Source organism: Raphanus sativus, chromosome 2 (genome assembly GCF_000801105.2).
Source record: "Raphanus sativus cultivar WK10039 chromosome 2, ASM80110v3, whole genome shotgun sequence".
NCBI classification, from domain to species: domain Eukaryota; kingdom Viridiplantae; phylum Streptophyta; class Magnoliopsida; order Brassicales; family Brassicaceae; genus Raphanus; species Raphanus sativus.
The window spans coordinates 4,812,285-4,932,935 of record NC_079512.1 but is presented as its reverse complement, the minus strand read 5'-3'; the positions used below and the strand labels follow the sequence as shown (position 1 = coordinate 4,932,935).

General features: G+C 35.3%; 16 protein-coding genes, 2 long non-coding RNA genes and 2 pseudogenes across 25 annotated transcripts; 7 read left to right on the top strand and 13 right to left on the bottom strand.

Annotated features, from left to right (window-relative positions):
• Positions 1–7,693: 7,693 nt before the first annotated feature.
• LOC130499225 (protein phosphatase 2C 3-like) lies at positions 7,694–8,856 on the bottom strand. Its single transcript, XM_056993268.1, has 2 exons — positions 8,358–8,856; positions 7,694–8,256 (listed from the first exon to the last, which is right to left on the bottom strand). The coding sequence occupies exons 1-2, from the start codon at positions 8,583–8,585 to the stop codon at positions 7,756–7,758; spliced, it is 729 nt and encodes a 242-aa protein (XP_056849248.1). The 5' UTR covers positions 8,586–8,856; the 3' UTR covers positions 7,694–7,755.
• A 7,840-nt stretch (positions 8,857–16,696) lies between these two features.
• On the top strand, positions 16,697–19,066 carry LOC108841153 (equilibrative nucleotide transporter 1). The gene is made up of 2 exons (XM_018613938.2): positions 16,697–17,367; positions 18,219–19,066. The coding sequence occupies exons 1-2, from the start codon at positions 16,815–16,817 to the stop codon at positions 18,944–18,946; spliced, it is 1,281 nt and encodes a 426-aa protein (XP_018469440.1). The 5' UTR covers positions 16,697–16,814; the 3' UTR covers positions 18,947–19,066.
• Positions 19,067–19,877: 811 nt separating this feature from the next.
• On the bottom strand, positions 19,878–20,796 carry LOC108841156 (protein NUCLEAR FUSION DEFECTIVE 6, mitochondrial). Its single transcript, XM_056995545.1, has 3 exons — positions 20,579–20,796; positions 20,350–20,468; positions 19,878–20,159 (listed from the first exon to the last, which is right to left on the bottom strand). The coding sequence occupies exons 1-3, from the start codon at positions 20,755–20,757 to the stop codon at positions 20,140–20,142; spliced, it is 318 nt and encodes a 105-aa protein (XP_056851525.1). The 5' UTR covers positions 20,758–20,796; the 3' UTR covers positions 19,878–20,139.
• Positions 20,797–21,362: 566 nt separating this feature from the next.
• Positions 21,363–26,916, bottom strand: LOC108841154 (beta carbonic anhydrase 4). 2 transcript variants are annotated; one of them, XM_056995543.1, is made up of 10 exons: positions 26,688–26,916; positions 26,046–26,130; positions 24,120–24,184; positions 23,609–23,749; positions 23,232–23,280; positions 22,704–22,820; positions 22,537–22,590; positions 22,004–22,092; positions 21,809–21,914; positions 21,363–21,743 (listed from the first exon to the last, which is right to left on the bottom strand). In XM_056995543.1, the coding sequence occupies exons 2-10, from the start codon at positions 26,097–26,099 to the stop codon at positions 21,576–21,578; spliced, it is 843 nt and encodes a 280-aa protein (XP_056851523.1). In that variant the 5' UTR covers positions 26,100–26,130; positions 26,688–26,916; the 3' UTR covers positions 21,363–21,575. The 2 variants fall into 2 exon arrangements, with proteins under 2 accessions (XP_056851523.1, XP_056851524.1); XM_056995544.1 differs by lacking the exon at positions 26,688–26,916 and adding an exon at positions 24,270–24,698 and having other exon boundaries at positions 26,046–26,109.
• A 490-nt stretch (positions 26,917–27,406) lies between these two features.
• LOC108850784 (LRR receptor-like serine/threonine-protein kinase EFR) lies at positions 27,407–32,067 on the bottom strand. The gene is made up of 5 exons (XM_057004011.1): positions 30,424–32,067; positions 30,076–30,223; positions 29,920–29,989; positions 29,627–29,861; positions 27,407–27,673 (listed from the first exon to the last, which is right to left on the bottom strand). The coding sequence occupies exons 1-5, from the start codon at positions 32,065–32,067 to the stop codon at positions 27,407–27,409; spliced, it is 2,364 nt and encodes a 787-aa protein (XP_056859991.1).
• Positions 31,071–32,914, top strand: LOC130503152 (uncharacterized). Its single transcript, XM_056997808.1, is given in 1 exon segment — positions 31,071–32,914. A coding segment is annotated over 1 exon segment (387 nt). The 5' UTR covers positions 31,071–32,146; the 3' UTR covers positions 32,534–32,914.
• Positions 32,915–33,534: 620 nt separating this feature from the next.
• LOC108831892 (putative F-box/FBD/LRR-repeat protein At1g16940) lies at positions 33,535–35,179 on the bottom strand. Its single transcript, XM_057004010.1, has 3 exons — positions 34,313–35,179; positions 34,062–34,211; positions 33,535–33,956 (listed from the first exon to the last, which is right to left on the bottom strand). Exons 1-3 carry the CDS (start codon positions 35,177–35,179, stop codon positions 33,636–33,638), a joined length of 1,338 nt encoding a protein of 445 aa, XP_056859990.1. The 3' UTR covers positions 33,535–33,635.
• A 2,888-nt stretch (positions 35,180–38,067) lies between these two features.
• LOC108836933 (uncharacterized) lies at positions 38,068–39,152 on the bottom strand. The gene has a single exon (XM_018610024.2). It carries the CDS (start codon positions 39,006–39,008, stop codon positions 38,202–38,204), a length of 807 nt encoding a protein of 268 aa, XP_018465526.1. The 5' UTR covers positions 39,009–39,152; the 3' UTR covers positions 38,068–38,201.
• A 7,577-nt stretch (positions 39,153–46,729) lies between these two features.
• LOC130508436 (uncharacterized) lies at positions 46,730–47,698 on the bottom strand. The gene is made up of 3 exons (XR_008942862.1): positions 47,611–47,698; positions 47,474–47,539; positions 46,730–46,902 (listed from the first exon to the last, which is right to left on the bottom strand). It is a non-coding gene; the product is annotated as an uncharacterized LOC130508436 (long non-coding RNA).
• Positions 47,699–48,825: 1,127 nt separating this feature from the next.
• On the bottom strand, positions 48,826–49,668 carry LOC130507108 (uncharacterized; annotated as a pseudogene).
• A 1,065-nt stretch (positions 49,669–50,733) lies between these two features.
• LOC108842962 (serine/threonine-protein kinase BLUS1) lies at positions 50,734–54,252 on the top strand. Of its 3 annotated transcripts, XM_018616028.2 has the most exons (17): positions 50,734–50,907; positions 50,987–51,157; positions 51,233–51,487; positions 51,713–51,837; positions 51,912–51,956; positions 52,039–52,120; positions 52,204–52,272; positions 52,370–52,540; positions 52,612–52,725; positions 52,815–52,922; positions 53,019–53,101; positions 53,194–53,485; positions 53,568–53,610; positions 53,680–53,717; positions 53,814–53,869; positions 53,963–54,014; positions 54,101–54,252. In XM_018616028.2, the coding sequence occupies exons 2-17, from the start codon at positions 50,990–50,992 to the stop codon at positions 54,170–54,172; spliced, it is 1,773 nt and encodes a 590-aa protein (XP_018471530.1). In that variant the 5' UTR covers positions 50,734–50,907; positions 50,987–50,989; the 3' UTR covers positions 54,173–54,252. The 3 variants fall into 3 exon arrangements, with proteins under 3 accessions (XP_018471530.1, XP_018471531.1, XP_056856427.1); XM_018616029.2 differs by having other exon boundaries at positions 50,734–51,157; positions 52,612–52,716; XM_057000447.1 differs by lacking the exon at positions 50,734–50,907 and having other exon boundaries at positions 51,026–51,157; positions 51,215–51,487.
• Positions 54,253–54,331: 79 nt separating this feature from the next.
• LOC130505830 (uncharacterized) lies at positions 54,332–54,823 on the bottom strand. The gene is made up of 3 exons (XR_008941816.1): positions 54,749–54,823; positions 54,547–54,660; positions 54,332–54,461 (listed from the first exon to the last, which is right to left on the bottom strand). It is a non-coding gene; the product is annotated as an uncharacterized LOC130505830 (long non-coding RNA).
• Positions 54,824–55,222: 399 nt separating this feature from the next.
• On the top strand, positions 55,223–58,765 carry LOC108837256 (proline-rich receptor-like protein kinase PERK13). 2 transcript variants are annotated; one of them, XM_056995542.1, is made up of 9 exons: positions 55,223–55,415; positions 55,568–56,373; positions 56,523–56,990; positions 57,074–57,160; positions 57,252–57,322; positions 57,425–57,501; positions 57,674–57,821; positions 57,934–58,095; positions 58,327–58,765. In XM_056995542.1, exons 2-9 carry the CDS (start codon positions 55,623–55,625, stop codon positions 58,585–58,587), a joined length of 2,025 nt encoding a protein of 674 aa, XP_056851522.1. In that variant the 5' UTR covers positions 55,223–55,415; positions 55,568–55,622; the 3' UTR covers positions 58,588–58,765. The 2 variants fall into 2 exon arrangements, with proteins under 2 accessions (XP_056851522.1, XP_018465819.2); XM_018610317.2 differs by having other exon boundaries at positions 55,223–56,373.
• Positions 58,766–66,255: 7,490 nt separating this feature from the next.
• LOC130500513 (meiosis-specific protein ASY2-like) lies at positions 66,256–69,585 on the bottom strand. Its single transcript, XM_056995540.1, has 4 exons — positions 68,742–69,585; positions 68,539–68,673; positions 67,564–68,456; positions 66,256–67,491 (listed from the first exon to the last, which is right to left on the bottom strand). Exons 1-4 carry the CDS (start codon positions 69,583–69,585, stop codon positions 66,397–66,399), a joined length of 2,967 nt encoding a protein of 988 aa, XP_056851520.1. The 3' UTR covers positions 66,256–66,396.
• Positions 69,586–69,924: 339 nt separating this feature from the next.
• LOC130508477 (uncharacterized) lies at positions 69,925–71,164 on the bottom strand. The gene is made up of 3 exons (XM_057004009.1): positions 70,621–71,164; positions 70,177–70,312; positions 69,925–70,059 (listed from the first exon to the last, which is right to left on the bottom strand). The coding sequence occupies exons 1-3, from the start codon at positions 71,040–71,042 to the stop codon at positions 69,925–69,927; spliced, it is 693 nt and encodes a 230-aa protein (XP_056859989.1). The 5' UTR covers positions 71,043–71,164.
• A 2,650-nt stretch (positions 71,165–73,814) lies between these two features.
• Positions 73,815–75,779, bottom strand: LOC108842964 (ADP-ribosylation factor 2-B). The gene is made up of 7 exons (XM_018616031.2): positions 75,641–75,779; positions 74,989–75,142; positions 74,830–74,900; positions 74,562–74,681; positions 74,351–74,469; positions 74,178–74,259; positions 73,815–74,094 (listed from the first exon to the last, which is right to left on the bottom strand). The coding sequence occupies exons 2-7, from the start codon at positions 75,134–75,136 to the stop codon at positions 74,089–74,091; spliced, it is 546 nt and encodes a 181-aa protein (XP_018471533.1). The 5' UTR covers positions 75,137–75,142; positions 75,641–75,779; the 3' UTR covers positions 73,815–74,088.
• A 2,503-nt stretch (positions 75,780–78,282) lies between these two features.
• LOC130507020 (uncharacterized) lies at positions 78,283–79,666 on the top strand. The gene has a single exon (XM_057001729.1). The coding sequence runs from the start codon at positions 78,493–78,495 to the stop codon at positions 79,621–79,623; it is 1,131 nt and encodes a 376-aa protein (XP_056857709.1). The 5' UTR covers positions 78,283–78,492; the 3' UTR covers positions 79,624–79,666.
• Positions 79,667–81,212: 1,546 nt separating this feature from the next.
• On the top strand, positions 81,213–82,936 carry LOC130498454 (glycine-rich RNA-binding protein 5, mitochondrial-like). Of its 2 annotated transcripts, none has more exons than XM_056991830.1 (5): positions 81,213–81,334; positions 81,543–81,722; positions 81,833–81,901; positions 81,986–82,089; positions 82,506–82,936. In XM_056991830.1, exons 2-5 carry the CDS (start codon positions 81,551–81,553, stop codon positions 82,656–82,658), a joined length of 498 nt encoding a protein of 165 aa, XP_056847810.1. In that variant the 5' UTR covers positions 81,213–81,334; positions 81,543–81,550; the 3' UTR covers positions 82,659–82,936. The 2 variants fall into 2 exon arrangements, with proteins under 2 accessions (XP_056847810.1, XP_056847809.1); XM_056991829.1 differs by having other exon boundaries at positions 81,310–81,449.
• A 294-nt stretch (positions 82,937–83,230) lies between these two features.
• LOC108841745 (phenolic glucoside malonyltransferase 2-like) lies at positions 83,231–84,873 on the bottom strand (annotated as a pseudogene).
• Positions 84,874–94,655: 9,782 nt separating this feature from the next.
• LOC108828958 (uncharacterized) lies at positions 94,656–98,468 on the top strand. 3 transcript variants are annotated; one of them, XM_018602613.2, is made up of 9 exons: positions 94,656–94,824; positions 95,191–95,554; positions 95,648–95,681; positions 95,993–96,208; positions 96,285–96,374; positions 97,672–97,737; positions 97,828–97,919; positions 97,999–98,046; positions 98,181–98,468. In XM_018602613.2, exons 2-9 carry the CDS (start codon positions 95,220–95,222, stop codon positions 98,284–98,286), a joined length of 987 nt encoding a protein of 328 aa, XP_018458115.1. In that variant the 5' UTR covers positions 94,656–94,824; positions 95,191–95,219; the 3' UTR covers positions 98,287–98,468. The 3 variants fall into 3 exon arrangements, with proteins under 3 accessions (XP_018458115.1, XP_056851519.1, XP_018458108.1); XM_056995539.1 differs by lacking the exon at positions 94,656–94,824 and having other exon boundaries at positions 94,902–95,554; positions 97,845–97,919; XM_018602606.2 differs by lacking the exon at positions 94,656–94,824 and having other exon boundaries at positions 94,929–95,554.
• Positions 98,469–120,651: the final 22,183 nt, after the last annotated feature.

The window sequence follows — 120,651 nt, the reverse complement described above, 5'->3', positions numbered from 1 at the left end:
TTATATATTTAACATTCCCCTTACGAAATCAACTTACACAATATCGAACACATTTTAATATTATTCACCTAACATATGGATGTTATATGATATTCAAAAACAGTCATGCGTTTCTCACTTGAGCAGCCACTAATTATCAACAATATATCTATTTGCTTTTAGGTCCGGTGGTGGGATCTATAACAGAATAATTCTCTTTAGTAACAACGTTTTGGCTAAAGTGGTATATATCATTACTCCACCGAAGAAATATACTATGCAAATACATAATTCAATTCAAGGTTTTGTGTGGAGAGAAATGACCAAAAATGGAGCATATAGACATGGGCCCTCTCTAATTTGAAGTTATACATTTATTACACATTATCATCCGAATATAGAGATCCACGTATTCGTGAATTATCTGTAAATAATATTGAAATTAACTAAATTGAAGCTGTATGGAATTATTAAGGAGAAATTGCCAAAAATATCATTTTCATAGTATCACTTTTCATGTTTACACTAACCACTTTTACCACAACTTTTAATAAATAGTTTAAGTTTGAAGGTTTAAGATTTAGAATTTAGATTTGATGTTTTAGAGTTTAGGGTATATAGTTTAGGTTTAGAGTTGAGGATTTAGGGTTTATAGTTGAGGTTTTAGGGTCTAGGGTTTAGGGTATTGAATTTAGGGTATATAGTTTAGGATTTAGGGTTTAGAGCTGAGGATTTAGGGTTTAGGGTTTAGATTTGGGAATTTATGATTTAGAATTTGAGGTTATAATTTTGAAAATCATATAAAAATTAAGATATAAGAGTTTTAACCTTTTCTAAATAAGGTATTTTGAAAATGTGTATTTGCTAGTGGTAAAGATGAATAATGGTACTAGTATTTTTGAAAATTCCCCATTATTAAGACCATACATGTTGAACTTGTCTTTAACTCTTCTAAATCTTATATCTAAGTTGATTAGCTTTCCTTTAGGTTCTTGTTGTTGTTTCGCTTTCTAACAAAGTATTCGCGTATTTTTAAAAAGAAAGCCCTCTTCTTTTTGTCAATTTGATTCGCTTGCAAACATGGAATGAGAAAACTTATAATAATAATCTGAACCATATTCCCATAAGTTTTATAGTAACTTAACTCTGTTTCAAAATCAGTTTTATAGTAACTTGTGCTGTTGTTTGGGGATGATGAAGCGAACAAGAAAACAAATTTATAATTAACTTCGAAATGATCCATGCGTGCATGGAATATCAAGGTCATGAAAGTTAGAAGCATTACTACGATTCCGGTTTGTTACTAACCGGATTCCACGTTGTCGTCTCTGGAGAAATGCGGAATCCCGATTAATATGGCGTGCGATATTAGACATACACGTGTGTAAAGAACGTGAAGTGCCCCTCCAGTTCTGCCGAATCACAAACAAATAATTGTCAATGATTTGATTCTTTCTTATCTCCCTCATATATATGACATATTTCAAGACATCATAAATTGTCGATTGCATGAGTTAATCTCAATTAATAAAAAACATACCCAGTAGAAAAAGAACGGTAGTTGAACGGTAGTTATAAGCGAAAGAAGTAAACAAGCAAAAGAATTACCATTCACCTTGCTTGGATATCAGTTATATATTTTTGTTATGAATTATTATAGGTATATCACATATGATCCACTACATAATATAAAAATGTACATATAAGATAATATAATAACTAGGTAGTAACCCGCGCCTTGCGCGGGATGAGATGGTTAGATCAGCAATTTTTCGAAAATATTAGAAAGTATATAAATATAGTTTGGAATTTGGATTTTGTGTGTTTTTTTTTGTGTTTAATTTTGGTGGTGCTGATTTTACGGTATAGACGTCACTGAGATAGAAACATATTTAAATCATTTACTTGAGTGACATGTAAAAATTTACTGGAACATAAGAGTAAACACAAAACATGTTACTTGGCAACTGCGAAAGCATGTAATCATTTATTTTATCAACTTCATCATTTGTGGGAGTGAGAATGGCTCGATGTCTATACAAATCCTTAACTGTTGAGGTTTGAAAAGCTTGTCCATAAACCTCTTTTTCCATAGTCTCAATAGTTTATACATATCACCGGTGTGATTTATCTTACTCTGATTCATTTGCAAGAACTTGCATATAAATATATAATTATATTATACAATTTGATTTTCATATGCATGATTTTTGTATAATAACATACCTTCCTCGTAGGTCATTGACTTCAAACATGTAAGGATTCCACAGAACTTGGCTGTATTCTCTGAACCATGTAAGAAGAACTGATTTTGTGTATAATATCTAATTCGAGTAAGATAAATATTATTAATATCTAATCAAATTATATGTACGTAAATATTTGTGTAATCACACTTTTTGCATAGGTTTTATGTATAAATATTATTAATATATAATCAAATTATTATGTATGTAAATTTTTGTGTAATCAAACTTGTTCTATATTTCTTTCTTTGCATCTTACTCTCGAACTCATTTTGTTTATCTCTCTATGCCTCTCTCTCTATGGCTCTCTCTCTCTCTCTCTCTCTCTCTCTCTCTCTCCTCTCTCTCTCTCTCTCTCTCTCTCTCCTCTCTCTCTCTCTCTCTCTCTTTCTCTCTCTCTCTCTCTCTCTCTCTCTCTCTCTCTCTCTCTCTCTCTCTCTCTCTCTCTCTCTCTCTCTCTCTCTCTCTCTCTCTCTCCTTCTCTCGGTATCCCCCTATCGTAAACCTTTTTTCTAGAAATATAAAAATGTAAACATTCTTTTAATTCATCGATTATCTTTTAACTACCACAATTTTGTTTTATATAGGAGTGTTTCCTAGTTTAATATTTTATCATGAATTTTTCTTGGGTGAATTACCAACTAATCATAGTTTGTCAATTAATGTACAGTTTTATAAAATTTAATAAATAAAATAATAATAATTTGTGTTAAGTTTTTAAATAAATGAAAAATATTAGTAGCTGCCAAAGATGATTTTTTTTTAACAATTTTAAAACCGTCACAAAAGAGTAAATCATAAATATTAAACACTATACCCTAAACCCATGGACAAAACTTAAACCCTTGGGTAAAAATCCAAACACTAAACCCTAAATTCTTGGATATACCCTAAACCTTTGGGTAAATCCTAAACACTAAATTGTAAACTCTTGGGTATACCCTAAACACTCTCTCTCTCTCTCTTCTCTCTCTCTCTCTCTCTCTCTCTCTCTCTCTCTCTCTCTCTCTCTCTCTCTCTCTCTCTCCTCTCTTCTCTCTCCTCTTCGGTATTCCCCTCATCGTAAACCTTTTTTTTTGAAAAATATAAAATGTAAACATTCTTTTAACTCATCGATTATCTTTTAACTACCACAATTTTTATTTATATGGAAATGATTCCTAGTTTAATATTTTATCATGAATTTTTCTTGGGTGAATTACCAACTAATCATAGTTTGCCAATTAATGTACAATTTTTAAATATAATAAATAAAATAATAATAATTTGTGTTAAGTTTTTAAAATAAAAGAAAAATATTATTAAAAGATGAATTTTTTAACGATTTAAAACCATCACAAAAAATTAAATCATAAACACTAACACTATACCCTAAAACCCATGGGTAAAAATCCAAACACTAACCCTAAATTCTTGGATATACCCTAAACACACACACTCTCTCTCTTCTCTCTTCTCTCTCTCTCTCTCTCTCTCTCTTCTCTCTCTCTCTCTCTCTCTCTCTTCTCTCTCTCTCTCTCTCTGTATCTCCCTCATCGTAAACCTTTTTTTTTTGAAAAATATAAAAATGTAAACATTCTTTTAATTCATCGATTATCTTTTAACTAACACAATTTTGATCTATATGGGAATGTTTCCTAGTTTAATATTTTATCATGATTTTTTGGGGTGAATTACCAACTAATCATAGTTTGCCAATTAATGTACAATTATTTAAAATATAATAAATAAAATAATAATAATTTATGTTAAGTTTTTAAAATAAATGAAAAATATTAGTAGCTGCCAAAAAATGAAATTTTTTTAACAATTTAAAAACAGTCACAAAAGAGTAAATCATAAACATTAAACACTATACCCTAAACCCTTGGACCAAAACTTAAACCCTTGGGTAAAAATCCAAACCCTAAACCCTAAATTCTTGGATATACTCTTAACCCTTGGGTAAATCCTAAACACTAAATTGTAAACTCTTGGGTATACCCTAAACACTCTCTCTCTCTCTCTCTCTCTCTCTCTCTCTCTCTCTCTCTCCTCTCTCTCTCTCTCTCTCTCTCCTCTCTCTCTCTCTCCTCTCTCTCTCTCTCTCTCTCTCTCTCTCTCTCTCTCTCTCTCTCTCTCTCTCTCTCTCTCTCTCTCGGTATCCCCTTCATCGTAAACCTTTTTTTTTTGAAAAATATAAAAATGTAAACATTCTTTTAATTCATCGGTTATCTTTTAACTACTACAATTTTTATTTATATGGAAATGATTCCTAGTTTAATATTTATGCGTGGCGCTGATTCATAGATAATGACCGGACTCTGGAAGGATCTCCCAGAGAAGATCCACCACAAGGTCTCGGAGAATTGGATCAGCGCCACTCTCCTCCTCACTCCTGTCTTCGGTATTTATTTCTTGTTTCTTCTATATATATTTTTTATTTTTATAAAAATCCTTTCGAGAAAAATAAATATATTCACAAACTCTCTCTATAAAGAAAAATATATACAACTTACTGCCAAGAATGGAATGAAACCCATTAGTATTATTCATATATGTCTTTCTACATGTAGATTTCAAAATTATATTTACTTTTTGTTTAAGATAATTGATGATGCATTATGTAGTTAGAGTTAGAGCTGTGCAAATCAAACCAATTATGTAAGCAACCGATGGTAACATTTTTTTAAGAAATGAGTGTCTAGTTTAATGTGAACGTATATTCATCCGAGAATCTCTGATAACCTGTGCCTTGCACGGGATGAGATAATTTTTAAGATATTAAGACGTTAGGTATATTTATTTTGGATATCAGTTTAGTTTTGGGTTGTTTTTGGGTTTTAAGATCCTATGATATAGATACATTCTAAATTCATATTTTTTTTTGTTTATTCGGTTAAAATGGTTGAGATTTTTGGTGTTTTAGTGATAAACTAAAGACTATTTGTATTTGTTTGATTTCATGTTCTTTGAATTTTAGACAATTCTAATATAAACCAATCGTTTCATATTATAAATTATAAAAAAATCATAATAAAATCAAATTTATATAACTGTTGAAGAAAGCTAAGATGCCTATAAAACAATTCATTTCATTACAATTTGGTTAATGGTGAAATGAAGATTTTAAAATAATAATATTCTATATTACGCCTGATTTAGAATCTTCACCTCACATTTTGTTATATAAGTACTAACTTTAATGTGCATATTTGTGTGTATGTAAATTTTTTTTTAAAGTGTTTCATCGCTATATACATATAGCGTTAACTAATATTGAAAGAAATGTTTGTTCATATAACAAATGAAAGTTTTAATTTTTAAACTAAAATTAATTAAATATAAAATATACTTAGTCATTACAAAATATTTTTTTAAATAATGACAATTAAATTATATACATAAATCGTTGTATAAAAATATATACATAAACAATAACATTAATATATCTACACATTGAACCTGCTGAGTTTAATTCTTACAATGTATTAAACATAAGGTCAATGAATTTTAACAATCAAGCATTATGTTTTAACATTTATTTTTCTATTTGGTCTGCGTAAAACATCTTCACAACCTACGAAAAAAAAAAAACTTGAAACTTAGACATGTTTAAATAAAGAAAACGAAATTTATAAAATGTATTCAGGTGAAGAGTAAAGATGCCTACATTGGAGTCAATAAAAACCATTTCAATAGTTAGACCACTACCAGCAGAATATTGCTTCCACAAATAAAGGATCTTAACCATAATCTTCCACATTGACTTGAATAGTTTCAAATCAGACACATAAGTTACCGCAACCATTATAGGAGAATGAGATAAACTTGTTAAGGTTTCGGGTGTAGTGAATAAATAAAATTATGTGGAGCAGTGAGTCTTATATAGGTTTACTAAACCTAATTCAATAAATGTGGTATCTTGGTATAATATCGTATTAAATGAAAAATATTTTTACCTTACCAATCACTCTTAGATATATAAATTTCCATAACAAAAAATGTGAAATATATGACATTTAGTATCATCAATTTACCTTGCTAATCACTCATAAAATATAAATATTGTCCAAACGTTAATGCTAGCCGGTCTAATTCGGGATGGGTAGAATTCATTGATATCGGTTTAAAAATCTTAACCATATTATTAAAATTCATGTGTAATAGAATTGTAGTATTTCATTCGCTTAAAAATTTACGTGTACTACATGAGAATGACTCGTAAAGCATACTTGACAATGGGAGACTGTAGTAAGAACTCTTATAGTTTGTATAGAATGTGTTATCGCTTGTGTCAAACTGTTATTGTTTGTGAAAACAAATGCTACAATGTCTCGAGACCCGTACTTCGCTAAATGCAGAGACTGTCGGGTCAAGAACAGAGTCTGCGGGTTCAACACAACCCACCCGAATCAAGACTTCATCTGTTACTCCTCTCAAAGAGAGACAACAACAACAACGACATCCCGGTGATATGCCTCATCTTCGCTTTAACATGTATCCTCTTCGCCATCTCCGTAGCGGTAGCCATCTTCCGATCAAGAAGAGCGAGCTTATATTAGTTATTTTTTTTATGAAATTTTCTTCTTTTCGTAGATATTTGAAACTTGTTAAGCAAGAAAATAAATATTGTTATCTCTACTTAAAAAAATTGTTAATTTTAATTAATAAAAAGGTCCTCAAATAAATCCCACACAAAACGCCAAAAATACCAAAAATACCAAGGACGAAGATTAATAAAAGGGTTAGATATATACAAAGTTCATAACGTAAACAATTGTTCTCGATCTTCTTCTTCTTCTTCATCTGTATACCATGGAGTTCTTTATATCGTTCTGATACACCATCTGAAGATTATGTTATTCAAACATAGACGGTCATCACGATAATGTCCAGGTTATTAAATAAAAAATATGTTTGAAGATTATGTTATTCTAACAGACCAAACTCATCAATTAACAAAACCGTTCTTGCATGAATTAAAAAGGCAAAGGAACGTGCATGAATTGATAACAAAAACAGATTGTATGAAGTCATTATCTCTTCATTTTATATAGTTGATCATTAATAAAACCTAAGAGAGACTTCGACCAACCAACCTCGCAACTCATCAACTGACCACAAAACTATATATTTACGTGAAAAAACAGAGAAGATACTGAGAAGAAACTGAGAAAAAACTAAGACGATGCGGAGAAGAAACAGAGGCAATTGCGCGAGGTTTATATATATAACTCATCAACACGATTGTTATGATCTTGCTCATGTCTCTTTCTTTTTTTGTTTGTCGATTACACAACTAAAAAAGGCAAAAACGATGGTCCAGAACAAAAAAAAAGAAAACAACCATACACCGATTTAACCGGTTTAACGAAACCGAGATTTTTTTTTCAACTAATGCTTTTTTCCCTTTAGGGTTTGGAGATGAACCGAGGTGCCTTCGTCCCAGTGAAACCTCCACACACTTGACTTGACCCAATGAAAAAAAACAAAAGAATCATATTTAAAAAAAAAAAACGGTGGAGTAATGAGATAGATTAGTGTCAGCTCAAGCAACATGTCTTTTTCTTCTTCTTCTGAGATCAACGACCACGACGCTTACGTTGTCGCTACTATGCTTAGCCAACGCCAGCTTCGTCAACAACACTGACGCCTCCGTGCATGCTTTGTCCGCGATCTCTCCTTTCTTCCCGCTCTTGCTCGACCCCACCACCACCTTCTCATCCTCTTTCCCGTCACTACACTCGTCCTGAGTTTCTCGTCGCCTTCCACGGCCCCCACCTCTTTTGTTAAGATACATGTGCACCATCGCGCACGCCGCCTCGTTCGTCACCACGTCCCATAATCCGTCGCTCGCTAGAATAAGAAACTCATCTTCTTCGGTCCGGTCCGTCACAGTAACTTCCGGCTCCGAACTCACGTATGGTTTCAAGTAATTATCACCTATGGCTCGTGACATGGCTAACACGCCTAAGACTCTTGGACCATCCCAGTATATCACTCTCCCCCCTGCTTCCTGGATCCGATCCAACTTGTCAGGACGATCCGGCTGTTTATTTAAAACACAAAACAAAACAAAAATTAACACCACAAAAAAATAAACAAATTAAGAAAGATATGTTTCTCTCTAGAGAGAGCAGAGACGCTGACCTTGTGATCTGTGGATAGAGGAACTGGTTTTCCATTCCTACAGAGAACTGCTCTGGAATCGCCGCAGTTAGCTACAACGATCTTCTCCGGAGTAACGACGGAGACAACGGCGGTGGATCCGACAGCGTCGCAATCTGGCGTTTGAAGCTCGCAACTGCAGTTAGCGCTCATCACGGTTTCGCCCCAACTAACAACCTCATTGTCCATGCGCGCGAAGCTACGCTCCATTGGCAATGACACACAAGAATCCTCAAAGTGTTTCGCATGAAAACATTGGCAGAAGACGGCAAGAATGACTCAGATCCATTGGCAATATGCTGCACTCGGATCCTCAAAGTGTTTCGCATGAATGAAAAAAAAAAAGGGTTACGTTTCTTCTTATGGAACCAAATAAGGAAACAAAGCAAAGAATTAAATGTTCCGTTTTTCTTAAACTCCCTCACAGAGTGACACGTGGATCCGAGCCTTCTCATGCATTCTCACCAAAATCGTTTAAGGAAAGCCTTAAAAATGCTTCTCCTTTAATATATAGGGGATAACACCATAAATGCGTGGGTAAAATTGTATAAGAAAAATTATTTATAGTGGGATAAACTATTTGATGATTCTGCAAATCACTATATAGTTTCCTACTTTTGTTAGGTAATTGTTCTATTGTCGCTGCATCCTCTGGTTTGCGTCATTGCCATTTTAGATATGTTATTACGTTAACATCGACAATATTGATGATACCTAATTAGTTAGATATTGACTTATTTAGCCGCCAGTGGCATCATTGTCTGAGTGGTTTTCAGTCCAGTTAATAACATATTGGCATTTGAAAATACTAACACAGATTATTGTACTTTGTATGTTTTTGGTTTTATAATTTAGGTAGCTATTGTGTACTCTTAAGGGGTTGAATGGTATCATCTATCTTATTAAAACAGAAACATTCTGTTGGACCTAACATTTATTTTGTAAATTTTTAAATTAAATACACTTTTACACTTTATAGTTAAACATACATTAAATCACTAATGTTTCTTTCTTTATACTACTATCCATGTTTCCAAACAATATACTTATTTCTTTATACTACTATCAATGTTTCCAAACAATATATTTTTATACTACTATCAATGTTTCCAAACAATACAATAAGTAATCTTAGTTATTTTATATCTATCATTTTCTCTTTAAAATTTTGTAGAAACGTCATAATTTCATAAATTGTCAAATAATGAACTTTAAAATTTGGATTATAAGATTACAAATTATGAAAAATTATTACAATTTAAATTCAACTAGATCATGACCCGCTCGACCGAGCGGGAGTCATTTTTTTTTATCTTTGTTTTTACTAAATGTTATACATGATCGCCAATGTGCATTAATATAAAATTTTGATAAATAACAATGTGTACTAATGTGTTTAAGTAAGCAATGTGTTTAATTACTAAATTTGATTTTTAATTTTATAATAACGTAAAATAGATTTTTTCTGTATTATTTAAAATATATAGTGCTATATATTTGTATTTTCAACATTTATCATACAAAACTTACATTGGGGTATTATTTATATGAAAATATGTGTAACATAATATATTTATATATTATAATAAACATATGCACACCCGCACGGATTTTATTTTAAAAATGTATTCTATATTTTTTAGTTTTATGTAGTATCGAGTTTGTATAATTCAATTTTGTGTTTAAAGAACAATATCAAAACTGTATTTCGTATGTAAAAATAACATTTTGCAAGCACGAGTTGTGTCTTTTTATTGTAACACAAAATTTTATATAAAACTTATGTTTTTTGTACATTACGAAATTTAATTTTAAAATAATTATTACGTAATTTCAAAGCGAATTTTATCTCTTAGGTCTAATATATTTTGTGTGTAATGGTTCAAAGCATTTTTGATATATATTATATTTCAGTTTGGTTTGTTTTTAGTATTATTGTATAAGTATAATACTATACAATATTACTATATTCTATACAATATATGAAGCTATGTGTTATTTGTTTTAGAAAGTAGATTAGGCCCAACGTAGTTATAAGAATAGTCATATCTTTATGTATGTGTCTATGACTTATCTACCTAATGTTATTCGTACTAATAAAATTAATATGGCCAATGAAAATATACTGATCAATTTAAAATGAATTGTATAGGGTAATTATAGAACGATTAATATTTTTAGTATTCTTAGTATATATCTTATTTAAATCGAGATGTAATAAATGTAAAATTATATATGGAATATGGACAAAAAGAAGAATTGTATTTAAAGAAATACATCAATGCAAAGTTAGACTATGGTACGTATTATATATAAAGAATGAGACATTTAATTTAAATATATGAGGTCCATTTTTAAAAATCCACCTAGAAGAAGTTGTAATGTTCTTGTTTTAATAAGATAGATTAGATTACATATCGGTCATCCATCAGTTCAATCGGTTAGTCTCGGGTTTTAGTGATTTTTAATATGAATATTTTAAAAACAAAAATTGAATTGTCAGATCTCCGGATTAACCGGTGTTGTCACAATCGGGTTGAATTTAAAAACACTGATTTAAATGCAAAAATATTTTAAATACAAACTCTTTAAAAATTACCAAGATATTTGTTAAGTTATTAGTGAAATTTTTCATCGTAAAATATTCTGCGCTTCAAAAGCGCGGATCAAAATCTAGTAGTAATTATTTTCCAATATAATAAGCGTTATAGCGTTTTTTTTAGTTTAAACTATTTTTTACTCGTATTTCCCGACATGTTACTTGGTAATTTCGTTAAACATTTGTTGATGAATGGTGAGGATGATCTCAAGAAGCCAAGTTCACCATACCAACTCTTATAATTCAAATAGTCACTTATAATTTGGACTTTTATTCTTGCTAAACGCTTATAATTTAGACTTCATATTTGAAATCCTACGTATAGTAATTTTATATCTCTCGCAACGTGTTAAAATTGAACAAGACTAGCTCCATTAATTTGTCACTTAAAAAAAAAAATATGAAAGCATAAAATCTAAGGCTCTAACTGGTGACCAAGAGAACAAAGGGGAATAGGTAATTCCTATTTATTCTTTAAACTTGACACCATCTATAAGGAATATGAATAATTAGTTCTTCTTTGTTCCTTAAATTGGATACCATTTATAAGAAATATTTTTCCTTCAATATTCCTTTGCATTTCCTTTAATTTAAGGAATCATAGAACAAATCTATTCCTTATTAAATCCGAGGAGGAACAATAGAGAACATATATTCCTATTATTTTTTTCCTCTGTGTTCCATTAGTGGTCGTTCCCATTATTCTTTTAATGGTCACCAGTTAGAGCCTAAGAGTGCTGCAAAACCATCTATTCTATTGAAATAGAACATGATCTATTGAGAAATGTTATATCCAACTATATATTTCATTTATTTAAGGAACTATTTTATCAAATTAAATTAATATTAAACCTAAATATGATTTAAAAATTCAAATATAAAAATTATTTTTTTTCAAAAAAATAAAACAAAAATATATCCACACTTTGGAAAATGGACCAAAATCTAGTTACACATAAAAATTCTTTTCAACCGGCTATATATCAGAAACCAAAATGAAAATAGATAACGAGATTCTCAGTATTCTGAACTTATCCTATCTATCTTATCTAATTTTATTTCCGATCCAATACTAAAGTTTGATCAGTCTATTTTAATCAACTTTTTCCGATGAAACTGAATCTCGTTAGCTTAAAAGCTCTTTTTCTGTTTTATTTGGAAAAGCTTAAAAATTACAAAATATATCATATCATTTAAAACATTTTTAAGAAACCATTAAAATTCCAAAATTTATCTTATAATCTTCTGTAATTCAACCTTTATAATATAATATTTTTTGTATAATGATACGTCCCAGATTGGTTAAGATCTTATTGGTAGAATGTAAGCAACTTTTTTTTTCATCAACATAAACAGATTCAATTAAAATTCTACTAATCAAATTGGAAATTAAGAGTCTATATGAACGACGAAAATAGTTGTTTTTCGTGATGCGGGCAAGACTGTCCGTTCTTGTATTTTATGTCTTTGAAATATGAATTATCCTTGAGTGAATCAAATTCTCCTTCAAATGCTTAATATCTTTTAGATAAGAAACAACTCTTATTTACTGCTACTACTACATCACCAGTTTTTGATAACCTTTTTAAAACTAGATTATCTTTATACAAATATATTTATCTAGTATATATCCAAAATTTCAGGTGTTTAATTCTTTACTTGCAAAAGTTTTCTTCCCCAATAGATGAACCCTTGGATAATTGCTCCCTCTATATATAAAACATATATTCCATTCATATGGTAGGACAATGTCGAGGAATAGGAATACCTTTTGGTTTCTCCTTTTTAAAAGACGTGGGAAACATTCAGAGCCACAAATGTAATCCCAGATATAATAATAGGAATAGTTAACCTACTTACTATTATAATTATACTGAAATCCTCTAAGCCGAGAAATCTTATGATGTAATCGCAACCGACAACAATATTTCTTGGATCAATACTTACTCATTACCATCAATACTTACTCTTTACCATCAGGTCATCGAGACATTCAGAATGCACAATCACCATCGATGTTCGCTTGTTACTTTTCCAACCGGTCCATTAACATATGTTATGTAACTAAGAGCGAAAAAAAAAACTAAGAGCATCATTAAGATTGATATAATATTCGAGACTCTATTTAGTGGTATGATACCTACTTAGAGTCTCTAATGAATATAATATTAATAGTTTTAATTTTATTAAGATTGATAATTAAATTTCAAACAAAAATAAAAAACAAAAAGAAGAATAAATAGTATCAAAGTCTCTGTTATGCTATGCTACACTATGCAACGTTTCTTTAGGATGGTACGCTTCTTCTTTCTCTCTCATCTGTTTCTATTATTTTTAATATTTTTATGTCAAGAAATGTATGTAGAGATTCTCACTGCGAGTGCTTTAAGAGCACTAATATTACAGGTTTTTTAAGGAGTTTTAAAAGGAGAGGAGTCTACCAAATGGAGAGAAAAGAAGAAGAAATAAGGAAGAAAGGAGCAGATAAAAAAACTGCAACCGTCTGTTTATGTCACTATTCCGCGAATCCCACGACACGTTGCGGTCCGCAACTAGTACAATTTTAATTTTTTTTTTAAAGAAAAAAATGAAAAAAAAAAAACTAAAGAAACCCTGTGAATTTCTGTGGATAATGTTGCTGTAAAAGCATCCGCAGTGATCTATAGTTTACACAGTTTCTCAAACAAAAATTTTAATATTAAAAAAAAGATAAACCAATAAATAATAGACAAATGGCAGGTGTCTCTTGTAACTTTGGAGAAAATCTTGTCATTAAGAGACGTTCTCTTGTCTCTATCATCAGTTTACTTATTTTTATGTCTTTTTGAATTATTTTCATTTATAAGAAACCCATTAAGAACTTCATCAATGCTGTCAATCTAGGATAACTAGTTGTAAAATTCTACATACATACTGCTTATCTGTGGGGAAAATAAAACCTCATTATATATCTTCCTCTTGAATTTAAATCCATTATGTATATATGTTTGTATTTAAAGTTAATTATGTAAACTAATGTGTTGATGTGAAGATCGTTGTGAAATCATACACACGTGTATAAGACGGTCAACGCCCTGTTATAATTATAACGCCCATAAGAGCATGATTATTAGGGGTTCTTTAGACGGAGTTCTTAACAGAATACAAGAAACCGTCCTAAGAACCCTCCAATAATCACGCTCTAAGACCATGATTATCGCAGAAACCCATTAAGGATTTGTTAAAAAAAAATTTCCTTTTTGGCTGATTAAAAAAAAAAAAGCATACCAATTGCGGATTGTCGCATGTCGGTGGAGCCCGTAAACAGTGCAAAAACTCTCCCAAAACCGATCCTTATTTCGTGACTTTGTGGGCTGGTTTTAATTTTTTTTGTGGAATCCACGCGTCAGTAGAACCTACACACAGTTCAAAAACCTCTTTTAGAAACTCCCGATATTTATGCTCTAATAGCCTAAACATGATCTATTAGTTTGGGTGGCTGAAGATATACACCCAAATAACGCTTTGTTTTAAAAAGGCCCATTATATAATCACGATCATCACTTCCATATGAAAATTCTCAAAACGCAGCGGTTTCTCTCTTCATTGGTTTCTTGAAATCAACCTCTGGTCCCTTCGTTGAACAAAGCATAAATCCACTTCCAATAAAATAGAGTCTGCACAATGCATTCAGGTTGTTGAAACAAACCACAAAAGGTTTCATCAACAAATCAGTTTAAAAAAATGAACCTAGGGTAAGTCGGAACGCTAGTCCAACCTTAGAAACAATGTATTCGATGATATTCATGTGATGTCATATGCTTTCAACTCGTGTGCGCACAACTTGACTATGATAAAAGAGCTATGTTCACTTGACAATATCTGATCGATAATATCGGATAATATGAAAACTATCCAGCTTTTTTTTTAGCTAATATCATTAGAAGTTATTAGCACGAAGGTTATCCAGAACATTTTTGATTGTACTGTCTTTGTTCTTATCTAATCATATCTCAAAACATCTAGATCTTTCTTTCATAAGGTAATCCTCAGTTATTTAAGTACATCTTGTAATTGAATAATGTAAAGAGAATCAAGTGAAAAAAATTTCTCATGATATTAAAGCTAGGATCAGAGCTTTCATAAACCTTCACAGGTTGCTGTCATGGAAAAGCTCCAGATCCTTATCTTTCTCCTTCAAATCTTTCAAATCCTTCAAATTAGAGCTTTAATAAACCTTCACAGATGATATCATGGCTGAAGCTCTGTTACTATTAATTGTTTTTTATCTTTGTCTCTAACTTTCACAGGTGTTGTCAGTTCTTTAATCACTTCTCCAAAATCAAAATCTTGATGTCTTTGTCATCGAACAAGTTCCGTCTTCTTATCTCTGTCGCGGGGAAAGTTCCATCATCAACACTGACATTGTCCAAAAAAAAAATATTCAAAACATTCTTAATCGTTCTGTCTTTATTTTTATCTAGTTCTATCTCAGAGAATCTAAATCTTTTTTTCCTCTGTCATTTAAGGATCTCTTGTAATCAAATAATATAAGGAGAATCAAGTGAATAAAAGTTCTCATTACTGACTCAAAGAGTTTTTTTCCAAATAGATCTTATGTGGTTTGTTTTCAACTCCACTAGGCAAGTGAAAGATCAACAACATACTATCTTAGTATAATTTTGACAAAAACACCATTTTCCATTGATGCAATATTGAAGATTCTAGTAAATTGTTAGAAAGTTTGACATACTCTGCGAAGGTTTGTATATATGTTTTTGTCACAGTTAAACAGATTATTATCAGTTTTTCAAAATGTCATAACCGACGCAATATGTTGTATTATTATCACTTTTCAAAATTATTTAGCATTTATTTCATCATAATTAATATTAATAATAAATTAATTTAATTTTATATTTCATATTAAAACTTATCATTTTCTAACAGATAGAAAATAAAAACTGCGTTTATCTTTCATCTCTTAGCAATAACTCTTTTAACACTTCATTTTTTTGTTAACTACATTTTTTGAAAAAAAAATATTGAACTTTTAATTATTTTAGTTTGATTTCTGTTAAAACTATAGTGATAAATAACCACAATAACAAATATAAAAAGAAAATAAGTATATTATGTAAAATTAAAATAATGAGATATGGTATTGAATTGTATCAAACAAAGCTAGTCACTACTATGAGGTATAAACTTAAATGTGTATTGAATTATCAAGTGGAAGAAAAGAATATTTTCTATGAAATATTAAAAAGAAAAATAAGATGTTACCAATTATTAACCATTGTAGATATTAATAATATACTGTATGTTGTGTGTTCAACGTGCAACCCAAATCTAAAAAATTTACTTTACCAAGACAATAAATAATTTTTTTTGCTCCCTTCGTTTCTTAAAGAGTGTCGTTGTTGTGACATTTTTCACACAGATTAAGAAAGTTGTTGAAATATATGTAAGTTGTAATTAATTATACCTTTTTGACCAATAGTATTTTAGATAAATAAAATTATTTATAAAATCAATGCAGTTTGCAATTAATTTTCAGCTGAAAGTTAGTATAATTTACATTGGAATTGTAAAGTGACATTCTTTGTGTAACAAGAAAATGAGTTCAGAGTGATATTTATTATGAAACCGAGGGAGCAGTCAAAAAAGTAAAATAATATTCAGCACTATTATGGATGTCCCACTATTATGCGTGTAAGCTAACCCTTGCGGACAATTGGCCATCTCCTCCCACCAATAATTGCTTACCCCCAACAAACGACACCGTTTAGACGATCGCACAGTAGACAAAACCACACCGTTCAACCAAAGTCAACGAAACAAATCTCCAAACTTTCCTAATGGGCTCCGCCGGAAAACCCGAAGAAGACATCTCAACCGACCCGGAAACAGGACCCGAGACTTCCCCTCTCCTCCACCACAACCGATCAACCTCCAAAGCCCCTCAAGACACCTTCCACTTAGCCTACATAATCTACTTCACCCTCGGCGTCGGCTTCCTCCTCCCATGGAACTCCTTCATCACCGCCGTCGACTACTTCTCCTACCTCTACCCCTCCACCTCCGTCGACCGCATCTTCTCCGTCGTCTACATGCTCGTCGGCCTCTTCTGCCTCCTCGTCATCGTCGTCTTCTACGCCCACAAGAGCCTCGCTAGCTTCAGGATCAACCTCGGCCTCTCGTTATTCGTCGTCTCCCTGCTCGTGGTCCCCGTCTTGGATCTCGTCTACGTCAAAGGGAGGGTCGGGTTGTACGTTGGGTTTGATATCACCTCCGTCGCCGTTGGTCTCTCCGGTCTCGCCGACGCGCTTATGCAGGGTGGGTTGATCGGTGTTGCTGGTGAGATGCCTGAGAGGTATACTCAGGCTGTTATCGCCGGAACTGCTGGCTCCGGTAAGAAAGTCTCAACCTTTAACAGAAAGTCTCAACCTTTTGTTGGATGTTTGTTGACTTAGAAAGGTTTGGTTTTTAGGTATTCTTGTGTCTTTGTTGAGGATCTTGACTAAGAAAGTTTCTACCTTTAATAGAAAGTTTCAACCTTTAGTGAATGTTGTTAGATTGTTAACTTAGAAAGGTTTGGTTTTTAGGTGTTTTTGTGTCTCTGCTGATGATCTTGACTAAAAAAGATTCTACCTTTAATGGATGTTGTTAAGATTGTTGACTTAGAAAGGTCTGACTCTTAGGTGTTTTTGTGTCTCTGGTGAGGATCTTGGCTAAGAAAGTTTCTACCTTTAATAGAAAGTTTCAACTTTTAATGGATGTTGTTGTTAGATTGTTAACTTAGAAATGTTTGATTTTTTAGGTGTTATTTTCTCTGTTGAGGATCTTGACTAAGAAAGTATCGACCTTTACTGTTAGATTGTTAATTTAGAAAGGTGTGATTTGTTTTTAAGTGTTCTTAGTGTCTCTGTTGAGGATCTTGACTAAAAAAGTTTCAACCTTTACTGTTAGATGTTTGATTTTGTTTTAGGTGTTCTTGAGTCTCTGTTGAGGATCTTGATTAAGAAAGTTTCAACCTTTACTGCTAGATTGTTAATTTAGAAAGGTTTGATTTGTTTTTTTAGGTGTTCTTGTGTCTATGTTGAGGATCTTGACTTAAAAAGTTTCAATCTTTACTGTTAGATTGCTATTTTAGAAAGGTTTGATTTATGTGTCTCTGTTGAGGATCTTGACTAAGAAAGTGTCTACCTTTACTGTTAGATTGTTAATTTAGAAAGGTTTGATTTTTTTTTTGTTTTGTTTAGGTGTTCTTGTGTCTCTGTTGAGGATCTTGACTAAAGCAGTGTATCCACAAGATCCTGATGGATTGAGAAAAAGCGCGAATCTTTACTTCGTTGTGGGGATTGTTGTGATGGTGATCTGTGCTGTTTCCTACAACCTAGCTCACAAGCTTCCAGTGATCAAGTTCCATGCAGAGCGTAAGGCTCAGGTACTCAAAGAGAGTCAAGAGAACGGTTCTATGACTGGACCTATGTGGAGGAAGACGCTTTGGCAGATCGTGACTAGGATCAAGTCTCATGGCTTCGGGATTGTGCTTATATACATTGTCACGCTGTCCATATTCCCTGGATACATCACTGAGGATGTTCATTCTGATTTTCTCGGAGATTGGTTCCCTGTCCTGCTCATTGCAGCTTTCAATGTCTTTGACCTTGTTGGGAAGTCGTTGACTGCTGTTTACATGTTCACGGATGAGAAGATTGCGGTTGGTGGGTGCATTGCTAGGCTGTTGTTTTACCCTCTCTTCTGGGGATGCTTGCACGGTCCGATGTTTCTGAGGACCGAGATACCTGTAGCGTTGCTGACGTGCTTGTTGGGGCTTACTAATGGGTACTTGACAAGTGTTTTGATGATTCTGGCTCCAAAGTCTGTTCCGTTGAAACACTCTGAGACGGCAGGTATTGTGAGTGTGTTGTTCTTGGTTATTGGTTTGGCCTCTGGGTCAGTCTTGGCTTGGTTCTGGGTCATTTGATTCTTCTAAGAATGCTTTGTTTATTTTTCTGTATTTGTATTCTTTAAAGTTTCAAGAAACTAAGCTTTCATTAATTTGTGAATCGTTTGCTTTTTACTTCATTAAGACTCTTATTATACCCTTCTGTACATCAAGAACACAAAAGACTCTAAGCTGAAAGCAGACAAAAGTATTAAGTGTAATGAAAGTTCCAAGGATTCTTCAGTTTGATTCTCTGGTGATCCTAGATGCTTTTGGATGAACAGTCCATCTCTTGTTGTTGTTATCAGCTGTTCAACTACAATCCAGTTTAGAACTCTGAGAATCAGAGACTGATGAACCCTACTTAACGTCTGCATCATCAGGGCCTTTAGATTTCTTCATACCTTTCTCCAGAGCCATTTCAGTGAACTCCATAAACCAGTTTGCAGCTTCGTTCTCTAGCTCCCTTCACTCTGCTGCTTTAGGACAATCCGCCTCTTTGTTCTACTTTTCTCATGAATGCTGGATTTCAAGCAGGATGGAAGACTTTTCTTCTCTTGGTTTCTGATTCTCAGTTCTTGTATTTATGCTCTCTCTGCTTCAGTGGATGTGATTCTCAGTTGTTGGGAAAACATCAAAGAAGACTCGAGAGAGATGCGACATTCTTGAGCAACAAGTTTAAACCACCTAGCTTAGTGTGTTGAGCCTTCCTAGCAGATTAGTATCTTTCAAACGTTTGATCACCATCTTAATAAGCTGAGACTCCTGTCTAAAGGAAGCCATCTTCTTCGAGGTGGACAGATTGAATGCAACGGTGAGTTGAAAGGTGATTAGCACAAAGTCAAGTCAATTTCATGTGTAAATAGCCAATTTGAAAAACCACATTGTGACACAGATTCTGTTGGTTGAATGTTACAAATTGGTTTGACTGGTAGTTCTGGTGAGATTCGGACTAAACAAATGCGTCAAATGAAATGGAAATCGAACTCTTTCAATAGATAATCTTTAGGTAAAAACTCTAGCAAAGTTTATTTCCCTCAGCAGAATTGTTGAAGTAATGAAATCATCCAACTGAAGATGACACAACAAAGGAGCTCTTCAAAGAGAAATGTTATCTGAAACCTTTTGGGGGACAAAAAAAAAACTGCAGACCACCGATGATGAAATGATGAAAAGGGTTTCTTGGGATCTGACAAGTAAACCCTGGAGGAGTCAAAAACTCGCAGTCCATGTTATAGTGTCGTTCCAAATCCTACAAATATCAAATGCATACAACATTGATTAGTCAATGTGCAAATTGACTTAAACACAATTCTAGTCAGATATGAATATACCACATAAGGTTCTACTCTCTTGCATTAATGGCTACGAAAAGGAAAGGTAAGACCAGTCTCACCAACATACAGAGAGAGAGAGAGAGAGAGAGAGGGAGTAAACAATACCTTCAGATAAGCAACCCCAGCTCTGATTGCTAAGAGACAGCAACGAAGTGAGTAAAGCTGAAGCAGTAACACTATGTAACGGTATAAGCGACATCCCTGCACTCAGTTCCACTGGGACCCTAAGGAACAACACACAAACAAACCCTAATTTATACATTTCACACACTAAAACCCTAATTCTTGAGTGGCAACCACGGATCTATTCGCTTAAGGTTCTTGAAGCTTAAACCTGGAGGATGTGAGCCTACGAAGTGAGGAGCGAGATGAAGATGATCCGTTCGAGAAAGCGAATCCAGCTGATTTTCCGACACTCGGACCAGAAGAAGAACGAGCGAAGAGTGTTCTCCCTGTCGTCGATGATGACGAAGATAGCTTATTGAGGGCCCTTCTCACGCCGTTGGCCGCCATGTTTCTTCAACTCCTTTGCTTCGCCCTTCAAAGACTTCGGGCGACGTTTTTGGGATTTTACGATGGTGTGGGGTTGGGTTTAAGTTCGGGTCGGGTCGGGTCGGGTTTAGATCTCGAATTGGTGTGATCCATCAAAAGCCTTATTCGGCCCATACTGCAAACCAACCGAACTGGTCCGTAAATATTTAAAAACCAGACCGCTTTTTTTTTCCTTGGCTTCGGAAACAGTCCGGTTAGAATTTCGTTCAACCGGTTAGTTACCTGGTCTTCTCTTATTTGAGTGTCTTTGTCATTTCAGGTAGGCTTGTTTATTTCAAGAATTGGACCTGAAACTTTCCTTTTTTTTAAATGGATGACTTAGGTACATTGATTGCATAGTAGAGTCAGCTTCCCGTTATGTACATTGCAAGGTTAGTCTTCAGAACCTCGAGACCTAGTGTGGAAGCAGAAATGCTTGGAACTTGGAAGAGTGTGGGAATCTTGTGGTGACATGAAGATAGAGATAGCTAGCTCGAAGATTTTTTCTATTTAAGTATACGCGTGGCATTGTCTCTCTAAAGAATTTATTGCATACACAGAAAGAAAGAGATACATAATCAATCCCCTGATAAAAGTAACCAGTGAGGTACTTCTTGATTTGAACAGAAGTTTCAAACGTTGTTCATAGTTTTATTTTTTACAGCTTTTTGAAACAGAAGCAGCAAAAGTTGGAAGTTTGAAATAATAATAAAAGAAGTTGAGACCAGAATCAACATTTGAGAACGAGGAAAAAGATGAGTCAAAAGCTTTTCGTGAGAAAGACAGCAGAGAGTATATGTTCAAGAGAAGGCATAAGCTGGAGTGGTCTTGAAATCGAGCTCCCATAGATCAAACGTGCCTTTCACGAAATTGTAGTGAGCTCCTCTTATTGCAAGCGTGTTCTTCACCACTGCAGCTCTCACAAACGGGTACGAAAGCAAGTTCCCAAGCGACACATTCACAGCTTCCTGCATGACACAAATATTTATTAAACATAATTAAATAACACATCAATCATAAGAACGCAAGTTACCTTCTCACACATGTTGCACTGATCGTCGTAGCTTAGGTCTTGATTCTCTTCCTTGATCTTGTTCCTTGCTGGTGCACCTATCTTCACCCAGTTCTCTATGAAGTCACTGCCATTTAAAAAAAAAAATCCGCAAGTATATTATACTAATCCTCTCTCTTTTGCCATTATTTCGATGCGCCAAGTCAAAAATAGTACCTCTGAGTTGGTGCAGCATCATCTTCAATGGACATGAGTCCCTTAATGCCACCACAACAGCTATGTCCTATCACCACAATGTTCTCCACCTGCCCAAAAAAAAATGATTATTAAAGAACTGTTTGACCGTGATTAAAAATAGTTGCAACTTGATGCATTTAGACCCATATTTCCACTTTTTTTTTTTTGATCAAACCCATATTTCCACATTATCCAAAAGGATTCTGTCTTTTATATATTTTTATTTTTTATAAAAAATAATAGTGGAATGCAATTCCCAGTGGAAAAAAAAAAAGAAAAAGGTTTGGTGTATGCAATAGGGACAAGTGCTACAGTGCTGTGACTAGACATCAACTTTTTAGGTAAGAGCCATGTGCAAAAACGCATCAAAAGACTTTTTCAAAACCAAAGTTTTGGCATAATCGAAAAGAGGTAAACTTATGATAACTGATTAGAAGATAAGCAAGTTTCCTTATTTATTAATTAAACGCTGCAAGCGCCTTATCGTTTAAAAAGGAGGTGTCTTTATATACCTTGAGATGTACAACTGCGTATTCAACGGCGGCTCCAACTCCCGAATGTCTCTTCTGTGAAAATATCAAGAAAGCTTTTAGCAGTTAGTTAGTTGTTGTGATCTCGGACCAACTCTTCTTTGATGTAATTTGAGTTAATGAAATGGTTATGTTTTTGTTTATGAAACCTGGTCGAAAGGTGGAACCATGTTAGCAATGTTTCTGACGACAAAGGCCTCGCCAGGTTGGAAATTCAAAATGTGAGATGGACAAACTCGAGAATCCGAACAAGCGAATACCAGAAACTGCAAAAAATGAAAATTCAAAGTTTTCAATAAATATCAAGAAAACATAAAGTCAACAAACATCACAGTTGGATTAAAAAAAAAAAGAAGCTTTCATACACCTTTTATTCCATCTCCATTATTAATCAAACTTTTCTTTAATTTTAAAATATAAACTATTAATTATAAAAACCGGTCCAAACCAGAAATCATTTCTTTTTTTTCTTCCAAACCAGAAATTTTATATTCGTTACAACTTTGACTCTGACAAAGCAACCCCGCTTAGACCGTCCCCAATTAAATCCATTTACATAAACCTAACTTTGAGCCCGACAAAGTGATTAATCAAGCTTTATACACTAGTTATACGTCAAAAGCCATCAAACGAAAACGAGTAAATGAAGACATAGATAAAGACTTTAAAGTTGAAACCTTTGGGCTCTGACCCTTGGCGAGATCACTGAAAAGAGCATCATTCTTCCTGTAAAAATAAATAAATAAAAGCAATTTATATTTCATTAAATTCAGAGATCAAAAAATTCCAGAAGTTTTGTTTTATGCATAGATACTAACTGTATCTCACTTTTTAAATCTTACTATGAAACCCACTAATACTTTTAAGCACCTTTTAATAACTTTTATTAGCACTATCCGATGATTGAAGTGGAAAATAAAATGGGTCCCAAATTAAAACCGTAACACAAGGGGAAAATAGCGTATATAGTATATACTAATAAAATTGTAGATTTTACGTCATTAATTATTTAAATAAATAAATAGAAAAAAAAAGAAAAGAAAAAGACACTCACAGGTATTTTTCGGTTTTGAAGTGGGTGAAACCGGATTTGATGCGTTCAACGGCGTCGTTGTTGGAGGAATCGAGCTCCTTGAGCTCCTGAGTCAACACTTTGATCTTCTCCGCGGCGACGTTTCCCAGATCTGTTTTCTTACTGCTCAAGTATGGAAACAAAAAAAAAACGCGTAAAAATAGAAGTAAAAAGGGGAAAATAAAGTAAAAGCGTGATGGACGGCTAGGATCAGTCGTACGCGTACGACAAATCCTAAATGTCGGGGGTCAGGGTCATGCGAATTAAAACACTCGCACAGAAAATCAAATGACCTTTTTTCTCGATTCAACGTCTAAACTATTTGCACTAGAGAATAATAATTCAGAAAATAATCAAACGACGATCGATTCATGTAATGAAGGTTAACAGAAGAAAAAAAGCATTGATCGGTGAATATGGCCGACACACTCTGTATGTAATGATTGTCTCTGTCTGTCCTTTGAAGCAGAGGAGAGAGAATGTTTGGTCGTACCTGAGAAGATCGTTCAGTCCTTTAATGGCGGCTTCGTACGATTCCGTGGCCATCTCGTCTTCTTCCTATTTAATCAAAAAAAAAACAATCGGTTAAATTACAGAAGCTTTGGACCTGTGAAGCTTTGGGATCTGAGGAAGACGACCGAACCTTTAGCGTGATGATAGGTTCAAAAAAGCAGAGGATAAAATGTTCTTATGGAGGAATGTAAAATCACTTAATGATGCTGCTATCTCTCTCTATGATGTAGATGTTGATGAGAGAATGGGGTATTTATAGACTTGAGTGATCCTCCATGCCTCAACAAGTCTTACTTTTTTTGTTCCCAATTTTTTTTTTTAATTTAAAAATAAAACTCCACAAAAATGGGAAGACAAGTGATTTTAAAGTTAAAATATTAAAAACTGTGGGGCGAAATGGTGATTTATGAATAATGTAGGGTTGTTGTGAACATGCCGAATTTAATGAGTCTCCCCCCTATATTCTTATTCGTTTTATCAGTTTGCACCTAATATTGTATTCTCTGTGGAGTAATGATTATATATTCCAATATCAATCCGGTCCATCCTCCTCGTGTTCCTATTCCATTTGGCGCAAAAGTTTTTGTGTTAGGTATCAAAATTTTCCTTCGTACACAAGACTAGAAAATAATTAGAACACTAGTATTTATTATTCTAAGAAAACTGAAATTAACAAATCTAGTAATAATTTTTAATACTTATTTTTAAGTAATCTGGAATTTTGGATATATTATCTACACCAGAGTTTTTAGTCAATTCAGGCAATCTGGGTACTTTCATATACTTTTTACTTTTACTGTCAGTTGCTGTCAAGTTGTTTTTGACTATTGTTTAGTTTTTCACATTTTCTTTCTCCGTTATCAATTTTATTGATTCCCCCCCGCCCCTCTAATAGTCGGTGATATCGTAGCTTCACTAAGGATGAATGTTCCACCATTCCTGGCCTAATTCACAAATCATAAGCACGATTTCAGTTTTAGAACAGTCTATTTACACTTTATTGTGGATTTAAGTGTAAATTTTATCAGTAATCATTTTGATTACTTTGGAATTTTTTGATAATTCTATTTAAGAAATTCTGAGGCAATTATCTGAAATTTGCTAAACTTTATATGAAAGTTATAGTGAAACATGATAGAAATTTGGAAACCTAAGTTGAGTCCCCCTTATGGTCTATAAAAGACTATAATAACAACCTAGTCTAGTTGTTAGAAAAATTGTTTTACAGAGTTGTAAAAAATAGGAGTAGCTATTTATTTTTGACCATAAAACTGATTTCGACTCGAAGTAAACTTTAAGTAGACGCAGAACGCAGTCACACAGGGAAATAAATAGCCAATGGTATTCGTCTTTTCCGAGGGGGCGGTGGCCAATGGCAAGGAGGATAAGGTCAACGAAGGCAAGCTTATATGCCAACGCGTAATGTTTTTTAACGGTTTAACCGCACTCGCCAGCTAACAATTACGCGTCAGCATTTTGCATTATTATTGTTATTTCGGGGTCAGCTTCGTCACTGGTGTATGGGTGCACTGTGCACAATTGTATTAAACTCATACTACCATAACTATTAAATAGCTCTATAGTCTTTCGATGTTAAAACAAAAAAAAATAGCTCTATAGAAAACAAATGCTTCAAGAGTTGGTCGACCCTTGTTAATTAGGCAAACTTAGCTTCTTAATTTCGAAAATTTGCATTGCATAGAATATACGAATACCAAAAAGGAATATACGAATTTGCATTGCTCTTTTTCAAAAAAAAAAAAAATGAATACTAACAAGGAACTTCTCAGACTGCACTTATATAATAAGCTACTTTATTAACATGTAAACGTTATTAGTATTTTCTGTGTTAACTTGAGAATGTGAAAAAAAAAAAAAACTTGAGAATGTGTGTGACTGGACTTACTGGAGAGGTCTTAGCGCAGCAGAACGTGAAACATTTGCCGAATGTGGGAGCCATTAATTGATCTGCTCTTGCTTCTTCAAGCGTTCTGTGCAAATACGTTTTGGTTCTATTATTGTTTATTTAAATAAAATAAATTAGAGATAAAGTCCCATTATATTATTGCCTACATTATTGATCACTGGTCACGTCGGCATTCATCTTTTTCTATTCATAACAAACTTATATGTTACTATATTTGAATTAAAAGTATGCGATAGCCAAATGTCGAATATTAAAACAGGTAGATGCTCCATAACTGGAATGGTTCTCGCCTCTTTAGTTTTTTATATAAATTTTATACACATATGCAAGCTTTTTCTTGGCTTAACCTGCTAAAGAACAGTAAGCTGACCTTTCATTAGGACTGAAGGGTCCACATATAAGATGTTTATTAGTACATTATCGTTTCCATGGAAGTTATACTCCACTTTGGGAAAACAAATAGCCAGCTAGCAATTGAGAGATCTAACTCTAACAAACAACATTTATAAACACCCCTTTTTATGTTTTAACGGATTTGATATTGCTAGTATGTTAAAGAATAAGGTGATAAGAAAAAGAAGAAGATTGAGCAAAAAAATAAAAGAAGAAGATATAAAATACCAAAGGGTTAGGGATGAAGGAGATGCAGAACTTTATTGCTCTTTGTTGGCCAGTTGATAGCTCCTCGAAAACATCTACGGGCGATGACGATAATGCAAAAAGATTTGGGAACTGAAATAAGAAAAATTCAGCAAAAGGGAAACTGAATTTGTACTATTTTATTTGGATATGGGTTTGGATTTCGATGTTTTAAGGAATAATGACGACCGTTCGAGCAGTGTAGGGGCTTCTTTACGGGATAGAGAAAGCGAAAGGTGATTGAAGCAGGGCTTCTTCTTCCATTTATTTTATTTTTATTATTAGGTTTTATCTAGTAAAAATCACAATTTGCATATACCAGTTATACTAATCTAGTAATACAAGATTATCTCATAAGATTTTCCCAATTTCATATATTTTCTATTAATTATTCCAAGATACAGTGAATACAGTACTCGATTTGAAAAATCGAAAATCTGCTTATCTAACAAAAAATAAACATTACAAATAAAATCAAATTTCTATTTACATACAAGAAATTTCTATTTAAATTTCTGTTGAGACCATTTGAAAGAGGGTGCTCTAACATTACATATGGACTGAACTTAGCTGCCCACTGGTCAACTTATTGGGCTTTATGGGTCCATCGACAGGTCATACAAATAACAAACTATCAATTTCTTAAGTCTGTTCGAGAATCCCGTCGAGTTGCTTTTCCGACAAGTCTTCGGCGAAACTTCCTACACCGGTCTACCTGACCAAGAGCAATAAGGACCAATAGGTTCAGATTCTTCCATCGTTGCGGTAGTGGTGGCTGCTTCATCTCTTTCAACGAAGACCTTCTTGAGAGGAGAACAGAGAGATTGTTTCTCATCCGGTTCGAAGAGGAGATTCCGGTTAAAGAAAGGATAAACCGGTTTCGCCGCCGACGCGTTGCTATTTTCTATGCTTCGTCCTACACCTGACTTCTTGCTTTTACTCTCAAGTTTCTGGTTGCGGATCACATTCTAGTCCATGTAATTTATATTAATATGTCTTTATAATTATATTTATATATTTGCATATATTATATATTTTAATATATATATACTATTATTTATGAAGTGATTTTGCTTATGTGCCATGTTTTCCATAATTTTAGTTATTTGAGTTATTATATAATTAAAACGAATTTTATATTAACAATTAACAATATTAGATTATATTTTATATTACCTGATTGGTCATAAATTAATGTGATAAATCATATAATTTTTTTTTTAGAAAAATAAGATAATTCTTATATACTTATAAACGAAATTTTATATTAATAATATTAGATTTTATTTATCTTACCTAATTGGTTATAAATTAGTATGATAAATTATCAAAAAAAATATTTTTTTTAGAAAATAAGAGTTATTTGAGTTATTATATAATTAAAACGAATTTTATATTAACAATATTAGATTATATTTTATATTACCTGATTGGTCATAAATTAATGTGATAAATCATATAATTTTTTTTTTAGAAAAATAAGATAATTCTTATATACTTATGCGGGAAAAACACCTAGTTATTTAATATTTTTGTAGTTTAAATGAATGCATTTCATATTTTTAAAAAGTAAGTAGGCGATAACATTAGTTTAATATGTCTTTTATCAATAATATTTATTTTTTAAATCAATGGAACAAAAAAATCTACAGAAGATATAGTTATAGTTAATTTTAGAATTTTCTCTTCTTAAAAAGTATTTTAGTTTCAGTTTTTATTTATTTTTTAAAATATGATATGTATTTAAATTAAAAAGAAAAAAATCTTAAAAGGGAAAACTATTATTTTAGATTGTTTTGAAAATATATTGTGTTCATGTATCGTTTAAAATAACTATTTTTATGCTTTAATATAGTTGATTGATTGAATGTTAAATGATTATTGACTGTTTATTCATTTAGGCAAATTTTAGGTGGTCTTTGTTTGAGAAGTTGTTAGATATTTTTAGGTAATTATTTTAATTATTGTTAAACACATTAAAAATCAAGATTCTAAAAAAATCTCGAAAATATAATTAAGGTAATAAAATAATTAAATGATAGTGTCATATCTTGTAATTTTATTTGTAAAGTATTTTTAAATAGAATTAATTTGTTTTAAATGCAGTGGCATAAGTTGGTAAATATTAAAGTAAATTAAGGGTTATTTATTAATTGTACTTTAGTTTTAATAGATTAGATATAAAAAACCTTTTCATATCATCACACCTTAAGCAAATTAGAACAAAGTGACGGTTAACACATTTCAATATTCATAAAGTGATTGCAAATTAAAGAATTTTTAACACTAAAATCCCTCAACTAAGTTTGTTTTGGGTAAAAACTAAACTAAGTATTTAACGAAATAATCTTCAGACTAACTTTATTTAATGAATTAAACTCTTTCATGTCATAATTACCAATAGTACTGTTAAATCTTTAGTTTAGGGGTTTTTACATTAAGTAAACATAGTTGGGGGGTTTTATCATTAAAATAAAAAAATAAAAAAATCCTAATATAATAAAATTATCTAAAAATTAGTAACTTTAATTTTCAAAATTAGTATTTTTTAATTTATATAGATATGTGAATCTGATTTTTTTTTTTAAATCAACACTATATATGTATAAATTAAAAATAGAGATTCAGCAAACAGTGATGTTGACATGATGAGGTCAGAGGGAACATTAAATTAGCCACGCCACAAATAAAACCAAACATGAATAAAGAGGTCAGTGTCAATGTTAGTTGGCAAATAAAATATGAAATCGACGCATCTTTTGTGTGTGTTTCTACATCGACGCTTCCAAACTCAACCTTATTAATTACTATAGACTATAGATATAATTCATATTTTTTTGCAACATAGAGGTTGATAACAATAATTCTTGAAGCTATTGTATTGTATGTATAGATAGAGAGGCACCCATGAACACATTAACCTCTGGCTGCTCTTCTAGTCTTGAAGAACCTCTCTCTCTAATCGTGATTAGCTGTTTTGAAACTTCACTCATTGACAACCGATCCGTGGAAATCTCTTCACAGCACCTAACTCCCAACTCCAAAACCAGTGTCAAGCACTCAGCAATAGGGAAGCCGACTTTGAGACCGCTGTGAAGAATAATAGAATTATCTGCAATGTCCAATACTCTTTCCGGCAATGCTAACTTGGTGTAGCTGTGGAGGGTAAAGTTTCCCCCCAAACAACTCATTTGTTGGTTTCTTTCTTGTGAACATTTCTAAAAGGAGAACCCCAAAGCTATACACATCCCCATGTATTGATGGTTGTCCTCCGATTCCGTATTCTGCACCAAAAATCACAGCAAGATGGAACTATAAAAAAGAACTACTTTTCTTCATTTAAACAATAATGGTATTTTTGATAATATACCTGGTGCGACATAGCCGATGGTTCCTCTGACGCCTCCCGAGCTGAGTTCATTAAAGAATAAATCTTGGTTGAATTTTAGGAGCAGCCGAGCTAGACCAAAGTCACTAACATGGGCTGTTAGATCATCGTCTAGAAGGACATTGCTTGGCTTAAGATCACAATGAGCAATAGGATCATGACAATTAACATGAAGATACTCCAACGCAGAAGCCACTTCTATTGCAATGTTAAACCTTTCAAGAAGGGTTAAGGGTCTTGAGGTTGTATCACTGGTCCCTTCTCGGTGCATCCACATATCCAAGCTTCCATTAGGCATGAACTCGTACACCAAGGCTCTGAATTCATTACCCTTGTAATCGATGCTCGAGCAAGCGTTATGAGCTTCACGAGGTTGCGATGCCTTGCACTCTTCAAGGCTTCACATTCTGCGATAAAGCTCTTGGCAGCTCCACGTATCTCAAGATTCAACACTTTGACGGCAACAACTCTCTTCTCAGGACCAAGGAATGCTTTATACACAATACCATAGTTCCCTGACCCAATCACGTTTTTCAAAGAAAACCCACAAGTTGCCTTATGAAGCTCCTCATACCCTACCCTTGAATGGGGTGGTGCAATAGCAAAAAAATCCACGTCATTATTTGTGTTGCATGTCACGTCTTGCATGCTCCGTTTCTTGAACCAACAACGTAGATAGATAATAAACAACACTGAAAATAAAACCGAACTCAGTCCTGCCCCCAAACCAATTCCGATTTTCCTTCTCATTGAAGTATGCTCTCTTGATTTTTCTTCTTCTTCATCTTGAGCTGGACATGGCTGTAGCTTTAGCTCAACAATACCCCCACAGAGATTTTGGTTTCCAAATATGGAAAATTTGCTAAAGTTTCGAAATGTTCCTTCGGTTGGGACTGGTCCTTCAAAATTATTTTCCGAGAGGTTTAAATGCTGAATCAAGGAGAAGTCTACCAAATTATCAGGTATGGTACCAGAAAGATTGTTGTTGGACAGATCCAAGAGTTTGAGGTTTTTCAGCCCTCTCATATCTACCATGGTTCCTTTAAAATAGTTACCATTCAAATCTAGATATTCCATGGCGAGACAGCTTCCCAGGGATGGTGGTACATGACCAGTTAATAGGCTGTGTGAAACATTTAGTCCAGTAAGCCTGACCAATTTTCCTACATCACTTGGGAAATTTCCAGTCAGATTATTATTTGAAAGATCCAAGGTAAGAAGAGAGGGAAGTTCCATGAGTTCTTGAGGTATGGAGCCAGACAGCATATTGAAAGAAAGAGCAAGGTTAGTAAGGTAACTGCAGTTTCCAAGACTGGAAGGGATGCCTCCTTTGAAACTGTTTTGATACAAATAGAGTTGTGATATCATACTGAGGTTCCCCAAGGAAGATGGTATGTCTCCTGACATCATGTTGGACTGTAAGTAGAGACTTTCTAACCTAGAAAGCTTCCCAAGGGAGGCGGGAATTTCACCAGTCAAGAAGTTATCTTCGACGTTGAACGACATGAGGCGTTCGAGGTTTCCAATGTCAAGAGGAATGCGCCCAGAAAGGAGGTTTCCTCCAAGGGAGACATGACTCAATTGCGTGGAGAGATTGGATATGGAAAGAGGCAAGATGCCCCCAAGTCTGTTGTAGCCAACACCAAGATTCCGCAGTTGAGTGCAATTGTTCAAACTGCTAAGAAAATCAATATCTTTGGTGGTGTAACTTCCCAAATAATTACCACTGAGGACAAGCCATTCCAGGTTATATAATTTTCCAAAACCCATAGGGATGCTTCCGGCCATGTAACACATCCCAATATGCAATTTCCTGAGGGATGATATATTGGCCAGTGAAGATGGAATCTCCCCTTCAAAATTGTTCCCTCCCAAAAATAACACTTGAATGTCAGGAAAAATCATGTCGAAATCATGCATGAGTTTACCAGAGAAATTGTTTAGAGGGATGGATAAAAACACAAGGGACGACATGTTACGTATAGGATGAGGAAAGACGCCCGAAAAGTTGTTTGCTGCTATTCGGAGAAACTTCATACGTGTCAGTCTAGACATGCTGTACGGGATATGTCCTTCCATGTGGTTATACTCGACATCAAGCTTCTCTAGTGATGTTACATTCCCGAGAGACGCTGGTAACTTCCCTGTCAGGTTGTTTGCACGGAGAGACAGAAGGATAAGAGAAGAAAGTGAGCCTAGTTCAGAAGGAACTTCATTCTCAAGATTGTTGGAGGAGAGATCGATGGTCCGTAGGGTAGAAACAGTTGGATATGCCTAGCGGAATCCCGCCTCCAAGAACGTTATTGCTCAGGTTCAAGTGTCGGAGCCTAAACAGTTTCTCTACCTCACGAGGGATACCACCACTGAAATAGTTGTTTGAGAGGGTAAGAGATGCGAGGAAAGAGAGGTTACCGATAGAGGGCGAGATAACACCGACTAGTTTCATCTCGCTAAGGTCCAAACCAGTGACTCTCTTGTGTTTCGGGCTACATGTAAGTCCAGTCCAGTTGCATAAAGCAAAGGAGTCATTCCATGAAGCCAGTACAACCCGGCTGTTGTATGGTAGATGTGATCGGACTTCCACCAGTGCTTGTTTGTCCGTCTGATCATTATTGTTGAATTTTGAGGCCTGACATGAGATCACAAGAGCAAGTAAATGAAATAGCATAAGGCTCATACTAGGACGATACATTTTGAAAACAACTGTTTTTTTCTGTTGTGTTGGAAACACAGGCTCTATCTTTGTTTTGTATGAAAATGAAGACAACTACTTCTGTATTCTCTTCACACCTTGCGAGGGAAGAAATTATTCCAAAAGAACGCGGTCAAATATTAAATACAAGTAAAATTTGAAAAGTGAAAAGATAGGAGATTTTTTTTATCATTTGGTGGAAAATATGTTTAATTTTATAAAAAAGAAACTTGTGGTTTAGTCAATAGTCAACAGAAGTGGCCGGTGGACAAAAAAAAAGTCCGCAAAAGCTCAGTTCTTGCGTATACATAGTACACATATCATATACTTTGGGGCAGGTCGTTTCAAGGTGACATGTCCAGCTGCATGAATCCATATACGGAACCCTTAATTCTACGTGTTGAACAATAGAGTAGAAACTTTATGAAAAAAAAAAGCAGGAAGATGATATAGGGGAAGTTACATGTAGAACCTCAGATTTTTAAATATTGCGTCTTTACCACTCACAACAGGTTCATGAGAGATCTTTACGCCATCGACCTTAACCGGAACCAACCTGATATTTCATGGTTTTGAAATATAATAATTGTGACTCTTTGCTTGATTGCCTCCCCGAGACTTATGTCTGACATAATATGTACGTGTCTTAGTAAGGATATACACTATTATTGTAAACAGTAACTTGGTTATATGCCTGAGAACTAAACTAACATATTCACATTCACTTGTTCAAGTTTATTTGCGAGGACAAAAACTGGCATTCACATGAGAGGCTGGTATATAAATTGGTCTTTTAACTCGTTACAAAACTGGAAAAACCATCAGCATATAAGTAAACAAAGTACAATTTCTATCCGGAGAAACCATCAGCATAAGTAAACAGAGAAAAGGGCTTGCATGTTACAAAAGCTCTACAGCGAACAAAAACTTCACACCCCATAGATTGTCTTGGCAATGCAAAGAGCTCGTTGAGGATCAAAAAATGTTCTTCTTCTATCTGATCTAAACGGAGTGTGAATTTCTTGAGTGCTGTTGAATTAGCCATAAAATAACTCCCTATTTTCACCATATCCGCCTTGTGTTTTGCTCTTACCTCAACAAACTCAAGCGATGATAAGACACACCGAGGCACATCGAAAAAATTTAATCCGTAATGATTATCTTGAAACTCCTGCAAAGTAGAGAGAACAAAAAAAAAAGACAAAGTCATTAGTATATACAGTATGTGACAGTTTCAGAGTTCAAGTTAAGTTTAACTAATAAGAGAAATACTAACCATGACAAGAGTTTTTAGGTTTGGACACTTCTCAAGAAATACTAACAAATGCTCCCAGAATCCAAAGCCATTGATGGCCTTGACGCTCAAGACAGAAAGTTTATGAAGTTTTTGGGGTATTGATTCCGATTTGGAGAACTTGCGATTAACCTACAAAACAAATAAAACAACATATATGTTAGAGAGAAACAAACAACCAAAAGTCTTCAGAAAAAATTAGAGAAAATTATCAAGATATCTAGATAGTTTACCGCGAGAATGTCAGCAGAGATGGTTAAATCTCTCACACGAGAGATCAGCGTAAGAAAATTAGGATAACTCTCACAGGAAATAATCAAACCAACAAGATCCAACTTAACAATGGAGCTCAAATCATTCATAATGATTTTTTCTGCATGATGGCCGTACAGCTTTAGATACTTGAGCCTTGGGGTCTGCAATTGCATTACTTGTGGTATCTGACATACACGTTTGATAAGACAGAAGCTCAAAAGAGAGGGAGATGATACTTTGACTCCATACAACATGTCCAAAGTTAGGGTTTCTAAAACTGGGCAGAGTGAGATCAGCATGTCCATTGCAAGCCTGTCAAAGAGCGCGATTTGTTGGAGATCCATGATCTTGAGACAAGGCAAAGACACTGACTTGGGAGGTGTAGCCAAGATTGCGCGGTAAAGTTTCAAAGAGACCAACCTCTCACATGATGTATAAATGGTTGGAGGTATCCTAATTCTATGGGACCTTGAACCAACATCTAAATGTCGAGTTTTCTGTTTAATAGCAGTGTCTATTGTTGTCTCGTTATAAGAATTCTCCTCATATCTAACATACTGTAGCTTAATTCTTTGTAAGCACACGTCACTGTTCACATCTATAAACCTGTTGAAGAAACCGTATTTATCAAAATCTGTGGAGCCATTAAACTCCAAATCCAATCCAAGAACAGATTGCCAAAGATCTCTCCATCTGCGACATAAAAGACTAGCCTTAACCACATCCTTCGTGGGAAGATTGAAAAGTATCTCACAAAGCAAACAGTCTGGTAACTGGTTGATGATATCTTCTTCTTCTTCTTCTCTGATTCTACCATCACCAACAGGTTTCTTCTCTAACGTCATCTCAATAGATTTTTTGAAGGCGTGTGATTTTACCAATTAAAGAGTTGGAAACGCAAGCGTCTAGGCTCAAGTAAAACAATTGAGAAAGAGTGCTGAACAAGGAACACCAATTCTAGCTAGGGTTTCTGAGTCTTGATCCCCTATTCATGTGAATGCTGCGCTATTTATATAGGGTCGAGGTAAACACAATAATGACATAATCCTATTAGAAATAAGGTAAATTACTATCTCGTTTCAAAATAAATAATGTATATTCTAGAATTTTTTTCACACTTCTTAAGAAAATACGGAAAATTTTGACAATAAATGTATTATTTTTTGTATTTAGCATATGATTTTTAACCAATCAAAATTCAGTAAACACAATTAATATTTTTGAAATTTAAAATTTTGCTATAATTATATATATATTGAAAATATAAAATATAGATCTTTTAGAAATACTTTTTTTCTAAAACATAGATCATTCTAAACGGATGGAGTAGCATTTATCATCATTTTGTGTGTTTTTTAGTTTTTAATGAGATTCAGATTTTTTTTAAAGTTTGAAACACTCATATTTAATTTGTTTTATATTGGTAACTGATGACCCAATAATTTTATATTTTATGATTTAGATCAATTATCAAATGAATAATGGTGATTGTAAAGTATTATTATTTTATTTGTGAAGAATTATAGATGATATATTAGAATTCCCCATCCAATAATAAACATGAATTTTAGAAAATATTAATATCTTCCAAATTAATAATTCAATAGTAAACATGAATATTAGAAAATATTAATATATTTCAAAATCCATAATTGAATAATTTTTTAAAGAGAATCCCAATCCTCCAAGATCTATCGTCAAAAGGAAAAGTTATAATCTCAAAGAAAAATTTCAAAATTTATATCACAAAATAACAAAGAAAAAGAAGATCTTATCTACAAACATTATAGAGTTATAGACAACAAAATAATAGGAAATTCTTAATCGAAGTCGAACCTAGGAACGTCAATTTGGTTTGAGTTTGGTTCTCGCTTCAATTTTCTTATTTTTGGATTTACAAGTTCTATAAAGATTTGTTTTTTCTTATAAAAATACTGTTAATCTGTTCAATAACCACATAATTGATAAATAAGAATTATCTATCATTTTAATTTTGCTGCTAAAACAGAGAGTGATGTAAATAGAAGCCTGGTCTGTAATGTGGGAGCACAAATTAAAAAGCTGAGTATTGATTTTACTGCCTTGGAGATTAATTTATCAAGACCTGTAATTAGAGGCAGCTCCCGTAACAGTTTCACATTACACAGAAACAAAAGTGGTCCCAAAAAGCTAAAAAAATGTTTCCTCGAGAATACTAGTTAGCTAATGGCCGGAAACAAACCTTAATATTCCCTGTAGATGTTTGTCAGAGACGACCTCATAAGCTGGTTATACTAAACAACCATGACAACTTGACACCTCGTAGAGCTTCTTGGGAACGATTTGATATCGTTGATGGTGTTGCAGAAACTCGCACTCAGTGTCAGTTTCTTGAGAGATGCACAATTCACTAGGAAGTATTTTGCTAACACTTGATGTTTCCGGGATTGGTCGTCTGTTTGGACAGCTCTCAAGGAAAGTTGGTAGCAGATCACACGAAGTGTCTTGGAAGCAAGCATGCAAGCGAGCCAAGTTAGTGCACTGAGGTAGATGTTCCGTCTCTTATAGATAACCTGAGCAGCGTGAAATAAAATAATTCACTGAAAAATGTGAGAAAAAAAAACTATACAAGCTTAATGCCATTGAATCAAGCATGTGTAATTACACCTCTAGAGTCTCTGACAGAGATTGCCATGTCGCTGACTGTAGATAACCCGGTGAGAAATTTACCAAGCAGTCTGGTTCGAGTAAATCACCATATTCCACATTTAGGTTAACATCAATGACTACTTTAGCAGAGGGACTGAATACTGTGTATCAAGAAGCTGTCAGATGGGTGATCAATGCACTCAAGTTTTGGAGCATCGATTGCCAAAGCATAATCTATAATTCTATATAACCTTTGCAAGGGCCAGCCTCTATTTTGAACCTTTTCAATGACTTGGAACGGACACACACAGCTACTAGACTGTCATTGGGCTCACAGATTATGGTTAACTCTTCAAAAACAAGACAGCTTGATATCAAAGTCTCCAGAGTGGGATCACCGTCGAACTAGACCCTCTCAAAATGCATGATCTTGACACAAAGCAGTGAAACAGATTCAGGATGATCCAATGAGAGTTATTAATTCAATCAGTGTATCACATGAATACAGAGATAGAGGCATATCAACTATGTCTAACCGCAGCATCTATCCAAGACTTTAAACAAGGTACATCCAAGGGTGGTCCTAAGCATTCAAATGAAATATTGAATTAAAGCCTCCAATTTTATTTTATTTTAAATTACATTGAAAAAAACCTCCAAATTTGTGAAAATATTTTTTTATGAAAATCCTACTAAAATGTTTATGACCCCAACATCTTAAGGATGCCCATGGCCCATGGGTACATCCAGCTCGTATACAGAAGATGACTATGATTACTCTTCAAAGTTGATCTTATTGACGATTCCAGAGTAGGAAAATCCAATCTCTTTTCCAGATTCACCAATGGAGAATGTATCAATCATTCACTGGCTTCTATGCTTGTTTCTAGTATACTATAGTAATAAAACCAAGTAATCAAAGGGCGTATTCCTTTGATATTGGGCTTGCTTTTCGGCCCAAACGGGCCTCTAAACGTATAATATAAGCTATGGCATACTCTAGCATGGTGAGGAAACGCATGTTGGAGCTACTGTGATGTGTTGTCACTATCAATCAATGGATTTGGTTGTACTTTAGACGATTTTTTTTTAAACATGAAACGATTGTCGGTAGAAAGGAATGTGATGCGAATATACGAAAAAATAAATAACTTTTTACTTACAAAAAAAGAAGGTTATCATAGTATTAAGACAGGGTTAGATTTAAACTATAGTTGTGTCGGAAAAAGAAGCTGATGATCAGTAAGGATGAACATTCCTTGTAAGACCATTGACATTAGTGAAGAATCCGACATGTTTGTAGGGAAGATACGATCTCCGTTTCCCTTCTTCCCTTATCGCTCTGTTCCTCATGTACAGTCTCTCGTGCGCCGACTTCGCTTTCATCTTCTTCGCTGCTTTCTCCGGCGTTCTCTTCACACCGCCGCTCGGTTTCGCCGCCGCGGCAGTTGTTGAAGAAGGAGACGACTTCGACGAAGAAGAACCGTTGCTGAGAAACACAAACGCGTCTTTGCCGTCGCTTTTGCTTCTCAGGACAAGATCTCTGAACCTCCAAAGCTTCGAGAATCCCGTCGAGTTGCTTTTCCGACAAGTCTTCGGCGAAGCTTCCTCCACCGTCCTACCTGACCACGAGCAATAAGGACCGATCGGTTCAGATTCTTCTTCCCTCGTTGCCGCGGTTGTGGTAGCTTCGTCTCGTTCAACGAAGACCTTCTTGAGAGGTGAACGGAGAGACTCTTTAGCCTCCGGTTCGAAGAGGAGATTCCGGTTAAAGAAAGGGTAAACCGGTCGGATCTGACCGTCTTCGAAAGCTTCGTCCGCCGTTATCGGTGAGGTCTCTCCATTTACACTAGCGAACGAGAACTCATCACCTTCTTCTCCATCATGGTTATCATCATCATGATCAGATTTTTCTTCTTCCATCTCTGTAACACCGCTGACCTTGAGTTTGGAGCTGAAGTCGTCGTTTAGTTTCCCGTAAAGCTCGGCGAATCTTTCTTTTCCGACGAACCTAGCCGCCGGAGACGAAGGAGAAACAACTTGCATCTTTTCTTTCTTTTAACAAATAGAGCAAAACAGATACAACACACAAAACTTCTCTCTTTTCTATGAAAAAACAACAAAAAAATCTGAAATAGAAAGAGAGAGTATTGTTTGATAAAAATAGAGGAATCACCTTTGCTCTCTCTCTCTTTTTATATATGGACTGGATATTTTAAGTCTTCTATTTTTATTTTTCTATTTTTATTATTCTTGTGATAAACTCTTAAAAAAGACTTTAAAATAATTGCCAAACATCGTCGTTGAACTTTACACTATGAATTACTGAACTTAATTTATTCTTCATATCTATATGATAAAACAAATATAAATAAGTCAATATAGTATTCTTTTTTTGTGTCGACTGGAGTTGGATTCTAGAACAATACAACTAATTGAACGTCATCTTAGAATTGACCTTGAATACGTCTTTACAGTTGATCCAATTTAGAAAAGTCATGAATAGTTCACCCAAAAAAGACATGAGTAATTTTTTTTTTTGTAAATCAACTTATAAACCTCTTAATAAAAACACAAGACATAACTGATTGGCAGTTCTGTAATTAGTTTTTAGCTATAAAAAATCTCAACATTTTCAGAAGACTTTAATTCTCGATTCAAATCACAAAATATGTACCAAAAAGTTATTTCACCAATTAAACAAAACCAAAACAATGTGAAAGCGCGTGATGGGGAAGGAACATGAATAAATGAAGGTGACGATGGAATGGGGGTAATTTACAGAAATATATATATGTTCGAGAAGCAAAACAGGACTCGTTCGTTGGCCCCCCCCTGACATGTTTCTTGACGTGGAAGGTGGCTTGAGGTTCACGTGTTGACCTTGTTGATAATTCTCGAGAAGCTCACTTTGGCTTTCTTGTGTTAAGTGCCGGTTCGCATTTGGAACGGTATATTAGCAAGGCATGGAACTATTCAGCTCGGGCCATGGACGCATGGTTCAAAAGGTTTACAGTTCTTTTCTTTTCTTTTTTTGCTTGATAACGAAAGCTACAACTTTCCAATACGCTTCTAGTTTCTCAAATTGGTATCAGATAATTTATATTTTTGTAAAAATCAGATAATTTACATATCTTTGTTATTGTGAGATTTCGTATGCGTAGGGTTTCCAGTGGATCCATTGCCCATTGGTTTTGTCGACTATAGATAAAAGTTGTGATTTTTTTTGACAAAAAAAAAGATAAAAGTTGTGATAATATGAGGTATATGATCTACTCATCTAGAAAACGTACAATACATCACTTTCTTTTTACATAAATTCAAGAGAAATAATAATTTTGTTTTTTATCGTCAACAAATAATAATTTTGTTAAAGGAAACTTTTCATAAAACGAAGAACAAGACTTTATCTTATTTATTTATCTTTTAGCGTTTACAGAACATTATTTAATTTGGTTGAATTTGGTCTGACCCAAGTCGGTCACACTTTTTTATCACCGTTTCAAATACTATCCTTCTATCATGTTGTACATGTGTTGTATCATTAAGTTTTCACGTACGAACAAACGGAGAGTTATGAGAATGAAGTGGCAAGTGTTGAGCTGTGTATCGTTCCATTTATTGTGTGGTATATAAATGAAAATTGGTCGCTGTTGGCTCGTATTGGTGGCTCACCAACACAGACTCAATCACTATATATACTAGTATACTAAAGTAAAGTAAACGAAAATAGTATTGTATGTTAAGTGGTAAATGTCACGCATTGTCGCCAGAGAAATGTTTCGTAATCGGTTAAGAGGGACATTTATCCAGTTAATGATAAAAGTATAATTTTCGATGAGATAAAAATTTCACATAAATAACGACTATTTTTTTTTATAACGAGTATTATTATTTAGCGCAGTTAATGTGTATACAGTCTAGTTTACAAGCAAGTTACGTACGTCTTGCATTCATATTATCGAACGGGAAATATAGTTGACAAAAAGAGGAGTTTTGTATGCATTTGGTTTAGTTCAAATTTGGAAAGTATTACTTAATGATCGAGAAGATAGGTAGAATGTGGAGTCGAGGATATAATGTCCAAATCATCTGAATTAAAAACCAAAAATGTATATCAACGCGTTTATTGTTGTCTCAAGTAATGATGCTAAATTGCTTATAATATATGCACAACAAATAAAAATTTGTGAATATTAGATTACTAATCAAAGTTCAAGGTCCATTAACCATAATTTCTTATAGGAGGATCTATGAGTCAGATCCTAATTAAAATGGGTTGATATAGACCTTATATCTTAATTAAATGGTGAAACATCATCATATTATGAATTTAACAGCTCATCTGATCCCAAATTAGAATGTCTTAATAGAGAAGAGCTATGTCCCATACATGTGCCTTTAATAAAGTCCTTAACCCGACAGAAAGATCGTGTACAATAATTTGTTTTGTATGCATTTGGTTGAATTGAAACAATATATTCTTTCGTACCCAAAACCGCCGCAAAAGCTAAAATGTTTTCGGCCAAATGTTTAAAGACCTTTTGGAATTTTTCTTTACAGTGTTGTTCGTCGCATTTGTACTGCCCGTTGTTTTGCTGATGAGAGATCACAATTATTCTACCGAACAATTTATTTTCTTGGACTTTGACATAATTAATTGACATCTTAGTAGCTCAATAGAATTTAGGATATTGTTGACTTTGTTATGTCAACAGAAATCTGGCAAACCTCACTTTTAAGGATAGTTTATTCTCCACTAACGAATAAAATGTTCAAAAAAAAGACTTCAAATTCTTACATGACTAATAGAACTACAACTACAGAAGCTGAACGGAGAAAATAAAACAAGCAAATAGAAGGTGGGTTTCTGCTTATATGACAAGAAATGAAGAACCTTTGATAGTTCAAGTATAAACTAAAGCTGTTTCTTGAAAATTAAGTTTAATAGTTAATGAGAATGGACATCTAAATATGAGCTGTATGAATTTGTATTTTATTCCAGATTTCCAATCTTCATACTAATTACTATACTAATTTAAAATTCGAGTTCTTTATGCTTTTGCAGCTTTTTATGGACATATCACAAGAAGTTAGTATCAATACTATTCTCAATAATTGTGTCAATCATGAGAGAATTTTTTTTCTTTTTTTTTTGGTGAGAAAATGGATACACCAAAGGAAGTGAAGTATATATAAGAATGCCATACAATTAATTCGTAGAACCACATTCAGAAAGAAATGTTGATGAGTAAATATGATTAATACTAAATCTTATATTAGAAGAATGATTTAGTGTGGTTACCATCATGTAACCATACTCTAAGTAGGTTATGGTTTGAAATATATGTGAGATTTTGAAGTAAATGAGATAGATTTGTACCAAGCAGTGAAATATGTCATCTGCAAATACATTTACTTAGACATGTAAGGCTCAAAAGAGCTTACATGATAATTAACCAAGACACATTTGACATATCCGTAGCTCATAACCATTTATGATATTTGTATCATACTGTTTTTTTTTTGTTATGAAATATGTGATTTGATTTTGATCGTGCAATGTATTCACGTAATACATGTCTAGAGGGAGTATTCACCAAACTTTCCACAAAGGAACACGTTGTTTTAGGTGGTTAAGTTTTAACGTTGTACCTTACTGAAAGTACGTAGTCAGTCATAGACACAGCAGGTACTGAGAACTTGCACAGAAAAAAATGTTCATGAAAATCTAGATTCTTACAAAGCTTTTTAATGGATAAAGATATCACAGTAAAGATTGCAAACTTTGGCCTTCTTAACAGATGGCTGTACTTCAGTTTTGTGACACATGAAACTCAAGTTTTCTATCTTGCATTTGTTTTTAGGAGTTTTGGATGGAAATCTATTTTTAAAAAATCATTTGTATTATTAAAAATAACTTCTAACTAGGACAAGGCGCGGGATGAAGTTGTTATTTTTATTATGTTTTAGAGAATAAAACAATAGTTCGATTTCATTTGGATTAGGGGAGTTCAATCCGAATATTGGGTTGATTTTAGTTCGGTTCGGTTTTTTTGATATTTCGGTTTGTAAAATATAACTAATATTCTAAATCCATATTTACTTAGGTTCGATTTGGTTTATATGCCGTCGGTGTTCAGTGTATTCGGTTTATACCAAAAACATAACTATTTAGTTTGAAATCATATTATATATTATACGAATTTTGGAATCGTGTTGTCAAAAATTCATTTATTAAAAATATTATATATTTAAATAAAAGAATAAAAAAAAGCTTCTATCATCTAATAAAATAATCAAATCTAGAATTAATATCAAATCTCTAAATTTTAAAAATAAAAATAAAAACAAAACAAAAACATGAAAGAAAAGTTTTTCTATTCTTCCATATTTAGTGTTCATCAAATTAATATGTCTTCGATGAACACAACTTTGTTTGTTTAAAGATAAAAAAGGTTGTAAAGAATTTCAACTAATTGTGATCCATCAAATTTATAATTTTTACTTCAATTTAGTTACTGTTAAAATAAAGCAAAAAGATCAAAAAAATAAAGATTAAAAAAATAAGAAACCTCAGTTGCGGTAAATTGTTAATTAATTATAATTAAAGTGACTAAATTGATTTAATATATAGTGGATATGTTCAGCTGAACATTTATAATTGTAATTGTGGACCAAAATCTATTTTGAATTTATGATGAGCTAGATCGATTTGGGCTTAAAAAAATTGTAAAGAATTTCAACTAATTGTTATCCATCAAATTTGAATATTTATTAAATAAAAATTCATATTAATACAATTTTATGATCATTTGTATCTTATTATAACAAACAATTAATCGTTGAATACTAACCTTGATCATTCCACCATTAATAAAAATTACATTTAATAGATATTCAAATTAATATATATATATATAGCCGTGTATTATATATATATATATATATATATATATATATATATTCTTATATATATAGCCGTGTATATATATATTTTTTTATTTATATAGTTTTATGATCATTTGTATTTTATTATAACAAAAAAATTAAACCACAAATTACAAAATTTTTGATGTGAGATTTTTAACAGTTTTCATGATTAATAGTCAATTAAAAAAATTCAAATATAACATATACAAAAAAATATAAATTTTTTTAACATGATTAATATGATTATTTAATTTATTTTAACAATATATCATTAAAACAATAGAGGATATATAGATTTCCATCAAATACTTATCATTAAAATCATTAATTGTAAAATATATATTGGATTCATTTTTGTTAGTTCCGTATCTTTATTTAATGCAAGAATGAATAATATTAATTGTAAATTGCTAATTAATTTCATGGTTAGTTTAATGAGAAGTATATAATATATGCTTAATGGACTAACATATTTCTCTAGAGACTTTAATTAGAAGATTTCAAGTGATGATACATGTCATAACTAAAATATTGAATGCTTCTCTTTTAATATATAGGAGATTGACTAAATTGACCTGAAGATTATAAGTTTGATCGATAAGAATTAGTGAAAATTATTCATAACTTTACTTCTTATCTATAAAAGAAAAGAGTTTCATGTTCACTCGAAGAAACTTGATTTTGATGAACACTAAATATGGATGAGTAGAAAAAGCTTTTTTTCCATGCTTCTGTTTTATTTTTAATCTTAATTTTCAAAATTTCTAACTTTGATTTTAATTCTAGATTTAGTTATTTTGTTTGATGGTAGAAGCGTTTTTATTTTTTTGTTCTTTTTTTGAATAGATAATATTTTTTTAATAAATGATTGCATTGACAAATGACTCTAAAATTTATATAATATGATCTCAAACTAAATAATTATGTCTCTTTTTATAAAACCAAATAAACTAAAAACCAATGGTATATAAAACGAACCGAACCGAAGCAAATATGGATTTAGAATGATAATTGTATTTTACTAAGCGAAATACCGAAAAACCGAAAAAACCCGGACCGAAACTGATATCCAGATTGAACACCCCTAGTAATTACTCTTCGATATATTGCATTAATATAACTTTCCAATATCACAAATTAATAGAAATATATTAATAATAAAAATATTGACAACACATATAAGGTAACCAAAATAACTACTAAACTTTATTCGCAAGGTTTAAAATTCGTTAGTCTAAAGTAAAAATTCATAGACAGGCTTTGTATTACCTTATTCAGCCGACTACATTTATTGCTTTTCTATAATACTTTTCTGTTTGAATACGATTTGTTTACCTATATAAACTTCCTACACAAGCTAAAAATAATATAATTAATAACTAAATATTTTTTTAATATTTATTAACATACATTTTAAAAAGATAATTACAACAGAATTTCTATAAATTAATACTCGATAAATTAATATTTTTTATAAATTAATAAATTTTATCGGTCTTAATTTGGACATGTGTAAAATATGATAGAAATTGATAAAATAATAAGATAGTAATATTTTTAAAATTTCCATGCAAATATATAGTCCCATTAAAATCATATATTAATAATATATCTATATATATTTTTATATAAATACAAACTAAACATTGTATTATTGGTTTTATATTCATGATGAAAATACATCTATTTTTCTTAACATTTTACTATATTTTGATAATATTTAATAAAATTATATCGAAAACCACATAACAACATAAAAATATATACCAAATAAAATAATTAAACAATATGAAAGTCAAATGTATTATTTTTTATAAACAAAAATATTCAAAAAATGGGTACAATCTAAAACAGAAAATTTTGGTAAATCAATATATCTGTAAATTAATAAAACTCAGATTAGTTTTAGACTAAATCAATTTTGAATTTTGGTTTAGACTAAATCATTTTGACTTCGTTACATGGTTTCGATTATATAGTTACTGAAATTATTTTTCTGAAATTATTATGAAGCACTCATCGGCTTATTATTATGAAGCCATGTCTAAGTTTTATATATAACTTATAAAAAAAAGCAAAGTACTCCCAAACAACCATGCATGCATACGTCAACATGACTATCAGAATCCAACACTTCAAGGTTCGTTTTGCTATATTCCCCCAACCATGGATACATACGTTTAATACATTTCTCTTGGCAACCGTTTTTTAATATCAACTCAATCGCATCATAGAACCCGTCGAAGGATCATATCTGTTAACATATAGTAACTATATCAAATTTAAAATAATTTTATACTCACATTGATTAAAAAATAATTCTTTATTTGAGGAATCTGAGGATCAAATAAAATATCCGAAAAGTCTTCAAAAGGTATTAAATTTCTGAAGCGATCTATAAGAAATTTAATTCTGATCCTAAACATATTTTTTTGCCATAGTTACTAATAGAGATAACTAATATTCATTAAAAAAATCTTACCATTACCCCCTCTCAATTGACCACCATAGTTTGAGTACACAAATTAAATATCCTACGATTTCTACACTGCAATCTTTAAGAAGTCATTTTAGTATATTGTCCTAATCAGTGAGATTTATATGTAATGGTCAGTTTATTTTTCTTGCATGATAATGGGAGACTTATTACTTAGTGCACTAAACGACTTCCTCGTGAAAACAAATAAGGATATTAATGTGACTAAAAAACAATATATAAGTGCTACCACAAAGATAAGCGATGAAGAATAAACCAGCATAGATAAGTTTAGTATAAAACCAAAAGGTTTATTTAAATATTGTCTACTTCAAAAGATGCATATAAAAAGATCCTGTAATTTTAAAATTATGGAAAGTAATTGTATAAATGGTGTACATAGTAGCTTCATGACTACATATAGTCTTCATAGAGTTGCATGGATGGTAGTAGACATGAAAGGTTTGCCGCATAAACGTCATTTGGTTTGCCTGCAATCTGTGTGTCTTACTTTTCGATAGGTACTTGTACCTGCAAAGAGTTAAAGTAAATTGTTTGGTTGAAAACAGGAGTATTTCAAAAAAGAAAAAATCATTAAACCTTTCACGCTAAAACATTTGTTTTTCGAATAGCTTGCCCAATCTCTTCTGTTAATTAAAAGAAGATGAATAAAGCAATTAATAAGAAAACAATCGTCATATCTTGAATTAATAAGAAAACAATCGTCATATCTTGAATTAATAAGAAAACAATCGTCATATCTTGAATTATTGTTTCCACTCTCTAGCTTTTGAATCCCACGAATAAGTTTTCTTGGCACCACAACCCGAAAATTTGAGTCTTACACTATCATGACTTAACTTATTATTCTCTATCCAGACAATAAACTTGGATTTTACTTTCTCGTGGATAATTTTTTCCAAAGGATGCTCAATGCCTGTAAATACTATATATGTCACTGTTTATATTCACATTGTTCGGCTACTTTAGTGTTGCTGGAATTCACAATTTTTTGGAGTCCTGATACATATTTTATGAGATACATCAGATTTAGATCTATAATGACGAGTATAATAAGCATAGAGAAAGGAAGATCACTTACATCTCCGTACAGAAACGTCACAGTATTATGTGTAGAAGATGTCTCATTCTTCCATGTGTACCGTGCCTTCACAGAATAGAAAATATGATAAGACTAAAAATATAAAAAGATAACGGAAAGAAGGATCCAAACCATACTTTTTTTTTAATTTCCCAAACATACTTTGACGGCTGCATGGTTTGAGTGTTTTTAAATAAGCTTGGGATAATTTGCGAACAATTATGTAGTTCTTTAGAATTGATCACCAAATATTTTGAAGAAGACGGGTATATATATATCCTCTACCATTGCTAAATATTCTCTTGACATATTGCGTAAATCTTGTATAATTGATACAATAATTTTAGACACTTCCCCAAGTTAAGAATATTTTAGTTTATAATAGGGGATAAGATTATTAATAGTTTAAATGCACGCACAATAATATTATATTCGATTTTCAAAAGGACAAAATATATTTGCTCTCTTCTATTTATTGTACTATATATATATATAGTATGTGCTATAACAATTTGTATAGAATATTTTATAATAAGGGATATATTCATATTTACAAAGCTATAGACTATATCCATGGAAAATAAACTTTACAGAAATAATGATTCCTTTTAAGGTATTTTATATGGCCCAAATATATTAGATAACTTCAACCAATTATGTCATATAAAAGTTTATAGACGATCTGTAAATTAGTATAAAATCGACCCGATCAGAAAAAATATGATAAGAGGGTTTATATTAAAAACGACCAACATATGCTTAGAGTACGTAAAAAGGTTAAAAAAAATAAAACACTTCAGACTTCCAAAATTGTTAAACAGAACCCAAAAACCAAGTATAGTACGAAGATCAAAACAATTAAAATACTTATAACAATAAAATAGAAAAGCCTATCTTCATTGTAGACAGGTTTCCAATAATTCTTCAGCCACTATTTTGTCTTCACTTTCTTAATCGAATCTGAATGTCGATGTTCGTTAACAGTGCCCTCGTAGATAGCTGCCTCTAAACTTTCGATATGGGATCCTTCACGTTTAGCAGCTGTCTTCAGATTAGACTTAGAGCCATGCACAGAGCTACCAGCTATCAGAACAGAACCCTGAAACACACGAATTGTTATGTAGATAATAAAAGGTCTACAACTTAAAACAAAATTTCTAACAAAATTTCTAACAGTCAATAAATATATTACCTCTGAGTCTTCAGAACAATTGGAAAATCTGGGTAGAACGTATTTGAATGTCCCTAATAATATCAAATTAAAAATCAAGATCATAATATAAAATCACTCTATTAAGTCCTTGGGTAGTTATTCATAAGAAATATACCTTAGGATAAGAGGACACGTCAAGAAAGATTCGTATCTCTTTATGTAAATAGTATTTTCAAGAACACTCCTTACGTACGTTTCGTGATGTTCCTAGTGGGCAAGCGAGATGGTGAAGAAGGCGTCGTTTTAAGCAATCCAAGAAGGTCGGTCCCAAATCGCCTGAGGTCTGACGTTCAAAATATACCGGAGGAGTCGCCAGGAAGTCTCCTGTAGCAACCGGAAGTTGATGAGAATGATGATCGCTGAGCAAAACTGACGAAAAGCTTCCTTCTCTTTTATACATGACCATGACTTTGTACAAAAATGGAATCAAGCCTTCCATTTCTTCTCTTTTTTTCTTTTCGATGGGGATTCTTTGATGTTTTCTCTTTCTGAAATAGAAGATCGTCGATGCGTCTGCTTTACAAAATCTCTTTCTTTATAACCTACGTCGATCACCCTCATATCGTCTTCTTCTCTGCTTCCGATACCCATCGATGCGCCTAGTATCAATCAAGGACATGGAACGTCGACTGCTCAAGGACTCTGTAGTCGGCCTGACAAAAATTAAAAAACTTCGACTGCACAAGGATATGGAAAAGGAGTTTGCAAAAAAAAAATCATCAAAAAAGAAAACATTTAATGGTCATCAAACGTCGACTGATCATCGATCTCGGGTCAAGAACCCGCGACAGAACACGGCAAGACTCGAAGGGAGAGAACGATGACTCGGGTCCATCCATCGTCGACAGGAAATGCTTCTAAGTGTTTCTGGTTCGTGGTGGTGAGTTTGGTACGATCTTTATCCACTTGCTGAGATGAGGATTCAAACTATATGTTGTAATTGTGGTTGTTTCTTGTCGTTTAACGTCAAAGCTATGCAAAAAGAATGTAAACAGAAACAGTTCGAGCATGGAAAAAAAAGGTTACGTTTCTTGTCATTGAAACAAATAAGGAAAGAAATCAAAAAATTAAATGATCTATTTTTCTTAAAATCGCTCACAGAGTGACACGTGGAATGGAGCCTTCTCATGCATTCTCACTAAAATCGTTTAAGGAAAGTCTTAAAAATGCTTCTCCTTTAATATATAGGGGATAATCAAAAATATTTTTGTTTCATAAAAATGTCCTTTTGATATATATTTTTCATGCATATTAAGTAATTTTGTTAAGGCACAAATATACTTCCTGATATATCATTTATTAAATTGATAAATATTTTATGCTAAAAGAGTCTATTTTTTTTTTGTCGATATGCTAAAAGAGTCTAGCTTCAGTAAAATAGGGAATTAGACTACAATGTCATATTAAAATATATAGCTTTTTTGGAAAAAATCCTAAAGTCGTATATTTTCAAATAATAATAATAAGTTTCTTTTTTTTGTTTCTTCTTCACAAGTTGTATATGCACCTTTTTACTAGCATCCCCGTAAATCATAATATATACTAGTAGAAAATAAATTTCTTCCATGCGAAATTATCGTAAAAATAATAGATGGTGATTTCGTTTTTTTTTGTTTTCAAAATATATATATATGTCGTTCTTAATTTCCATTAATAAAATATATTAGTTTTTTTGTTATATGATCTTTTATATTTTGCAGCTGATTGTTTTCCATTGATTAGATTATAGTTAATTAGATAGTTAATAAAAATTTATTTAGAAAACAAATAAACTTAAATATTTTTAATCTATGGGCACAAAAAAAAGAACACTCAAATTCCAAACCAAAATAGTTACAAAAAAAAAAAATTCCAAACCAAAATTGTACGTGATTATTCCCAAATTTATAATATTTTTGATGTATCACAGAAAAAATCAAACTCCAAAAAAAAAATCGCTATTTTTTGGTAATATACTTGAAGGCAAATGGGTATTTATTTAATAATTTCATCAGAAACGAAAAAAAAGAAGATAAATATTATAAAAAAAAGGCAAAACACAAAGAGAACTAAAGAGAGGATCCAATTGAAAACCGGATTAGATTTTTACTAAATCAAGCCTCTCTCTCCTCAAAATCACCAAAAAAAGAAACAAACTTTGAATGGATCCTTGACCAACTCCATCACCATTGCACTCCCAAAGGGTTCATCACGTGACCCTCTTCGTCTAACAACAACCCAGGTTCCATTTTCTGTTGCTACCTTTGCTTAGAACTTGTAAGAGAAGGAAGAAAGGCTTATCCTCCTTTCAATGTTACTAGACAATGGCTGGTTCATCAACCAAGAGGTTTCCTCTCTACGCTAAGGACTACGAGCTCTTTGAAGAGGTAGGAGAAGGTGTTAGCGCCTCAGTGTACAGAGCCAAGTGCATTGCTCTTAACGAGAATGTCGCCATTAAGATCATGGATCTTGAGAAATGCAGAAACGATTTGGTAAACAAAGATTACATTTCTATTAATTTAAAGAAGATTAAATAAAAATCTTTTTAGTTTTTGGGTTAAATGCAGGACACAATACGCAAGGAAGTTCACATTATGAGTTTGATTGAGCATCCTAATCTGTTGAAAGCGCATTGCTCTTTCATAGACCGTGATACCTTGTGGATTGTGATGCCTTATATGTCTGGTGGCTCTTGCTTTCATTTGATGAAAACTGTTTATCCTGAAGGTTTTGAGCAACCTATTATTGCTACTTTGTTGAGAGAAGTGCTCAAAGCTCTTGTTTATCTTCATAGGCAAGGACACATCCATAGAGATGTTAAGGTAGTCACCTCTTTTTTTTAAAACTCCAAAAACATACACTCAGAGCCGGTTCTAAAATTTTGGGGACCTTAGATGATTTATTAAATGTTTCAATAAAATATATTTTTTTTTTTCAAATTTGGAGACTATGTCTATGTAATTTTTTTCGAAAATTTCGGGGCTATTATTTCACTTGGCTATGTCCAGAACCATTATTAGATTGGCCATCTAAATGATTTGTTCTAGGCTGGGAACATACTGGTTCACTCGAGAGGTGTGGTTAAACTTGGAGACTTTGGAGTTTCAGCGTGTATGTTTGATAGCGGTGAAAGGATGCGTACAAGGAACACATTCGTTGGAACTCCTTGCTGGTACGTGTGTGCTTAACTTCTCTTTACAATAAGTTTTTTTTAATCAAATTTCTCATTTGTGTGTTTTGTTAAAGGATGGCACCTGAGGTTATGCAGCAAGTAGATGGATATGATTTCAAGTATGTTTTTTGCACCTTTTCTACACACCAATCGAAAGCCGTGAGTAGTGTTAGCTTATTGGTTTTGTTCTGTATATAACAGAGCGGATATCTGGTCCTTTGGTATAACTGCACTGGAGCTCGCTCATGGTCATGCCCCATTTTCAAAATATCCACCTATGAAAGTGAGCCTAACTCTACAAAGTGTAACGTTCATCATGCACTTATGTTTTCTTGATGTTCACTTTTAGTTCAACTCCTATTTCAGGTGCTGTTAATGACCTTACAGAATGCGCCTCCTAGCCTTGACTATGACAGAGACAAGAAGTTCTCAAAGGTAAAGTGAGAGATTAAACTGATGTGTGCAACATACAAAAAGTAGATTCCATTTTTCTTTATTTCAATGAGAAAAGAACTGTTTGTGTTGTACGCAGTCGTTTAGAGAGTTGATCGCAGCCTGTTTAGTTAAAGATCCAAAGAAGCGTCCAACCTCAGCAAAACTCCTGAAACACCCTTTCTTCAAACATGCACGGTCTACGGACTATCTGTCCCGTAAGATTCTTCATGGTCTTTCTCCACTTGGTGAACGTTTTAAAAAGCTCAAGGTAAAGTTGACTAGAACTTGGAATCTTTCATCAACTCTGTGCAACATCTCTTTATGTTTTTGTCTTTATAGGAGGCAGAGGCTGAGTTGTTTAAAGGCATAAATGGTGACAAAGAACACGAGTATATGCGAGGAATCAGTGCTTGGAACTTTGATCTACAAGACTTGAGGAAACAGGTATCACTTGTAAGTAAGGTCATGTCTTAAAGAGTAGTAAAAGTAAAACTTGTACTCTTGCACCCACTCAATGGTTTCAGTGCTCTCTCTGCTATCAGAATCCAGATAATGAAATGTGCAGTTCAGAGAGTAGGGATGTTGATGTACCAAAAAGAATACAAAGGTCAAAGACTATGTCTTTGGAGATGTTCAAAATCTCAGACAAGGCTAGTGTCTTTTTGCTTCCCCTCCTATGAATGCATTCATGTATATGTGTGCCTATTCTAAGCTAAAACCCTCTTGCTATATCCAACTTCTTTCAGGATTTGATGAGTGCAGCGAGTAATAGTCTAACAATAGGTCCGTTACTTCCTTCATTTCGTCGCAAGTTCCTCCCTGCTATTGGGTACTTTTTTACAACATTTCTCTTCTCTGTGGAGTCCTGCATTGCTTTGCTTTATGTGTTATTATTGAAATAAAAACATATATTGGACGCAGATATAAAGTTGGCATCCTTTCTGATGAAAGCAATGCATGTCGCAAAAGAGCTGCAGAGGCTCTCGCTCTTGAAGAGCCACGTCAACTAGCAGATGATACCAAGCAGACGCTACCTCTTGAAGAGCCATATCAACTAGTAGAAGCATTAGCAGAGGATACCAAGCAGACGCTAGCTCTTGAAGAACCATTAGCGGAGAAACCAAAAAATGGCTACACAGTTAGTCCTATTGACACAGCAACTGAAGTCCTCCCACTGTTACAGAGTCTTCTAGTACAGAATGACATTCAGAGGGTGTGTGTGTGTGTGTGACCTATAATATCTAAATGGTTTTTATTTTTTTAACTTGTGATACTTCACATTATATTTTTTGCAGGAGAAAGTAATCAGATTGATTAGATTTTTTGATCCGACTGCTGGTAATGTCTCTTTCTCTCACATCTCTATCAGTCTGTCTTTGAACTAATGAGTTTTGATGATTTGTGCAGAAAATGAAAATTCAATCTCAAGAAACGAAGGAGTGCAGGTAAAATGTTCATGTGAATTATGTGTGGACTGGACGTCTTAAAAGTAGTTGGTAATAGCATAACTAAGAAAGCATGAATGAATAATACTAATACAGATATATCCATCAAGGGAGAGAGAACTACAATCTCAAGTTAATTTCTTGGAGCAAAGGTAATCATATAACTTTTTTCCTTTTGTTTTTTTTTAATTTATTTATTAAGATTTGATTAGTAAGTTGAGATGAGGTGTGTTGTGAGTTTTCAGTGTTGAGATACTTGTAGAGGAAGTGAAAAGAAGAAAAGAAATAAATGATCAGGTAAAAAAGGAATTAAAAACAAATGAATATTAGAGATCATTTACATAATAAATATAAAACTAAAAAAATGTTCGATCTGTTTGCAGCTAGAAGGACAGATCAGATCTCTAAATAGTAGCAGCAGCAGGAACGATTCTTTTTCTGTATTCAGTATTTAATAATATCATTTTATATCATAATTACGCAGAATAACACTTTTATTCTACAAAATAAATTAACTCAATTTTCACAATCCTTATTAAGGTATGTATATGTACATATATATGGAACCCTTTGCCAAGAAAACATTAAATATTTTGATATTAACGTAAAAAAAAGTGTAATACCAGTCCTTGATCATATATTATTGTTCTTACTTGCTCTGATTCTTGATTATATTCAAAAGAAGTTTTTCTAAACCATTTTCCTCATCTTCCAAACTAGCTGCTCCCTCCTCAGCTTCCGTTTCTACAAAACAGAACGAGTAGATAAAATAACATTGCCGAACAAGAGAGATCACTCCGCTCATTGAAACATAAGTTGTCAGGATCACATTCGTTCATGGAGGCTCAGTGACTTTTGAAAGTATGGACATGATGAGTACAGTGAAGCTATAACACAAGGAGACCTTCTCCTTTCCCGAAACCACCACTGCCTCTACAGAGACCTGAAGCTAAGAAATGCTTCACAATTAAATATCAATAAATTCACACACAAAAATTGGTCTCTGGAAAATAACTGGACTGAGACCTTACCCCCTCTTAGTCGAGGTGAAACTCACGACATGACTCTGGAAAGTATGTTATGTAACATACTTTCTTGGACTCTACAGATTTATCCACACCAGAATCATACTGACTCGAGCTTAATAAACGAAAAGAACCGACTTTCCAAATCTAGAATGAATAAGCCTACAACCTTATGGGCTTTAAAATATCTGGTCCATTAACTATCTCGATTATGTTTCCGTATCTGGCGTGGCATAAAAATTAAAACGGGTAACCGGGTCGGGTTAGAAAGAATAGAAAAAAAAAACCATTAAATTTGCGCGGTAACCCGGTTATGAAGGAGAGAGATACTCTGACTCGAAAGAAAAATAAGAAAAAAAACAAATAATATAATGGAGAGAGAGGATCAAACGGTACAGACGACGTGCCTCCAACTCTCGCTAGAGATTCAAAAGAGAAAAAAAGATCATGGAGACCTCTTATAATTATACTCATAATCTCTTCCATTTTTCTTTTTATTATTTTCCCTGGAAAACGAAACCAGGGCACATAGAGAGAGAGAGAGAGAGAGGACCTCCATTATCTTATTTTTTTCATACATTTTGACATTGTCAAATTATATGTCCGTAATGGAATGCATTTCTCCTCTCTCTCCAGCTTATTTCCAGGCCCTAGCTTCCTACTCTGACTTATTGTAATTATTATTCTTTCTTTTTTTGCTAATTGGGATCTATTTTTCAGATTTTTATTAGTTGTTTCCAGTTGCATAGTGGAAATAAAGTTTCTTTTCTGATTTGATTATTTTCAATTTGTATCTGTTAAGAGTTCTTCTTTATCGTTTCATAGTTTTCATTAGAGACGTTCTGAGTTTGGTTTCTGGGGGAAGAATCAGAAGTAAGACATGTCTGACTCCCCGACTTCTTCCCCACCCGCCGACTCCACTCCGCCGCCTGATAACTCCACCGGCGGCGGTTCTGCTCCTCCACCTACGGACTCCTCCGCACCACCTCCCTCTCCACCTGCTGATTCATCACCCCCGCCGAGTGTCCCATCTCCACCACCGGCGACTCCTCCTCCGGAATCCAATCCCCCGCCTCCACCGCCTGATTCCTCACCCCCTCCTCCCCCTGATGCTCCACCGGTTGACTCCGGTTCTCCACCACCGGAGCCCGCTAACTCTCCTCCTCCTCCCCCTCAGGAATTTGCATCACCACCGCCTCCGCCTAATCAAGACAACACCTCTCCTCCTTCTCCACCGGAACAATCACCTCCTCCTCCTCCTACTCCTCAGGCGTCTTCACCAAACGGAGGACCCAAAAAACCGAACAAATCACCACCACCATCACCACCGACCGATTCTCCTCCGGCTCCTCCAAATGCGCCGCCGTCTCACGCGCTGCCGCCTAAGTCTCCCGCTGTAGGCGGACCTCTCAAGTCCCCATCCCGCGGCGTCCACCAATTCCCTCCGCCTCCTCCAAACAGCAACGACGGCGGCTATCAAGGCAAGACGATGGCCGGAATGGCAGTCGCCGGATTCGCACTCGTCGCCTTGATCGCCGTCGTGTTCTTCGTCAGAAGAAAGAAGAAGAAAAACGTGGATGTGTACAGTGATTCTCAGTACTTGCCTCCTCCTAACTTCTCCATCAAGTCAGGTCTGAAAAAACAATATCTTTGTGTTCTGTCTTAAAAACATATAAATTTTAAAATGTATTTTTTGTACGGTCTCGGATCTTGATCAATCTCTTCTTTGTGTTCTGTCTTAAAAAAACACAAACCTGAACACCTCTTGTAAATCATGTAGATGGATTTTTATACGGACAGAATGCGACAAAAGGAGGATACTCTGGTCCTGGTGGTTACAACACACAGCAACAACAATCCAACACCGGAAACAGCTTTGGGAGCCAAACAGGTTACGCACGGTCAGGGAGTACACCTGACTCAGCTGTGATGGGAAGTGGTCAGACGCATTTCGCCTACGAAGAGCTGATGGAGATAACGCAAGGATTCGCCAAGCAAAACATACTCGGAGAAGGTGGGTTCGGGTGTGTCTACAAAGGTAAACTACACGACGGGAAGCTAGTTGCTGTGAAGCAGCTTAAGGTTGGTAGTGGACAAGGTGACCGTGAGTTTAAAGCAGAGGTTGAGATTATTAGCCGTGTTCATCATCGTCATTTGGTTTCTCTGGTTGGTTACTGTATCTCGGATGACCAGAGGTTGCTTATCTATGAGTATGTTCCAAACCAAACCTTGGAGCATCATTTGCATGGTGAGATTCATTTATCATACTTCCCTCATTAGCTGACATGTGGCTTTGTTTTTACTTACATGGGGTTGTGTTTTTTTTGACAGGGAAGGGAAGGCCAGTCCTAGAGTGGGCTAGGAGAGTCCGAATCGCTATAGGTTCTGCCAAAGGCTTGGCGTATTTGCATGAAGACTGTAAGTCCTTTTATAAGTGTGGAAACAAATGCTTAAGCATCTAAAAGTACAAAGGGAAGCTGAGTGTGTATACCTATGTTTTGTTTTGCAGGTCACCCAAAAATCATCCACAGAGACATTAAGTCAGCAAACATCCTGCTGGACGATGAGTTTGAAGCTCAGGCAATAAAGACAATCATCTTTTTTTGTTTGAACACTTCCTTTGTCTCTAAATTGTCATATGATGTTTGTTCTTACTTTTCTGCTTTTTTTTTTTGTGTTTAGGTTGCTGACTTTGGACTTGCAAAACTTAGTGATTCAACACAAACCCATGTGTCGACTCGCGTTATGGGAACCTTTGGGTAAGTATTTGTAGTATTAGGTGCTTGGACTTCTACATCTGATAATGGATATACTAGTTTGTTTATATAGAGAGATTTTAGAAAGCTGAGATGTTTTATTGGCCAAAATGCAACATTATTTAAGTTGTTGAAAAAGTACATAAGACTCTATGTTATTGGGTTTTGTTTTCAGGTACTTGGCACCAGAATATGCACAAAGCGGGAAACTGACAGATAGATCAGATGTTTTCTCTTTTGGGGTTGTTCTCTTAGAACTTATTACTGGACGCAAACCAGTTGATCAGTACATGCCTTTGGGAGAAGAGAGTTTAGTCGAATGGGTAAGTAAAAGACTAATCTGCAAACCCCTTCCTGTCTTTTGACATCTTAACATTCTTCAGTTACTTATGTATGGTTGGCTATTGATTAGTTACTAATCCATAAAACTCACAGGCTCGTCCACTGCTTCATAAAGCCATTGAGACCGGTGATTTCAGCGATCTGGTTGATAGACGGCTCGAAAAACATTACGTCGAGAATGAAGTTTTCAGAATGATTGAAACGGCTGCTGCATGTGTTAGACATTCCGGTCCAAAACGTCCACGCATGGCTCAGGTAACTTTCTTATAGTACATTATATGTTTCATAATTAAAAACACTCGTAATTTTATGTTTTACTCATATTTGATTTTGTTAATAATAAATTAAAAAATGGTAAAACTGGAAAATTTATTAAATATTTGTTTTGAAATTTTTAAAATACAGTTAACAATTCTACACATCTCATGTTTTAGTTGGTCAAATTTGAAAACTTATTTTCTGAAACCAAACTTGGTTGAAATTAAGGTTGTGAGAGCACTGGATAGTGAAGGGGACATGGGAGACATTAGCAACGGATCCAAAGTGGGACAAAACAGTGCTTATGACTCTATTCAGTATAACTCAGACGACAGGAAAATGGCGTTTGGTTTTGACGATAGTTCAGATTCAGGGATGCACAGTGGAGATTACTCTGTCCAAAGCTCCAGGAAAGGATCCAAAGGAGCCTCTACGGAGTTCACAAGGAACGAATCTGAGAACCGAAACTTCAATAACCGGCGGTTCTGATTCACATACAAGTGAAGTTATCATACCTCATGTTTGAGCTCCCTGTACAGCATTAATGCTCTTTGTATTTTTTTGTGTGAGATATATTTTCTTGCATAGCTACCTTTAGTTTTGTTTCTGTGTTTGGTTTCAGATTTTTTTGAGTGTGGTGAGGATAATGAAGAACTCCATTTTCAGATATGTAACATTTTTTACAGATTGAGATCTTGTAATGTTACTCGTCATTTTTTTATTTATTTTTGCTTTCATAAAATAACTTAATCCAAAACAATAAAACGACAAACATAAATATAGTCAAACAAGCTTGAGTAAGTCTCTTGTCTTATTTTGATCATTGTCCTGACCGGAGTTTTAAGACGGAACCACCTTGTCTGAAGTCAAACTCCTTTTTTCCGATTACTTGGACCTTACGCCATGTTTAGGAACAGAAGTTGATCCTTTCTTTCCTCCGCCCCTGTTGGGGATGGATTGTCACCACCCACAAGGCCCAGCGAACAGGAGGCCCATTACCATCAAGGAGGGAGCGGTCGGCTCGGCGTCGGCTCCTCGACTGACCCCGACTCGGCTCGTGACTACTTTAGCTAGAGGACGAGCAGCCGAAGCGAGCAACCAAACAGCTCGGGCCGAGCAGTCATCCCGATTGGGCCTGTATATCGAAAAGCCCATGACCAAAGGGAAGCGAATTAGGTCGAGACTAACCGACCTAGGAGACTATATAAGGAGTTGAGGACAAGAAGGAATGGTATCACCACTTAGAGACACAGACTTGCGGCCAGATTAGGGTTTCCTTTATTCTCTTTGTATCTCGCCGCTCTCTTGTACTTCCGGCTAGGAGCTCGCCGAGCATCGACTAGCCGGCTTTCTTACTCTTGTACCCTCGTTATTCCGACTCTAATAAAACGTCTCTGTTCATCCCACTCTTGAGTTCTTCTATTTTCTGTTGACCAAACTCACCTTAAACAATTGGCGCCCACCGTGGGGCTGATCAGAGTAACGTTTCTTAGCCTAGTATGACGATTGGTGACTCGAACCCCGGCTCTTCCGGCGAAGCGACCGAGCTTACGCCTCCGCCTCCTCCTCCTCTTCTCTCGTCGGACTTCATGAGCTCCGTGATGGCTCGCCTCGCGCATCAAGAAGAAGTCCAGAAAACGACGAATGAGCAGCTCGCTGCTCTCGTGGCTGCCCTCACTGCTCCCGCAGGACCGACGAACCGTTCCCAGCCCGTCTGCCGGCATCTCTTCCCTCCGACGCCGGCAGAAGACCGCGCTGTGGACGAATCTGACCCTAACGGTCCTCCCGCCGCACACCCTACTCCGACGACTGCAGATCCGACGACGATTCGCGAGATCGCCGAGCTCAAACTCAGCCTTCAGCAAATGAGCTCGCAGATTCACCAAGCGACGAGCGCAGCCCCTCAGATCGACAGCGTCATCGCCTCTACTTCGCGCTCGCCCTTCGCTAGCGAGCTAACCAGGGTCCAGCTCCGTAAGATAGAAAAGCTCCGTCTTCCCGAGTACAAACCCGGAGGCGACCCCGTCGAACACCTGACAGCCTTCAACATAGCTATGGCCAGAGCTCGCCTTTCCGACGAAGAGAAGGACGCAGGATACTGTCAGCTCTTCGTCGAAACACTCAACGAGCAAGCGCTAACCTGGTTCTCACAGCTCAGCGAGAACTCGATTCGCAGTTTCCGAGACCTATCAGCCGTTTTCCTCAAGACTTACATCATGTTTACCAAGCGAGCAGCAACCGCTTCCAGCCTGTGGAATATGGCGCAAACAAAAGACCAAAGCCTTAAGGACTACATGGAAAAGTTCAAAACGATCGTTTCCCGAGTCGACGTCCCTGATCACATTGCTATCGACGCTTTGATGAACACTCTCCTCGTCAACTCGAAGTTTCGTAAAGACCTGTATTCCAACCCCACGACTTCGCTCCCCGATGCTATTGCCCGGTCTCACAATTTCATCCGAATGGAAGAAGACACCAAGGCAATAATTCGGAAACAGAACGCTGCCAAGCCGGTTGCAGCCAAAAGTGCAGGAGCTCGGCCAGAGCCACGCCAGCACGCGCCAGCTGATAACGGCGGCAAAAAAGGAGGTCTCCTCTACGTCGTGGACGAGAACAACGCCCCTGTCTCAACCATGGTCATGCACGATAAAAAGTGGAATGTTTATCAGCGAGAGACCGACTCTCCAGATGCGTCCCCCAGTACCCCTAGTGCTGGTGTCGTGGCTAAAGTCGATTCGGCTCCAGGACCGACCAGAACTCCCATCGATCTCACGAAGCATTGCAAGTATCACGACGTGAAGGGACACGACACGACCGAGTGCAAATCTCTCTACGCCCAGTTCCTCTCCTCGATCGAAAGCGGAGACTACAAGATCCAGCCGCCAAAACCCAAACCAAAAGGAGAAAACAGCTGGAGCAGGAACAAAGACAAGAAAGCTCAGCGCAAATCGCAAGGCAAAAACCGTAAAAACGACAAACAGTCGAAGGACGCTGAGAAGGCCACCCGAGAAACCGATGATGACGACGACTCGGCGGACGACGATCAGCCTGCCAATCGCCAGCGCATTGAAGTGATCCGCGTCCAGCCTCAAGGAAGGAACGAACCAGGATCCTCGTCGGACGAGGACGACGATATGGAGACCCCAGACGACACTTTGGATCTTCGGTCCTTCCTCGAGCAAAAGTTCTCGATCCACTACCGAGGAAACGCCAGTCTCTTCTGATCTCCGCCGACAGATCGACTCGAATCGCGCCGCGAAAGCTTCGGCACAAGACTCCTCCCAAAGGCAGCCCGCCGACAAGCCGAACTGCGATTTGCGAGACAAACTCAACGCGAAGATCGGCGACCTGCGGACAACCCTTAACCGCAAGAAAAGGGATACTGCCGAAACGAGTAACGACCTTCGCGATGTGCTCCGCGCAAAGCGAGCACAAACTCGTCCCCGGATAAACGTCATTATGGGTGGATCACCTCCCTGCGGCGATTCAGTTAGAGCAGTCAAAGACCACCGAAGGCAAGCTACTACTTCCCAACGGTGGCCCCAGAAGCAAGTAGACGATCAGCCGATTACCTTTTCGTCTGACGATACACTCGGCGTGCACCTCCCTCACAACGATCCTTTGCTCGTCGTGCTCGGCGTCGACAAGTACGACGTCACAAAAGTACTTATCGATACCGGGAGTTCGGTCGATATCATCTTTCGCGAAACTCTCGTGAAGATGGGAATTGACCTCAACGACGTCAAGCCTTCTACTCGGACCCTGACAGGATTCAACGGCTCGTCAGAAGTGATCGCAGGCACGATCCGCCTCTCGGTTCACGCATGCGGAGTCACTCGGACGGTCAAATTTTCTGTGGTCGGCTCCAAAGCCCCTTACCACGTTATACTCGGCACCCCATGGCTGCATTCAATGCGAGCAATCGCATCAACGTATCATCAGTGTGTTAAGTTCCCAGGATCAGACGGATCGATCAAAACTCTGAAGGGTGATCAGCAAGCCGCGCGAGATCTCCTGATCGCCACGGTTAAAATCCAGCGCTCCCAATCACTTGTCAACTCGGTCTCTCCTCCCACGAGCAAAGTCTGCCCGCAAAAGGAGGAGGTGCTCGAGGTACCAGTTGACGAGTCGGATCCGAGCAAATCAGTCCGAGTAGGCGCATTTCTGCCCGACGAAATGCAGCAGAAGATTCTCGAGTTCCTTAAGCAAAACCTATCCACATTCGCCTGGACAATGTCTGATATGAAGGGAATCGATCCAGCTATCACGACCCACGAGCTCAATGTTGATCCCAACTTCAAACCCATCCGGCAGAAGAGAAGAAAGTTGGGACCAGAGCGATCCAAAGCAGTCGCAGAAGAAGTCGAGCGTCTACTCGGTGCCGGCTCAATCACTGAAGTTCGTTACCCGGAATGGCTAGCCAACCCGGTGGTCGTCAAGAAGAAGAACGGTAAATGGCGCATCTGCGTCGATTTTACCGACCTCAACAAAGCATGTCCTAAGGACAGCTACCCGTTGCCTAGCATCGATCGCCTAGTCGAATCGACGGCCGGCAACGAGATGCTGACGTTCATGGACGCCTTCTCGGGCTATAACCAGATCCTGATGCACCCAGACGACCGGGAGAAAACCGCTTTCATCACTGACCGGGGAACTTATTGTTATAAGGTGATGCCATTCGGGTTGAAAAACGCCGGGGCAACCTACCAGAGGCTCGTTAACAGGATGTTCGCCGACCAGTTAGGGAAAACAATGGAAGTTTATATCGACGATATGCTCGTCAAATCCCTCCGAGCCGACGACCATCTAGCACACTTGAAGGAGTGTTTCGCCATCCTAAACAAGTACGGGATGAAGTTGAATCCCGCAAAGTGCACGTTTGGCGTCTCCTCGGGCGAATTCCTTGGTTACATCGTCACGCAACGAGGAATAGAGGCTAACCCGAAACAGATCTCGGCAGTCCTGAACCTCCCCAGTCCGAGAAACTGCCGCGAAGTTCAGAGACTAACAGGACGCATCGCCGCCCTTAATCGTTTTATCTCCCGATCTACCGACAAGTGTCTTCCTTTCTATGATCTCCTCCGAGGGAACAAGAAGTTCATCTGGGATGATAAATGCGAGGACGCGTTCGTTCAACTCAAGCAATACCTGACAACTCCTCCCGTCTTGGCCAAGCCGGACGTAGGAGACGTTTTGTCTCTCTATATCGCCGTCTCCTCGGCAGCCGTCAGCAGTGTTTTGATCAAGGAGGATCGCGGCGAGCAGCGTCCGATTTTTTACACGAGCAGACGCATGACCGGCCCGGAAACCAGGTACCCAACCCTTGAGAAGCTGGCGCTGGCCGTCGTCGACTCCGCGAGGAAATTACGACCCTACTTCCAGTCACACTCTATCGAAGTTCTGACCGACCAACCGCTCCGCACTGTCCTGCAAAATCCCAACAGAGCCGGCCGGCTGACCAAGTGGGCAATCGAACTGAGCGAGCTTGACATTACATACAAATGTCGAACAGCCGCCAAATCTCAAGTCCTCGCCGACTTCCTTGTCGAGCTCACGCCGGATCTTGCACAAGATCTCGACGTCCCGAGCCCCAATTGGATTCTTCATGTCGACGGATCATCGACGAGTAAAGGATCCGGTGCTGGGGTCCAGCTTCAGTCGCCAACAGGAGAACTCATCCGCCAGTCTTTCAGTTTCGGCTTCCCGGCTTCTAACAACGAAGCAGAGTATGAATCGTTGATCGCCGGGCTTCGTCTCGCCCGAGCCGTCAAAGCCAAACGCTTGAGTGCTTATTGCGACTCGCAGCTCGTCGCCAGCCAGTTTAGCGGCGACTACGATGCTCGCAATGATAGAATGGATGCGTATCTTCGAGTGGTTCAAGAGCTCGCTAGGGAATTCGATTTCTTCGAACTCACCAAGGTTCCTCGCGGAGAGAACGTTTGCGCCGATGCCCTAGCCGCACTCGGGAGCAAACTCCACGATCAGGTCAAAAGGACGATACCCATACATCGGATTGACCGACCAAGCATTGATCCCTCCTCCGACGAAAGCTCTCCCATCGCTCCAATCTTTGCAACAACTCGACGATCCACCACCGATCAAACCGAAACTGAGACACCGGATCAAGCCGACACTGAGATGCTCGATCGTGACGACACCCCAGTCGATTGGCGAGTCGAGTTCCTGGATTATCTCCTACGAGAAGAACTGCCAAAAGATAAGTGGGCAGCGAGACGCCTGAAGAGACGCAGCGCCCACTATGTCATCATGAACGACGAACTTCACCGAGTAACCGCGAACAAGGTTCTCTTAAAGTGCATCCAGGGCGATGAAGTACGCCGAGTAATGGCTGAAACTCACGACGGAGCAGGAGGAAACCACTCGGGAGGCCGAGCACTCGCCCTTAAGGTTCGAAGCTTGGGATTCTTTTGGCCGTCTATGAACACTGACTGCGAGGCATACGCTCGTCGGTGCGACAAATGCCAGCGTCACGCTCCGAGCATCCACAGTCCCACTGAGCTGTTGCGGACATCTGCTGCCCCTTATCCGTTCATGAGGTGGGGGATGGACATCATCGGGCCAATGCCGACCTCGCGCCAACGTCGTTTCATCCTGGTCCTCACTGATTACTTCACCAAATGGATTGAAGCCGAAGCGTTCTCTCAGGTGACGGACAAGGAAGTCCGCACCTTCGTCTGGAAGAACATCATTTGCCGTCACGGTTTGCCGTACGAGATCATAACGGACAATGGCTCTCAGTTCATGTCCGGAAACTTCAAAGAGTTCTGCAACAAGTGGAATATCCGTCTAAGCCCTTCGACTCCTCGTTACCCGCAAGGAAACGGACAGGCGGAATCTTCCAACAAGATTATCATCGATGGTATCAAGAAGCGACTCGACCTAAAGAAAGGCCATTGGGCCGACGAGCTGGACGGCGTCCTCTGGTCACACCGAACGACTCCCCGCGGTGCGACCAAATCCACCCCTTTCTCTCTTGCCTATGGGATGGAAGCAATGGCCCCCGCCGAAGTTAACGTGACAAGTCTTCGGCGCGCCAAGATGCCGCAGTTCGTCGAGCTTAATCAAGATATGCTCCTCGATGCCCTCGATGAACTCGAGGAAAAACGAGATCAAGCGCTTCTTCGGATCCAAAATTACCAGAACCAGATCGAGAGCTACTATAATAAGAAGGTAAAAGCGCGCCCTCTCGAGCTCGGCGATCTCGTCCTCCGAAAAGTCTTCGACAACACAAAGGAGCTCAACGCTGGCAAGCTAGGGACCAATTGGGAAGGACCTTACAAGATCACCCGAGTCGTTCGACCAGGCGTCTACCGACTCGAGACTTCCCGCGGAGAGGCAGTTCCACGAGCCTGGAACTCTATGCATCTTCGCCTCTTCTACCAATAGATTCGTCTCATCTTTTTCTCCGAGCGAATGACCAACAGGTCACTGTTCGCGAAAAAAAAAAAAAAAAAAAAAAAAAAAAAAAAAAAAAAAAAAAAAAAAAAAAACCGAGTAGATGCACCTAACCGTCACTTCTACTCGTCCGAGTGAATGCGCTACTACAGCCACTTTCACTCGGTCAAACGAACTACGAAAGGCTTGATCCTCATCCGAGGTACGTAGGCATCCCTTCACAGGGTCCAGCCCCAACCAAAACAAAGTCCAAACTTTTTTTAGAATGACTAACGGTCACCTTTCCCCGAACAAACGATGCCAGCCCCTTCGTCAAGCGGAGCACGAGCACTCGCCCAGCAAAATCGGCTGAGCCTTGATCAGGTATCAGCCGAAGGGAATAACAGCCTTGCGTCACCTGTGCGTCGTGCACTGACCGGCTATCCAATGGAAATTTCAGACCAAGTCTGATCGAAGAACGACGGTTTGGCCGACCAATAGTTCTCTCGATCACTGCAATGCGTCTCGAAACCTTTTCCTCGGCAATTCAGTAGAACGATTAGAGTCTCTTTGTATTTACTTGAACGTTAGACTTGTAAAAGCTTCGTTGAATAAATAAGAATGCGAACGAACGACTCTCTAATCACTCTTCTATCTGAAAAGGAGGGAACTCGCTGGCAAATGCGAGCAACCATCCGGACTATTTCGTTTCTCGGTTATGGACAAGTGAAAAATGATTTATATACTTCTAAGTTAAACGACTTACGGAAATATATAAAGAAACACTTGTCTGATAAAAACCAAAAGAAAATAATTCATACATCAAAGGCTTAACGCCGAGAAACGAGGTCTTAAACAAACAAGGCCAAACGGCCGAAAAAGAGATACAACAAACATGGGTAATCATCCCTCAGCAGGGGGATCTTTCTTCTCAGGAGGGCCCGAGCTGGATACGTTGCCGGTACTTTGACCCTTGCTCGATGGAGAGGCAAGCCTGATCTCGCGGTTCGGATCCGAAAGGCCTTCACTCGCGTCAGGATCGGAAGTCCCGAGGGACGAACTGTCGGAGATTGTAACCAACTTCTCCCGGGCATCGGCACCGGGCGCCTTCGGGTCCACTTCAACGGCTTTCTTGTCTGGCGCAGCCGCTTTGATAGGAAGAGTGGCGTCGGGACGAGCAGGAGATTGTACCGTGTCGAGGAGGTCCCTAATAAATCCATCACTCGGAGATCGGAGCGCTGCCGCGGCTTCAGAATCGATCAGCTCAAGGTTCGACCCATGCTTGTCAACCTTCTCGAGGATTTCTTCGATCACGAACCGAGACTTCAGCACCAAAGGAGACAAGGTTAGATCCGAGTCCGGAATCACGCCTACCTCCAGACGAGTCGTCTCCCCATCGTAGTACTTCTCCAAGTCGGCGTACGTATCAATGGTCTCCTGAGGGATATCTTTCCCCGATTCCTTCAAAGCCTCGAGGCAGTCTCGCATCCCGCGCGCTTGACCAAGCATACACCGCGAGTCCTCGAAATCATCACGGCGCTTCTCTCGGTCCTGAATATTTTTGAAGCGTCGGGAGCATTTTCCCGTCATTGCCGCCATCACGCGGATTCGCTCATGAGTGACCTCAAGTTTGCGAGATTCCCTCAAGCGATCCATCTCCCGGGAGAAATTCAAAGCAGAGGCCACCACCTCCTTCTCGAGAGTCGCATTCTTGCCTTGCAAGTCGGCATTTCTCTTCCGCAACTCGGCTTTCTCTTTCTCCGCCTTCTTTACCAGGTCCCGAGCAGACGCCAACTCGATCGCCATGATTCCCCTCTGCTCGTCGAGCTCCTTCCTCAGCGCTTCTTCTTGGGCAACTGCTTCGTCCTTTGCACGGACTGCATCCTTCAAAGCCCGAGTCGCGCGTTTATGGCTCCTCTTCTGCTTGTCGACCAACTCGAACGCGCCTCTCAGCTCCTCATCGTATTTCCTCACTAAAACGTTCCAGTCTCCGAGGCTCTGCACGACAAACCACGTAGCGTCAGCAAACGAATAAGAAGAAAAAGAGATAAAGTCAGAAACCCGACTTACCATGATGGAGGTACGGGCGGCGAACTTGTACTCCTCCTTGAAGATCAAGTCCTTGACCGGCGGCAGCGCGCCCCGATCTCCCCTAAACTGACGAACCAGGCGACCGCACTCCTGCTCGTCATGCGCTAGCGGGACCTCGCGGTCGTAAGAGAAAGAAACCCTGTCCGGACAACCCTTCTTTTTCTTCTTCCTCTTCTTCGGGACAGCAACGGTCCCTTCAGCGACCTGAGGAGCGGGTTCCTCCGGCACGACTTCACGCCCCGGGCCCAGCGATTCCCCGGAACGGGTGGCATCTTCCTCCTCGTCGTTCAGCTCCTCAGAAGAGCCTCGAGGAACCATTTCGGCGGCTTTCTTCTTCCTCTTCCTCCCCTTGTCCTTCTTCTTGGCCTTTGGAGAGACCGCCGGAAGATCTTCGTCGCGGCTGCCCGCAGGCTGTGATTCGGGGACCACCTCATCTTTGGAACCACCGCTCGGTTCCAGGTCCCTGAGCTCGCCTTCCTCAACGGACGAGGATCGGATCGCGGGAGAATCGCCCCTTGCCTTCTTCCTTCTCCCCTCTGACCCAGAATGCCCTTGAGGAGAGGAAGCCCCAACGTTCGTTTCCTCGACAGCCGCGCCCTCCTCTTCGCGCTGTCTCTTCTTGTTGGTCTTTCTAACCAACTGAGCCTCAGCGTCCGACTCGGTCGCGCTCGGATCTCCTAAATTAGGCGAGCCCGCGGTATCGGGCTGAGATTTCTTTGCGGAGCCGACTTTCTTCGCAACCACCAAACTCAAATTTGGAATAGTCCTCATCGCTCTTGCTCGGTTTATCTCCCTCTGCTCGGCCGAATTGAACAAATTGACCCTCTTCGTCTTATTCGTGACAATGGGGATCGTGTCCGAACGCCAAACCTCTGCGATGAGTAAAAGCAAAATTAGATTCCATATCAAAAGGGACGTGTCAAAGCAAAGGAAAGAGCGAAAGGAAAGACTTACGCTGACTAATCCACCCGATCGATCGACTAATCCTCCGGTAGGAAAAATTATTCCAATGGTCCTGTCTCTGCGATGCGATCAGACGCGCGCTCGTCAAAAAGTCCTCCTCGTACTCTGCGGTGTTCGGAAGAGCAACTGCAAAGAAAGACAAACGGGAGTTAGACCACAAGAAACGGAAAATAAAACTGACGGGTGGTTTATACCCATCTCTCGGGCCCATAAAACACGATAGCCGGTCCTCAGCGGCTCCTCGAACGCAGCCCTGTCAGATTTGACGTAGAAGTAGGACCGCTGCCAGTTGTTCGTCTTGTTGGGGTAGCCGGTCACCACGTTATAGTTGGGGCGGATCTTCAGCGAAATCAGTCCGCCCTTTATCTTCGCTGACACTAATTCCTCGAAAGCTCGGACGTTGAGAGGAACACCAGCTTCTGCTCCGATAATCGTCAGTGCCACGGCCAGCCGCCACGCACCATTCAGAAATTGGCTAAGGGCGGCTCCTCGGCGCATCGCAAACGCAGTGACGATTCGAGGAATCGGAAACCACAGCTTCGTGTCGCCCTCGAAGTACGACTCGTAGACGCACTGGTAGCCTTTCGGAGGAGACCAGGGCCGCTGGTCGCTATTCGGGATTATAAACGTAACCCCCGCTGCGTCGCGAGCCCGTAGGAGTCTCGTCACCGACTCGACGGTCGACCTCGTCTTCTCGACACCCCGCCAGTCCTGGCCTTCGACGACCGAAGGACGCACGCGCTCCCGATCAAGCGGAGGTTGCTCCTCGAAGATGTTCCCCGGATAAAAGCTTATCGGGATCATCTGATCGTCAACATGATCACGACCGTCGTCGTCCTTCCGCGACTGCACTCTCGATTCCGAAATAAGAACGCGCTGCGCACGACTCAAGTTCTCTGTATCCATCATCGCCTCGCGATGAACCGCCTCTTGGCTTCCTTCAGAACCACGGACCGTCTCTAAGTCATCACCAGATCCCGACGAGGCCGCACGCATCTTCCCCTTTTGTTCTCGAGAAAGTTTCTTACTTGTCGACATTACCGAGTAAACGATAAAACGAGAGCAGAAGAAAGAGAGAGAAGCAACTTAGAGAGAGAGAGAGAGAGTACCTGAAGATTGCGGAAGAATGGGAGATCTGAAGGAAGATCTCTTATTTATAGGGAAGGGGACGCGCGCTCAACGAGGCGTCATAATTAGCCCTAAACGGGCCTAAATGGGCCTCTAGACGGGCTCGCGCGTCGGTCTCAAGCGCGACCTTTCGGTTTCCCGGTCCGAAACCTAACGACGCTTTGGCTTCCCGATCCAAAACCTAGTAACGGTTCGGCTCCCTCGCTACAATTGGCGACGGTTCGACGTCATACCATGAATCGAATGCGATCAGATCCCCGGTTTGGAAAGACCGTTGTTCGGCATCAATCCAGACGATTTATACCGAATCGCGGAAGTTCTTTTCTTCGGACAATTTCTGGCGGAGCCGTCAAAATCAACAACGAGTCTCCTGTTCTTCGAGCCCTAAAACAACTAGCTCACAGCGATCGTTTACTCGACCGACTATGAGCTAGGGGGGGACTTATTGTTGGGGATGGATTGTCACCACCCACAAGGCCCAGCGAACAGGAGGCCCATTACCATCAAGGAGGGAGCGGTCGGCTCGGCGTCGGCTCCTCGACTGACCCCGACTCGGCTCGTGACTACTTTAGCTAGAGGACGAGCAGCCGAAGCGAGCAACCAAACAGCTCGGGCCGAGCAGTCATCCCGATTGGGCCTGTATATCGAAAAGCCCATGACCAAAGGGAAGCGAATTAGGTCGAGACTAACCGACCTAGGAGACTATATAAGGAGTTGAGGACAAGAAGGAATGGTATCACCACTTAGAGACACAGACTTGCGGCCAGATTAGGGTTTCCTTTATTCTCTTTGTATCTCGCCGCTCTCTTGTACTTCCGGCTAGGAGCTCGCCGAGCATCGACTAGCCGGCTTTCTTACTCTTGTACCCTCGTTATTCCGACTCTAATAAAACGTCTCTGTTCATCCCACTCTTGAGTTCTTCTATTTTCTGTTGACCAAACTCACCTTAAACAGCCCCCTCCTTTCTTGTTATCAAACCCAAACTCAATGTCTCCTCCGTTTCGACCAGAGGGTTTGCTCATTGGACCAGGACGCTTTACATCGAACCCAAGCTCCAAATCATCACCTCTCTGTCTCGGCTCACGCTCCACAGGTCTGATCTCACGGTTCTTCTTTGACGACGGTTTCTCATACTTTGAAGCTTTGTTGTTGTTTTTGTTGTCCTTGCGGCCACGGTTGCATAGCCTTCCGAACACACAAGCCAGTGCAGCCAAGACAAGGATGGCTGCAAGAACTATGAATGCTGTACCGAATGAGCCACTTGAACCAGAGGACGAGGGAGGTGCATATGTGGAAGATGATGATGATGAAGATGGATACACAATAAGAGGTTGCTGAAACTGTGGTTGTTGTTGTTGATCTTCCATTTTATTTTGGTGGGTTTGGTTTTTGATTGTGATATTGGGAGCTCTGTGATGTTAAATAGCACTTCAATTTATGTCATTTCCATTGAAATGTGGCCAATGTATTAATAGGACTAGCACTCTTATTTATGATCATTCTCTATAAATAAAGTTTATGCAAGACATGGTTGTTTTTTTTTTAAATAAAGTTACATATTGCTTGCTTTTTGTGGAAACTATCACTTTTGTTTTCTTGCAACTCTAATTAAAGAAGGTAATGTGGGTTGCTTTTGTTTGCCATCAATAATGTGGGTTTGTTTAAGAGATGCACTTTGGAACATTTTCTGATTGCTTTGTAAGAAGAGAAAGTGAGACTTTGGGTAAGTATTTTGAGATGAGACACAATACATTTTTTCCAATAAAGATTTATTTAAAGATTTGATGAGTGGGGATGCTGCTTTACCAATCATTGACCGTATATAGATTCCCATTACCATTAGTTTATACACCTCTTCATATTCTTCAGTTTCCATTTTTCAATTCCCTAGTACTTGTGTATAATTTAATGTTATAAATCTTAATAATTATATAAAGTTTGCTAAATATCAGGAGAGAAAAAAAAATACATTTTTCATCTTTTAATAAAAAGGTGAGAATATGGATCCACTAATTTTGCATAATAGTATACTTATACACCATAATTGTTGTAATAGTATAGTTGATAGTTGTTATAAAGTTTGCTAAATATCAGGAGAGAAAAAAATACAGATTTTTTTTTTTCATTTTTTTTATAAAAAGGCTGAGAATATGGATCCACTAGTTCTGCATAATAGTATTACTTAAACACCATCAAAGCTTCTCTAGTGTTAACTTTAAACTTTTCTTGTGAATTTCTAATCTGGGTTTATCAACTTTAAATTGTAGGTTCAGAGTGGAGTTCCACAAAGGAGAATGTATTCAACATAGGGATTAGTGCAAAGCACATTTTGAGTTCTTTCATGCAGATATTTGTTTTCTTCTTTTCCTTTTTCATATTTCTTTCAAACTTTGTCTCTTTGAATGTCATTTTCTTGTAGTGTTCACAATATCTTCTTGTAGATCACAGTGGCCTAATGGGGCCACCTTCAGATTTTGAATTTTGATTCTTTTTTTTTTTCCTTCACTAAAAAAGAAAAGTTTTCCTTGCATGATATGTTCCAGAGTTGATGAACCAAAGAATCACAAAACGTTTGCTAACCAATGCATAAGTGAATATTTAAAATGAGTTTACCGTTACGATAAAATTGATTTATCCAGCTTCTGTACTTGTTCAATTTCTTTTTGTTAGGTGCTTTGAAACCGGTTTAGCTGGAGAGGTTCCATGTAAGCGCTCATCGTAATGGGCCCCTTCCGCAGCTGGACTTATTACCATTTTTCACTAACACAAATGTTTTGATTATTATAACTTTTTATATATTTTGTGTGATTTGTACTTTTGTAATCTTAATCTCTAGTCTACATGAATCATCTATCTTATTAAAACAGAAACATTCTGTTGGACCTAACATTTATTTTGTAAGTTTTTAAATTAAATACACCTTTATGCTTTATAGTTAAACCTACATTAAATCACTAATGTTCCTTTCTTTATACTACTATCCATGTTTCCAAACAATATAATTATTTCTTTATACTACTAACAATGTTTCCAAACAATATATTTTTATACTAATATCAATGTTTCCAAACAATACAATAATTAATTTTAGTTATTTTATATCTATCATTTTCTCTTTAAAATTTTGTAGAAATGTCATAATTTCATAAATTGCAAAATAATGAACTTTAAAATTTGGATTATAAGATTACAAATTATGAAAATATTACAATTTAAATCAAATTAGATTACATATCGGTCATCCATCAGTTCAATCGGTTAGTCTCGGGTTTTAGTGATTTTTTTAATATGAATTTTTTAAAAACTTAAATTGAATTGTCAGATCTCCGGATTAACCGGTATAATCACAATCGGGTTGAATTTAAAAACACTGATTTAAATGCAAAAATATTTTAAATACACACTCTTTAAAATTTACCAAAATATTTGTTAAGTTATTAGTGAATTTTTTTCATCGTAAAATATTCCGCGCTTCCAAAGCGCGGGTCAAAATCTAGTATACAAATAAAAAAGAAGCCGGTATAGTGTTTCAGAATCATAAGACCTTGAGAAAACCAAAGAAAGAACTTGGTCCAACTTAATGAGCACATAAAGCTATTTAGAAAAGGAGGGAGAGAAACTAAAGTAATTTCATTTACAGTAGAGCAAAAAGGAGAGCCATCGTTTTCACCAAAAACAGCACGCAGTTCGCGAAAGAAACAGTGGCTAGAAACCTTCTTTTTCGCGCTAAGTTCAGCTAAGAATCGACACGTGGCAATCTTGTTTCACAAGGCTCCTACTCACAAAGAGAGAAGAAGGTGTCACTACACTCTAAGACCGTCGCATCGGGATTGAAAGGCTGGATGAATTCGTTTTCGCGTTCCATGAAAGAACGTCTGTATGCTTTGCGTGACCAAACACCAACAAAAAGCTTCCTTACGCTTGGACCCCTTATTCCTTATACAAATCTATCCTACGCTTTGTCGTCGATCCACGTTGAAAGGGTAGTCATTGATCATCGATTTCAGTGAGGATTATTTTTCTTGATGATGGAATTAGCTTTGAGCTCGTGTTCATTTTTGATTGTTTACACTGCCTTGCACACTGTGCAAGACATAAAAATGGACAAGGCTCCTGTTAACAACCCGGGTCCAGAGACGTAAGCAAAATAACATTTTGATGTATCTATGGTACAAAATAACGTATGACGCTTACAAATAAATACGCCAAAGGAAAATAACATTCATATTCAAACAAAATACAGGAAAACTTATTTAAATGGGTTCTTCTAGTAAGTTTTAGAGACAAGACATCTACTTGCACAATCAAAACATTCACATACCCAATATGCAAAAAGGTTCAGATAATATTTATAATGTTTTCTTGCATCACAGCAGATACAATCATCTCGATGCAAAATGCAACTCACCCTCATTACGCCTGCGTAAGATTAACAACACGAGGAAAAGAAAATAAGCGACCAGAAAGAGAGAAACATTATGTTTTCGAAACTTAAAAGTTACCTTGCCAGCGATGTTGTTGGAGAGCCAGTCCAGACCTTCGTACAGTCCTTCACCTGAAGTAGCGCATGTGCTCTGAATGTACCTGGTAGATTGCAACAAAGGCAAGAAATTTAGAAGAAAAAAAAAGGTTTTTGATTGTTTCAGTGTATTGTTAGTGTGATATGTTCATCTACCAGTGACGCTGACGCAGGGAGTGAAGGCCAAGCTTATCAGTGATTTCAGCTGCATTCATCGCATTAGGAAGATCTTGCTTGTTGGCAAACACAAGCAGCACAGCATCACGCAGCTCGTCCTACAAAAAAAGAAACCAGGACTAGAGTTTGTAAGACTTTCTGAATGGGTATGATGAAAAAGAAAATTCATCATATAGTGATCGATATGAACCTCATTGAGCATCCTGTGCAGTTCATCTCTAGCCTCAACAACTCTGTCTCTGTCGTTGCTGTCCACGACAAAGATCAGACCCTGAGTGTTCTGGAAGTAGTGCCTCCACAAGGGACGAATCTGAAAAGAAACCAAAAAAGTTCTCGAACAATTAACTTTCTATAGCTGTGGAAGATACATAATCAGCTAAGAACCATCAGGCTGTTGATTTTGACGCACAAAAGAAGTGCATAACACTACTGAAAGAAGTGGATGATGTATCTCATACCTTGTCCTGACCCCCAACATCCCACACAGTGAAACTGATGTTCTTGTACTCCACAGTTTCCACATTGAAACCTACAAGAAAGATCCTAGAGTTATTTATCATACTCAAATCAAAAATTTAGTATTATTATTACGGTGAGTGTGAGGGAAGCATACATACCAATAGTGGGGATGGTGGTGACAATCTCACCGAGCTTGAGCTTGTAGAGAATAGTAGTCTTACCAGCAGCATCAAGACCAACCATCAGAATCCTCATCTCCTTCTTTGCAAAGAGCCTGCTAAACAGCTTTGCGAAACTCAACCCCATCTTTTACTGCACACACACATAACCAACCACAAGAAACAGAGTCATCAATCAAAACCTCATCCACATTCTATTAACCTAAATTGCATGCATATCCTCTAAAGATCAAGATCTAAGTCAGATCCAACACACAGAGGTTGAACAATTACGAGTGAATAGAGATTTGAACAGATCCAGAGAGGCTACCGAATCAGAATCATGCGAATCTAATCCAAACACAGAGGTTGAAACCTCATGATCTCTCTCTTAACGGATCAAATCGTCTATGGGAAATGAAATCGAATAGAGATTTTTAACAGATCCACGCAATCTTAGAGGCTAATCGCATAAGAATCTAATCGCATTATTATTATACATCGATGTTACTAATCAACCTAAACGGAATCAATTCCCAAACCATCGAAACGGTTCCGGAGCAAATCACATACAGAGATCTACGTGAAATCAAAATAGTGTAAGCACTGAGAAATGCAAAAGCTCAGATCCAGATCGTGAAAACGTACGTACCTCTGTAGAATGTAACCGAGAGATCTGAGAGAAACGCGAGATGCGAGACGACGAGGAAACCGGTTTAGAGGGAAAGATGGTTATTTTTTTAAGGGTTACCGACCAGGTTTGTACGTCGCTTTTCACGCCGTTTGATTTACGATAATACCCCCCCCCCCCCCCCCTCTGATTTTGAATCTTCAGATGTTCATAGCCAATCAATATTTGACACGTGACCACTTTTTTCTTTTAGGTGCTACTTCATCTTTTTTGGGTTATAAATTTTTTCAATGCATTTCTTCTTGTTTTGATGTATCTCTATTTCTTTTTTCAAGTTTTTATTTGATCAACTGGTGATCATATACAGTAGAACCTCCATAAATTAATACTCGATAAATTAATAATCTCTATAAAATAATAAATTTCACCAGTCCTAACTTGGGCTAGTGTAAAATATGATACAAATCGATAAAATAATAAGATAATAAATTTTTTAAAACTCCTATGTTAATACATAGTCCCATTAAATCATAAATTAATAATCTATCAATATATATTTTATATAAGTACAAAATAAACATTATATTGTTGGTTACAATGAAAATAAATCTATTTTCTTAATATTTTAATATATTTTGATAGTATTTAGTAAATATATCAAAAAATCACATAACAGTTCTATAAAACATAAAAATATACACCAAATAAGACAATAAAACCATATGAAAGTAAAATTTCTAAAATTTAAATAATGTATATATGGTAAAATCAAATATTTTCTTATTTTATAAAAAATAGAAAAATAGAAAGAAAAAAAATCTAAAAAGGAAACTTTTACAAATTAATATCTCTATAAATTAATAAAATTCTAAAGTCCCAACATTATTAATTTATAGAGGTTCTACTGTATCCCATTCGGAGTATTAAGAAATCTAATCTCAGCTAGTGTAAGTAATTTAAAAGATTATATTACCAAGATTACTAAACCAAATAACTAAACCGAGATGCATAGAGATCCCTATATACTAAAGCGCAAGTCGCCTCACCAATAGAATTCTGACATGTGGATAATCTAAAATAAAATTAATAAAATAAAATAATGGAAACAGGCAGTTAGACAAATGTAAAAAGCAAAGGTAAAAATTAAAACTTTGACTAACAAAAGAAAATCTTACGATTTAAACTGCAAAGAAAAAATCCCTATATTCTCTCAGATCACTACTATCACGTTCTAAGGTTTTCTGTCATTTATATAACTGTTTTATCTTCTATATATAATGCCAGACAACTAATTTGCGTTCTTTTCTCTCTTTTATTCATAGTTTTCGTCTACTTCATCACTTTTTGAAGGGGTTTTTAAATGGAGCAATATAATAGAAAATCATAGCATCGTCAACAGCAATTGAGGTAATATTATGTATATACGACTGTTATATAAGGGATTTTTAAGGTATATAATAAAACTTTTTTTTTCTTTGACAAACAAAAGAAAGATTGAGTATTTTTTTTTGACGAACAAGATTGAGTATTTACAATTTTTGTTTTGAATGGCTTATTCCCAGGAAGACAAGAAGACAGTAGACGTGAGGATTTTGATATTTTTCTTTGAGTTAACCATGATATGTTTTTATTTTACAAAAAAAAAAACCATGGTATGTTTTAGCAAAAAAAAACCATGGTATTTCGATGCTTTTGAATTTCTTCCAGTAAGAAGTTTTGGCTTAGTTACAAAAAAAAAAAAAAGTTTTGGCTTATTATGTTTATTACAGGGCAACAGAAGCCTATGTTAAGTTACAGAAAAAAGGAAGAAGGCTATGTCATTTTTTCACTATTGAAAAAACGTGAAGACGAAGACACATCGGTAACCAGGTCAAGGTCAATTGTTCATCGCGGTATTGTACTGTAAGTTGTTATAATTTACTGTATACATTATCCAATATCCATAATTTCTGGATTTATGCAAATTCTCACTCTTCTTTGTTATGTTGACTTTTTCATTTTTACGTGTTATTTTTGTTAATCAATTTGCGTCATATATTTTTCTGTTATACAGTGGTAGGATACGTGTGAACTTTTAAAAATCTATTCTGTGGTTTTTGCAGATGAAGATAGTAACATTTAAAAGGCAAATAGTTGTTTAAGTGGAATAAGATTTAGACTAACTAGAGGAAGATAAGGATGTTGAAAATAATGTGTAATTGTGTAGCTAATCAGATTCTTAAAGATATTCTGATTAGTGTATTAGTTACGTGTATAGTTTTATTGTTAAAATCTGTTAGTTTGTTTTGTCAATATATAATTCAAAGAGTAATGCTTAACTATAATTTGGTTCATGTAACTCTTAACTTTTGGCCATATATCTAAATGTAATTGTTTTTTCTAATAAAAAGTTCGATTTTATTTTACAGTATATATTAAAAGAAATTAACCATCCGTGCAACTGCGCGGAAAAATACTAGTACTAATTAAACCAAAGTTGAGTAAACAGGACAGGGGAAAATGGCCAATTCCATCGTGAACATGATCTCTCCATTGTTTTCATACACGAACTATCGGATCAAGCCGAAAACACCGTGAACTAATTCTTTTTTTGAATTTCAACCATAAACTTTTGCAATCTGGTTAATTACTACATAACCATACCTGATTTCGGTTTACCTAGCTTCGGGTGCTGACATGGCACACACGAACCTATAACAGATTTGGTCGGTTTAGTGACGAACCAAAATTTTTTTAAAAAAAAATCTTTTTGACAAAACTACGTAGTTTTGTTGCCTTGACTTAATACATACAATTTGAGGAAAATAATTATTAGGGTTAACGTGATTTGCAGAAACAAAACGAAGAAGAAGAAGGAAGGAAAGAGAGGCGACATGGGAGATGAGCCAGAGAGGGATGAAACAGAGAGGTATGAGGCAGATTCAGAGGCAGAGAGATATGAGGCCGAGAGGAATGAGCAACAATTTGATGAAGAAGCAAGAGTAGAAAGGAATGTGGCTGATTTTGTTGATGAAGATTTTGATGAGTATGCTACACCTGTATGTTCAGACGATGATGAAGATGGTGTTGAGAAAGAAGGGTACTTGAGGTACATAAAAGGCAGTGGTAATCTGAAATTAAGACAAGCTTTTGACAGTTTGGAGGCTTTCAAAAAAGCTATGGTTGACTATGTGCTAAAGCATAGGTGGAATATTAAGTATGTGCGTTGGGAGAAAGACAAATCAGAATTAAAATGTGCTAGTGAAGCTGAAGAAGGAGAGGAACAATGTATGTGGAAGATTTACTGCTCTTATGAACAACCGTTGCAGAAGTGGCTAGTTAAAGTGTTAACGAAGGAGCACACTTGCATGAGGAGTGGACGTTCAAGACTGCTTACACAAGAGGTTATTGCTGGGTTGTTCGTTGATGACATAAGGGAAAATCCTAAATTAATGCCGAAAGAGATTCTAGAAGATATTCAGAAGCGTTGGGAGTTAACTGCAACCATAGATCAGTGCAGGAACGCAAAGAAAAGGGCATTAGAAATTATCAAAGAGGAGCAAGACTTACAGTTCTCACGGCTTAGAGATTACAGAGTTGAGTTATTAGAGTCGAATAAGGACTCATCAGTGCATCTAGAGACAGTCCAAGGTGACGATGGTAGTGATGTATTTTACAGATTCTATGTCTGTTTTGCTGCATTGAAGAAGACATGGACCTCCCACTGTAGACCTATCTTTGGTCTTGATGGATGCTTTCTTAAATGCACAACAAAAGGTCAACTGTTAGCAGCAGTCGGGAGAGACGCCAACAACCAGATGTTCCCCATTGCTTGGGCTGTTGTCGATGTTGAAAATGAACCCAACTGGAGATGGTTTATTGAGAAGCTGCAAATCGACTTAAACCTGCAAGATGGTAATGGATTTACTGTGATTTCTGACAGACAAAAGGGGTTGTTAAATGCTGTAGAAGATTTATTACCACGGGTCGAGCATAGGATGTGTGCAAGACAGAGGAAAGTTTAGTATTAAAGCAGTGGAGAGAGTGGAACTAGAGCAGACAAAGATCAGGCCGTGTCAGGTATATCCTTGTGGTCATGAAAGCTTTGAAGTGAAGGAGAAAAACTCATCATACAAAGTAAAGATGTTGGAGCGTAGTTGTACGTGTAGAAAATGGGAAATTTCTGGGTTGCCTTGTCGTCATGCACTGAAAGTTATTGTAGAGAAGAAGCGAAAGAAAGAGGATTACATTGGTGATTGCTATCTCACTTCAAAGTGGAAAATGCAATACCAAACACCAATTGAGGCTGTTCATGGTGTGAATTTTTGGAACAAGAGTGACGAGGCTGTGATTGTGCCTCCAACAACAGAAGATACAGATTCAGTGTTAGGAAGAAAGAAGATTCCTAAGAGGATAAAAGGGAAGAACGAGTCACCGAGCAAGAAGAAAACAAAGGTTACACAAGAGTCTCCAACAAAAATTTCTAGAGCAAGAAGAACCATCCATTGTGGAAGATGTGGAGCAGCTGGACACAACACACGAGGCTGTATTGGCATTGGTGTTGAGATTCAACGTCCACCCAAGAAGAACAAGACAAGCTCCCAACCAATGATTAGCCAAGTGATCAATTAAAATATTTTTTCTGTTTTTTTCTGTCTTTTTCTAGTTTTTATTGTGTATTGCTATGCTATGGTTATGTTTGATGTGTTTTGAAACTAATTTGTGTTATCTCCAAGACTTTTGTTTGGTAATGGTACTTTTTTTATGCGAAAGCCACTGTTTTGGTGTTTAAAATAGAGCATCGACAACATAAAGAAGAGCTCCCTGCTGTTTCTTTTTTTATCTGTTTTTTCAGAAGAGACTCTGTTTTTGCTCATTTTTTTTTCTCTGTTTTTACAAAAACCTTTTCTTTGTTTCTCTCGAACTGAGGGATCACCCCCTCCTTTCTTTTCTTGTCCATTTGGTCATATTAATCAATGGAATTATTTCAGTGAATAAAAAAAATAGAGGCAAACACGTTTCAAACATGACAAGTTCATCTTCTTACTACATAATACATGTCTTATTACACAGAATGCAGATTTATAACCAAGCTACATAAAGAACTTATACAAAATACCAAACACTACAACACACACAACCATGTTCTTCAAGCTCCTAAGTTCCATCTTCAGTGTCCTTTTCGAATCCTCTTCCTCTCGGCCTCATACCTCTCTGCCTCATACATCTCTGTTTCATCCCTCTTTGTCTCCTCTCTCTCATTCTCAGCTCTTAACGATTCATCTCCTTCTGTCTCTGGCTCATCTCCCATGTCACCTCTCTTTTCTTCCTTCTTCTTCTTCTTCGTTTTATTCCTGCAAATCACGATGAGCCCTAATAATTATTTTCCCCAAATATGTGTTAAGTCAAGGCAACAAAACTACGTCGTTTTGTCAAAAAGATTTTTTTTTTTTTAATTTGGTTCATCATTAAACCGACCAAATCTGTTATAGGTTCGTGTATGCCATGTCAGCACCCGAAGCTAGGTAAACCGAAATCAGGTACGGTTATGTAGTAATTAACCAAATTGAAAAAGTTTATGGTTGAAATTCAAAAAAAAAATTAGTTCATGATGTTTTCGGCTTGATCCGATAATTCGTGTATGAAAACAATGGAGAGATCAAATTCATGATGGAATTGGCCGTTTTCCCAACAGGACAGCTAGTAGATATTCCCGTCACATTTAAACCCTAGAGAGTGAGTTTAGTCTCTCTCTCGTCCATGCTTCTCTTTCTGATCCGAAACTAGATTGTTCTCTGTTTGCTGGGTTTCTTCTCATCCACTATTATGATTCTTTTCTGCAACCCTAAAAGTTCGATTCTGCTTTTTTTCTGAATTCAATATCTGTATTTTCGTTTGCTCTCTGTTTTTTGTAATCACTGTAGTGAATTTTCTTTGCTTCCAGGATACAACATGGCTTTCTTAAGTAAAGTTGGAGGGATATTTAGGCAGACTAGCACTCATCATGTCACTGCCTCTAACTTGATGATGCTCCGTTGCATGTCTTCTTCAAAAACCTTTGGTGTCTCTCACTCGATTCTACCGTTCATCCGTAGCTTCTCTTCTTCAAAAATCTTTGTTGGAGGTGACTATTATAACTCTTTATCTCGCTTGTGGGAGAAAGTATTCTCTTTTTTTTTGTTAGTATTGTTTCTCTCTGCTCGTTGGTCTCAGAGCTGTCTATGTTGGATTCAGGTATCTCCTACCGCACTGATGAGGTTGGCTTGAGAGAAGCTTTTAGCCATTTTGGTCAAATTGTTGATGGTAGTTTCCTCCTCTTCTTCTCAACGGTTTGTCTTGTTTATACTCGGAGCTAACTAGTTTTTTCTTTTTATCATCAATTTACAGCCGAAATTGTTGTGGACCGTGAAACTGGTAGATCGAGGGGTTTTGCTTTCGTGACATTTACTTCTAACGAGGATGCTTGTAATGCCACAGATATGGATGGAGAGGTAACACACAAAATGTTCCAGCCTCTTTTAATTCTTTAAGATCTGGCACTTATTCCTTTTTGTCAATTCATTGTCTTGTTCTGGATTATTTGACCTTTTTTCAACTCCTGGACAATGCATGTTTCTAGAACAACTCGGTTTTTTTTCTTTTGGCCTTTACACATTGGTATCATCATCTAGCCTGAAGTAATAATAATAATCATTCGTTAGGCAGTAGTGACATGCTCTATCTCTTAATGAATGGCTGAAATTTCTTTCTTTTTTTTGTTTACTGTTCTAAAATAAATCACTGTTTTCTTCAGACTGTGTATAGATGATTCAGACAATGCTTTTTATTTGTGATTCTTCTTTGCTTCGTGTTGTCACTTGTCAATATATGCCATTTATTGTATTTTTTTCTGTTTTCTGGAACACAGTACCTTCATGGTCGAAGACTTAGGGTGAACTACGCTACTGAAAGAGGAAGTGGGTTTGGAGGCGGTGGTGGTTACAGAGGCCGCCGTCATGTTTTTTATGATGATCTTCTACCTTGTGGTTGCGAAGAAGGCTTTTCTGTTTGGTCGCAGTGACAATCAGTTTGGTGGTTCAGAGAAGGGTCAAACAGAGGTTGGTCCAGATGGAATTTGATCAGACTGACGATGGTGATGTTGCCAAGAGAGCTTAATCTCTCAATAATGTTGAGAACCGCTGCAGTTTCAGCATAAACATATGGAAGTTTCTTAACGTTTGGGGTTTTGCTTATCATGTAGAAACCTCTATTGTTGGTTGTTTTAAATGTTTTGACATTTGAGGCTCATAAATAAATAAAAACAGTAATACCTTATAACAGAATCTTAGTTTTTTTTTTTTTTATAGATTTTCTACCAAGGACTATCTTCAAAACTAAAGACGACCCAATCTGCTTACAAAGCTTTTTTTGTATCCTCACAAAGCTTCTTCATCCTCTCTTGCATGACCTTTCTCGTCGGTGACTTCTCTTCTCTCGATCATAAGTGGCAATGAGAATTGGTTCAACTGTAATAATCAAGTTGCACCTCTTACTCGACACGTAGGGCCTAAATTAAAGTCGAGTGACAACGTTTTCCAAATACATAATGACCGCAACCTCTTATACCAAAACATAAATTAAAGTCCATTGGAGTGTCTTGAAAATGTCAATGTGTTTATTGGGAAAGGGACAAAACAAAATGAGATAGCATACAAATCTCACAAACGAGTAAGCTAGCTACTTGCGTACAAAGCATCACAAGAAACAAGAACAACTCAATGAGCTTTGTCTTATTGAAGTTTTATTGAATAAAAAAACAAAAAAAAAGGCGTTCAGTTTTGTAAACCACTGTTGAAGAGAGAAAGGACGATGTCCATATCAGCCTTCCTCATGCACACTCCAATCTCGACGCCCCCTGATTCCCCACGTCTCTCTCCCATAGAGATCCCCTCTCCTTGAATGGACACAACATCAGTCTTAACCGGTCTTCCCACCCGAAATCCGACTGGTACACTCCCAACCGGGTCGAACCGGCTACCGACCCGAACTGTGAAGTCACACCCAAGCAATCGAACCCAATCTTGAACTCTTCCGCGATTGTCTCCATCTTCCTCGAACCCAACCCTCTCACCAAACCGCTGAGTGTCTCCACCGCCGTGACGAACCCCTCCTCCCCCTCGAACTCCGCCGCCTTCCGGTTGTAGCTACCCGCCGGAAATATACAGTTCCCGAAGTAAGTAGCGGGAAGCGGCGGGTCGAGCCTCTCTCTGACATCTCCGGAGAAGAGGAAACTCACGAGCCTCTCCCCGTTGTTTCCTCCACGCGCCGCCTTCACGAGGCATGTCCACACGTAAGCGTAGGCCACTACGAATGTGGACAGGTGGAGGCTCTGATTCTTGACTCGCTCCCGTAGCCTCTCCACGTCGTCGCGAGACAGCACGAGCGTGGCTAGAACGACGTCGTTTTCGGGTTCTTGTGCGAGGATTCTCGGACTTAGGCTTCTTCTTCTCCCTTTGGTCTTGTCTTTTTGCATAGATGTCAGGATCTCGATCATCTGTTCGTCGAGTCCGGTTTGGTCTTTGATCAACGAACGGTCGAGACACGGAGTTAGTGTATCGGGGAGAGACACGTGACTGTTTCCTTCTCTGCACACGTGAGCCCAAGCTTTGAAAAACATGCTTGTCGTTTTTCCGTCTAAAACGGCGTGGTGTGCAGTGACGCCGATGGAGAATCCGTTGCCAGGGAAGAGCGTGATCTGAAGAGCGTACGCGGTAAGCGAGTCGTCGGAAACAGGTAACTCGGGGAGTAAGTTGTTTAACTCGGAAACTGGACGTTGTCCGTAGCCGGAGAGGAAAGAGAAGTCAGCGTCGCTCTCCGCGACGGTGACGGAAACGGCGTCGTTTGGTGAGACGAGGATGCTCGGTTTGGGGTCGTTAGGAGCCCAGAGGATGCGGCCGGTGAGAGGGAGGTAGCTGCGGAGGACGATGGAGAGGGAGAGCTTGAGTTTAGGGAGGATGAAGGAGTGGAAATGCTCACGAGTCGAGTCGGTGAGCCTGTAGAAAGTGACTCGCTTGAGTGGGGGGAATATTAGCCATGGCAGGTCGTAGAAAGTCAAAGGTATTGAGAGTGAGTTGGCTGAGTTAAGAACGGGGTTTGAGTTGGGTGCGGGGGTGACTCGGGCGAGCTCAATGACATGTAGTGTCATGTTGGTTTGGCTATTTGATTGTCGTACTAGAAAATGAAATTTGTAGATGGTATGTTTGTCTTGGTTATGGCTTAAACACGGTTTATATAGAATTATCTATCTAGAATTATTAACCCTTAAAAATTACAATTATTAACAATAAAATACCACTGAAGTATTAAATATCTCTAACATTAATCAGTATCTTGTCTTATATTAATCACTAATTTCCCAAAACCAATTCAAAATAAAAACTTGGATTACATCCATTCATTAAACCATAAAATCAGTAAGCATAACACAGGGAACGAGGTGTTATGCCCGCTCAAGCGGACCTAATCATTTTACAATTGTAAAATGATTAGGTCCGCTTGCGTTAATTTATATATTTATCAAAATATATAGAGTATTTGCACTCCACACATTAACATTATAGCATAATTAGGTATATACACATTTGTGATTTGCATAGTTTTTGTCCAAAATTTTGTGACTATTATACCCTTATTACAACTTGATGCTAAGCTGCGGTTCACCTCTAATTCAAATTTGTTTTTTTTTTCACATTCTCTCTCTGGTAACTAATTTTTACATAAAATTTCTTATATCAGACAAGTTGATTTTTTTTTTCGAATCCCTGACCAGATTTCGAAAATCTCGAATACTTTAAACAAAAAAAGTAGTTAGCAAAGACTCTCACAGCCCCAGTTATTGAGGCGACGTTTGCTCGTCCCCTCTCCGACGTCAGTGGAGTCATGGCGTCGGCCCTCTCAAACTCTGCGTCTCTCTCTCCTCTTATCTTTCATCCGTTCAAGTTCTTTGGTCTCATCCGTGCCTCCTTTTCTTGGTCGGAGAAAATTGTTACAGTTTCGTTTTCTGGTGGTTCCGATCTATGTTCTCGGTTTCCTCTTCTATTCACCGCCTCACGCCACCATTCTGTGTTTTGTTGGGCTCAGATCTGTGAAAATCAGCTCTCATTTCACCGTCATCTTCATCACTCATGTTCGTGCTCTTGTCCTCTCTCACGCCGTCGACGGTTCTCAAGCCCTAGATCTATGAAGCACCGTTCAGATTTACTGCCGTCCCTGCTAGTTATTGTGTCTGCTTGCTTGTTGTCTCATCCCTTTTCATCGAGGAGGAGATCTGCTCCGACGAGCTTCTCCGCCGTGACTTAGATTGATTTCAAAAGACTGGAGATCAGCACCAACACTCTCCACCTCGTCTGTTCCGCTCAACCGTCGCTGCCCCTTTCCCGGCGTGATGTTTCCTTACCACTAGCGTTTAGATGTTGTTTTTTATTTTGTATTATTTCATGACTTAATTAGTTCTTTGTCGTATATGATATTTAGATGGATATTATTTTATTTCTTGTATAATATAAAATTTGTACCAACCACAACAGTCACAATCATAAACTAGTTTTTGACCCGCGCGTCCGCGCGGGTGTATCTTCTATATAATTATATGTTTTTGTTTGTTGTAAAATTATTAATGTTTTTATATAGGTTGTAAAATTATTAACATTTTTTGGAATAGTCTTGAGTGGTGTATCTTGTTATTTTTTTAGTGTCCATTTTTAACTATGAGGTTGTATACTTTTTATTGTACTTTTTCTATGTTTTACTTGGTAACATAAGATTAAAATATAAAATATTGGAGTATTTTGTTGAGACTTTGTGAGTTTTACAAAATTATACTATAAATTTAGTGATTTTTTTTTTAATTATAATATTTATTAAAAAAATTATTTAGACGGCAAGAATATAAACTATTGGAAAAGTAACCAAAGAAACATTTTAAAAATACAGATCTCAAGCAATTATATATAGAAAGCCCAAGTTAGTGAGTTTAATTAGGCCATTTTGTTATGAATTATTTATATGTATATCAAATTTAACAAAAATTATAGCGGACCTTGAACAGAAGCCCATATAATTTGTTTTTCCCCAAAAAAAACAGAAACATGGTTGTCTTCTACAACATTTTTTTTTGTTCCCGTAGAAAGTTATGTTTCTTGAACCGATCTCTTTGTTTTTGCCGTATCTTTTTCCGCGAGAAATTCCCAAACAGCTGTGAAATTTCCCTTTTGCTGCCATTTATGTTATTCTTAACCCATTCTCCTACCTCCTGTGTATTTCATTGCTTGTGTACAAAAGTCAACCTCCATCACCTTTATTTAAATAAACCGGGAATCTGACGTACCTCAAAGGATACATAAAGTTTTATTTATGTCAAACACTTAGAAGAATAATTTAGATATCATTGTGACCCAAACATCTATAAAATCCATAAAAGATAAAACCGTGACTAACCACAAAAGAAAGAAAAACAACATCAAAAACTTCTTTATTTGTAGAGGTTAATAACCTTTACTACCATACGTGAGAGGTGCATCAAAAGATGAACAAAAAAATACTTTCAGAAGATAAATAAGCATCAATGCTGTTTAGGAATGAAAGTTCATATATTTATCAACAAAGGTTATGTTTTTACCACTAATAGCGATTTCAAAGTAATTTAGACTCCATTAGCAACAAATTAGCCTCCTCATTTCTACAATCCCGAAAGTATATTAACAAACCGACTGGCTAGCTTACAGAAGATGAAGTAACCGCCTTTGTCAGTGAGCTCATGAGATAATTCGTCGCTGGATCAAAAGCTCTGGTGGAATGAAAATAATTAACATGTAGCCTCCGCCGTTCATTCTCAGACCAGCTTGCACAAGACGAAGTGAAACAAAACTGATGAAAAAATGCTTCTCTAACAACTTAAGAAACTCTAGAGACCGGTGTGTCAATCAGTATGCTTTGTAATCTGGTGTCACAAGTAAACTCAGAATTCTAATCATACACAGAGCCCAAATTCGTAAGCTTGCCTTGTTGGAGAAGGAGCATGGCCTAGATTTCACAGCAAAAGGACCTCTGCGAATATGTCCAGCAGCTCCTCTTTCAGTTCCGGTTAAACCTATTGCTCCACAGCGGGAGACTCCTCTTAACCATATCATCAAGAATGAAGAGACATACTCAAAGATTCTGCCATCTTCAGCTCAATTAAATATGGAAAATACAATCAAAAATTAAGAAAATCAAGCACTAAATTCATCCCACAGATATATATGTTTGAAGCCTATATACAAATCAAATATCTAACGGAAATTGACAGAAACTCATCTCAGCGGGAAAGATCTACATATTTTAGTTTCTAAACTCAAACAGACATAGACTCTCAATCGAAAAGTGAAAACGAATTAAATTCAATCGGACAAATAAACTGATACAAAATTTCAGATGAAAGATTAAAAGACAGATGGAAGAAGATGAATAAATCAGCTCATACAAATCAATTAGGGAATTAGGGATTTGGTCTTCGAGAATTTGGGAGAAAAGGGAATACATGGGTTGGTAATGTGTTAAACGACGTGTTTTAGTCCAGTAGCATAGATATGTAATATTTGTGTAACTATAAGGGTGAATTTATTTTTGTACTTCAGCCTTAATAGTTTAGATACCAAATTCCATAGCCGGCTAGAAACTCTTTAATAAATATTAGCAGTTAAATAGCTTTGCTAAAAAGTGTAGTAACTTATCATTCAATTATATGAAACATATGTGGCTTGCTATAAATTTCTATATCGATAAAAGAAAATAGTTAGCACTGCTAAAAAGTGTAGTAATTTATCATTCAATTATATGAAACATCTGAGGCTTGCTATAAATTTCTATATCGATAAAAGAAAATAATTAGCTTTGCTAAGAAATATATTAAATTTATGTGCCATATGTTAACCGGCTACATACATTACATAGATGACATATATGAAATGTAGCCGATTGTTATTTTATGTCTTGGATAAAATTTGTTCTGACCATCTCAGTCACCCTCGGTAAAAATGCATTATATTTCATGGAAATATATACATGTATGTAGTCGGCTAACATATACTAACTATGTTAACAATAAAACATGGTGTAATTTTGTAGTTACACATAGGCTCAGAAATGGTTATCTTACGTATCAGTAGATCAGTCAATCAGTCAACTAATTGATGTCACTAACGGTGGATCTAAATAACATATTGTTCTTCATTTTATTTTCTTTTGAAAAAATTGTTCTTCATTTTAAACGTTTGTCTAAATTAAATGCTAAATACACATCCAATATATTTCATAATTTTAATCACACAAAGTAACATTGTTTTTGTTGAAAACCAGTAGATATAATTCACTTTTGCTTGACTACAATAAAACATCTAAGAAAAATCTGTAAAATAAAAAAGAAAACTAGGAAATTCAATAGGGAAGGTTACCATTGTCATTTCGTCAATCACGTTCTCACCACGCGCTCCACTTTTTAATGTTATAGGCAGATCACTAATTTCAACATTCTTTTTGGTTTTTAGGCTAATTGACTCAAATATATATTCATTATCGCGTTAATTTCTTGAAAGCTTTCATATATATACCAGAAATATTTTTAACTATATAATTTTGCAACTAATTTTATTTATGATTAAAAGATATTCTTTTTAGATGATAATATATATATATATATATATATATATACATAGAAATAATTGTTTAATATTTATAAAAGATATTTTTGGATAATAACAAAATATGTACTTGAATTATTTATTATATTAGTTTTAATGAGTTATCTGATTTCATAAAGCTTAAATTCGTTTTTATGTTTGGGTTTTATTATATTAAATCATAATTATTAAATATTTTATAATTACTCATTAATATATGTGTTACTAACTAAAAGACTATGATAATAAATTATTATTTTATTCGTTTGAAAATTTTTACATATTAATTATAATTTTTTGAAAATTTCGTTGTACACATATTTATTAAATAGAAATAAATCTTAAAATTCACTTAATATTTTCGTTTCAATTATATAAAATTAAGAATTATATTTGATTGATATTTAGTTATATACTTTATGTTTACAACTTTATATTTAAAAAAAATCAGATAACAACACAACATACATATAGGAATTATATTTATATTTTAAAATATGTTTAGATTTTGGATATATCTTACTATTATTAATTTTAATCAATTATCTAATCAAATAAATTAATTTTCGTTTCAAATTTTAGCTTAATATATTTGATTCATTAAGGGTAGTATCGATATTAACCCCTTAAATTTTAACGTGAGAGCTCTGTTGCACATATTTCTTATATAGAAATAAATCTTAAAAGTCACTTAATATTTTCTTTTCAATTATATAAAATTAAGAATTTTTTATTGATATTTAGTTATATACTTTATGGTTACAACTTTATATTTAAAAAAAAAACAGATAACAACACAACATACATATAGGAATTATATTTATATTTTAAAATATGTTTATATTTTGGATAATTCTTACTATTATTAATTTTAATCAAATATCTAATCAAATAAATTAATTTTCGTTTTTATTTTTAGCTTAATTATATATTTTATTCATTAAGGGTAGTATCGATATTAACCACTCTAACTTTTAACGTGGGAGCTCCGTTGCGAAAATCACTTCGCAAATAATAGTATAGAAATAAATCTTAAAATTCACTTAATATTTTCGTTTCAATTATATAAAATTAAGAATTATATTTGATTGATATTTAGTTATATACTTTATGTTTACAACTTTATATTTAAAAAAATCAGATAACAACACAACATACATATAGGAATTATATTTATATTTTAAAATATGTTTAGATTTTGGATAAATCTTACTATTATTAATTTTAATCAATTATCTAATCAAATAAATTAATTTTCGTTTCAAATTTTAGCTTAATATATTTGATTCATTAAGGGTAGTATCGATATTAACCCCTTTAAATTTTAACGTGAGAGCTCCGTTGCACATATTTCTTATATAGAAATAAATCTTAAAAGTCACTTAATATTTTCTTTTCAATTATATAAAATTAAGAATTTTTTTATTGATATTTAGTTATATACTTTATGATTACAACTTTATATTTAAAAAAAAAACAGATAACAACACAACATACATATAGGAATTATATTTATATTTTAAAATATGTTTATATTTTGGATAATTCTTACTATTATTAATTTTAATCAAATATCTAATCAAATAAATTAATTTTCGTTTTTATTTTTAGCTTAATTATATATTTTATTCATTAAGGGTAGTATCGATATTAACCACTCTAACTTTTAACGTGGGAGCTCCGTTGCGAAAAATCACTTCGCAAATAATATTATAGATAGATAGATTAATGAATGACATAGAAAACATTTTTAATTTCTCCCATAAAATTAGTCACCGAAATTTGTTTTTGTTTCATTCTTACCCGTAGATTAAGCTACTCTAACCTGTACCAAAAGAATAAAAACAAAAAAGTATTAGTAATCCACAATACTATTAAATAACTAAACATTTAAGTATGAGAACCATATTAATAAAATAAATCATTTATACATTATTAATTATACTATATAGTTTATATATATTATACTAATATATTTTAATTGATCCGCTTCAGTTTAATCGGTTTATATATTAAATCGTATTCATATATCGCGTTTTTTAAAAAATGACATCCATTCGATATATTCGGTACTACCAAATCAAAGCTACTTTTTCTATTTGGTTCGGTTCGGTTTTAATTAGTTCGGTTTTACCAGATTGAACATCCCTAATTCTCATTTATTTCCAATTCGAATATATACTACTATAACCAAAATATTTTAAAAATAGTAATTCATTTATCATATTATAGTTTATGACACCAATTTAATAATTATTAGTTAATTAATTATAATCATTTATTTTGTTAGACTATTTCTAACCAAACTTACCATTATTCTTTAATTAAATTTTACTATTAAAGTAAATAGATTTATTAAAATGTGACATACAAACTTATATATATTATACTCGTGTATTATTATTTCATTCCACACAAAATATAAATGTTAAATGTTTTATTAAAGCATATAAAATTATTTCTCAAATATATGTTAAATAATTTTATAATTAATATTATTCACACACACACACACACACACACATATATATATATATATATATATATATAAAAGTTATCAGAATATAATATTTGTTAATTTGATATTTTCCTCAAAAGTAAACATGAAAGAAATATTTTTGACTTATACATAAACATACTAATTGGTGCTTTAATTTAAAATTAAATTAGTTAAAATGTTAAATGTAATTAAAAATTACTATTTGACGAATATGTTATATAAGATATCATTTTGGTTGGTTTAGTATCCAATCATAATATGAGCAACCAACAAATTATAGAAAATTAAAAATCATTGATCTATCAAAAATGTTATATACTACAAATCGAAAACAAACATCCTATGAATGCATGTCTACGCAACCATTTTACATTTTTGTGCTATGAAGAATTCTATATATTTATTTTATTAAAATAAACACTCGTGCGGGTGCACGAGACCAGTTCTAATATATTAAAAGATAAGTACAAAATATAAATACCCCTTAATTTCATTACTTATTCACAGTAAAATGCCACTAAGAAATTTATCGAGCATATATTTAAGTATGTTTGTCTTTTCTTAATTTAAGTAATATATTTAAGCATCTGAAATATTTTTCTAATTTAAATAATAGATTTCTTTAATTGTACACCAAATCTTATTATTTTTTAAAATGGCTAAAATTTGGTCTTAAATAGATGTTAAACCAATGTGAATGATGGTAGATTTATAACTTGCAATCCCTTAGTATATATTTGAGAAGTGATTTACCACATGTATTCTCTACAATCGTTTTCACAAAAACAATTGTGACGTGGCTATTAAGATTGATGACATGTCATATGGTTAAATATGACATGAACAATTACATTTAATGCTGATTATATTTTTAAAAATCTTTTTAGAATATGACAATAACTCATATATTATATTTAATATTGATTTATATTTTTGGTAAACTTTGTAGAATATGGTAATAACTCATAAATCATCACTAAAATAAATATATTAAAATATGACATTTTGAATTTCGAAATATTATATAATTTTACTTTTATAATTATAAAATTTTTATATCTAAAATTTTCTAAATTTTCTGAATTTAAAAAAAAATTGTAATATCATTAGTTTCTTTTATATATCTACAAATTATATAAATATTATTTAGTTTTAATTTTTGATAACTATACAATTTTATATGATTTTTAGTAATTTTGTACAAGTTGATTTAATATATTTAACCAAATGAAATAAATAATTTTTTATCCAAGATTTTAACTTTTTATATATACACATATATTCTTAAATATAATTTAAAATAAAAAAATTATCTTAATTTTATTCTTAATTAATGATATTTATATTAATTATTGGTCAAAATAATAAAATATATAATATTAATAAATTACATTTTAAAATATAAAATTTAACTTTTAAAAAATTCATCACTACACATGGTGCAGGAAAACACCTAGATTAATAATTGTGATATGACTACTAAAATTGATGATATGTCTTATAGATTAATATGACATGGAAAATTATATTTAATGTTAATTTTTATTTTTGGTAAACTTTTAAAATATGGTAATAACTCATATATTACATTTATTGTTGATTTATATTTTTGGACTTTTTAAAATATGGTAATAACTCATAAATCATCATTAAAATAAATATATTCAATTATGGCATTTCAAATTTCGAAATATCATTTAAATTAAAAATATTTCAAAAATATATACATATTTTTAGAAAATTATAAAAATTAAATCATAAAATCAAATTAAATCGTAAAATCATTAGTTTCTTATATATATCTACAGATTTTATAAATATTGTTTAATTTTAATTTTTGACAATTATGCATTTTTTACATATTTATTTAATATATTTAATTAAAAAAAGAGATATAAAAATCTACCTAAGATTATAATTTTAAATATATACATGCACATTTTTAAATATAATTCAAGATAAACAAAATTGTTTTTATCTTAATTTTAATGTTCAGTTAAATCAAATTTATATTGAAATATTGATAAAAATTTATAATATTAATAAAAAATTAAATAAATTTATATTTATCGATTAAAAATATTTTAAATTTTTTTTACTGCACATGGTGCAGGAAAACACCTAGTACTATATTAGAATGGAAGTAATGTTAAGTTTATAATTTACTAGATTAGGTTCTGCATATTCCCCAAATTTATAATTTATTATTTATAACCTGCAAAAAATAAATTAAACCAGTAAGTGTATATACGAAATTACACCCCGCTAAAAATATTCTATTTGTTTTTTTTTTGTTTTTATGTTATCAAAATTTTTAACTTTTATTTCTATTTGATTTAAATTTATTTTTAGGAAAAATGTCTCAAATATACCTAAAAGTATTTTACACTAAAAACATATAACGAGAATAAATTTTATTAAAAAGGTAAATTAATAAAAGTAAATGACATTTATAAATATAGAACTTATAGTAAATGTTAAAATGAAATTTATTTTTTATTTTTCCGAATAAAATAATGAAACTTTTTTCATAATTCTTTATTATTTCTTTCAAAAAAATCAATAAGGTTTTGTAGAATTATTATTTGAGGCCTGGTATACGTCTTCTTCCCCTTCTTTGCGCCTCCTCTAAGCCTGAGAACCGAATGAAGCTTCGATCCTTAAGGCTCAGTAAAGGATGGCCTAAGGCCCATTAAAGGATTGTAAAGCCTGCAACGGGGACTAACTTCGACGTCGGTCTTCACCTTTCTAGACCCTTTTCTCTTGACCGTTCGATTTGATTACTCGGAAAAATCATCGGTGGAAAAGAAATGATATTAAATTTAAACCGAATAAAATAATAATAAACGTGTGGAGTGGCAAGTGAGAATTACAAGAACAGAAAACCAAATCTCCCACAAACTCTCCAATTAAAATCTTTTAAAAATCATCAGATTCGAAATTCTTCATTACAGAGGAGGAAGAGAGTTCTTCTCATCGTGTTTACTAACAGAATCTAATACCGAAGACAAGAGATCAAAGCTTTATTACAGGTATCATCAGTCTCCTTTTAATGATTCTTGTCTTTTTTTTCTTTTCTTGTTTTTACTTTGTTATTTTTATTTTCTTGTCTCTGGTTAAGTAAAGAATCTGTCTCTTGCTTTGAATGCTAACATCACTCGATCACTAAACTTTTATCTTCTTTCTCCTTTTTCTGATGTTAATGCAAAACCAACTCCGTGATGTCTCATCATGTGTTTCTCGCCTCTGCTTTTTTTTTCTTTTCTCTGTCTACACTTTCCCCAGACATCATGAACTCATCAGCTTAAACAAACTCTAATATCAAGAAAGTTACAGAGACATTTTGATAACGATGAAGAATGTGTTTAGCCGAGTTGATCTTTCGAGTTTCGTAACAGGTTCAACAGAGCATACGTGGCAACCAACGATGTCTGCGGAGACCAACGTCCCAAGCTACTGGCTGAGCTGGAGATTCTTCATCTGCGCGATCTTCGTCTTAACGTCTCTGTTTCTATCTTCTTTCCTTATTTGGAAACACGAAGGACTTAGAAAACGCAAGAAACGTGGAGGTGGTGGTGATGATGATCGAAGAGAAGGAGGAACAGGAGTCGTGTACGATGATGAGAGTTGGAATACTTGTGTCGCAAGGATCCATCCGAACTGGCTTTTAGGGTTTCGAGTTTTCGGTTTTGTTACTCTTCTTGGACTCATCTCTGGTAATGCTATTGCTGATGGAGCTGGCATCTTCATCTTTTACACGCAGTGAGTCTTCCTCTTCCATATTCTCTCATAAGATTTCACATTTGAGGAACGTTCACTTGTACTGAAGGGAGTGTGTTGATTGTTCTTATTCAGATGGACTTTCACATTGGTCACAGTCTACTTCGGGGTATGGCTTTTTCTTATCACCTTTTCATGGCACTCAACATGCTTAAACAATTCATCAGCATCAACGTTTTCTTTGTAGAACCAGCCCTGAGATTTTGGGTTATAGATAATTCAGTAAAGATTTTTTACAATTATTTTATCTTTTTACAAATTTAGAGGCATGTCTATGTAAATTTTTTTTTTTTAAATGGGTATATGGCCGATGTTTTATTTGGCTATACTTAGGACCGCCCCTGTTTCTATGTGTTGTGAAAGTTGATAATTAGATGTACTTCTATGTGGACACTTATATTGGACTTGATTATAATGCAGGTCGCAGCCTTGGTGTCCATAAACAGATTTAGATCTGGTGATAGCTATCAGAATGGAGTCTATACAGTAGATGAAGAGCAAGGGTCGTATAGACCTCCTCCCATTCATGGCGAAAACTCTAATGTGTTTAAAGCTTCTAACGGACACGAAAGACAGAATAGGTCTACACGTCAAGTAGCTTCAACATTGGGTTACATCCATCAGATTCTTTTTCAAGTAAGTGTCAGATGTGTTAAGTTCTTTGTTGTTAAGTTTCTCTCTGTCTCTGAACATGTGTGTTTTGGATTTGTAGACTTGTGCAGGAGCTGTATTGCTTACAGATGGTGTGTTTTGGTTCATCATCTACCCTTTTCTCACATCCAAAGATTTCAATCTCGACTTTGTAAGTTTTAGCTACAAAACTTGTCACACATTTTGTAAGTTCTCTTATATGCTTCATGACCGTGCAAGTGGTGCGGTTAAACAGAATCTGAATATAAAAAAATTAAATGAATATATATATATATATATCTATCTTATTAAAACAGGAACATTACAACTTCTTCTAGGTAGATTTTTAAAGGTGGACCTCATATCTATACTATTAAAGCAGGATCCTATTGGCTTTTTTACTAAAAATACCCCTTTCTTTAATAACATTGCATATTTCATTAAGGGCAATCAAGTAATATTAATAACAAATCTATATTGGATCTTTTTTTTAAATCCAGCCCATTGCCCACATCATCTCTTTTGGGCCATTTGGGCCGATTAACAAATCAGATTCAATTTTTATTTTTTTTGGATTGAGTTCGAGTCGGATCTTTCCGGATCCGGGTGGGTTCGGTTCTCATGCATAAGAATCTGAAAAATAACCAAATAACCAAAATATCTAAAACGGGTTCGGTTATTTATACTCAGAGTAACCAAAGTATCCGATTCAGTTCAATTTTTTGTATCCAAATTACTCAAAAGTAACCAAAAGTAACCAAAAATATCCATTCTATACAGTTTTTTTGGATAAACTTTTATCCAAACTATCATATTTTATCCAAAAATACTCAAAAGTACTAAAAATGACTACTATAGTTAACTTATGATATTAATTTAAAATATTAAAATAATTATAAATATAATTATAACATATATTTTTAGATATATATTCACATTTCGGGTATCTTCGGGTACTCATTTGGTTCTCGGTTCGGATCGGGTTCGGATCGGTTCTTCGGATATAGCAATTTAGAATTTATTCGGATATTTACCCCGGGTCTGATCGGGTTCGGGACCCTGATTTTTGGGTCGGTTTTGGGTTGGTTCTTCGGGTCCGGATATTGTGATTAGGCCTATACTCATTTAAAATGAAACACGATAAAGAAAGATAAAAAGCTTAAGTCTTTTATAAAAAAAAACAAATATATGAAAATATGACATTTATTAAATATTTGTCAATTTAAAAAAAAAATAAAGGAAAATAAACCCGCGCTTTAAAAGCGCGGGTCAAAATCTAGTTATGGTTTAAAACTTTAAAATTGTAGATATATTGCTAAATTTATAGTTTATAATTACAAATATATATAAATAGAGTAAGCTACTTCATTAAATCATTAAATATACTGTTAATATTTTCTTAACACGATTTAAAATAATTTCAGACAGCATTGTATATGCTTAACTCTAACCAAACATTTATACTGCAGTTCATTGTGATTATGCACTCGGTCAACGCTGTTTTCCTCCTTGGCGAAACTTTCTTGAACTCTCTGGTTAGTCTGCATGCTTTCTTTACTCTTGACATAATAACATGATGATGGCTATAGTGGTGATGACTTTGATAATGATTTCTTTGTATGCAGCGGTTCCCATTGTTCAGGATATCATACTTTGTGGTATGGACCGGAGTATTCGTGCTATTCCAATGGATTGTTCATGCTTGTGTCTCCTTCTGGTAACAGTCATGGTTATTTCCTCCTTTACATGATTCTATGAACAGATTAGTATAACATATGTGTTATCTGTTTGTGCAGGTGGCCATACCCATTCTTGGACTTGTCATCATCCTACGCCCCTTTATGGTACGCTACACAAACTCATCGCCCCATTACTTTTATAACAACCTGTACCACCAAAGAATAGAGATCAAACTCAACTTCTGATGTAGACAATGATTCTTGATTTTGAATGGACTCAATGGTTTAATTGATGGCAGGTATGCCGCCGTTGGGTTGATGCATGTACCGTGCTTTGGAGTCTTTGCTTTGATCGTGAAGTTGAAATACATGTGGCTTTCAAAATGTTTCTCAGAAGAACCATAGTAACAAATAGCATATATATACCCGTATGGCTGGTTATATTCTTTAACAGAGTTCAAAGAGAACTTATACACACTCTCATGTACAGATACTGGTTCTTTCCTGCCTTCTGTATCAATTTTTTTTTGTAAATGACATTCAAAATTCCTTTCCAAGGAACATATAAATCACTTAGACAGTCACCATGATTATTGTTATGATAGCCCGATGAACATGACCATTTTCTTTCTAGCATTTTTTTTCCTCAAAATCTGGATTGTCCAGTAGTTTTTTTTTCTTTTCCATCTATTGTTTTTATTAAGAGACTAAACCCAAACTATATAGTACACCATTAACCAAGGCCCAACAACAAATGGGCAACCGAAAAGAAAACAAATGGATTATGAGCCCAACCCATTAACAGAACCGCCCCACTAGCTTTACTCCCATCGCCACGTAGGCCCACGTGTTGAGATCCCCGCAGCACCGAAACACGCGTCATCCAGTCACATCAACGTGACCCAATCACCAAGACACCACCAGAGAAGACGAAACCGCTGCTGGTTTCGCCGGAACACACCGGAATCATAGCCACCTCCACCAAACTTTCCGGCTGGACTCATTTCAAGGAGAGCTTCATTGGACCTGTCCCGTGATCTTATCTCGAGCCACCGGAAACACCATTAACTACTCAAACCACACCCGTCGTTGTCCCCTTCACCACCTGAGCCGTCGACAGAAATCTACAAAACTACTGAGCCAAGATCCCATCCGCGATTCAGACCTTCTAGCTAGGCCTGAGATTTTTACCCATATCCATTTATCCGAACCGAGACCGACCCGAAATTGACCGGTTCGGTTTGGTTTGGGTAAGCCCAAATTTATCCGATGGATCAAATTATATTTAACCATGGATATCGGGTCGGTTTGGGTATTTACCCGAAATCCAATGGGTACCCGATTTAAACCGAATTCTATATAAAAAAACATAAATATGTGTCTCATGAGGGTCGAACCTGAGTTGTTTAGGGTGGAGTCTCAAGAGTAATACCACTAGACTAGTTCAATTTCTCTGTACTTATATATATATTAGTAGTATATATACGATTTTCATTTATTTTCATAAAAAAAAAATAAAAATACAATTAATAAAATAAAAAATATTTCGGATATTGAGTATGATTTTTGGTAAAATTTAACTGAACCGAATGTTACCGATTTTTTCTGGGTTATACATGGTTACTTTCATCAAAAATCCGAACCGACCTGGAACCGGTCGATATCGAACTGAAACCGAACCGTAAGTCTTCCAAGTACTCATTGGATATGATTTCTAAATAACCGAAATATCCGGACCCGAACGGGTACTATCCGAAACCGAACCGAATACCCAAAATCCCAGGCCTACTTCTAGCGAACAAGGAGAGGCACACATCCACTGGAGCCGATTTAAACATCACAAATAAAAGTCGATCGCCTAAACCGAAAGAGAAGGTAAAAGGCGCCGAAGTCAAAGCCGGACGATCCCAAGAATTCTGTCGCCGGAAGCTGGAGAAACGTCGGATTCATCATCGTCGGAGACACAAGACCCGATTGACATCGCGGCTAAGAACCCGCCGACGTCGGTCGGATTATCAAATTGCTATTTGATCTCTAGAGAGAAGAATGAGCGAATAGAGAGACCATTTTCTTTCTAGCATATCTTCGTCATAACAAGATTCTCTACAAGATTCTCTTAATTTTATCAGTAATAGTGGACCGGATTTGAAAGGGAGACACCACAAGTTCCACAAATCCATTTTCAATTAAAAAAACGAATAATATTATATCCCGCTAAGCTAATTAATCATATCTTGTCGTTTTCTCCTATTTAATTGTATTTATATTATTGTATAGTGTGACTTTTATTTTCAAACTTCTTTTTTTGCTAAACTTTATTTCCAAATTCAAAAGAAGCATCAGGAACTGAAATCCCTGAGAAAACATATCTTATTTAGATTAGAACAAAACTTTATATTCGTATCCAAAAATGGCGAAGAAGATAACATTTTCGATCATTTTTGTCGTTGACCCGATTCTTCATACGCATGGTCAAACATCTTATGTACACATTATAACCATTTTGTTTCAAAAGAGCATTTAAACGAAGAGAAGAAAATAAAAAAACAAAATTCATGGTTTAGTGGACAAAATTATAAACTAAATATCTTCGTACTAATTATATAACATAATATTCGTATTTGGTAGTAATTGTAACTTGTAAGTGATTTTAAGAATGCTAATTCTAAAAAAAAGTGATTTTAAGAAGATAGACTTCAGCCAAGCATTTAAGCTTGGGCCAAATTAACCGGAACCGAAAACCAAACTTTACCGAACCGAAATTATTCGATCCAAAACCGAACTAGAAAACATAATAATTGATTAGTTCCTATCTTAAAAATATTGCGGGTATCCGGATCTAATCGGAACTGAATTGATAACCGAAAATGGATATTTTTGGGTACCCAAAATATAATACATATTTAAAAATATTACTTTTATTTAGATTTTAAACAACTAAAATATTTAAATTATGTTATAAATCCAAAAAATATTTAGTTATATTTGAATCAAATACTAGAATATTCAGGTTTCATAGTTATAATTTTAAAATTAAACAATATTTTTTAAACTTTAACGTTTTTTTAAAAAACTAAGTATTTCAAGTATTTTTTTGGTAATTTATATACTTTTTATTTGGGTAATTCGAATAGATTGGTTACTTTTGAGTATTTTTGAGTAGATTGAATACAAAAGTAACCAGAACCGAATTGGACCCGATAATTTTTGGGTACTTACCAGCTCATGACATAATTATCCGATCTGAATCGAAATCGAAACGATTTTTGAGCAGTTCCTGTTTGGTCACCTGAAATCCAAAACCGAAAACCCCAAAACCTGAATTAACCGAATCTAAACTGAATACCTAGACCCACAAGCATTAAACACCGTGGTAATGTTAACAGAGTTACTGGAACAATTACTGTATATACTAATTTTTAGTCAAAAAACAGTTACATACTACTACGAAATAAATGGTTTATGTTATGTATACGTAGTGCTTATACATTTTAAAAAAAATCTTAAAACTGCTTCTTTTTGCTTTTGTCATCTAAATCTAATCTATTAATTTAGGGATTATCTACTATTTGAAGTTCTCATTTAAATTTTGGACTCTTTCATAGTTGTTGCTAGAATATATCATGTCTCCTATACAATGCAACATACCAACTTAAATTAAACCAAATATTAACCAACATAGATTAGTTAAACCTAACCAGTAACACTTTTATAATATTTTTGGTTAATCTCTTAATATAATTAGATCATATAAAACTGAACCACTCTTAAATCAACGAGTTCCATATCATTCCAGACATAAGAGAAAAAATATCCGACTCATTTACAACGTAAGCATACAAAGACCATGTATGCTTATGCTCATTGATCTTCCAAAAACCAAATAATTGTGGCATAGACCAACATAGGCTCATGTTCGTATCACTAACTTTATTTCCATATATTTACTATTCACCTACATCATATCACAACATACACAGTTATGCAAGAACATGATTTTTTTTTGTTCAAACAACCAAATAATGGTGGCATATGGTCAGTAGATTTTTAAAATATGTTTTTTTATATATTACATTTTACGAGACTATATGTATAAGTTTTTTTTTTTGAAAAAGGGCATAACTATGTGTATAACTTAAAAGGTAAAATGTGTGACAAGACAAATTATTATACAAAAAATGAAAGAAGATTAAATACAAACTAACAACAAGTAAAACACAAATTATAACACTATTAAATTCTATATATATTTAATAAAATATTATATATATGTCTAATATGTATATATATATATATATAAATATTACACAAAATATATAATATTATATACACATATTATATATACCATATATTATTAATTGAAATTTGACAAATCAATTTCCGCCCGTTAGGGCGGGTCCTAATCTAGTTTTTATTAAACTGAAACAGACAAATTGACGGAGTAAAAATATTTGCCCAAAAATAAGAATTAATAGAAAAAGATTAGATTTATCGTTTAAAAATTATGAACTGAAAGGTTTAACTTTCTAATTATTAAAAAAAAACACTATAATAAAGCACGCACAAAGTTGTCGGCTCTAGGCTGTTTCAATTTTCAGTTTTAACTAGATTATCATCCGCGCTTTGGAAGCGCGGAATATTTTACGATGAAAATTTTCACTAATAACTTAACAAATATTTTGGTAATTTTTAAAGAGTGTATTTAAAATATTTTTGCATTTAAATCAGTGTTTCTAAATTCAACCCGATTGTGATTATACCGGTTAATCCGGAGATCTGATAATTCAATTATACCGGTGTATTTAATTTAAAAACTTACAAAATAAATGTTAGGTCCAACAGAATGTTTCTGTTTTAATAAGATAGATTTGAAATCAAAATTTTATTCACATGGTTCTAAGAAAATAATCATAGGTCTCAAGACTCTCAACTAGCCAGAATTTTTCCCCAACCCTTGGCCATCGGTTACTTATCTACAGTTCGTTTTACTTATTTAATTGTTACTACGATTTTATCGGGATATTTCGAATTGCCGGGAGGGAAAACCCCCTCGAAAGAGTGATATATGTCATCAAGTTATTTGGGTGATGTGTTAAAATTTGAGTTGCTAAACTAATCGTAACACTAATTATATTATATATATTTTCAACTAATCGTGTATACGCCAATGCCATAAAAATAATGTTCAGCATTTGGGAAAAGATTGAAAACCATTTCCAAACTTTTTTTTGCTTTTTGTGATAAAAAGCAGCTGAAATGTACGATCTCTGTTTTTCTGTATGCAACCATTCTTAGTTTAATTTCCATAAATTATAGTTTATGCATTGACTAAAATAACGTGTATCACTTTTTTGTCAACTTTTTTTTTGTCAACCAGCTTTTTTGCTTATTTTAAACATGATGTTTATGATTTGCGAGCTGAGCAATACGGTTACAGCCAATGGAAAAAGTCAGATAATACTTGCACTTTTGGAATAATAGTTAGGTTTCCACCGTCAAATGTGCCATGACCAAAAGGCTAGGCTTATCTTGTAAATATAGTAACTAGATTAGGACCCGCCCTAAAGGGCGGAAATTGATTTGTCAAATTTCAATTAATAATATATAGTATATATAATATGTGTATATAATATTATATATATATTTTGTGTAACATTTATATATATATATATATTAGACATATATATAATATTTTATTAAATATATATAGAATTTAATAGTATTATAATTTGTGTTGTACTTGTTATTAGTTTGTATTTAATCTTCTTTCATTTTTAGTATAATAATTTGCCTTGTCACACTATTTACTTTTTAACTTATACACATAGTTATGTCATTTTTCAAAAAAAAAACTTATACACATAGTCTCGTAAAATGTAATATATAAAAAAACATATTTAAAAAATCTACTGACCATATGCCACCATTATTTAGTTGTTTGAACAAAAAAAAATCATGTTCTTGCATAACTGTGTATGTTGTGATATGATGTAGGTGAATAGTAAATATATGGAAGTAAAGTTAGTGATACGAACATGAGCCTATGTTGGTCTATGCCACAATTATTTGGTTTTTGGAAGATCAATGAGTATAAACATACACGGTCTTTGTATGCTTACGTTGTAAATGAATCGGATATTTTTTCTCTTATGTCTGGAATGATATGGAACTCGTTGATTTAAGAGTGGTTCAGTTTTATATGATCTAATTATATTAAGAGATAAACCAAAAATATTATAAAAGTGTTATTGGTTAGGTTTAACTAATCTATGTTGGTTAAGATTTGGTTTAATTTAAGTTGGTAGGTTGCATTGTATAAGAGGCATGATATATTCTAACAACAACCATGAAAGAGTCCAAAATTTAAATGAAAACTTTAAATAGTAGATAATCCCTAAATTAATAGATTAGATATCTAATCTATAGTCAGAACCGAAGATAAACAAAATGGTGCCACGTTAATGAAGAAAGATTTTATCTTTGGTAAGCTTTGACCTTTGCTAATTAAATAAAACTAAACTTTCCATAAATGTATCTTTTGATCTCACCCGCACAGTTGGAGCTCGATACACTCTTGTCTTTGACACAACTCAAAAACATTATTTAAAGTTTTAGATTTTTCTTCTACATGTACTATTCATTTATTTCATTTTTATGTTTTATTTATTTTAATTATAAGCCAACAATTTGTGGTAATAGTATCAGCGACATAGTTATTCGTGTTAATTTTAAAACTCTAACGTTCCATCTAAATTTGTACTGGATGAACAGAGGTGCATAACCGAATTCATAAACAATATAGTATATCCTTTTTGAATTAAACGAAAATATTAATTAACACAACAAAAAATTTGGCTCAAAAATAAAAAGTTACCATGGTAAGTTTTTTTGCGTGTATTTCAATGGTATTCGTGATGTTTTAGGACTATTTTCTAAGGTTTTTATTATAATTACAATTTAATATGAGCGATTTCCGTAGTGTCGTAGTTTTTACTACTATTATTAGTAAGAATAGAAGAAGAAATATAACACAGCAAGCCCTTTTTCAAAAAAAAAAATATGAACAATACTTAGGTTCACCCCTAGGGTGAACTTATGAATTCACCTCTTTCCTTGTTCTAATGAAGTTACCATATATAAATTAATGACACATAAATGAATAAATAAATAAATAATAAACTTTTAAAATACTAAAATAGCTAAAAAAAATAATACGAAAATTTTAACCAAACCTTAAATCATAAATTTTAAATCCTAAATCTAAACACAAACCTTAAATCATAAATTTTAAATCCTAAATCTAAACACAAACCCTAAACCCAAATTTTAAACTCAAACCCTAAACTCTAAACCATAAACCCAAACCTATACCCTAAATTTAAATTATATACCCTAAATCCTAAACCCTAAACCCAAACCTATACCCTAAACCTAAATCTAGTCTCTAAACCCAAACTTTTAGGGTATAGAGTTTGGATTTGTGGTTCACAGTTTGAGATTAAAGTTTAGGGTTTAGGTTTAGAGTTTGGGTTTAGGGTTTACGGTTTGGGTTTAGGGTTTACGGTTTGGGTTTAGGGTTTAGAATTTGAGTTTAGATTTAGGATTTAGGGTATATAATTTAGGTTTATAGTTTAGAGTTTAGGGTTTTAGTTTAAAATTTAGGATTTAAAATTTAGGTTTAGGGTTTGTGTTTAGATTTAGGGTTTAAAATTTATGATTTAAAGTTTAAAGTTAAAATTTTCATTATTATTTTCTTTAGCTATTTTAATATTTTAAAATTTTATTATTTATTTATTTATTTATGTGTTATTAATCAATATATGGTAACTTGATTAGAAAAAGGAAAGAGGTGAATTCTTAAGTTAAACTTCGAACTGGGGTGAACTTAAGAATTGTTCAAAAAATATATATATCTATATATATATAACACTGCAATTTCTGTTAAACTTCGAAAATTGTTTAGATAACAAAAGAAAGACAAAGTTTGTATTTGACGGACGTGGACCATAGACAAAGCCGAAGGACCACTTCTTCACAACATACATTTGAAAAAAAAAAACGTATGTGAAGAAACATATAAACACTTTGCATCAGGATGCTTTGATATTGTTTTGTTTTAATGCATGTCCACGACATCCCCAGACTTTGGGTTTTATTTTCTTGTAACCACGTACGCACGTGGTATTCATGGGAATAAAATCATGAGTTATTAACACTACGAGGCGGTTTTCATGTTTTTATTACAGTATAAGGCAGTTTCTACTACTGAGGTAATTTTTTCTAACTAAAACCAAAAAATAGTTAACTAAATTAATTCATGTGATCAAAATAGTTTTACACTTTGCAACTTGCATTATCTCTCTCCTCTCTACTTAATCATCACCACGTTTTTCTTCTCTCCAACTTGCATTATCTCTCTCCTCTCCTTCTTTTTCTCATTCGTCTTCTTTCTCATTCATTTTCTATTTTTTTAGAAAATTCATATTTGATTCTTAAATTTCTTTTTCCAAATTTTTTTTACGAAATCGTTTTCTCCATCACTCGATCTATCTTTTGAGATCTGTGAAGCTATAGTTTTGAGATATATGTTAGATGCCCAACATGTTCTAAAGTTGTGTACATTCATTAGTGTACATGTGTACAATAAAGGTTAATGTATAAAGTTGTATATAGTTGTGTACATTCGTTAGTGTACATGTGTATATTCGTTAGTGTACATGTGTACATTCATTATTGCTCAAAAACAAAAAATGGTGTTACATGTGAGTGTCTATGCATCGGTATACAAGTGGACACAATTATTCAAGTGAATCATTGTACATGATAGTAATATTTGTATGTACACATGAACATCATTTGGTTGTACATCATTTGGTTGTACACATGTGTGCAGGGGTGAGAGTTTTGTTTGTAAATGATACTCTTTGTATTGAGAATTGATTTAAATTTGTGTACATATAATGGAAAGTGATAATAGTAGAGGTGCACAATGTAAATGTGTACTATGTTGCATGTTATCTACGTGCACAATGTGTCAAATTATATTTGGGTTTGTACACATGTACGCCCTGAAAATTAAGAGCCGAATTGAAACATCTAGAAAGTTCAAAGACCCATTTTTGTAATTATGAAAAATATGGCATGTACAATTAAAAAGTATGAAATCAATTTGAAATGGTATATTTGCAAATCAGAAACGTATGGATCAGAAATGAATATATCCAAAAATGTCTAAGGACCAGATGTGCAATAAAATCAAAATTGGCCATTGTTGCTCATCGAGCTTTTATAACGAAGACGTCGAGATGGAGGAGATGAAAACGGCAAGACAGAGGTGACGACGAGAAGCAAGCGACGAAGACGATGAAAAAAAGGAAGCGACGAAGACGATGACGAAAAGAAGACGCTGAAAGAGTGACGAGAAGGATGCGACAAACACGGCGACGAGAAGGAGACAGATGACGAAGCAACAGAGGAGACATGGCCGTAAAGAAAGGAAGTCGTGACAGAATGAAAGCTGATGACGGCTGAGATTCAAGGTGGCTTGAACATAAGAATTTGTGGGTTTGGGTTGCAGAAGAAGAAGCAGGCGGAGTGATGGAAGATGATGTTACAATTTGAGGTCCAAATTGTGTCCACTTGTACACCGATGCATAGACACTCACATGTAACACTATTTTTTGTTTTTGAGCAATAACGAATGTACACATGTACACTAACTATGTACACATGTACACTAACGAATGTACACATATACACTAACGAATGTACACAACTATATACAACTTTATACATTAACCTTTATTGTACACATGTACACTAATGAATGTACACAACTTTAGAACATGTTGGGCATCTAACATATATCTCAAAACTATAGCTTCACAGATCTCAAAAGATAGATCGAGTGATGGAGAAAACGATTTCATAAAAAAAATTGAAAAAAAGAAATTTAAGAATCAAATATGAATTTTCTAAAAAAATAGAGGATGAAAAATTTGAAAAAAAAAATTTTAGATTCGTTTCGGGTCCGAAAGATTATTACAATTTTGATCTTCAGAACAAAAGAAAAAAATAATACAAATTGGAGATGGTGAATGTGTTTTTTTGCAATATGAACAATTAAAAAAAATCTAATGGTTAGAAAATGAAACAGATATGAATTTTGTCAATTGTGTCATATTTAATCTAGACCACAGAATGAGAAGAGGAATGTGTGGTTGAGCTTATACTTAGTTACAAGTTGACTAATTATTTAGAAAAGAAAGACGTTGTTAGAAAAAAGTGTCCTAGGAGTTGAAACTGTCTTTTTGTGTAATAAAAACTTCAAAACTGTCTTACAATGTAATTGTTTCTAAAATCATTGAACTACAGTAATTTATAATAAGACTGTGAACAAGTATCTTAATGTGATTGTTTTCTTGACATCGCCTCACCTTTTTTTGTGAGTTTGATAAGATTCTTGGGCTTCCACTTAAAATCAATTGGCAATTAGTGGATTGGCCCTAACCCTTTATATATTACTTAATTATTTCTCCAACTACTGATGTGGGACTTTATTCATCAACACTCTCTCTCACGCACATGCGTGGACAACTGTGGGAATACCATCCACGGAGTGGCCCAACATCGGATGGCTCTTTTTAATTTAACTTTGATCCACAAAGATCGGCTGCTCTGATACCATGATAAAATTCTTGGGCTTCCACTTAAAACCAATTGGTAGTTAGTGGATTGACTCTAACCCTTTATATATTACTTAATTATTTCTCCAACTACCGATGTGGGACTTTATTCATCAACAGAGTTAGATAAAATTTTTTAGTTGAAAAGCAGATGCTATAATGTTTTTTTTCTCGAGAAGATGATGCTAGTGTTATAGGTAAGTTTTTGTTTCAATATTCATATTCTAGGACATACAGATGTCTGCATGGTTGCTTGTGAGGATGGTTAAGCAATAGGTTGGAAGGTTAGCCTCAGAAGCCGATTTTGATACTGTGTGTGACAACTGACAACAATATAAACGCTAACCACGTAGAGGATGTTCTATAGTGGTAAACGGATTTTGGGAAGTTAAATGATCCGAGTTTGAACTAATCCAAAAATACTGAACGTGTAAGGTTATGCGGATATGAAATTATATTTTGAATTTTATTTGAATATCTAGAGAAATAGTTTATCCCTATATTGCACTTCTTTTTGAATGATTAATACCTCTAAATTTTTTTTCAAAAAAATATAATAAAGGATGATAGACTGATAGGTCATGGAGCTGTTCCAGTAACTGTTCTTTCCAACTGCTTCGAGTGACATTTCACAAGATTTATTCTTAAAGATAATTTTAAATAATCCATAATTGACTCTTCTAGACACATAAAGGCTTTCATTTATTTTATATTTCCTGCCAAATCACTCGAAACGTTCGGTGTGTATATATATGGTTTTGGTGCAGAGAAGGCTGAAGAACCAAAAAAAATCAAATCGATCTGTATTCGTTTTTGCTTAACAAACAAAGCTATTGGAGACTATTTTGTCCACTGTCTTTAACAGGTACGTTGGTCAAGTTTTATATTTTAAAACGCCCTACGAGTTTTAAATATCTCAGTTCTGCTCAACTTATCAGAATTATATACAGTTGTTTCAAAATTTCAGTGTAAATATGTTAAATAGTGAAGTAACTAGTTCTTTTGTAAAAGAACTAATAACGGTATAATAGCGGTTGTAATGTTGTTTTGACATCTGTAGCTACCGTTAACGTTATAATAATTAAATATTTGCTTTCGTAACAACATACAGCAAACTTTTGTCACATTAATTTTTTTGAGAATTCCTGCAAAGTTGAAGCAGCTTGATATTAGACAAATGAATTAACAAAAATAATGATAATCATCAGGCAAAACCAGTACTGAAATACGAAAGTTGAAACTCACCAACTAACGTTATTTTCAAAAAAAAAAAAGAACTCACCAACTAGCTTCAAGTATATTACACTATTCACAATGAAAATGTTGAATAAAAAATTTAACACTTAATTAGTATTACGATCATGTTAAAAAAATTGTAAAAAAGATCTTATTGAAAAAATGGAATTTGATATTGTGGATTATTTCAAGTTGAAAAGACTCAACATATTCAATAAAAAAAATAGAGACCACCAACGTTCCATATCAATCTAAAAAAATATTGATATTTTATATTTCCTTAATTATTTGAAACTACTGATTTATTATAAATTAAATAGTTTATTTTTAGTTTTACACAAATTTTATTATTTTAAATTATATAAATAGAAATTAGGTTTACTTAATTTGAATATATAAATGATTATTAATTAATAAAATAAGGTGCTGATTATTATTAAAAAGTTATTGTATTGTAGAATATTTGATTTTATGTTGACTAATGAGGTAATAAAAAGATAAAATGATGTTAAATGTTAAAAATAAAAAATAAAAGTGTTGAATCTTAAAATTGTTACTGTACAATATCAGCATCAATAAATTATAAATACAAACTGATTCAATCATTTAGTTACTATTGTTATATTTATTTTGTTCTGCAAAGTCAGGGACTGATGATGGAAAGGTCGGACCAAAACATTTCTAATTTGTCGATATAATGATCATATAAAAACGTGTGACCAAGAGCCTTTACCCAAAAAACAGATATAATAGAGTACATAATATGTTTGTGTGTACCAAAACATTTCTAATTTGTCGATATATATATATATATGTTTGTGTGTGTTTGCCATGAAGACCAACGGTGGGGATTCTCATCTCGCACGATCCAACGAAGTAAAACGGAAGAAACAAAGCTCTGTCGTTTTTATATAGATTGATACGAAACCAAAACTTTATGTCAGTAAAATTTCCCACCAAAGTGGTCCGATGGATGTGTCAATCAAACTGTAACATCAACGAAAAGACCTTTACTTTTTTTTTTTTTTTGAACAACTTAAGACTTTCATAGAAAATGCTTCAGGCCCATGACGAAACTACATTGAAGAGGCAAGCCTTGGCTAAATAGTCAACATGCCCATTGTTTTCTCTTGAGACAAATGAAAAGTAGCAAAAATCAAAAGACGAGGATAGTGATTCGATATCCGCAAGAACTCCGTAGAGATGTTGTGGTTTGATAACCGAATCTAACGCTCTGATGAGCGATAGAGAGTCTGAGCGTAGCCAGATTTGAGAGATGCCAAGGTGAAGAGCATGAGAGAGAGCTTCCCGTACAGCTAAACCTTCGGCATGATCACCGATGAGACGCGCTGTTGATATTGGTATCCTTCCGTCGTAGGCAGTGGAGTAGGCGAGTCGAAGATCCAAGCAAGTCCCGCAGCCGCTGTTTCCTTCTTCCAAGCCGCATCGGTGTTGCATGTTACGGTACCAGAAGGGATTCACGGCGGACTTCGTTGAATCTGAGTCGTCGGTATCGGTTTCGTCACTGTGGATTGCGCAATCGACCATTCCCTAGCATCGATTAGGGACTTTGTAGTGGTGATCGCAGCAGAAGCGGGGCGGTTCTCGAAGACTAGCCGATTTCTAGTAGTCCATATATTCCAACAGACCCAAGAGAAGAGATCCCCCGTGATCCCGCAGGGAGGGAGACAAGTCCACTTGATAGCCTCTAGGAGGGCCTCGGTGAAGGAGGGGATTAGCTCCGGTTTAAACTCTGCAGCGATTGGAATCAGATTTCAGACTTGCTTGGCGAAAGAGCAGTGGAGGAAGATATGTTCTGTAGTCTCGATCATTCCACAGTGAACACAACTGGTGTTTTGGAGCATTCCTCTCTTCATCAAATTTTCTCCCGTAGGCAGGGCGCCTTGTATTGCTTTCCAAAGAAAGAGGTGAAGCTTGGGAGCTGTAGAGACGTTCCAAACTGAACGATACCAATTGAAAGGAGGGGGAGCTACCGCCAGTTGTGTTGAGTTCTGTTTTGCAATGGCTGAAGCGTATCCTGTCTTTGTAGAATAATGGCCAGTAGAAGAAGCGTACCAAATGTAAGCATCTCTTGCTCCAGTCTTACTTGGCTTTAAAGCAAAGATAGCCTCAGCGAAATCTGGTAGAATGCTGAGAACTCTCTCTATATTCCACTCGCAGGTACCTCTAATAAGGAGGTCAGAGACGTAAAGATCGCTATCGCCTTCCTTTAGAGGTCTGTAAGAAACGCAGACAGAGGAGGTTGAAATCCAAGAGTCTGACCACACTTTGATCTCTGTCCCATCACCTATGACTCTTCCAAGCTCTGTCACTAGAAGGTCACACCCTGCCAGGATACCCGACCAACCATGGGAAGCTCCCTTCTTGAGTTTTACTCTAAGTAGGGGAGCTTTGTGGCAGTACTTCCCCAGGAGAATTCGGGCTAGCAGACAGTCAGGATTGGTAAGCATGCGCCAGGGAAGTTTGGCCAGAAGCGAGACGTTAAAAGTCTGTACGTCTTTGAAACCCAGACCTCCCAGCCCTTTTGGTAAGGTAAGTTTCTCCCATGCGACCCAACTCATCTTCTTTTTTCCGGTGTTAGAGTCCCACCAGAACCGCAATAGCGCTGACTGAATCATATTGCACAATCCTATAGGTAGAAGGAAACACGTCATAGCGAAAGACGGGATGGCCGATAACACCGATTTGAGCATAGTTAATTTCCCAGCAGATGAGAGAAATCTGGTGGACCAGCTGACTGCCTTGAGCTTGATCTTCTCCACAATGGAGGAGAATAGATCCTTCTTCTTTCGTCCAAATAACTCCGGGAGGCCTAGGTATTTACCAACTCCCCCCTCCTTTGTAATAGCTAGGATGCTTTTAACTTCGTTGCGTGTTGCTGCTGTAGTCTTTGCTGCAAAGGAGATAGAAGATTTATCGGTGTTTATCCTTTGACCTGAAGCTGCTTTGTAGAGTGTTAAAATCTCCTTCAGAGTTGTAACACTGCGCCTATCAGTTGGGATGAAAAACATGGTGTCATCCGCAAACAGTAAGTGGTTTAGACTAGGACTATTTTTTGCGATTTTTACACCTGGTAATCTTCCATCTTTTTGCGCTTTAGAGCATAAGCCTGACAACACTTCGCTGCATAGGATGAACAAATACGAGGACAGGGGGTCACCCTGCCTGATTCCCCTTTGAGGTGTCACTCCTCCCAGCACTGAGTCATTTATCAGGAAGGCGTAGGAGACAGACGTCACACACTTCATAATCAAGGTAACAAACTTGTCGTTAAAACCTAGCGTAGTGAGAACCTGTTTGATGAAGCTCCATTCTAGCCTATCATAGGCCTTGCTCATATCTGATTTAACTGCCATTGAGCCTCTCTTCTTTGATTTTGTTGTTTTCAGGTAATGCAGCAGTTCATGTGTGATCAGCACGTTATCAACAATGGCTCGACCAGGTATAAAGGCTCACTGATTTTCAGAGATAGCGAAGTGTAGGATAGGTTTTAGCCTTAGCGATAGGAGTTTGGAAATAACCTTGTAGTAGACATTACATAAGGCAATAGGCCGGTAGTCCGCAACCAAAACCGGACTTGGAATCTTCGGGATCAGTCTTATATGTGTAGCGTTTATTGATTGCGGTAGGGAACCATATCTGAAGAAAGCTTGTATTTCACTTGTCATTGCAGGTCCCGTTATGTCCCAGTTGGATTGAAAAAAGCAGGCTGAAAAGCCATCCGGACCTGGAGCCTTGTCCAGGTGGATGGAGAATAGGGCCTTTCTAATCTCTTCCGGGGATGGGATCTCGGTAAGCATCTCATTTTGAGTCTCTGTGATTTTTGCCTCCAGAGCGCTCTGAACGGTATCGGTGCTGTCGTTTGCAGACGTAGTGAAGATGTCAGAGAAGTATGCTGACACCACCGAAGCAATCTGCTCTTCCTCATAAACCAGATCGCCATTAGGAGCTTGGATGACCGAGAAGCGATTACGGGCTTTCCTACCCTTTGCAGAGGCATGGAAATACCCAGTGTTTCTGTCGCCTAAAGACAACCACAACTGCCTGCTCCTTTGCTTCCAGTACTCCTCTTCCTCACTGTAAGCTTTAAGAAGGGCTAAGTGTAGAGAGGAGATAGATTGCTCATCCGCTGCCTGTTTAGAGAGTTCCGAGTCAAGAGAGAGTTTGAGTTTGTCGATCTCTTTCTTACTATTGAGGTATTTGTCTCTGCTCCATCTTGCTATAGCTTTTCTGCATTTTGAGATTCTGATCATAATCTCTAAGTCCTCATTTTCCTTCCAGATTTTATCCACCAAAGCCTTAACTTCCTGACTGTGACGGAGACGTCTATCATATCGAAACAGTTTATGCGACTTCAGCTTTGTAGGATCAAAGATAGAGAGCAAAGGACGATGATCAGAGCCTTCATATAGGAGATAATGGCACTTTGCCGTTGGAAACATAGAGGCCCAGTCACTGTTCCCCATAGCTCTGTCCAAACGACAGTGAACCACATAAGTACCCGTCTCCTGAGATCCTCGAACACCTCTCCACGATAGGAAGTTCCTAGTGTGTTGGAGATCGAACAGATCACACTGTGAGAGGAAGCTCCTAAAAGGCCCAAAGGTACTTTCGGCTCTTTCTTTACCTCCCGACTTTTCATCGTTATTTATGATCTCATTGAAATCACCTGTCAGGTACCAAGCACCCGTACGAGAAGCAGCTAGGTGTGATAGAGAATCCCAGACTGCTTGACGGTGAGCTATCTCCGGAGCTCCATATACGAAGGTACTAAAGAATTCCTCCTTCTTGAACTTGATTCTTGTATCTATGAAGTTATGGCTTGAGGATAGGATAGTTACATCAATGTGTTTTTTCCATAACAGGGCAAGCCCCCCTCCTCCAACTCCATGAGGTGAGACCAGATAATGGGAATCATACATCAAATCTTTGAGCTCTTTCAAGACGAAATCATCCTGATTTTTTGTCTCCATAAGGAAGCAGACATCAGGAGCTCCGCTTTGAGAGAGTTCCTTTAGCCGCTGGACTGTTCTGGGGGTCCCAATCCCACAACAGTTCCAGCTCAGTACGGCTAAGGAAGAAGACTTCCGGGGTTGTGAAAACCCTGAGTGATCGAGGAGGTTGGCTGACTAGTACCAGCAGGAGCCAGAGCCTGATCACTTATGATAGGCGACAGTGGTCCTCTGCCTCTGGCTGCTCTTGATGGGGTGGCATTCTGCCTTGCAGGTGAGGCCTGGACTTTTGAGAAAATTCGTTTCTTTGCGCTACCTCCCATACATTTTGATGTGACGTTTGCTTTCTTTTGTCCCGGTGGTCTGCCACGGCGTTTACCTCCAGTTTGAAGGGGAGGTAGACAACTATTCGAGCCTGATGGGGCTCCTCCCTGATCTGAAAACGACGCCTGTGGAAGTACTATAACTGCGGGGGGCTGAGGAGTTGCATCCCTCTGAGAGGAGGCTAGAGTGGCTGCTGCAATGATACGAGAGGCTGTTGTTGCCATTAGATTGTCTGTTTCTCCCTGGATAACGCGAAGTCTCCTAGCTGCGCTTTCAGTAGGATCTGCACAGTGGATATACTGTAAGGTAACGTCTCTTAACTCGCTAAGTACTTCCTCCGTGGATGGGATGATTTGTTGTTTAGAGAAGGCGCTTTCGTGTAGGTTCCTTTCGAGAGGGGGTACTGGCATCGCAGGAGAGCCTCGTGGTGGTGGAGGAGGTAGATCAGGGAAAGCAGGAGAGCGCTCGCGAGCTCTCCATTGAAGTTGTGGCTGATAAGAGGACTTTGTTTTAGAGACAGGCGCCGCATAGGCAGATGTTTGTTTAGGATGCTTGTCTCGACTCATCAAAGTAATAACAGGAGAGATCTTGTTCTTTAGGGGCAAGACTCTTGATACTTCAGAAGTGATCCTCTCTCCAAAAGGTCTTCCATGCCTATCTACGCGTTGTTTGAAAGATTCACCCCTACCGCTGTTTGAGATTTGCTGGGGAGGAGCTGCAGCGAGTCGCTGTTCTGCTTCATGTCGCGGAGGAAGATCTCCCTGTGAGGAGTAGCGTCGACCCACAGGGTAGTTTCTTTCTACAGGCATGGGTCTTGTGTTCCTTCTGCAATAGCGAGAGGTGTGAGTCATCATATTGCAGATGGAGCAGAAGTTAGCAATTCTCTCGTACTCCAGGGTAATTGGAACTTCTTCTCCCGAGGAGAAATCAACAACAGACTCCATAGTAAGGGGCTCTAAGGCTTCAAGGAGTACTCTGATTCTAGCGGATGTCTTCGTGATCTCGAAGTCTTCAAAGGAACCCAAGGCATCACCAATCCTATAGGCCATCTTCTCATGCCAGAAGTGAAGAGACAGACCTTTAACAGTAATCCAGAAAGGTATCTTGGATGGGAAGGTACTTGAGATTATAGGCTCCCATTGCTCCAAGATGACCATCCAATTGTTATGGTGGAAGGGTCTGTTGAGGAGTACACATTGCAAGTCTTCATCTCTGTCAAAACGGAATTGGAAACAGCCATTTCCCAAATCAGCTCCAATAACTTTGCCTCTAAGAGCCCATTTCTTGGGAAGGTTGGCAACAAGATCCTCCACACTTTGCTCCCTAGGGTTTGTGCATCTTCCAATTAGGGTTTTTTCATTATCCTTGACCAGATCGGAGAAGTCAAATTCTGGAGCTATGATTCGTTTCTTTTCAGGTTCTGTAGGGAGTGGAGCAACAGATTTTCCTTTCTCAGCCGCAGACCATCGTCGAGATGTCATAGTTGCAGGTAGATGAAGGAGAGTGAGGTCGAGATGAAACGAAAAGGGTTTGCAGGTACTGATTTGAGGCCACCGGAATCGACTGTGAGGAGTCCCGTCGACTCACCGTCGATCCCAAAGGGAGCGCGAGCGCTTACCGAACCGCATGAGTTCTTTTATCCAGCAGATACTTCCTCAAGGGGTAAAAGATTTGAAATAAGGAGGGAAATGGCATGTGATATTTACCAGAAGAGGTAAGAAACCAGCAGTATGGTAAAACCGTGTGCTAAGGGACTAGAGGGTAAGGACCAATCTCGATTAGAGTGTCAGAGAGAGTTTTGGAGCATTCCTCTCTTCATGTCTTGTTTTGTCTCTGTTTCTTTAATTGATTAAAAAAAGACCTTTACTACACTTTATTTTTCGTAAAATATATACTGGATCGTCGGATTGGGTTTCGGAGGAAACCCATGCACAAATATAAGTTCTTTTTTCATAAAATAAGGTTTAAATGGATTTTTTAAAAAATAATTCAATATCTATTAATATATTTTTATAAAATAGCACATAATTTATAAATAGCACAAAAAATTATCTTAAACACCAGTTCTAAGCTAATTGTCCACCCTTTAAATACCAATCCTAAATCATAATTGTCAAATTCTAAATCCTGTAAAATATATAGTTATTATTTAACTTCTTATTAAAAACATTATTTAAATATTTTACAAATCAATCTATTTTTATTTTAATGTATTTAATTAATTATAATATTATAATAAGGGTATATCTATCATTTTGCTTTTTAACAAATATTATTTTAAATACAATTAGGGGATGAAAAAACGTGACGAATTAGAATAAGATTGTAGGTTCTATTACCATACTGTGTAATATATCACTTGATATTATTCTTTATGCATACAGAGAAGTGCTATTAGTCGAATGGCCACTAAATTTTTCCAAAGGGTATTAGATTAGCACATGACTGAAAGCAATTAAACACAACAATTTCTTGCTAAGACCAACTTAGCACATGACTGAAAGCTACAAAACACTTTTCTCAAAAAAATAAGCAATTAAACACAACAATTTCTTGCTAAGACCATGTTAATGGCCATGATCAAAGAAGTGAAGTTGAAGTTGAACTGATCTGGTTAGACAACTAGAATCGTAGGGTTTTGTGTCGGCCATCTTAATTGGAACTAGAAGTGTAATTAGGCCATGGACATATGATTAACCCCGGTCTATTAGCTGTGTTCTTAACTCATGATTTGATATTTTTTTTTTTAATTTTTTTGGCTAAAAGACGATTTCTAGGACATCTCCAATCCATACTTATTATTTACTCTATAATTTTCCACAAAATAGAATAATTCTATTATAGATTATATTTGGAATGGAAAAGTGAAATCCCTCCATTTTTTACTTTATAATAGAATAACTCTATTATAGAGTGAACCATTGGAGCAAAAATTATTTTATAAAAAATTTATTTATTTTTATAAAAAAAAATTATTTTATAATAGAGTTATTCTATTTTTGTGGGAATTATAGTGTAAAAAATAGGTATAGATTGAAGATAGTCTTATATCTCTTATTTAAGATTAAGAAATAAAAACTAAGAGATAACAAGAACCATCTTTTAACCGAATCTAAGAACCTCGATTAAAAGACTGGGGTTAATAATGGTCTCACGGCCGTGCAATTTCTTCCATCACGCGACGAATATTTAGCCTCGAATTTTAGGTAGATTATTTTCCAATTGAATTTTATTTGTATCTTACATACTCTTTAGATTTTCTATTGGGGTTTACTTGCAAGCAAACTGTGCTTTTGTAAACACCCAAACGTATTATTCTCTCTATATTATTATGTCTGTGGGAATAAACATGCCTAAAAGAGACGATAATAATATACATATCGTAGAGTATATGCCTAAAGACACGATAATAGTCCCAAGAAAGTATTTTGTACACAATATTACGCACGGGTCATGGGTGTATTCTTTTTATCAGCCATTAATTGAGGTTATACCACGGCTTCGATAATGCACTTCTGATTTTTTTTTTTTTTTGAACCTTATGCACTTTTTTTGAGAATTGAACCTTATGCACTTCTGAATTTGAACTGAGGTTATACCATGGCTTCGATAATAATATATAACCACGCGTCCACAACGTTCGGTCATGCAAAAAGGCACTTATTAAGGCTTCGAATCATAACACTAAATTTAAAATTACAAACCGCATCATGTGTTTTGTGTATGTTAATGATAAATGGTTACATAAATTAATATTTAATTGTGGTCAGAACTTAGTTCTAACCATTCTAAACATTCACAACCTAAAATTACACAAAATTTTAGTATTTTGATATCGTGTTTTATTTTCCGTCTTCGACCATAAGATTAACCTAAACTTTGATCCGGTCGTCCCGCGATATCTTTCAAAAATATGTTGTTATTTATTTGTCATACCACTATTATATATCATATATATGTCACTGTATAATTAATCGTATTTTATATGTACCATCATATAAGTAATCATATAATTAATAATATGTTATACGTACCATCATATAAATAATTACATATATTATATATTTTAAAACTTATTATGTAATATAAAAACCATAATTTAAGTTGGTATTTGAAATTATACATTGTATTTATTTTATATATATTGAAAGCATTTTTATAATGGTTATTGGAAAATATTTTAATAAAATCAAAATTTTGAGTATATGTATATTTTTGAATTAATTTTGATATAAATCAATTTTAAATTATTATTTTGATTTGAAATATATATATAGAGTTTAAATTTTGTTTTATGATTATTTTAAACAAAATATATTTTTAGGTAATTAGATTAGGCAATATTCATATGTTTTAAAACTGAGTCATATATATAGTTTCTCATAGTATAATAGATTTCCAATTTTTTTTAATAACTTAAGCCCATTATTTGTTAGGTAATTAGATTGGACCATTTTTCGTATATGTTAAAGCTGATCGAGATATATAGTTTTTCGTTATTTGTTTTGGTTTTGTTTCATGTTATTTTAGAATTTGAATTATTTTAAGCTTTAATACATACGATATTATAAATAATCATATAATGAATAGTATTTTATATATATACTATCATATAATAATAACATATATTATTATTTAAAAACTTAATATGAAATAGAAATATCATAATTTAAGTTGATGTTTGAAAATTAGGCTTTGTATTGTGTTTCTCTTATATATATTGAAAATATTTTTTATAATGCTTACTGGAAACTATTTTATTAATCAATTTTGAATATATGTATATTTTGAATCAATTTTTGATATAAAATAATTTTAAATTACTTTTTGATTTGAAATATGTGTATATTTTGAATCAATTTTTGATATAAAATAATTTTTAGATTATGTTTTATGATTATTTTAGAAAAAATGTTTTAGGTAATTAGATTGGAATATTTTCATATATTTTAAAAATGAATCATATAAATAATTTCTTATAACATAATGAAATTCTAACTTTTTAATAACTTAAACCCATTATTATTTTTTCTTTACTGCTCTCTATATTTCCAAACATCAATATACTCTTTTTTATACTGTTATACATATTTACAAACAAATCTCAAATGCACTTCGGTTTTGAATAATATGATTTTTTCTTAATATATATTGTTATTTATGTTTTCAAACACCATTATACTTTTTTCTATACTGTTATCATATTTCCAAAAAATCCCAAATGTACTTTAATTTTAATAAAATAGACTTTACAACAAAACTAATATTATAGTAGAGCTTGACCAGTGTACCAGCACACATATTTATTTTAATAGAATAAATATATAAAATTCTTCACAGTACGAAAATGTAATCGTTGTACAAACATGCATTTATCTGGGTGTTCGTTTTTTGATTAGTAGTATATATTTATGATAGATCAACAATTTTTGTGTAATTTGTAATTTATGAAATTTTCTGTAATTTATTAGTTTCCTATATCGTGATTGGGTACTAAACCAATCAAAATCATATGTTATATAACATATTCGTCAATTAGTAGTTTTAATTAC

Coding starts and splice junctions, on each gene's coding strand:
- LOC130499225 (XM_056993268.1), bottom strand. CDS start 8,585: ATGGAGCGTAGCTTCGCGCGCATGGACAATGAGGTTGTTAGTTGGGGC. Junction 8,257..8,357: donor CTCTATCCACAGATCACAAG/GTCAGCGTCTCT, acceptor TTAAATAAACAG/CCGGATCGTCCTGACAAGTT.
- LOC108841153 (XM_018613938.2), top strand. CDS start 16,815: ATGGGCTCCGCCGGAAAACCCGAAGAAGACATCTCAACCGACCCGGAA. Junction 17,368..18,218: donor CGCCGGAACTGCTGGCTCCG/GTAAGAAAGTCT, acceptor TGTTTTGTTTAG/GTGTTCTTGTGTCTCTGTTG.
- LOC108841156 (XM_056995545.1), bottom strand. CDS start 20,757: ATGGCGGCCAACGGCGTGAGAAGGGCCCTCAATAAGCTATCTTCGTCA. Junction 20,469..20,578: donor CGTAGGCTCACATCCTCCAG/GTTTAAGCTTCA, acceptor GTTGTTCCTTAG/GGTCCCAGTGGAACTGAGTG. Junction 20,160..20,349: donor CTGGGGTTGCTTATCTGAAG/GTATTGTTTACT, acceptor TGATATTTGTAG/GATTTGGAACGACACTATAA.
- LOC108841154 (XM_056995543.1), bottom strand. CDS start 26,099: ATGGCTCCCACATTCGGCAAATGTTTCACGTTCTGCTGCGCTAAGACC. Junction 23,281..23,608: donor TTCAAAACCGAAAAATACCT/GTGAGTGTCTTT, acceptor TTATTTTTACAG/GAAGAATGATGCTCTTTTCA. Junction 22,093..22,536: donor ACGCAGTTGTACATCTCAAG/GTATATAAAGAC, acceptor TTTTTTGGGCAG/GTGGAGAACATTGTGGTGAT.
- LOC108850784 (XM_057004011.1), bottom strand. CDS start 32,067: ATGTCGTCCCTTGTGTTTTTATCCATCCCTCTAAACAATTTCTCTGGT. Junction 30,224..30,423: donor CTCGAGCATCGATTACAAGG/GTAATGAATTCA, acceptor TGTGATCTTAAG/CCAAGCAATGTCCTTCTAGA. Junction 29,862..29,919: donor GGGGTTCTCCTTTTAGAAAT/GTTCACAAGAAA, acceptor TACCCTCCACAG/CTACACCAAGTTAGCATTGC.
- LOC108831892 (XM_057004010.1), bottom strand. CDS start 35,179: ATGACGTTAGAGAAGAAACCTGTTGGTGATGGTAGAATCAGAGAAGAA. Junction 34,212..34,312: donor TCTCTGCTGACATTCTCGCG/GTAAACTATCTA, acceptor TTTGTTTTGTAG/GTTAATCGCAAGTTCTCCAA. Junction 33,957..34,061: donor ACCTAAAAACTCTTGTCATG/GTTAGTATTTCT, acceptor TCTACTTTGCAG/GAGTTTCAAGATAATCATTA.
- LOC108836933 (XM_018610024.2), bottom strand. CDS start 39,008: ATGCAAGTTGTTTCTCCTTCGTCTCCGGCGGCTAGGTTCGTCGGAAAA.
- LOC108842962 (XM_018616028.2), top strand. CDS start 50,990: ATGGCTGGTTCATCAACCAAGAGGTTTCCTCTCTACGCTAAGGACTAC. Junction 52,541..52,611: donor AACGTTTTAAAAAGCTCAAG/GTAAAGTTGACT, acceptor TTGTCTTTATAG/GAGGCAGAGGCTGAGTTGTT. Junction 53,718..53,813: donor CAAGAAACGAAGGAGTGCAG/GTAAAATGTTCA, acceptor ATACTAATACAG/ATATATCCATCAAGGGAGAG.
- LOC108837256 (XM_056995542.1), top strand. CDS start 55,623: ATGTCTGACTCCCCGACTTCTTCCCCACCCGCCGACTCCACTCCGCCG. Junction 57,323..57,424: donor ACGATGAGTTTGAAGCTCAG/GCAATAAAGACA, acceptor TTTTGTGTTTAG/GTTGCTGACTTTGGACTTGC. Junction 58,096..58,326: donor AACGTCCACGCATGGCTCAG/GTAACTTTCTTA, acceptor GTTGAAATTAAG/GTTGTGAGAGCACTGGATAG.
- LOC130500513 (XM_056995540.1), bottom strand. CDS start 69,585: ATGTCGACAAGTAAGAAACTTTCTCGAGAACAAAAGGGGAAGATGCGT. Junction 68,674..68,741: donor TTTATGGGCCCGAGAGATGG/GTATAAACCACC, acceptor CTTTCTTTGCAG/TTGCTCTTCCGAACACCGCA. Junction 67,492..67,563: donor CCGCCCGTACCTCCATCATG/GTAAGTCGGGTT, acceptor TTTGTCGTGCAG/AGCCTCGGAGACTGGAACGT.
- LOC130508477 (XM_057004009.1), bottom strand. CDS start 71,042: ATGGAAGATCAACAACAACAACCACAGTTTCAGCAACCTCTTATTGTG. Junction 70,313..70,620: donor AAAGGAGGGGGCTGTTTAAG/GTGAGTTTGGTC, acceptor TTCGATATACAG/GCCCAATCGGGATGACTGCT. Junction 70,060..70,176: donor CGACCGCTCCCTCCTTGATG/GTAATGGGCCTC, acceptor TAGTTGTTTTAG/GGCTCGAAGAACAGGAGACT.
- LOC108842964 (XM_018616031.2), bottom strand. CDS start 75,136: ATGGGGTTGAGTTTCGCAAAGCTGTTTAGCAGGCTCTTTGCAAAGAAG. Junction 74,682..74,829: donor ATGTTGGGGGTCAGGACAAG/GTATGAGATACA, acceptor GTTTCTTTTCAG/ATTCGTCCCTTGTGGAGGCA. Junction 74,470..74,561: donor TGCACAGGATGCTCAATGAG/GTTCATATCGAT, acceptor CTTTTTTTGTAG/GACGAGCTGCGTGATGCTGT.
- LOC130507020 (XM_057001729.1), top strand. CDS start 78,493: ATGGGAGATGAGCCAGAGAGGGATGAAACAGAGAGGTATGAGGCAGAT.
- LOC130498454 (XM_056991829.1), top strand. CDS start 81,425: ATGATTCTTTTCTGCAACCCTAAAA. Junction 81,902..81,985: donor TTTTGGTCAAATTGTTGATG/GTAGTTTCCTCC, acceptor ATCAATTTACAG/CCGAAATTGTTGTGGACCGT. Junction 82,090..82,505: donor CCACAGATATGGATGGAGAG/GTAACACACAAA, acceptor TCTGGAACACAG/TACCTTCATGGTCGAAGACT.
- LOC108828958 (XM_056995539.1), top strand. CDS start 95,145: ATGAAGAATGTGTTTAGCCGAGTTGATCTTTCGAGTTTCGTAACAGGT. Junction 96,375..97,671: donor AAGATTTCAATCTCGACTTT/GTAAGTTTTAGC, acceptor TTTATACTGCAG/TTCATTGTGATTATGCACTC. Junction 97,738..97,844: donor AAACTTTCTTGAACTCTCTG/GTTAGTCTGCAT, acceptor CCCATTGTTCAG/GATATCATACTTTGTGGTAT.